Below are 116,250 nucleotides of genomic sequence, written 5' to 3' on the forward strand. Positions count from 1 at the left end.
AAACATGGTTTCAGGGGTGTTGGGCTAAGCTCCAGAAGAAATAGGATCTGAGGTGTGTCAGCATTTTCCAGGCTCTAAAGAAAAGGAGAGATCTATGTAGGTACATTTAAAATGTTAAGTTCAGGGACTAGCTAATAAAAATACTGGTTATTTTCTAATCCTGCCTTTTGTGACATCCTCTGTAACATTTTGGGAGCAGCCAACCTGGCCTTTGGCTTAATAAACTTCTGACTTCTCAGGAAAGAAAAAGCAAACACCACATGGGGGGTAATTTGAGAATTGATCTACTGCTGGCCCTCATCCCAGGCCCCTTTCCCTATTACGGATCTAGCAGAGAGTTTCCGTTCTGCTTTTATTCCAGGACAGGAAATGGAAACACAGGAAGCGGATGGATGAAATGGGAAAGGCTGCCAAAGACACAGCCACTGTCATCCCAGCCCAGTGTTTTCCCTCTAAACCCCCAGGGCTCCCATTGTTTCAGCTGTGGAGCAGTGAATGCTTTTCTTGCCACCCTGGAAATGCGACTAGCTGGCAGGGGTTTTTTTTGCTCTGCCTCAGGGTAGATGGTCTTTGGTTCTAATTGGGATCCTCCTTAACTAGAAACCTGGGGTATAGGTAGCTTCACAAAAGGGTGAGGATGTAAGTATCTCACCAAAACTCAGCCCCACATTAAAGAAGATCAGGCATGGGGAGTGCCCGTTGTGGCGCAGCAGAAACGAATCTGCCTAGTATCCATGAGGATTCAGGTTCCATCCTTGGCCTCACTCAATGGGTCGGGGATCTGGCATTGCCTTGAGCTGTGGTGTAGGTCACAGATATGGCTGGGAACCTCCAAATGCCTTGGGTGTGGCCCTTAAAAAAAAAAAAAAAAAAGACCAGGGATGGAGGAAGCCCTTTTGCTCATGCTCAGTGGCTTTTCTTTATTTGAGGATTCTAAATGGGTAGTGGTTATTTTCACTTCTGAAAAGCATACTTTTGGAGGGAATGGGGAAGCACATTTTAACATCTCTGAGATCCAGATGCATCTTAGGATCAGCAGTGTCCTAGGTTTGATGAACCACATTATAAAACAATGTCAGGACCACATAGGTGGGGGTCCACCCTTTTCCATTTTCTTAACAAGGAAACCGACACTGCCCCCAAGGTTAAAGAGTGCACTGGCACTCTCAGGGCAGCTAGAACTTCAACCGGGCCTCTCAAGTCTTCCATCACACCACGCTGCTTCTCATCCTTGTTGACATAGGCAGGCTGCTGGCATTGCCTGCTGCCTCAACATGTAAAAAAAAATGAACATCTTAGCTGTGCGGGATTTGCTGTCACTGAGTCACAGGGCAGGAATGGAGGGTAGAGAGTTTGCCAGGATGGAGGTTCCACCCACACTCTGGGTTGAACTGGCCTGGTTCTGAACTCTCTACCTGGAAACCAAAATGGGAACCTCCCACCTTAAAACAAATAGGTCGGGGCTGTTTTTTTCTTCTTCCCAAAGAGCAACGTAATCCAATATTTCCTGGTTGTCCTTTGCCCCTGCTTCCAGGGCGGCCCAGTTGAAATCCTTCCGTTCCTCTACCTTGGAAGTGCCTACCATGCATCCAAGTGCGAGTTCCTCGCCAACCTACACATCACAGCCCTGCTGAATGTCTCACGGCGAACCTCCGAGGCCTGCACGACCCACCTACACTACAAATGGATCCCCGTGGAAGACAACCACACCGCTGACATCAGCTCCCACTTTCAAGAAGCAATAGACTTCATTGGTAGGTGCAGCCGTTCACCCTCAGCTGTTTTGGAGTCCCCCCCGGGGCGTGTGTTCTCAGATTTTGATGTACCGCGGGGGCTTTCTTCACTGAGAAAAAAAGTACCTTGTTTGTGTAGCCATCACAAGTTGGTGCCAAGAAGGAATGCGTCCACCAAAAAGGCAGAGGGGAGGACTTGCATTGCTATTAATAGGAGCTTTAATTTGCAAGATAAATGAATTAATATAATTTTATGGCAGTGCTCACTGCCGCTCTTGTGAGTGTTTCTGGCTGGGCGGGAAGCCGGGTGCGTCCGTGTGTGACGCTCCACGCCAGGGAAGCAGGGGGAGGGAAAGAACCACCCGAGCTGTGCTTCTACGTAGGTTGGGATATTTTTAAAAGCAAACAGAAGGATTGAGAGAGCACTCCTTACGCACTGAGCCCCCAGGGCCCCGGCAGCTTTCCACGGGGTTTTGGCAAACTGCTGTGGGGGCAGTTTGTTTTGCATTTTCAGTTAATTTTGGATTAAAGCTAGCACTTGTCTCAAGCTCCGTGCTTCTGCACAGAAAAGTTGGCATCTCTCTGCATCCCCTGTACATTCTGTGAGGCAGCTGTTCACTGCATTGTGTAGGCCTGGACACCTCTAGTCCCTCTGCCTTGAAAGGGCTTCAGACCTCAGGATTCCAGCTTCTCAGAGCAGCCCAGATTGCTCCTTCCTTTGACATCTTCTCTTTCCCCCATCCATCTCCCTTGGGGGCTGGACTGACTTTTTTGTGTCTGAGATTTGCAAGCCCCGCTCCTATCCTGGTGGACTTGCTTCCCTTCCTGGGGGTCCTTCTTTACCTTGAACATGCATAGCTGTTGAAGCTGAGAGATGATCTTCTTGCTCCTTGCTCTGAGGGATGTTGGCGGGGGAGAGGCAGGTGTTGGTTGCAGCAATGATTACTTAGCACAGGGAGCCCTGAAAAGGCCCCCTTCCACCACGTAGGAGACCTTCTCGGCTCCCCTACAAAAAACTCAACAGAAGTAAAGCCCTCCCTCCCTTCCCCCTGAGCCTCTGGGCTGAGATGATTCCTCTGGAGTCTCTGAGAAACAGCCCAAAAGATGGCTTCTGGGTGGGAAACCCTTGGCTTGGTCTCCCTGTCCCTGGGAATGCTTTGCCCTTCTCAGCCTGTTATTTAATTACCTAGATAGCTACTTAATGAGGTCATGAAACCCGCCCCCATCCACTTCTCAGAAGCCTCCTCTTCATCCTGTATGTTCATTGTGTCTGTTTGTGTACACAAATGCACAAACCCACAGTATTCTGATTGCTTTTCCCCAGACTTCTTGCCCTGCTGAAGCAAGGAGGGACTGAGGCTAAACCAGGCAATGACCCTTTCCAAGGGCCACATGGAAGGCAAGCTCCAAGGGGTGCCGTGGGATCCAGAAGCAACACACTATAGGCCCTTTGCTCTTGGAATGTGGCTCTGGGTCAATTAAACGCTACACCACAAGGAAACCAGTGGAGGAGCAAAGGAAAATTGGAGTCACAACCCTGTAATCCTAGGAATTTGGAGTCCCCTTTGTACTAATTTGCATGGACTTTTTTTTCCTTGGAATGAGAGACTGTACTGGGAACACCTCTAGTGAACTACCCTGGGGTGTCCTTTGGGGTTTTCATTATGATGGGGAAACTCCAGGGTTCCTCCCTGACTCCTCAGAAACTTGATTTTCTATATCTTAGAGATGCATTTGCAAACTTTTTGAACTTGAGGAGGAAAGGAGATAAGGGGGCTGACTTCTTATTTGCCCTTCGAAATCTTAAATGGTTTTGCATAGCGTGGCCTTATATAGTGTCAGCTACATCTAACTTCCTGTGATGTAATCGTTTCCTCACTCGCAAGAGAAGGAATTGGAAAGATTCTTTTTTGTGGTTTTTATTTGATGTGTATATATGTGTAACTTTTTACCCCTGCCCATTTTTAACAGCTGAAGCTCTCTTGGGGGGAGGAGTGGAACAGAAAAGGAGGGCATCCTGCTTTTGGACGTATTTAGCTAAAGAATGCTAACCAGTGGTGGTAGCTTTATAGCAGTGACTCCCATTGTTGTGCAAGATGGAGTTTGCCAAAGACATTTATATCTTCCGACTAGTAAGCATCACTTAGCCAAGGCTATAATTAGTGGCTATGCACTATTTATTGTATGTTTGGTTGGTGGGAACCCTTGGGGTTGAGCCAAGCATCCCGTCCTGCACAGCCAAACAGGCCTCTACTAGGATGGGGGCTAAGTCATCACTGTTAGAATTAGATCCCAAGGAGTTCCCGTCATGGTTAATGAACCTGACTGGTATCCATGAGGACACGGATTCTATCCCTTCCCTTACTCAGCAGGTTAAGGATCTGACATTGCCGTGAGCTGTGGTGTAGGTCACAGATGCGGCTCGGATCTGGAGTTGCTATGGCTGTGGCATAGGCCGAGAGCTATAGCTCCAATTCAACCCCAGCCTGGGAAACTCCATATGCCATGGGTACGGCCCTAAAAAGACAAAAAAAAAAAAAAAAATTAGACCCTGAAAGATAGGAATTACTTCTTCGAGTCAGTCTTTGAGCCTGGGACTTCCTCAGAAAAATGTGATTATGCAATAAAAACTTGCATGCAATTTCAAGGATTTTTCCAGCCTTCTTGAAACCCACCTGTGGAACCCAGGTTAAGATGGCATCCCCAGGAGTTCCCGTCGTGGTTTAGTGGTTAAAGAACCTGACTAGGAACCATGAGGTTGCGGGGTCAATCCCTGGCCTTGCTCAGTGGGTTAAGGATCCAGCATTGCCGTGAGCTATGGTGTAGGTCGCAGGCGCGGCTCGGATCTCGCGTTGCTGTAGCTCTGACGTAGGCCGGCGGCTACAGCTCCGATTGGACCCCTAGCCTGGGAACCTCCATATGCCATGGGAGCAGCCCAAGAAATGGCAAAAAAGACAAAAAAAAAAAAAAGATGGCATCCCCAGGAAGGGGTTACTCTCCAGGTCTAGCGCCTTCAGTGGCAGAACCTGACCACGTATCCCAGAGAACCAGGAGGCAGCTCTAAGGATTGTAAAGGTCCTACGTAGGGATATAGACATGGATGGGACCACAGTGTCTGTCCTCACCAGTGGAGATTAAAGACCAGCCAAAGTCTGGTGTGGGACCCCGGCCATTGAGCAGGCATGATGGTTTGACAACAAGAGCACTTGTATTATTATTCTTGAATTCAACCCAGTTGCCTTTGAGTTCGAATTCCAACTCGTTCCCATGGTCTTTTTTCTTCCAGACTGTGTCAGGGAAAAGGGCGGCAAGGTCCTTGTCCACTGTGAGGCTGGGATCTCCCGCTCGCCCACCATCTGCATGGCTTACCTCATGAAGACCAAGCAGCTCCACCTGAAGGACGCCTTCGATTACATCAAGCAGAGGAGGAGTGTGATCTCGCCCAACTTCGGCTTCATGGGCCAGCTCCTGCAGTATGAGTCGGAGATCCTGCCTTCCACACCTACCCCCCAAGCTCCCTCCTGCCAAGGGGAGGCAGCCGGCCCTTCATTCCTAGCCCATTTGCAGACACTGAGCCCTGACGTGCAGGGTTCCTACTGCACATTCCCTACCTCAGTGCTGGCACCAGTGCCCACCCACTCGACAGTCTCAGAGCTCAGCCGGAGCCCCATGGCCACAGCCACATCCTGCTAAAACAGGGATGGGGGAACCAGCCCAGCCCCAGGAACAACTGTGATTTTGTATTTTAACTCGTGGACATTTCATACCTGTGCAATACTGGAGACTTCACTCTGTCCCGCTGCTGTGGTGGGACACTGAGTGGTCATCAGGTTTGCAAACGAACTTTAGACTGCCCTCGGGACCGAAGGAAGGCCAAGCCATTATGAGAGCACGTCACGTGCTGACTACTGTACTTCCAGACCCCCCCTCAGGACTGCCCAGTCTCTGCACCTCAAAGTTCGCCTTTTCATTTCAAGCATAAGGCAATAAATACCTGCAGCAACGTGGGAGAAAGCAGTTGCTATACTAGGGAAAAGGCAATTCATTTTGGAGGAAGCACAATTTCCACCTTATTTTTTTAACTTCGGCAGTCTGGGTATCTGTCTCTGTTGCTTCAGGGCATAAGCTGATCACCATCTAGTCAGGAAAGAAACCCTGCAGGGTTTTAGGGACATGAGTATATGCTGATTTGAATCCTCAGATGTCTTTAAGACTCCATCTTGGGTCCGCTGGAGTCAGTTGGTTGAAGCAGCAAGATGGTAACCCTTCTGGTTTCCTCTTCTCTATGGGTTCTTCCCTGACTTTGGACTTAGCATGATTCATATTCATACTTGAACCTTTCTCGTTGCATCTCTCCTCAAAGCAACTCTTGTGTCATTTGAAGAGTTCTTCAGACCATAGACCAAAAAATCACCCCTTTGAGGTGGTGGCAGTGGGTGCCAGGAGAGAAGGGGTACCTACTGTCTGGGTCATTGTCATTGAAACGGTCGTCACCCCAGCTTGCTGTCCTTATATGTGCTTGTCTCGTCTCTCGTGACACTTGTTTTTTTCCCTGCCCCTGGGGGTTGTCTTCAAGCTGTTGATTTCTGAGATTTGCAGATTTCTCAATGTGGTACTACTTTTTTGTCTGTAGGTTATTTCTCCAGGGGGAAAGGCAATAATTTCCTAAAATCCACATGAATGTGAAAAAAAAGCAGTATGTTACTGGTTGTTGTTTTCATCGTTGTTGTTTTTTATAGTGCAAAATAAAAATAGTAAAAAGAAAAATAAGTGCTTCTTTATGTTGGTGAGTTAGGGTAAGGCAGGGGTGGATACATTGAAGTGGGGACCCAGCCTCCTTCGGTGAGTTTTATTTCTAAATGAACTCAAAGGTCATGGTGGTGGGTAGACAGTTGGAGACGTGAGGCTGTGCATCTGCTCACAGACTAGAGATCTTAACCACAGTACAGACTAGTGCTTTCCAACTGAGAGGCTTCCCTAAGCTCACTTGCAAGGGAGTTTCTTAGGTGTAGGCCACATGGAGAGGTGGTCAAAGCATCTGCCCACCCCGGGCTCTTCACTCCCGTAAGCCCCAGGCCTGGGGTTCACCTTGAACATCAGCGTCTTCATTTATGAAATGAGTGAGCTAAGCTAGATGATCCCACAAGTTAAAGCTTGAGGCCCTTGATTCCAGCAACCTTGAGTGCCAACCTTGTAGTCAGCCTCCTCCCTCCAGTGCCTAGCATATAGCAGACCTTCGGAAAAGCTTGGAAAAAATGACCTCGGGACAGATACGTGAACTAGATGAAAGTTCATCTTAAATGCGGTTCTCCCTCTTTTTACCCTTGGAATGAAATTCTTCCCTCAGGAGTTCCCAGGTAAATCCCTCCACGAGTGGGTTTAAATCCAAGGCTGAATCAACTTGCCTTCTAAGCAATTTCCTGTGTGGAGGAAAGAAGGAGCAGTATTTGTTTATCCCCATGACTTATGCCTCTGCTCCTAATTCTTGGGGCCTGTTTCCTAATCAGGGAACTAGAAACGGGCAAGGATTCATATCACCACAGGTGCCTGACATGGGATTTCCGGTTCATACACCTTGATTCTGGGGGACCCAGCTCCTGCAGCGGGCACAGGTCAGCAAACAGCAAGATGGCAGCCCAGCTCTTTCTAAACTCCCACCTCAAAGCCTTGGCATGAGACCTTGTTCCCCACATACCTTTCCTTTCCCACAGGTTCCTTGGAAAGTCCTCAGGTAAGAATGTCACCCAGACCAGAGAAGCTGTGTTTCCGTCAGCCTGCACCCCTCATCCGCATAATCTAAGCCGGGCTTCCAGGAGAAAGAAAGTGGAATGAGGAGCACTGCACAGGGAGAGGGACTCCTGGGGTCTAGCCCTCACCCTGTCCCTAACTAGTGCTTCAGAGCTATTCTCTAAACTTGCTGGACCAAACTTCAGGGCTTGGTCTCCCTGAGGTCCCTCCCCGGGTTCACATCTCTGAGCCTCTGCTCAGCCTTGGCATGTGTCCCACTGTGTGGGCCTGTCCAGTTGCTGAGTGGCTAGAGGGGCCTCAAGCAGGGACAGCCAGATCTGGGGGGAGCTGGGTGCAGGCTACGGTGATGTGCTAAGCCGAGTCCCACTTGCTGACATTTGCTTTATTGCATTAAAGTCTTTCTCTGAAGGGTGAGTAAGTCCTCTAAATCAGGCACGAGGATTGCTCATAAGCCAGTGAGTCACTGGAGGGTAAGCCAAGTGAAGCCCCACAGCTGGGGATGGCTCTGTAACTCTCACTCCCTTAGTAGTGTCCTCATTAATTACACCTCCATTTTTGCCAAGATCAACTTTACACTGGCTTCCAGTGCCAGGTGAGGAGTTAAAGCTGGTGTTGTCCAGTTCCTACATCCCCAGGTTTTGAAGAAACACCGCTATTGGTCTTTAGCAATGTTTCAGACAGACATGTATCTGGGGGAATAGATATATTAATTCTCTCTTATCCTGTACCCCATCTGAGTCTGTAAGTGAGCCCCTCAGCTCTTCCCTAGCTCCAGAGCTGGGCCTGCCCAAGGGGCAGGAGATGTATGGTCAGGTCACACCAGTATGCTGGCAGGGGCTCTATGTACCCATGGTTTTCCTTTGTGTGAGGACCCAGGGAAAAAGCACCCCAGATCGCAATACCCTGAAAGGCTATTTGCTGGTGGTTCTTCTTCTGAACACCATAAAGTTGATGACCACCCCCTGTTTCCCTCCTTGCTCAGGCCACTAGGTAGCTCAGAACCAAATTTTTAGCCTACCTCTGGCAATGTTCTAGGAATTTATGGCGTTTATTTTGGGTATTGACTCCACCTGATTTCCATTAAAATTTCCCAACTTTATTTTTCTTAACTTCCATTTCCACAGTGACTTAGAAAAAAAGAAAAAGAGCAAAGCTTGGGTAATAAATATTAAATATACCATGATGCAATTACGGAATGAAGTGATACATAAATACATATAGATGGAAGCCTGTATCTCCTTAAGGTTGCTACTCTCCTTTTCACTATCCATGGAGCTGGATCTATCCAAGGAACTGGGTTCCTTTGCCTTCTTAGTAAATCTGCCATGTTCTGTATTCTTTCTTGAATAAGCCCTATCCAAAACCCAAACCCAATTTCCAGGGCCCTGGCTCCATATCCTAGAGTCTCTGGCACTGCCTTCCACTTTCAACCCTGTGTTCTTCTCTGGGAGGAGCCAGGCTCACATGGACAGGTTTCTCAAAACCGCAGTAAGATGTTCCTGACCTCCACACCCTGCGTGTGATGGATGTGACTCTGTGCCTAGATAACTGTAATCCTTCTGTCCATTTAACACTGAGCACCTGCCAGAACCTGGGATTCAGCGGGGAATGAGAGCTTCATAAATATGAATCACTGTTCTTCAGACTTTCTGTTCCAGAACAGAGCTGACCTCTCAAAGTGGACCCATGTCCCCAGCCCCACATAATCCCCTTCTCCAGCTTCCATATTCTTGGATATAGCTCCATCTGCTCCCCTCTGGTCCCAGCATGCTTCACGCCCAAGCTCCCTGCTATGCCAGCCTGTGGACATGGCTGTGTTGACCTGTGCTGACCATCTGACACCTGCCTTGGCTCATCCCTTAGGTTCTCTCCCATCATTTACTACCTTGTTTTGAACACTGTATTAGTCTGGCCCCCACTTCCATCTCCATGGGAGTGCAAAAAGAAGTGAATTCTGGAGTTCCCGTCGTGGCGCAGTGGTTAACGAATCCAACTAGGAACCATGAGGTTGCAGGTTCAATCCCTGGCCTTGCTCAGTGGGTTAATGATCCGGCGTTGCCGTGAGCTGTGGTGTAGGTTGCAGACGTGGCTCAGATCCCACGTTGCTGTGGCTCTGGCTTAGGCTGGCAGCTACAGCTCCCATTAGACCCCTGGCCTGGGAACCTCCACATGCCATGGGAGTAGCCCAAGAAATGGCAAAAAGACAAAAAAAAAAAAAGTGAGTTCTTATTGAGCCCTGGTCCTTTCTCAGTCATCTGGCTAATATCAAAAGTGTTTATTAAGTATCTACTTTGTTCCACAAACCAAGATATGCATACATGCAGGCATTGTCTCTTTAATCCTCATCACAATGCTGTACGAATATTATTATTGTCTCCATTTCCAGAGGCATAAACTGAGTCTAGAGATATTAGCTTACCCAAAATAAATGCCATAAGGTCCTTTTAACAGCTAGTAAATGGTAGATAGAGCCAGGATGAAGCTCTTTCATTGATCTTATACCCCTCTGAGCACCTGGGATATACAGTAGGTGCTTTTGTCCTTTGGGCTTTAGTTTTCAAGGAGAGTCTCCTCAAGCCATGCTAAGAAAAAGTTGTGTATAGATACAAATTGCATTTAACGCCCAGCTACACTCCACTCCAGCCACAATGGCTTTATGACAGTCCCTTAAACAAGCCAAGCTTCCTCTTGCCTCTCTGAACATGCTGGCTTCTCTACCAGGAACGCATTTCTCTCCTAGGTTCCCCTTCAACTAAGTAACTCCTACTTGTCCTTCACTTCTCAGCTCAGACTTCACCTCTCCAGGGAAGCCTCAAACTCCCAGACTAGGTCAGATGTCCCTGTTCAATCCCTCATAGCTTCCTATCTATATCTTGTCTTCATATTTCACCAAAGTTTACAAATTTTTCATTTTTTTTCTGTGATTTTTCTTTTTACTGCCGCACCTGCAAATTCATGGGCTAGGGGTCAAATAGGAGCTGCAGCTGCCTGCCTACCCCACAGCCACAGCAAACACCAGATCCCAGCAGCATCTGCACCCTATGCTGCTTAACCAACTGAGCAAAGCCAGGAAGAGAACCCACATTCTCACGGACACTATGTAGGGTTCTTAACCCACTGAGCCACAAAGAGAACTCCTCTGATTAATGTTTGTCTTCAGACTAGAAATACCAGGAGAACAAAGATTACATCCACCTTCAAGAGGAACCTAGCACAGTGCCTGGTTTATAGTATGTATTCAATAGGTATGGGTTGAGTGAAGAAGTGAATGAACATCAAGCTGGGAATGAAAAGCTGTAAGAACAAGAAGCTGCTCTTTCCATCTCTCTCGAAGCTCATGCTATCCTCTGCACATAAGCTTATAAGCTTGTTAACCCCAGGTGCCACTTATGAATCCCTCCCCAATCCTAAGGGAAACAGGTTTCTTAGATTTAATTACTGTTACCCTATTGGTCAGAGGCCAAATCACTACATCACCTCATTGGTCATTGGTCAGCCTATGGGTGGCTGCCCTTGGGTCAGGTGTCCATCAGGCAGCCAATCTGTTTCCTTTAAGTTCAGAGACCTGTGTAGCTCAGACGCTCTGAACAGGAGCTGTAGATAGAGCAGTTTCAGCAGGAAGGGATGGTGATCCTGCCACACACTTGGCTAACTTGCCACTAAAGAATTTAATTAATGCTCCAAGACTGAGTGTTCCATAAAAATGCCCTGAGAGATGACCGGATAGCCTGGGCATGGTGAATCTCAACCCTACCTCTCTTGTCCTACCTCCAGTAAGTGCCCCCATAATTCTCAATTAGGGTACCCAAATTTAAAATCATGGTAGTATTTATTTATAGTAGCAGTTCAGATTCCTTCCTGCCCACACACCCACCCGCCTTCACTTATAAAGTTTATAGAAACCCAGAAGCCCCTAGGTAGGAGCTTAAAATAGACCCTTGAAACATCCCCGTGCTTTTCATTCTGGGCTTCTCCAGCAGCCAGGAGAAAATGCGCTGCTTGAGAGGAATAAGCCTCCCAGAGAGTGAAGCCTCAAATATATCTCTATGGTAGGAAGATGAAAACAATTTATCTCCAGCCCAAGAGGAAAAGAACAGTTAGACTCAGAATTGGGAAGCATAACTGCCAGACCCCAGGGAACCTAACTGCTTAGGACCTTTAAAAAGACCTTTAAAAAAGCACTTACTATGGGCAGGCTGTATGCTGGATGTTAGGCCTATGTTCTCCCATTTAAGATCCACAAAAACCCTTCAAGAATAATGTTAGGAGTTCGTATTGTGGCTCAGCGGTAACAAACCTAATATCCATGAAGATGCGGATTCGATCCCTGTGCTTTCTCAGTGGGTTAAGGATCCAGCATTGCCGTGAGCTGCAGTACAGACGGAAGATGCGGCTTGGATCTGGCACTGCTGTGGCTGTGGCATAGACCTGCATCTGCAGCTCCAACTTGACCCCTAGCCTGGGAAATTCCATATGCCAGAGGTTTGGCCCTAGAAAGAAAGAAGGAAAGAAAGAAAGAGAGAGGGAGGGAGGGAGGGAGGAAGGAAGAAGGAAGGAAGGAAGGAAGGAAGGAAGGAAGGAAGGAAGGAAGGAAGGGCCACTAAGAATAATATTGTTAGCCCTGTTTTACAGATGAGAAAGTGGAGCGGTTACAAAACCAGCTCTCGGTTGCACAGCTAGGGCCTGTAAGTGTCAAAGCCCAAATATTCAACTTGCATTGCATTCCCAAGGCCATACTTTCTCCCCTACACAACACTATTTTCCAGAAAGGGAAATTCGAAAGCTTCTGTTATGTGTCTCCATGTCTCCATCCCTTAAATGTGGTTATGAAATCTTTCTGTTCTTTGGAGCAGCGTTTCAAGTAATCTCACTGTAAAAATTCATTTACTTTGTAAAGCCTTCTCTTCCAATATTATTGTGTTTAGATTTGGGAGCTGAATTTCAAGTGGGACATGGACAAACCAGTGTGTTTATAGATAATGGTCAATGACAGGATCAGAGACTGTTACATGAGAAGAGTTTGGAAAGGTAGTGATTTTGGGCCTGCAGAGGGGAGCCAATAAATTGTCTACTAAAGTTGTGTAGTTTCTACGTACTCACGGGCTGGAGTTTCGGTAACCTGAGTTTGAATTCTTTTTTTTTTTTTTTTTTGGTCTTTTTTAGGGCTGCACCTGCAGCATATGGTAGTTTCAAGGCTAGGGGTCAAATTAGAGCTGTGTCTAAGCCACAGTCACAGCAACATGGGATCCCAGCCTCAGCTCATGGCAACATCGGATCCTTAACCCGCTGAGGAAAGTCAGGGATCGAACCCATGTCCTCATGGATACTAGTCAGGTTCGTTACCCCTGAGCCATGACACAAACTCCCTGAGTCTGAATTCTGGCTCTGCCACTTGCTCGCTGTATGGACATCTACAAATTATTTTATCACTCTAAGCCCCAAAGTTCTTAACCATAAAGGGAGTATAGTAATCGAGTCTACCTTGTGGGTGCAATTTGGAAGAGTCAGTGTGATAAGACAGAATTGCCTATTATGAGGTCAAAGACATAGCAAGTCTTCAATGAATAGTGGCCATGATTATTACTAATAACAATAATTGCAGCAGTGAACTACCCGCTGGTTGGGAGTTGGGAAGCAGAAGTGGGATTTCTATTGGGAAGTCTGTCATGGAAAGGACTTAAGCCTCAGGGCCTTTGCACTTATGCTTCCTTCTGCCTCATCCCTTCCTCTCCTCACCTGGCCGTTTATGGGCCCCCTTCCACCTCTCTTATGACTTCACTTCCTCAAGGAAGCCTTCTCAGATTTCAGGATTATATATTAAATGTTCTCCTGGTACATATACCTTCTCTTCAGAGCACTATCACAATGGGAATTAAATAATGATGCTCATACTTTTTTTAAAAAAAGTTTTTAGGCATATGGAAGTTCCCAGGCTAGGGGTTGAATCGGAGCTATTGCTGCCAGCCTACACCACAACCACAGCAACAAAGGATCCAGGCCACATCTGTGATCTACATCACAACTCGCAGCAATGCCAGATCCCAGACCCACTGAGTGAGTCCAGGGATCGAACCCAAATCCTTACGGATGGTAGTTGGGTTCATGACCGCTGCACCATGATGGCAACTCCCTTTCTTTTTTTCTTTCTTTCCTTTTTTTTTTCTGCTTTTCAGGGCTTCACTTGTGGCATATGGAAGTTCTCAGACTACAGCTCGAATTGGAGCTGCAACTGCAGGCCACACAGCCACAGCAATGCTGTACCTACATCGCAGCTCATGGCAGTGCTGGATCCTTAACCCACTAATCAAGGCCAGGGATAGAACCCGAATCTTCATGGATACTTGTTGGGTTCCTGCCAAGCCACAGTGGAACTGAGCAGGTTGGTAACCCGCTAAGCCACAACGGGAACTTCTGATGTTCATAATTTTTAAAAATCAACTTTATAGAGGTATAATTTATGTTGTATAAAATTCACTCATTTTCTGTTTGCAGTTGAATGAGTTTGACTCATTAGATATGCAGTCATGTAACACTTCCACAATCAAAATCTGGACTATTTTATTCCCATTCCCCTTCCAAAAAAAATTTCTTTGGAGTTCCTGTCGTGGCTCGGTGGTTAACGAATCCGACTAGGAACCATGAGGTTGCAGATTCGATCCCCTGGCCTTGCTCAGTGGGTTAAGGATCCAGCGTTGCTGTGAGCTGTGGTGTAGGTCGTAGACATGGCTCAGATCCCAAGTTGCTGTGGCTGTGGTGTAGGCCAACCGCTACAGCTCCGATTAGACCCCTAGCCTGGGAACCTCCATATGCCACGGGAGCGGCCCTAGAAAAGGCAAAAAGACACACACACACACAAAAAAAACTTCTTTTCCGTTTACTCCTCTTTTCCTACCCCAGACTTTGGCAATCATTGATGTGTTTTCCTTCGTTATAATTGTGCCTCTACTAGAATTTCATATAATTGGGATCATATAGTATGTGGGCTTTCATGTCTGGATGGTTTTACTTAGTACAATGCCTTTGAGATTCATCCATGTTGTCATCAGTACTAATAATTCATTCCTTTCTAATGCTGTATTAGTCCTGCATGGTATGGATATGCCAACATATGTTTATCAATTCACCCACCAATGGCCATTTGGGCTGCTTCCAACTTCTGGCTGTTATGGATAAAGCTGCTGGAAACATTCACGGACATCTCTCTGGTCATATGGTAAGTACATTTCTAATTTTATAAGAAACTGCCAACTGTTTTTCAAATTGGTTAGACCATTTTGCATTCCTACCATTAATGAATGAGAGTTCCAGTTGCTCCATATCTCAGCTCATATTGGTATTATTAGGTTTTTTTCAAGTTTAGCCCATTCTGGTAGTATGTAATAGTACTTCATTGGATGTTTTAATTTGTATTTTCTTAATACTAATGATGTTGAGAATTATTTCATGTGCTTATTTGCCATTACTTTATCTTCTTTGATAACGTATCCATTGAAAAAATTTCTTCAAATAAGCTATTCATTTTATTATTGAGTTTAAAGTGTTATTCATATAGTCCATTGATCTACATGTCTATCCTTATACCAGTACCACCTTGTCTTGATTACTGTAGCTTCGTAGTAAGTTTTTTTTATTTATTTATTTTTTGTCTTCTGGCCTTTTCTAGGGCTGCTCCCTCGGCATATGGAGGTTCCCAGGCTAGGGGTCTAATCAGAGCTGTAGCCACCAGCCTATGCCAGAGCCACAGCAACACAGGATCCGAGCCGCGTCTGTGACCTATGCCACAGCTCACGGCAACGCCATATCCTTAACCCACTGAGCAAGGCCAGGGATCAAACTCACAACCTCATGGTTCCTAGTCAGATTCATTAATCACTGCACCACGACGGGAACTCCTGTAGTAAGTTTTAGAATCAAGAAATGTGAGTCCTTCAACTTTTTCCTTTTTGGCTGCACCCATGGCATGTGGAATTTCCTAGACCAGGGATCTAACTGAGACACAGCAGTAACCTGAGCCACAGCAATGAAAACATCTAGTCCTTAACTGCTAGGCAATCAGGGAACTCATCCTTCATCTCTTTATTCTTCTTTATCAAGCGTGTTTTGGCTATTCTGGGCTCCTCGATTTTTCATATGAATTTTAGTATCAGTTTATCAGTTTCTGCCCAAGAAGTCAGCTGGGATTTTGGTAGGGCTTGTGTTGAAGCCACAGATTAATTTGGTGAAATGTCTTAACAATGTTAAGTTTTCTAGAGTTCCCACCGTGGCTCAGCAGTATCAAACACGACTAGCATCCATGAGGACACAGGTTCAATCACTGGCCCTGCTCAGTGAATTAAGGATCCAGCATTGCCATGAACTGTGGTGTAGGCCGAAGACTTGGCACAGATCTAGCGTTGCTGTGACTGTGATGTAGGCCAGCAGTTGCAGTCTGAGTCAACCCCTAGCCTGGGAACTTCCATATGCAGCCCTGAAAAAAAAGAAAAGAAAAGAAATAAAAAATACCCCCCCCCAAAAAAAGAAAAACAGTGGTAAGTTTTCTGATCCATGAACATGGAAATCTTTCTGTTTATCTAGGTTTTAACTTATTTCAACAATATTTTGTAGTAGTATACAGGTCTTACAGTTCTGTTGTTAAATGTATTACTTTTTTTTTTTTTTTTTGTCTTTTTAGGGCCACACCCACAGCACATGGAGGTTCCCAGGCTCGGGGTTGAATCAGAGCATAGCCGCTGGCCTACACCACAGCCACAGCAATGCAGGACCCAAGCCTCGTCTATGACCCACACCATAGCTCATGGCAATGACGGACCCTTAACCCACTGAGCAAGGCCATGGATTGAACCTGCGTCCTCATGGATACTAGTCAGATTCATTTCCACTGAGCCACGACAGGAATTCCTGTTAAATATATTTCTAAGTATTTTTTTATATTATTGCAAATGGAGTTGTCTGCCACCCCCATGCCTGTGGGGCATGTGGAAATTCCCAGGCTGTGGATTGAACCCACACCACAGCAGTGATAATGGCGTATTCTTAACCTGCTGCGCTACAAGGGAACTCCAGAGTTGTTTTCTTAATTTTATTAAATGGACTGATTTTTTATTAATTTTTGGTTAATCAAACCTTGTATTTCTGGGTTACCACTGTACCAAGATATGTTATCTTTCTGTTATATTGCTGGGTTTGATTTCCTAGTACTTTGTTAAAGATTTCTGTACCTATGTTTATGAAGGACATGGTCTCTAGTCTTGTCAAGTATTTGTCTGGTTTTGATATCAGGAAAATTCTGCCCTCATAAAAAGATTTGGGGGGGAAATTCCTTCCTCTTCCAGTTTCTGCAAGAGATCATATAGAATTGATATTATGTCTTACTTAGGTGTTTGGTAGAACTTACCAGTGAAGTCTGGGGCCTAAGTTTTGTTTTTTGTTTTTTGGGTTTTTTTGTTTGTTTGTTTTTTTGGTCTTTCTGCCATTTCTTGGGCCACTCCCGCAGCATATGGAGTTTCCCAGGCTAGGGGTCAAATTGGAGCTGTAGCCATTGGCCTACACCAGAGCCACAGCAATGCAGGATCCAAGCCGCGTCTGCAACCTACACCACAGCTCATGGCAACTCTGGATCCTTAACCCACTGAGCAAGGCCAGGGATTGAACCCACAACCTCACGGTTCCTAGTCGGATTCGTTAACCACTGCACCACAACAGGAACTCCAGTTTTTTTGGGTTTTTTTCCATGATGCTTTTTGGCTGTAAATTCCATTTCTTCAATAAATATAGAGATATTCCATTTACCTATTTCTTCTTGAGTAAGCTTTAGTGGTTTATATCTTTTGAATGATTTGTTTATTTCATCAAAGTTGCTGAAATGTTTAGCATAAAACATATCTCTATTTTCAGAGTTCTGGTTGCGGCTCAGCAGGAGTGAACCCAACTAGTACCCATGAGGATGCAGGTTCAATCCCTGGCCTGGCTCAGTGTGCTAAGGGATCCGGTGTTGCTATGAGCTGTGGTGTAGGTTGCAAATGCAGTTTGGATCCGGCATTGCTGTAGCTGTGGTGTAGGCTGGCAGCTGGAGCTCCAATTTGGCCCCTAGCCCAGGAACTTAGATAGGCCACAGGTGTGGCCTTTAAAAACAAAGAGAGAGAGAGGAGTTCCCACTATGGTACAGTAAGTTAATAATCCAACTGCTGCTGGGAGTTCCCGTCGTGGCTCAGTGGTTAGCAAATAATCCAACTGCTGCAGCTCAGGTCACTGCAGAGGTGCAGGTTCATTCCCTGGTGGGTTCAACACTCTGCCTAACACAGTGGTTTAAAGGATCCTGCATTGCTGCAGCTGTGGGGTAGGTCAGAGCTGTGGCTCAGATTCAGTCCCTGGCCCAGGAACTTCCATATGCCCTGGGTGTGGCCATGGAAGAGTAAAAGAAAAAGAGAGAAAATAGGAAAGAAAAAAAAAAGTACAAGGACATTGACCTTCATGCCAGAGCATTAATAATCATGATGACTCACAGTCATTGGCTCTTTCTACATGCCAAACACCTTGCTAAGCCCTTTGTGTCCATTACCTCTTAATTCTCAGTGCAATCTGATGAGGTAGAAACTGCTACCCTTTTTACAGATGAAGAAATCGAAGCAAGAAGGTTAAAATAAATTGCCCAAAGTCATACAGCAGGAGAAATAAGGGAACCATGATTTGGTTCTCAGTGGTCTGATTTCAGAGCCAACTGCTCTCAACTACTGTGCTCTGTGTCTCACCATGACCTGCCCAGGGACACTTGGCTGCCCTCTTGGCACACTCCCGCGTGTGTGCGCACGCGCGCGCACACACACACACACACGCACACACACACTCCATCAGTGGGTTGGGGGGCTCATTTCCCTGTTCCATCCTCTCAGTGCCCGTGGCTGAAGAGCATGTACACCATTGATCTGTGTGGTTTTGTAACAAGAGCACTGGACTGGGAGTGAGAGCACTTCATTCTCACTCCAGCTCTGTGGCTCACCAGACATGTTCCTATATGCACATTAGTTAATGTCCCAGGGCTTGGGGTTTCTCAGTATCTAAGGTAAGGGGGTTGAATTAGATCAGCTCAAAGGCTCCTTCCCATACCAACATCCTATGAGTCTATGACAGTGGCCTTGCTGATAGAGAGTTAATAATTACCTAACCTGGCAGGACATGTAAGATTTATTTACTTTAATAGTATTTATCAAAACCCAGAGCCTAACCACTCACTTTATGCTCATGTATCTTCTCTGGCTTCCTGTTTATCTCAAAGGTTATCTTTTCAAACTGCCCTTTGGGCTTATAAAATCTCTTTTGTGTTCACTATATGTGATGAAGGGAACAAAAAGCAGCTTACAAAACTGTATGTATCTCATTTTGTTTTTTTTAAAAAGTGGGTGTATACTTGTATATATAAAATATATATACAACATATGTAATAAAATATATAAGTATATAGAATATAGTAGATTTATATAAATATAATGCATATACTTATACTTGTATTGATATTTACATTTATGCAGTCTGAATGTGCATCAAAATGTTAAAATGGGAGTTCCCATTGTGGCAAAGCAGAGATGAATCCAACTAGTATCCATAAAGATACGGGTTCAATCCCTGGCTGGTGGGTTGGTGATCTGGCATTGCCATGAGCTGTGGTGTAAGTTGCAGACGAGGCTCAGATCCTGAATTGCTGTGGCTGTGGCGTAGGCCAGCAGCTGCAGCTCCAATTCAACCCCTAGCCTGGGAACCTCCATGTGCTGCGGGTGCGGCCCTAAAGAAAAAAAAATGTTAGAATGACTTTTTCTGAATGGTGAAATAACTGGTGATTTTCATTTTCTTTTTTCTTTATACACTTTTTTTCCAATGGAATTGCTTCCAGTTTTAATACTCACTGCTTGCAAACACAGTAGCCCGAAAACCAGTAAGTTCCATCTCCTTGGGACTCAGAATCTCCCTGCCCCTTTAACTTTGTCTCTGGTGTCTTCTCCCAGGTTGGCTACACGTCTTTCTATTTTAAATAACAAGACGACGGAGGAGGGGATATGTGACACATGGATCCGAGTCATCTAACCTCTAGGGAGTCAACCCTCTCCAGCCCCAGCTTTCTGCTCACCCCCTCATCCCCAACCCCCAGTCACTCTCTCTCCTTTTCTCTCCTTTCATATCATTAGGTTAGGGACCAACGTCTTCCCCAATAGGTCTTCCCACTTTTGGTTTTTCCCTCTGTAATTGATCTTGAGCACCTCCAGCATTCATTCACTCATCATAAATTGCACATCAATCAGAAGCATCATGGAATAAGCATGTTTTTTAGAGTTGAGGACTGAGGTTTGAATCTTGACCTTCCCAAGGATCATGGGAAAAGCACTTGGAAAAATGTAAATACTGGACCAGTGGGAACTGTCCAGGCCCCATGCTGACCACCATGGGGCGGGGTGGGGGGAATGAGGAGAAACCTCTGTCCTCAAGAAGCTTGCAGTTGTCTGAGAGAGTCCATGCATAAATACAAAGAGGAAGGGGGAGGGCAGGGAGGGATGCAGAGATAAGATCCATAGACATGGGAATGAATGACTGGATCCTACAGAGAGGAAGAAGGATGAGTCAGGGATTACCACGGGGCTTGGGGATGGGATAGCTCAGAAAACAGTGGTGCTATTAACCTATTTATCAATCCATCTACTCATTCATTCCACAAATATACCTTGAGCATCTGACATGAGCCTGGTACTGTCATAGTTGCTAAAAATGAGACAGCAAACAAGACAGATAATAATCCCCCATTTTGCTTATATTCCATGGAACAACAGAGAAAAAGGAAGTAAACAAGGACATAAACAAGATCATTTCCAAAGATGATAAATGCTGTGAAAAGAACACTAGGTAGTGTGTCAGAGAGCAACCTGGGGATGTGACATTTGTGCTTGCATGTCATTAGCTGGAATAGGAGTCAAGGGCCGGACTGAGGAGGGAAATGGTGAATTTCATGGAGGGGCTGATGACTCAGAGATACTAAGATTCACCTCCTGCTGAAAATGTTTAACTTCACTGATAAACTCTGCATTGTATCATCTGGTTCAGAAACATTCAGTGGGTGTCCATTCCCCTCTGCACAAAGTCCTAATTCTTTAGTTTGACCTTGAAGGGCCTTCACAGTCCCCTCCAGCTGGCCCATCTGCCTGTCCCCATCCTTGGAACCTTCCATTCTGGCCTCAATGGGCTCTTCAGTGTCTCTGCTTAGGCTGTGTCCTTTTACACCTCCATACTTGGGTCCTAGGAGAGTCTCCCAATCTCTAGTGCACAACTGTCTGCTCTTCTTGGGGCTCAGGCCTTTTCTCTGCCTGCCTGCCCTCTTAGATTGTTTAAATGTCTCATAAGCAAGGGCCCTACTCTCTTTGAGAGAGGGCCTGGCCCCCTCCTGATTCTCTCTCCATTGGACTTGCTATGTACACCTGTCCAGAGACACATGAAGCAGTTTTACAGACCAATCCTCTTCTTGTGTGAAATGAAGAAGGAAGGACAGAATGAGGAGTCCAAAGAAACCAGAGTTTCCCACTCAAATTCGCATACCCAGGAAATAACAGAATTTAGCCCTGGTCAGGTGTTCAGAAGCAACAAAATCAAGAAAAAAGTGATTCAGTTTACTAGTGGAATCAGAGGTTGGAGTCAACTTTGTCCATCTAGGGATGAAGCTGCTTAGCATTACATGCTCTGAACCAGAATTCTGGGATTCCTCCCATCCCCCAGTCCACAAAGAGGGGCAGAGTCCTGGGCTGGCTCTGGTCCAGAGTAATCCATAGCCCCTCTCTCCAAGGCTTCCTTCCTCAGTTTCCTAGGCTTCATCATAATTCCCTCCTTTTAACCTGCACAGGAATGAAGCACCTTGGTTGACCCATCTGAGATGCGGGGTTGTGGGGGTTCAGCTGTCCCTGCCCTTCCCTCCTCCCCTTCAGCAGCATTTGATACTGATGCTCAACTTCCGTGATTTGAGGCCATGATGTCAGAGCCCTGGGAGGCAGGGAAGAGACATGTGATTGTCAGGACGGATATTTGGGATGAAAGTCAATGCCATAAACACATATTCATCATGACACTCCTTCTGCTGTGTCTTTCATCTGGGGAATCTCAAAGCCCTGGACAAATGGTAATTAATTTTCACAGCAGCTTCCACCAGAGGATGTGGGGCTGCCTGCCAAAGGCCAGAGGGCCAGTGTCCCAGTACCCCTCCCCCAACCCTCCCTGCTGGCTCCCAGTTGCTGTCTGCCCCAAGGTGAGAATGCCAGGTGGAGAGGCTGCCTAGGTCCTAGACTCTGGGGGGTTTCTCTGCCTAGAAGGCCCCAGGGGCAGATGGAGACTCCCAGCTAACCTCCTGCCCCACCCCTACCCTGCTTTCCCAGAGGATGACTAAGAGTAAACCAGGGCAGGAGTGGGAGCATTTCCTGCCTCCACCAGCAGGCTGGGGCCAAACAACTAGTTAGTTGACTCAGCAGGAACCACATGGCTCCAAAAATACAACTACCTCTGCCCAGATACACCTCATGCTCCCTTGGCCCTTTGGACACAGCCACCTGCTCATCTTCCCTCCTGCCCCTACCCCAGGGGAGCGTCTCCAAGTGATGCTTGTCTTGACTCTGATTATAAAAGAGCTATATGCTCATCATAGAACCCTGGGAAAATATAGAAAAATATAAAAGGGGAGAATTAATCCCATAATCCCACAATTCCCAAATAATCACTGTTGAAATCTTTTTTCTTTCTTTCTTTCTTTCTTTTTTTTTTGCTTTTTAGGGCCACACCCACAGCATATGGAGGTTCCCAGGCTAGGGGTCAAATCGGAGCTGTAGCTGCTGGCCTATACCACAGCTCACAGCAACTCCAGCTCCTTAACCCACTGAGCAAGGCCAGGGATCCAACCTACGTCCTCATGGATGTTAGTCAGATTCGTCAACTGCTGAGCCACAAAGGGAACTCCCACACTGTTGAAATCTTGCTATATTTCCTTTCTATTTTTTTTTCTACACTGTTTGGGTTTCATTTAAAAATTAATACGTGAACAAGGCATATATACATATACATATATGATTATATATTGTACATAAACTATTTTATATGTGTAAAATAGGACAGAAGGTTATAAAGTGAAAAGTCAAAGTCCATCCCAACTTTCCATTCCTGCCCAAGAGGAAATCATTGTTAAGAATTTCTCAAAAAGAAAATAAACACAAACACAAACACACACAAAAGAGTTTCTCCTGTATCCTTCCAGAAATTGCCTATTGCACATCTAAGCATACATATACATATTCATTTTACATAGCTGAGTTCATACAGTATGAATAATTTAGCCTTATCTTTGCTATATGTGAATACATGAACATCTTCTATTCCATTAAAAATTATTGATTAGGAGTTCCTCGTAGCTCAGCGGAAATGGAACTGACTGGCATCCATGAGGATGCAGGTTCAGTCCCTGGCTTCTCTCAGTGGGTTGGGGATACGGCATTGCTGCAAGCTGTAGTGTAGGTTGCAGACACAGCTTAGATACCATGTTGCTCTGGCTGTGGTATAGGCCAGCAGCTGTAGTTCCAATTCAACCCCTAGCCTGGGAACCTCCATATGCTGTGGGTGTGGCCCTAAAAAGACCAAAAAAAAAAAAAATTATTGGTTAAACAATGTTTTTTATTGACTACCTAACATTTTATCTTTTTGGTATGCTATAGTTTATTTAACCTTTTCCCCATCGTTGGGCATTGACTCAGGTGAGGGGCAAGGAGAAGGAAGCCAGTCAGAATGAAGTGACAGGAGGAGGAAGCAAGCTAGGAGAGACTGAGGGCCTACATTATGTCAACCACTTTTCCTATCTGTTCAACACTCCACGTGAGAGTTAGGTGCCGTTCCCATACTGCAAATGAGAAAACTGAGGTTCAGAGAGGTTAAGGAAAAAGCTGTTTGTAGGTAAGAAAGTCAGGGTTTTAAGCAAGCTTTGTCAATTCCAAAGCCCAAGGCTGGGAGTTCCCCAGTGGCTCAATGGTTTAAGGATCCAGCATTGTCACTGCAGTGGTTCAAGTCACTGCTGTGGCACGGGTTCCATCCCTGGCCCGGGAACTTCTGCATACTGGGGCATGACAAAAAAAAAAAAGCAAAAAAACAGGGCTGTTCCATTTCACCAAGATGCCTTGGAAGAGTCCTAGGGTTTAAGATTTCCCACCCTTCATTCATTTATTCTCACATTAATTCCAGCAACGTTGACGTGCTAGGCAAGAGGAATTCAGGGTGGGAAAGACCCAGTCCTCGTCCTCTAGAAGTTCACAGTTGCAAGGGGGTGGACCTGTTAGCAAGTTAGCAACCTGGAGTGGAACAGGAAAATGCAAGGTGCCACAGGGGTCAAACTAGGGGTTCCTCTCCCATTCTCCAAAGGTCAAAGAAGGCCTCCAGGGGGAGGACACTGTATGCTGAGTCAGTGCTCTGGCACCAGTCAGGAAGTGCCAGTGAGGCCTGGGACGCCTCTGCTTCCTCTCCTCCTCAATCCCATGTTCCTGGTCACTGGAGGCTGGAGCTGGCTCCTCCCTGACCTGGCTTTTGTCTTGTGCTTCCTGCCCTTCACAGAATGGCTTGCCAGGCTCCCACGGCATTAGAGTGGGTGGTGGGGCGCCAATTTCTGAGAAAAATCTTCAAGCTGATATTTCTGGTTTGTTTTCTAGAAGTTCAGGAAATGTTTCTTATACTCTGGGGGAGAAGGGGCAGCACAGAAGGATTAGTTAAATGCTTGGGCTCTGGATGGACGGATCTGGATTGGACTTCTGCTTCTACCATATGCTGGAAAATCACCAATATCGGTCAGAGCTCTTAGTAACAAGCCACAGAGAGGGATTCTGAGAATCTTAAACAAAAAAGAGAATCCAATGTAATAGAATTAGCTGCCGGGGCGGGGAGGGGGGGCCAGTCTTGGGAAAGGAGCAGAAATAAAGGCAGTGCTCAAGGCCCAGAGCAGCAGAAGGCATAAAACCATCCCTTTGCCAGGAAGCATCTAGTCAAGACACTGATGCCACTTCAGCCAGATATCACAGCAAAGAGAATTCTAATTCTCTAGCACTCAGGAGCATTCAACTGGCTGGGCCTTGATCATGTGCCCACATCCATAGCCAGGAAGCTGGGAGGGGGAGGATTTGACCTTGGACCTCAGTGGTGAGAGGTGCCGTGCTTCCTTCCTCCACGCTGACACACAAAGGCAAGTCCTGCACATTAGCCAGGGGGCTTTGGAGCCTCAACAGCCAAAGACTCAATGTCCCAGACATGCCCTAACATCTCAGAGCCCCAGTAAAATAGAGTCATTAATAATGTCCACCTCACAGGATTGCTATGAGGCAGAAAGAAAGAAAGAAAGAGAGAGAGAGAAAGAGAGAGAGAGAAAGAAAGAGAGAAAGAAAGAAAGAAAAGAAAGAAAGAAAGAAGAAAGAAAGAGAAAGAAAGAAAGAAAGAAAGAAAGAAAGAAAGAAAGAAAGAAAGAAAGAAAGAAAGAAAGAAGAAAGAAAAGAAAGCAAACCAAGTGCTTAGCACAGTGCCAGACACCCAGAAAATGCTTAGGAGATGTTAGTTTACTATTATTGTTGTTGTTGTAATTATTATTACTGCTATTATAATCCACTTTCTTTTAAAGTAAAATACAGATAGTTTTCATTATAAAGTAATATGTGCCATAGACGGAGAAGTTAAAAAATACTGAAAAGTTGAAAGAAGAAAATGAAATCACCTAGTACCTACAGAAAACCATCGTCAACATTTTGGGGTTGCCTGCCAATCTGTTTTTTATGTATCGGTTTGGGTTCTTTCTTTCTTCCTTTTCTCCTTTTGAACAACTGATCATCCTGTGTGTACAGTTTTGTATCCCACCTTATAGCCTCTGTATTTCTTTGTGTTATTGAAAACTCTTTGAGATCATCATTCTTTTCCTCTTCTTATTACTATTATTACACCCGCACATGTGGCATATGGAAGTCCCCAGGGTAGGGGGTCGAATCAGAGCCGCAGCTGCTGGCCTATGCCACAGCCACAGCAACTTGGGATCTGAGTTTCATCTGCGACCTACACTGCAGCTTATGGCAAATTGTCCAGATCCTTAACCCACTGAGCAAGGCCTGAGGTCAAACTCACATCCTCCCTGAGACTATGTCAGGTTCTTAAGGCACTGAGCCACATGGAGAACTCCCTAATCATCACTCTTAAGAGCTGCAACGTATCCTATGGAGTGGATAGACTCATTTCCCAAGTACTATTTCCACAGTTTGGAGGGAAGGGGGAAAAGTGAGGTGGTATGCATTTATAAATTATGAGTGTTTTGTTTTGTTTTGTTTTTTAAATCTGTTTCTGACTCTGGAATGCTTATTTGGAATTAATTATCCAACTGGTGCTTAATTGACATCAATTAAACAATTTGTTCCAAGAAACTTTCAGGAGACTGTTTTCTAAAACCCCACAAATCTGATGCAGTTCACAAGACAGGACCCTACTGGAGGCATACTACCTCACTGAATTTTGACAGGACATTTTCACTGCCATCAAGAGTATGAGTCCCAGAGCCCCACAGTCACCTTGACAGAGCTGGCCTGCCCACTGCTTTCTCACGTTCCCAATATGCCCAAGCACTGATTAGACTGGGGTGGTTTATACTGCCTGTGAAATTACCTGCCATTAGCATAGAGGGAATCGCCCCAGCTCTGCCTTTTGGCAGCTTAGGACTTGGGGCAATTTTATTACATCTCCCAACCTCTCCTGGAAAATGACTTGTCTATAAATTGGTGTTTCTTCTTTCTTCCTGGAACGTTTCATATCCCTCTCTTCTTCACCTTACACCCCCACCCCCACCCCCACCCCCAAAACACACAGCTCAGCTCCACCCCCACCCCTACCAGCCTCCCAGCACTTGAGGGTCTCAGGCTGGGTTCCAGGAAGTGGCTCTCATCCAGGGAGCAGATGGGGATCACGTGACCCAGCTCGCCACCGGGGGTTGACTAAAATGCCAGTGATGCTGATTATTTGGACTTCCTGGGAGTGGTGGGGCTTTGGAAGCAACAATAATTAATATTTAGCTGAGTGTGATTCTGATCGCCCCGCCGAGGAGGGGTCCCACCCCTGAGTTGGGAGCCTCATGCGAACTGCCCTGGCCGCATTCCCCGGGGAGCCATTGCGCAACAGCCACCTGCGCCCAGCTGGGCAGGCAAGCAGAGGATGCACCCAGCCTGCCTGGGCTCAGATACGCCCTGGTTCTGCCCTGGCCACCGGTGTGGGAGTGAAGTGACCAGAAAGGGTAACTGAAGAAGGCAACGGGGAAGGAAATCGTCCTTTCCCCTCCTGCCCTTTTGGAAAGGCCATTAGAACTTAAAAGAAGCCTTGGGTAGGCTATGGGGGCAGGGGACGGGCTCAGAGGTCTCTTTGTCCAACCGTCTCCTTTTGTGTGGTTGGAAACTGAGGCCCAAGCAGAAGTGAATTGCCCTTCTTGGAGTTTCTATAAGAAATTACTAAGGGGTGGGGCAGGGCGGGGGGAAGAGTTCCCGTTGTGGCTCAGTGGAAATGAATCGGACTAGGAACCATGAGGTTGAGGGTTCAATCCCTGGCGTCACTCAGTGGATTAAGGATCCCGCGTTGCGGTGAGCTGTGGTGTACGTCACAGATGTGGGCCGGATCTGGCGTTGCTGTGGCTGTGGTGTAGGCAGGCTTCTGTAGCTCAGATTAGACCCCTAGCCTGGGAATCTCCATATGCTGTGGGTGTGGACGAAAAAAAAAAAAAAAGAAAAAAAAGAAAAGGAATGAAATGACCAAGCGAGGAGAGAAAGGGAGCTTTTCAAAGCACTTCCCATTTACTGGATGTGATTTCAATGACTCAGAAAAGCTCTCTGACCCCCTAAATTCTCCTCCTAGTCCCCAGCACCAAAAATTCCACTCCACTTCCTTTACTTTAAGGCTCTGATGCCAATTAAAAGATAAGCTTCAGAGTTCCATTTGTGGCTCAGCGGTAATGAACCCGACTAGTATCCATGAAGATATGGGTTCAATCCCTGGCCTCACTCATTGGGTTAAAGATCCAGCATTGCCGTGAGCCGTGGTGTAGGTTGCAGACGGAGCTCAGATCTCGAGGAGCTGTTGCTGTGACTGGCAGCCGTGGCTCTGATTTGACACCTAGCCTGGGTGCAACCCAGAGGTGCAGCCCTAAAAAGCAAACAAACGAACAAAGACAGGCTTCCCCTGGCAGGAATCGTTTCCTGTGACAGTACTTTCTGTTCCTTTTCTGAGAGCAGGTATGATGGGCAGAGGGAGGGAAGGAGGATGGAGAACTTCAGCGAGGCAGGAGTCCTCAGGTAACTTCCCAGATACGGTGTTTTCCATTTTCAATACACTTGCAGTGGCAATCTCCATTCACCTTCAGGACAACGCTGTGAGGTGGGAGAACGACTTACCCGTCCCTCCCATTCATCAGATGAAGACCTGGAGGCTCTGAGAGGGTCAGTAACTTGCCCAAAGACACACAGTTCCTAAGTGCCCAGGCAGGGTTGAAATCATGGCACGAAGCTGCTCCCTACAGCCCAACACAGGGGTGTGATATTAGTATTTTTGTCAACTAGTTTATAGAAAAGTATGCTACAAGTCCTGGGGCTCAAGGTTTGAGAGGGCTTAGTATAATACAGCGCAGAAGGCCTGCCTTCTCTCATGTGAGCCCCACAACAGGCCTTGGCAAACATCGCCTGTTTTCCAGAGGAGAAACCTGAGGTTCAGAGATGTACTAAATCCATTCAAATGTGAGTACCTCCAGGGCAAGGACCTGGGTCATGGCCATCTTTTTATGTTTGATCCAAAACTTGGTCTGTGGATGTTTGTTGAGCATTTGTAGAAAGACTGCTGCCAGATCATCTAGTACAGTTTGAGCATTTTACAGATGAGTAAACTGAGGTCTGCAGTGTTAAGAAATATGCCTGGGTCACATAATTAGTGCCAGAGCCTGGATCTCAGAGCTGTCAATCCCCAGTCTGATGTTCTTTCCACGTCATTCATCCATTTATCCAACTGTGAGAACTGAGCTGACACACCTCCAGGTACTGCTGGGCTCTGGGGATACAAACAGAACAGGGACTAGCATTGGAAGAGGGGAGTAGTTGCTTTCTCTGAGTACAAAAATCTAAGCAGTGGGGTGAGGATGCCAAAAATATGGATTTAATGTAACTTTTTTTTTTTTTTGCTTTTTTAGGGCTGCACCTGCAGCAGATGGACAGTCAAAGGCTAGGGGTTCAATCGGAGCTATAGCTGCTGGCCTACACCACAGCTAGAGCAACACCAGATCCGATCCTCGTCTGTGACCTACACTATAACTCATGGCAACACCAGATCCTTAACCCACTGAGAGAGGCCAGGGATCGAACCTGCATCCTCATGGATGCTAGTCAGGTTCATTACCACTGAGCCACAATGGGAACTCCCTAATGTAACAGTTTTTTAAAAAATCACATCGGCAAACTATGACGCATAAGCCTGCAGCCTATTTTTGTAAATAACCTTTCATTAATTCAAAATCCCAGTCTCTTTTTTAAGGAGCCCACAGTTTCGTTAGGGGAGATAGACCTGCATAGCATATTTCTTTAATTCTTCTCTCTCTCTCTCTTTCTTTTCTTTTCTTTTCTTTTTTTTTTTTTTTTTTAGGGCCGCACCGGAGGCATATGGAAGTTCCCAGGCTAGGGGTCTAATTGGAGCTGTAGCTGTTGGCCTACACCACAGCCACAGGAACACGGGATCCAAGCCGCATCTGCAACTTACACCACAGCTCAAGGCAACTCAGGATCCTTAACTTACTGAGTGAGGCCAGGGATTGAACCCGCAACCTCATGGTTCCTTGTAGGATTCGTTTCCGCTGTGCCATGGGAACTCTGAAATTTCTTTAATTCTTCATGAATGTTCCCAGGCAGCAAGCAGGGGGTGAGGGGGCAGTGTTGGGGGCAGGGAAGGAAATGTGCAGATATGGAGCTGGAATGCAGCTGGGGTAATTGGGGGAAATTTCAGCACAGTTCTCTGGGGTAGGATAGAGGCAGGGGAAGGATTGGTGAGTGATCAGGTCTCCGAGAGTAGGGAGAGGAGAGAGCAATGCAGGGCCCACCAGGCCGAGAATGTCCTCTAAAGACTTTAGACTTTATGCCACAGATCCGGCAAATTAGGCTCAGGCTGCCATTAATTAGGTTCAGGAGGATCAGACACAAGCTAGAGGGGACAGATCTTCCCTCAGAAATATATTCGGACCACAATGAATGTATCTGGCCAGTTGTCCCTAGATGTACCTGGGGTGTTTTTCCCCCTCTAGTCCTTGTGCCTCATCCTGATGCTATGTGACTTCATCTGTGCCTGGATCACTCTTAAGGGCAGAAGCTGCCCACAAGCTGCTACTGCCTCCACTGAGCTGCTGGAAGTGCCTTGGAAGAACTGGAGCTGCCAAGGAATTCTCCTTACTTGCTGATAATATTATAAATGCATATTTGTTTGTTGGTTTGTTTTTGGTGGTGCCCATGGCATGTGGAACTTCCCAGACCAGTGATCAACCTGTGCCACAGCAGTGACAACACCAAATCCTAACCACTAGGCCACTAGAGAACTCCTTATAAATGCATATTTAAAGATATTCCAGGAGTTCCCTTGTGGCTCAGCAGGGAACTAACATAAAGATATCCCATGTGAATCACTCAGAAGAGAGCCTGGCAAAAATACTCAAAACATGACGGCTATTACTTTATTTTTACTATAAAAGTATTTTAAACAATTTTTTAAAAGTTATTATTTGGAGGAGTTCCCATTGTTGCTCAGCAGAAATGAACCCAACTACTATCCAAGAGGATGCAGCTTTGATCCCTGGCCTCATTCAGTGGGTTAAGGATCCCATGTGGCTGTGGCTGTTGCTGTGGCATAAGCTGGCAGCTATATTCCATTTTGACCCCTAGCTTGGGAAAGGGGTCTAATTGGAATATAACTGGAAAATAATTGGAATATAACCCCTAACCTCCATATGCCACACCTTCAGCCCTAAAGAAGCAAAACACAAAACAAAACAAATTATTTGAGGAGTTCCCTAGTAGCTCAGCAGGCTAAGGGTCTGGCAGTTACTGCTGTGGCACAGATTCCCTCCCTGGCCTGGGAACTTTTGTATGTGTGGGCATGGCCAAAAAAAGTTATTATTTGAAAGACCCCTGTTTGAAGGACATTGTCTTTCATATGTTTATCCTTCCTCATATGTTTATGTTGATTGTTGGTGGTTGCAGGATGTACCTGCTAAATCAGGCTGTCAGCTAATAGCTGAGAGGGCAGGGTGTTGGGAGGGACTAGAATCCTGGGGGAGGGGAAGGTTAATCCAAGAGGACTTCCTGGAGGGGAGACTTTTAAAGGAATTGATGAGAAGATGGGATGGAATTATGCTGAATGACATGGCATCTGAAAGATGGAACAATTTTGTCTACCTTCTTGGAGAATTAACTGATATCACATACGAAAAATGGTTGGCAATAGCAAGGACCCAGTGAGCTGTGGATGATAGAGAAGGAGGCAGGGAGGGGAGAGAAAGAGCAAAAAGGGCTGTGAAGTAGGAGACCTGAGTTCTAGGCACAGCTGTGCCTCTGGTTAGTAATGTGATACTTTGGGTACATCATTGCCCCTCTTGACACCTCAGATTTCTTTTCTTTAAAATGGATTTTCAGGAGTTCCTGTCATGGCTCAGTGGTTAATGAACCTGACTAGGAACCATGAAGTTGCAGGTTCGGTCCCCGGCCTTGCTCAATGGGTTAAGGATCCGGCGTGGCCATGAGCTGTGGTGTAGATCGCAGATGCAGCTCAGATCTGACGTTGCTGTGGCTTTGGTGTTGCTGTGGCTCTGGTGTAGGCTGGTGGCTATAGCTCCTATTGGACCCCTAGCCTGGGAACCTCCACATGCCATGGGTGCAGCCCTAGAAAAGATAGAAAGACAAAATAAAATAAAATAAAATGCATTTTCAGGCATTCCCACTGTGGTTCAGCGGAAATGAATCTGACTAGCATCCATGAGGACTCTGGTTCAATCCCTGTCCTCACTCAGTGGGTTAAGGATCCGGCATTGCCGTGAGCTGTGGTGTAGGTCACAGGCTTGGTTTCAGATCTGGTGTTGCTATGGCTGTGGTGTAGGCTGGGAGCTACAGCTCTGATTCAACCCCTAGCCTACTGCAAATGCAGCCCTAAAAACAAACACACAAACGACTAAAGCAAACCTATACACATCATATTCAAACTGCTAAGAGCAAAAGATCTTTAAAAATACAGAGCACCTACTGAGTGCTAGGTGCAAGTTTAAGCACTGAAATAAAATAATGAACAAGATAGTTTTAGTCCTACTTCTAGCCAATACATTTTTTAATACATTGTTTTATTTTTTGCTTTTTTAAGGGCCACACTCTCAGCATATGGAAGTTCCCAGGCTAGGGGTCCATTCAGAGCCAAAACCACAGCAACACGGATCCAGGCCACATCTGCAACCTACACCACAGCTCACGGCAATGCCAGATCCTTAACCCACTGAGCAAGGCCAGGGATCGAACCCAAATTCTCATGGATCCCAGTTGGGTTCACTACCTGAACCATAATGGGAACTCCTAGCCAATACATTTTTTAAACCAAAAAAATATTTGAAGTGTAGTTGATTTACAATGTTGTGTTAGTTACTGATGTACAACAAACTGATTCAGTTTTATGTATATATATTATGTGTATATATTTCCATTCACGTTGCTGCAAATGGCACTATTCCCTTTTCTCCACTCCCTCTCCAACATTTATGTTTTTATTTATTTTTTTAACTAAAGTTTATGCTTTATTCAGATTTCCTTAATTTTAACCTAATATCTTTTTTCTTTTTTTTTTTCTTTTTTTAACCATTTTAAAATTGAGGAAGGAGTTCCCGTTGTGGCACAGCAGAAACTAATCTGATTAGGAACCATGAGGTGGGTTCAATCTTGGCCTTGCTCAGTGAGTTAAGGATCCCTGGCCTTGCCGTGAGCTATGGTGTAGGTTGCAGACACGGCTCAGACCTGGCGTTGCTGAGGCTGTGGCGTATGCCAGTAGCACAGCTCCAATTAGACCCATAACCTGGGAACCTCCATATGCCATGGGTGTAGCCCTAAAAAGACAAAAATAAAATAAAAATAAAAATAAAACGGATTTTCAGACTAAGAGTTCCACCTCCGAGAGTCTCTGGTTATAGCGAATACAAAATAATAACAGCTCTTATTACAAACCTACCTTATACCAATCTCTTTTCTAAGTGGTAAACATAACATCTCATTTATTTTCACAACAAAGCTGTTAGTGGATTCCACTATCATTCCCATCATAGTGATAAGGAAATCAAGGCACGGAAAAGTAAAATAACTATCTAAATGGTAGCCCTAGTAAATAGAGTCTCCATCTCCAGGAAGGCAGAGAGATGCTGCTTCCTCGGAGCTGCCCCCTCTACAGAGAAGCATCTTCCCATATGGCTGGGATCCGTGTTGGCCATGGCTCCGTGGAGACACCAGTGCTTCAGGAGCCTGCTCTCCTTCCTGGTTTCACTGCCCAGTTTCTGTGGCACCACCAGCCCATAACTTGAACATTCCCCCCACCCACCCAGGCCCCCACCTCAGCACAGTGACTTTCCCCCAAAGCTGTGTCACTCTCAACAGATGACACTCAGGAAAAAAAGTTCTGTGGTTGAATCACAGTGACCACTTCCTGTACCATTCAGGGTCCCCTGTGCTCCAGAGCCCTCACTCTGCCATGCCCTGTTTAGTAATAAGAGCCATGATATGTATGACCCCTGGGCTGCCAGGGAGGCTTAGTCACCCCTTCCTTTGCCCTCATCCTACCAGGCTAAGAGGCACCAGCTTTCAACCTCAGCCCCGTCCAACAACCCTGCTAAGGAGAGCCTGGTGGGAGACCCTGGTTGTCCTGGGACTGGATAAGGAGACAAAAGGATGACGATCCCAACCCCCCCAGACTGGTGATGTAAGGCTGATGGGGACAGGTAGGCGGATGTTCAAGCCTCAGCCGTGAAGTAAGGCGTAGTCACTGACCTTGTGGGCGCCTCGTGGGCACCCACTCAGAAGAGACTGCCATCTCCAAGCATAGGAGTCAGGGCTCTGAGTGGAAAGACAAACACAGATGGGGTTGTGTGACTTGGGGGAAACCCCAGCTCTCTCCCAGTTGCTCAGAAAGGGCTTCCTGGAGGTTGACAAACTGCAGCGAACGTTGAGTGTGAGAGCAGGAGTCATCAGCTACTTGCAGGGCCGTCTGGAGGGGGATGCTTCCTCTGGGTAAACGCAGAGAGCAGAATCTAGAAACATTGTTTACCACCTATAGAATCCTAAACCTCTAGAGATGCTATTTCTTGCCCACCCTCCCCCAACGGGTAACCCAACATAAAAGACTCTAATTCCTAAAAACAAAGGTAAGGAAGTCCAACCAAGTTCTGATTTTTCTTATGATATGACCACACTTAGATGCTTTCTTTCCTTTTCTTTTTTAATAGTATCAAATATCAATATCCTTTGAATTTTTTTTTTTATGGCTTCAGATGCCTCCACTTTGCTGATCTCATCAGCCTTGTTTGGTTGGCCTGTTGGACGATCTTGCACTGGGAACAGTGGATGGGTGTCCCTGAGTCACATGTCTTGTCTAATATGGGGAGATATTTCTAGCCATTGTGTTATGTGACCACTGAGTGGGCTGCCCCGGGAAGAAGTGCCTGGTCTTTGGTGTGTTCCCAACCCTACCGAGGTCAGAAGTTTCCATGATGAGGATGGGATGTGTGGGAGGGGGAGTCTGAGAGTCACCTTCTAAAGTCCCTTCCGGTTCAGGGATGCTAGGCTGGGAATTCTCAGCACTTCGAAAGGAAAATGTTCATGAGGTCTGTTCCACACTAGAGCCTCTTGGGTCCTGATGGGAACTTTGAGGAGAAGAATTTCCCTTTCCACAGGGAAGGCCTTGGCTGGAGGCTTTGGGACAACCAGCCACTGCCACAAGATGGCGCCAGTGGTGACCGGGTGGGACTAAGGGGTGTCTGGGCCACCAATCCAAGTAGCCTCTGCTTTATAAGAGCTCCCTGAAGGTCACAGCTGCCTTATGGTCCTTGTATGCCTGGTACTGTTCCCCAGTTAAATTAAGTGAATGAATAGTGTTAGGAGAAATGAGAAAGCATTATTTTTTAAGGCAGTACACAAATGCACATTCTATGGACAATAAATAAAATGCCTTCTGATTGTTTAGTGACCCTCCAAACGGATACACACACACACACACACACACACACACACACAAACCAAAAAACAAAAAAACAAAAAACTGGTCATGGTGTTTGTCCCTGGAAGGGGAGACCAAAGGACTAGGTCTGGGGGAGGGAGGGAGACTTTAGTCACTTAATGTCATTTTATCATGTGCATTTCTTAGTTACTTAAATTAACATTAAAAAGTTGGGTTAAAGAGTTTCCAAAGTTTCAGCAACCACAGCAGGCGAAATATGAGGTGGAACGGAAGTACTGGATGTTGCTGGTGCCTGATACTCCCCCGAAGGGGCTCTCCACCTTTTACTCAGCTTTATTGACTTCCGATTTACAATTTTCACAACACACTAAAACGTTTATTGCTCAGGAGAGAGCTCATTAAACACACTGGGTTAAAAGCGAGCTTGTGGTGAGGTCAGCAAGCACACTTTTCCCAAGAGAGTTGTCAGGACAACGAGTGTTTCGTCTTGGGGACCCACAATAGACAGTCACGAAGATGACTGGAAGTTACTGGCCAAAGATTACCTTGTAGTCATTTTTTTTTTTTAAAGAAAGTGAGTCAAAATACAAATACGTCCTTACTGGAGTTCCCATTGTGGCTCAGCAGTAAAGAACCTGACTAGTATCCATGAGAATATAGGTCCAATCCCTGACTTTGCTCAGTGGGTTAAGGATCCAGCATTGCCATGAGCTGTGGTGTAGGCCAGCAGCTGTAGCTCCAATTCAACCCCTAGCCTGGGAACTTCCATATGCCTCAGGTGTGGCCCTAAAAAGACATAAACAAAATTTTTTTAATAATAAAATAAAATCAGTTACTCCAGACAAGCTGTACACCTTGAGAGTAAACTGCTGGACCCAGCTAAATTCTAAATTCTCAGAAGGCTTTCTTAAAGTCTACAGAGGAGATTTCATTGACACCAAGAAGTTTGTAACCATCCATGAAGAAGATGGGATTTTCATTCCAAGGACCGGTGCTGGGCAATAGAGCCCTTCTTTGGCCTCTTGCTGACTCCAAGGTGAAACTCACATTTCCTTCCATCATCTGTGTGAACACTGGACACGTGACCTTGGAGAATTGCTCAAACTCTCTGGGACTCAATTTCCACAACTTAGGCAATTGGAAATTAAAATCCCAGAGTTTCTGTCGTGGCTCAGAGGAAATGAATCTGACTAGCATCCATGAGGACACAGGTTTGATCCCTGGCCTCTCTCAGTGGGTTAAGGATTTGGTGTTACTGTGGCTGTGGTGTAGGCCAGTGGCTCTAGCTCAGATTTGACCCCTAGCTTGGGAACCTCCATATGCATCGGATGTAGCCCTAAAAAGAAAAAAAATTAAAAAATTAAAAAAGAAATTAAAATCCCTATACTTCATTCTATGTTCTGATAGTGATGCTATCTGCATGAATCTATTCATGTTTAAAATGCATAGAACTGAAAAATAAAATAAAAAGTGTAGGACTGTATACTAGAAGAATCAACTTTGCTGCATAATAATTCTAAAACAAAAAAGCTTTTAATCTATGCTTTAAGTAAGATGCTCCTTACAAGGTATCACTTTACTTGTTTATTCTTTCTGGCATCCAGAGCAGAGTCCAGCTCATGATAAACATTCAAAAAGTTTCATATTTGTCAAATAAATGAATATCAGAAAGAGCAGAAAGCTGATGGCAGACAGGCACTCAATAGTTGTTTGTTCCTGTTACCTTCCCTTTAGTCATTTTAGGTAACAGGACACAATGCAGGTCTCCAGAAAACACTGACAGCTTGATCATTTCTTAGATACTTGGACAGTGTTTGACGCAAGGGGAAAAGAAAGGCAGCTGCTGGCGCAAAGACTGGCCTGGCTGCTCTCCTGTGGCCACGATACATTCTGTATTGACCAGGTGACTTCTTCCTGCCAAGCACCCTGGTGTGGAGATGGAATCGATTTAGACACAGCCCTCTCCTTGGTCAACTTGCATGATGGAAAATGAGCGTGTGCTGGAAGATCACCCAGCTTCCAGTATCTACAGAAGCCACAGCTTATTTCAAACAACCCCCTGGGAACTTTTCACCATCAAAAACAATGCTGAAATCAACATCTAAGCAGCCAAATATCTTTTATTATTCCTCTATGATGAATTTCCTAAAGGAGAATTATTGCTCACTACTGATGAACAGCCTTGCAGAAACTTTGTGTCAGTTTATGTCCCCACTTTCCAGGTCCAGCAATGTCTCCTATCTTGATCATAGACCACACCTCTTTTCTCTCAGCAGTGGTAGTCTAACCACTTTCTCTCCTTTACTCTAGGGGCATAGAAACTGCACTGAATTTCTCTTGGGTTTCCCTATATCTTCCTCCAGGATTCTACCTGCTCCCCTAAATGCTACTGATGTCATTTTTGCTTATGCTTCTATTAACTGAACAAGCCCACACAGTATGTGCCAGGTTTTGTTCTAATCACTTTGCAGCTATAAAACCATTTAACCTCCATAACAACCCCATGATAGAAGTGGAGTGGTAATCCCTATTTTTTAGAGGCACAGAGAGGTTAAGGAACTTGTGCAAATCACAGAATGGCAGGCTGAGGTCAAACCTCAGCTGTCTGACTGTAGATTCTGTACTCTTAGCCACTGGTGACCCATCCCCTCAAAGACCTTGACTGACCCACAGTCATGAAGCCATTAAGTCTTCTAGACTATGAGCAATTCAAGAGAAGGAGCCTTGTCTAATTCTCTAATAACAGCCTGGCAAACAAAGGAACAAAAATGATTGATTGATTGATTGAATATGGGTGTCACTACTTATCTACCTAAGAGTCTCTCCTAGATCAGAGCCACAGTTGCAGGACATAAAAATAAACCTTTACAATCCTGTGGGTGTGGCAGAAAAAGGAAAAAACAAACAAACATTTATGGGACACTTCAAAAGACAGCATGATCCTCTTGCCAGCTTTGGGTGATATGTCCTGTTATTAATCTTATTTTATAGAGAAGTTAAATGCAGCAGAAAGAGGATAAGCCACTTGCTCAAGGTCAGGAACTGGATCTGAGTTGAGATCTGCTTGACTTCTGCATTTATATCATGAAGGTCAGCATGAACGCCCTCAGGTCCACGTATTTATTTATTTAGTTATATTTTTCAGAATCTTTTTTGGTGCTGTACAGTAGAAATTGACAGAACACTGTAAACAAATTATAATGGAAAAAATAAAAATCATTAAAAAAAAATCTTTTTGGCCACACCCATGGCATGTGGAAGTTCCTGGGCCAGGGACTGAAACAGCGCCATAGCAGTGACCAGCGCCACAGCAGTGACCTGAGCTACAGCAGTGACAAAGCCAAATCTTTAAACCACTGTGCCACCAGGTAACGCCAACATTTTAAAAGTTAGGACGTGGTATGATACTGGGCAACCAAAGAAAAGGAAGGAAGCAAAGGAACATTTGGGCAACTATTGTATATACCCCAGGCCCTCATGGCAGGTGCTTTACACACTACATCCCACTTAGTTCTCTGAACCACCTTCTTGTCCCATTTCACAGATAAGGAAACTGAGGTTTAGAGAAATTAAGTGAACTTCCTCAAGTCCACTGGTAGAGCCAGGACCCAAAACCAAGTCTAAGTCCAAAATTCAGGATCTTTCCACAACTGCTAGGCTGCTGGGCCTCAGTTTTTGCCTCCGAGAGAATGAAGGAGTTGAGTGAGATGATCTCTGAGCTCCAGCTCAGCTTATTTTTCAAAGGCAGCATTGACTGTGTGCTTATTGTATGCCAGGCGGTGTGCTAAGAACTTCACGTACCTTATGTGATCCTCACAACACCCTCCGAGGCACTAGGATTGTCATTATTTCCACTTTCAAATGAGGAAACTAGAGCTTACACATAAAGATATTGTCCAGAGTTACATAGTCAGCATGAGGTCCAGCCGGAGTTTTAACCAAGACTTGTCTGATTCTTAAGCCAAACTCTTGCCCATATGATATACTGCCTCCAGCAGTCCCAGACAGCCTTTGGAGTGAGGACATCCTGTGTTCCTACAGAATTGGAACAAGGCTGGAGTAGGCGTGGGAGGTGTTCTTCCATGCGTGGGCCTCTCTTCCTTTGGATTTCAAAGACTCACTTGAGTGAAGTTCTGTTACAGTCAAAAGGTGACATCCTTCCGTGAACAGTTGGCCAAGGCTGAGTCCAGCCCTGGCACCTCAAGGGCTTGGCAGTTTCTCTGATCTTGTTGTCAAGGCAACTCTGGATCACTCTGTAGTTCTAGCGTTATTCTCACTCTCTCTTCCTTGTTTCAAGACAACAGTTGAGAGATAGCAGCTCCAAATGCCCCAGTTGTCAATGTCTGAAAGAGACGCTAAATTGGAGTTCTGTTGTGGCTCAGTGACTTACAAACCTAACCTGTATCCATGAGGACATGGGTTTGATCCCTGGTCTTGCTCAGTGGATTAAGGATCCAGTGTTGCCATGAGCTGTCGTGTAGGTTGCAGATGTGGCTCAATCCCGAGTTGCTGTGGCTGTGGTGTAGGCCGGCAGCTGCAGCCCTAGGAACTTCCACATGCTGCAGGTGCAGCCCTAAAAAGAAAAAAAGAAAAAAAAAAGAGAGAGAGAGAGAGAGAAGAGAAGAAAAAGAAATGCTGAATTGAAATACAAACATTTCCCAGGACCTTCAAGGCCTCAGACAGAAAGAGCTATATTCTCTAAACACCTGGAGAGCAGAAGCCCATTCAAAGCTCTACTCCAGAGCCTTACAAGGTGCCAGGAACAAGGCAGTACTCAGGATGCGTTGAATGAACTAATTATGGAAAGGGGTTCCCTGAAGAAGTCAGCTAGAAAACTGAGATGGAGTGATGGGCTAAAATGTGTAGTGACAATCGGAATAAAAGTAGGTGTGTGCATGTGTGTGTGCCCCAGAGCAGAGGCTCAACAAACAACACCTGTGATACGTGGCCAAATCCCTCCGCTTCTCTTTACATCTTGTGAGCCGGAGCTGTCAGTACCTGCACACCCAGGCTTCTGGTCTGAAAAACGAATCAATGTCACTCTCTGAATTTGTGGTAAAATACACATAATTTAAAACTCAGAGTGCCCTGCTGACTCAGCAGTTTAAGGATCAGGCATTGTCACTGCTGTGGCTTTGGGTTGCTGCTGTGGCTCGGATTCTGTCCCTGGTCTGGAAACTTTTGCATAGCTCAGGCACGGCCAAACAAACCAAAAAGATAAAACAAATCAAAACAAAAACAAAAAACACTTGTTATCTTAACCATGTTAAAGTATAAGGTTCGGTAGTGTTAGGTATCCTCACACTTGTGCAGCTAATCTCCACAACTCTTTTCATCTTGCAAAGCTGTCTCTTTAGCTTTGTGTTGTCCATTTTTGCCTCCTGTCTTGGATTTTGGCTATAAATACATAGACACAGGTACATAGACACAGGGTTTCGAACTCTTCTAGAGTTTTACTGTGGTACAGCACAGTTTAGATACCAACAAATGTCCACTGAGTAACTGATCTTGCTCTGCTTTATTTTTTCGCTTGCGAATCACTCTCTTAGCATAAAAGCAATTTGGCTTTATGATGTGCTCAACTACTATAAGTACTTCTTGACTGCCCTCTAGTGGGAAAGATGAAGAAGTAAAACTCAGAACGCTGTTCATCTTTCCTGCTGGACCTAAGTGGTTCTTTTTCCCTAACTCACTGGATTTCACACTATTCAAAATTGTGATCAATCCTAAACACCACTATACATAAAATAGATAAACAACAAAGATTTACTGTATAGCACAGGGATTTATATTCAGTATCTTGTAACAACCTATAATGAAAAGGAATCTGAAATATATATTTACATATAACTGAATCACTTTACTCAATACCTGAAACTAACATGATATCGTAAATCAACTATATTTCAATTAAAAAATAATAACTGAACAAATAATCCAGACCTGACTGAAGTTCTGCATCCTGGTGTCATCTGTAGTCAAATCAAAGATGAGCTCATGGACTAACCTAGTTCTAATTAGAGTGAATTCCAGAATGTTTTCTGGAAATGCTAGGATAAAGCTGCTCACTACTTTTCACTGAATTTCAACATAGAAGCAAGCAGCTCCAAGAACAAATGACAGTCATCTTTCAAGCATGAGAAGGGAGCCACCAAGAATGGAGACAATACAAAGGCAACATAGCTAATAGCTAAGAAATGTAGAGAGAGGAGTTCCCGTCATGGTGCAGTGGTTAACGAATCTGACTAGGAACGATGAGGTTGCCGGTTTGATCCCTGGCCTTGCTCAGTGGGCTAAGGGTCCGGCGTTGCCATGAGCTGTGGTGTAGGTTGCAGACGCAGGCTCAGATCCCGCGTTGCTGTGGCTCTGGCATAGGCCAGTGGCTAAAGCTCCGATTAGACCCCTAGCCTGGGACCCTCCATATGCTGTGAGAAGTGGCCCTAGAAAAGGCAAAAAGACAAAAAAAAAAAAAAAAAGAAATGTAGAGAGAAAACTGAAATCTAGAGACATTGTTTGGGCCCTCCATCAAGTCATATTTGAACCTGGTATGTCTTTGAATTGCTAGATTTACAAGAACCAACAAATTCCTTTCCATGTTTAAGCCAAGAAAGAAAGAAAGAGAGGAAGGAAGGAAGGAAAGAAGGAAGGAAGTTCAGGATGTTCCCTTGTGGTGCAGTGGGTTAAGGACATGGTGTTGTCACAGCTGTCACAACTGTTGCGCAGGTTTGATCCCTAGCCTGAGAACTTCCACATGCCACGAGTGCAGCCATAAAAAAAAAAGTCCAAGGTTTAGCAGTTTATCTTCATGTTACAAATGAAGCTGACACGTAGAAAGGTGCTTCTCAAACTAAATGAGGTGAAGGACCAGTTTTTATATATTTAATCTGTTGCAAATAATTACACTTGTAAAATTCAATAAAGGTGAATTACTAGATAAATTACATTAAGAAACAAAGACATAGAGGAGTTCCCTGGAGGCCTAGCAGTTAAGGACTCAGTGTTGTCACTGCTGTGACTCGGGTTTAATCCCTTACCTGAGAACTTCCACATGCTGTGAGAGAAGTAAAAAAAAAAAAAACAAAAAACAAAAAAAACAAAAACCCAAACATAAACAAACAAAAAAGACATATAAAATAAAAACCTAATTGTTATTACCAGATTCAGTAGACATTACATTTCAATAAACATAATCAGAATAAACATAAGACAAAGTAAAACAATTGCAAAATCTGTATGTGTTGTTCATTGAATGTACATGTAATAGGTGATTAATATAGAGGATTGCAAGTACGCTAATAACTTTTTGCAGTTGTCAAAAAATCACAACTAAAAAAAATTATAAGTAAAATATGTTTACTTTGAAGGAACACTGTGTATATCACTATTAAGTGTTTTTAATACGCATGCTCTTGGCTTGTTAGTCTATCTAATGCAGCCAGAATGGAATACAATGCTACTCACAGGGTACAATGTCTGGGTTGGAACTATTTCAACAGTTTTGTTTTAATGAGAGCTCTAATGAAGAAACCAGTCTCACAAAGGTTTGTTAATGGGAAATGAAGAAGAAATTTTAAAGCCATTCCAGGAAGCTTAACATTTCATTTTTCATATAGAGAACAGGCTTGTGGTTGCCAAAGGGGAGGTTGGATGGGGTGGGAAAGATTGAGAGTTTGGGATTGCAGATGCAAACTACTCTATATAAGATGGATAAACAACAAGATCTTACTTTATAGCACAAGCAACTATATTCAATTCCCATGACAGAAAAGAATATGAAAAAGAATGTATGGGAGTTCCCATGTGGCTCAGCAGGTTACAAACCTGACTAGTATACATGAGGATGCAGTTCAGTCCCTGGCCTCTCTTAGTGGGTTAAGGATCCAGTGTTGCCGTGGCTGTGGTGTGGGCTCGTAGCTGCAGCTCCAATTCAACCCCCAGCCTGGGAATTTCCATATGTCGCAGGTGTGGCCCAAAAAAAAGCAGAAAGAAAGAGAGAGAGAGAGAGAGGGAAAGAGAATGTATGTATAACTGAATCACTTTGCTGCACAGCAGAAATTAACACAACCTTGTAAATCAACTACACTTCAATAAAATTCTTTTTAAAAGATTTTTACATTTCACCTTTATCCAAAATAAAGCAAATTATTCTTTTTTTTTTTTTTTGTCTTTTTAGGGCCACACCCATGGTATATGGAGTTTCCCAGGCTAGGGGTCGAATTGGAGCTGTAGCTACTGGTCTATGCCAAAGCCACAGCAACGCCAGATCCAAGCCATGTCTGTGACCTACACCACAGCTCGCAGCAATGCCAGATCCTTAACCCACTGAGTGAGGCCAGGGATCAAACCTTCGTCCTCATGGATGCTATCAGATTTGTTTCCACTGAGCCATGATGGGAACTCCCAAATTATTCTAATTTTCGAAATCTATATTCAATTTTCTGTCAATTGCCATTTCCACCAATTTATCCTGTAAGGTTATGTAGTTAAAACAAATGATCTTTCAATGAAAGCATGGTTTCTGGATCTATACATTTCTCATTTTCTTTGATGGAAATGAAATTGGAGCAATTCTGTCAAATCTGTAAGGCATTTGGTCATAAAATTTCCTGGATGTGCAATATCAAGATATTCACCTACGTTATTATTCATTGTTGTTCAATTATGGAGCACGTTATAACAGTCTATGGAAACTGTTCTTCTAAGTTTTCGCTTTCATTTTAGCTCTTCCATCCTATTTGTCATAGAAAATCATACTGCAGTCTTTCCTTGCTTAGAAGTAGTAAGATCATCAAAAATATCACACAAATAAACAAGTCTGCTGTCCAAACCACATTTTTAAAAGGTTGGGACCTTATGAATGTGTTTTTCACTTTCTAGGAACATGGAAAGTTTGTTTCACATTCAGACATTGCTGATAGACCTTTCCCCTTCAGTAAGCATAAAATTTCACGCGTCATAACATAGGCAACAATAGTTGTTTATGATCAGCTTCCATGTTATCGCAAAATAAAGAGAATAATCTCAAATTTAATACATTAGCTTTTGCATAATTCACAAATTTTTATGATGTACCTAGACACTCTTTAGTATAGCTAAAATCTTTTGTTGCAAAACTTTCTTGATGAGGGAAGCAATGTGTTGATTTACATGCTCATGCATGTAATTTGGGTAATAACTTCAGAATGCTTTTCTGTCAACGCAGCTGCGCCATTAGAACATATTCCTTTCTTCCAAACTTAAACTCAAACCACATTCCTTAACTGTGTAATCCTTCACAGTTTTATGGAATTCAGAGCTGGTTGTGTTTGTCATCAAGAAAGCTGGGGAAAAAAAATTCTTCCCCATCTCTACCATGTTCAAACTGCATATACATAGTTGAAACAACTTGTCATGTTAACACTATGTGTATATTCAACAATTTGCAATGAAAAATACTTTGTTCCCTGTATTTGTTTTGAATTAATCTGCCATGTCCGAGTTCCCGTCCTGGCTCAGTGGAAGCGAATCTGACCAGCATCCATGAGGACCCAGGTTCAACCCCTGGCCTCAATCAGTAGGGTTGAGGATTCCGTGTTGCTATGGCTGTGGTGTAGGACAGCAGCTACAGCTCCAATTCAACCCCTAGCCTGGGAACCTCCATATACCATGGGTGCGGCCCTAAAAAGATTTTTTTTTTTTTACATCTTTAAAAAAAAATCTGCTACGTCATTAGCTAGTTGCTCAATTTGTCCAGCTTAAAAAGAATGATATTCGAGGAGTTCCCATCATGGCTCAGAGGTAACAAACCTAACTAGTATCCATGAGGATGTGGGTTCGATCCCTGGCCTTGCTCAGGGGGCTAAAGATCGATCCAGCATTGCTGTGAGCTGTGATGTAGGTCACAGACATGACTCGGATCTGGCATTGCTGTGGCTGTGGTGTAGGCTGGCAGCTACAGCGCCAATTTGACTCCTAGCCTGAGACGTCCATATGCCACGGATGAGGACCTAAGAAAAAAAAAAAAAAAAGAATGATATTTGACATACCTCCTTTACCACACATTCATCCATAATTTTCAAGATTTTTGATAGTCTTGCATTAATGTCTGTTTTTTATTATTTTTACTTATTTTTATTTTTTAATTTTTTGCTTTTTAAGGCCGAACTCATGGCATGTGGAGGTTCCCAGGCTAGGGATCTAATCAGAGGTACAGTTGCTGGCCTATACCACAGCCACAGCAGTGCCAGATCCAAGCCGCGTCTGTGACCTACACCACAGCTCACAACAACGCTGGATCCTTAACCCAGTGAGCCAGGCCAGGGATTGAACCCCCAACCTCATGGTTCCTAGTCGGATTTGTTTCTCCTGTGCCATGACAGGAACTCCTAATGTCTGTTTTTTAAATGTCAGCAACCCAAAGTGCTACTTTATTAGACACAATTACCAATATTTATATGTGAAATTTTGAACCTCTGCTTTTATCAGTTTTTAAAAATTCACTAGTCTCTCAAAGTGTTAAGTTTGAATTTATTTGTTTTCTATGTAAATACTACCTAAATTTGATGACTAATTTATTTATACAATTTTTAAAGGTTATACTCCATTTACATTATTACAAAATATTGGCTGTATTCCCTGCGTTGTACAGTACATCTTTGTAGCCTAGCTTATGCCCAATAAGTGATGCCTTACATTACCCTATACCTATATTGCCCCTTCCACACCTCCCTCCTGGTTACCACTAGTTCATTCTCTGTATCTATGAATCTCCTCCTTTTTTGTTATATTGACTTGTTTGTTGTTGCATTTTTTAGATTTTATCTATAAGTAATATCACACAATATCTCTAACTGATTTCACTTAGCATAATGCCCTCCAAGTCCATCCATGTCACTGCAACTGGCAAGATTTCATTCTTTTTAATGGCTGACTAGTATTCCATTGTGTGTGTGTGTGTCTACACACCACATCTTCTTTAGTCATTCATCTGCTGATGGACACTTGGCAACTGTAAATAATGCTGCTATGAACATCGGGGCGCATGTATCTTTTCAAACTTTTTTTTTTTTTCATGTATATAGCCAGGAGTGGAATTACTGAATCATATGGTATTCCTATTTTTAGTTTTCTGAGAAAACTTTGCACTGTTTTCCACAACGGCTACACCAATTTACATTCCCACCAATGGTGTATGAGGGTTACCTTTTCTCCACATCTTCACCAATACTTTTTATTTGTGTTCTTTTTGATGATAGCCATTCTGACAAGTGTGAAGTAATATCTGACTATGGTTTTGATTTGCATTTCCTTGATGGTTACTATACTGAGCGTCTTTTCATGTGTCTGCTGGCTATCTGCATTCTTCTTCGGAAAAATGTCTATTCAGTTCTTCTGCCCTGTTTTGTTTTGTTTTTCTGTGGCGGGCAGTGGCTTGATGTGGGATCTCAGTTCAAAGGCCAGGAATTGAACCCAGGCCACAGTAGTGAAAATGCCACATCCTAATCACTAGGCCCCAGGGAACTCCCCTCTGCCCAGTTTTCCGTTTTTTTTTTTTTTTTCTGTGCCGGTGGCATATGAAAGTTCCTGGGCCATTGTTCAAATCTGAGCCTCAGGTGCACCCTATGCCACAGTTATGGCAATGCTGGATTCTTAACGCACTGTACTGGGCCGGGGATCAAACCTGCACCACCACAGGGAGAACTCCAGATCCTTAACCCACTGCTCCATGGTGGAAGCTCCTCTTCCCAGTTTTTAATAGAGTTTTCTTTTTCTGATGTTGAGTTACATGAGTTGTTTATATATGTTTATATTGGTCATATAATTTGCAAGTATTTTTTTCTATTCAGTAAGTTGTCTTTTTGTTTCGTTGGCGGTTTCCTTTACTGTGCAAAAGCTCTTAAGTTTAATTGTCATTTGTTTATTTTTGCTTTCATTTCCCTTACTTTAGGAGATAGATTAAAAAAAACTACTGTGATTTATGTCAGTGTTCTGCGTGTTTTCCTTTAGAATTTTTGTAGTATCTGGTCTTACATTCAGGTCTTAATCCGTTTAGAGTTTATTACTGAGTATGGTGTTAGAGAATTCCTAATTTCATTCTTTTTTTTTTCTTTAGGGTCGCACCTAAGGCATATGGATGTTCACAGGCTAGGGGTCAAATTGGAGCTATGCCACAGTCACAGCAACTCAGGATCCAAGCCTCATATGTGACCTACACCACAGCTCACAGCAATACCGGATCCCTGACCCACTGAGAGAGGCCAGGAATTGAACCTGCACCTTCATGGATACCAGTCAGATTCGCTTCCATTGGGCCACAACAGGAACGCCCCTAATTTCATTCTTTTACATGTAGCTGTCCAGTTTTCCCAGCACTGCGTTTTTTTCTTCTTCTTCTAAGACTCAGCTTGCAGCAATACTAGATCCTTAACACACTGATCAAGGCTAGGGATTGAACCCACATTCTCATGGATGCTTGTTGGGTTCTTAACCCACTAAGCCACACAGGAACTCCTCCCAACACCACTTATTGAATAAACTTTTTTCCATTGTATTTTTTTGGCTTCCTTTGTTGTAGATTAGTTGAGACAAGTGCATTAGTTTATTTCTGGGCTCTCTATCCTGTTCCATTGATCTGTATGGATGACTTTATTAGCTTCATTAGCTAGTATATCTCTGCAAATAGCATACCACAGTTTTAGCACTTCAGTGTCAATTATGCCCACAAATATGAGCTCAGTACACGAAAACTTATACTTCCATGTAAAACTACTACAAATTGTTTTAGTTTTAATTTCTTTTTATTTATTTATTTGTTTATTTATTTATTTATTTATTTTGTCTTTTTGCCATTTCTTGGGCCACTCCCACAGCATATGGAGATTCCCAGGCTAGGGGTCGAATCAGAGCTGTAGCTGCCAGTCTACACCAGAGCCACAGCAACTCGGGATCCAAGCCGCGTCTGCGACCTACACCACAGCTCACAGCAACGCCAGATCCTTAACCCACTGAGCAAGGGCAGGGATTGAACCCGCAACCTCACGGTTCCTAGTCAGATTTGTTAACCACTGCGCCACACTACGGTTTTAATTTCTTCAGAATCCTCTTCACAGTCATCATTTGTTTTATTATTGCATATTAGGAAATATATGTTTTTTCTTGATTAAAAGAAGTCAAGCAGGGAGTTCCCATTGTGGTGCAGTGGAGACGAATCTGACTTGTATCCATGAAGACACAAGTTCAATCCCTGGACCCACTCAGTAGGTTAAGGATCCTGCATTGCTGTGACTGTGGTGTAGGCCAGCAGCTGCAGCTCCAATTCGAACTCTAGCCTGGGAATTTCCATATGCCACAAGTGGAACCATGAAAAGCCAAAAAAAAAAAGTCAAGTAAAGTGGGGGTTTTTTTTTCGTTTTTTTTTGTTGTTGTTGTTGTTGTTGTTTTGAGGGATGTACATTTTATTGGAAACCTTAAATACTCTTCAGGCAGAATACAATGTCTTCAATCAAGGCTCTCATGGCCTACAGAGAAAACTGTTTGCATGAGGGGCAAGGAGAGGGACTGCAAAAAGGATGAGTACTTAATTTGCCGAAAGGACTCCCTCACAAGTGCTCTTCAGCCCGCTTATCAGCTTTTGCCACAGCTTCTTCGATGGGTCCCACCATATAGAAAGCCTGTTAAGGGAGATGGTCATATTCAGCTGCCAAAATCTGCTGGAATCCTTGGATGGTCTCCTTCAGGGGTACCAGCTTCCCCATATGATCTGTAAAGACCTCGGCAACCTGGAATGGCTGAGACAAGAAATGCCGTATTTTCCGTGCACGGAACACAGTTAACTTGTCTTCCTCAGAAAGTTCATTCACACTCAGGATGGCAATGATATCCTGGAGGGATTTGTAGTCCTGTAGGATCTTTTGCACTCCGCGGGCAACATCACAATGCTCACTGCCAACAATGCTGGGATCCATGATGCGAGAAGTGAAGTCCAGAGGATCCACAGCAAGATAAATGCCCAGCTCAGCAATAGCATGGGACAGCGCAGTGGTAGCATCCAAATGGGCACAGGTAGTGGCAGGGGCAGGGGCAGTCAAGTCATCAGCAGGTACGTAGATGGCCTGTACAGATGTGATAGATCCCTTTCTGGTGGTGGTGATTCTTTCCTGCACGGCACCCACGTCAGCGGCCAGGGTAGGCTGATAACCCACAGCAGAAGGGATTCTGCCCAATAAAACAGACACCTCTGAGCCAGCCTGGGTGAAGCAAAAGAACTTATCAAAAAACAGCAGTACATCTTGACCCTCTTCATCTCTGAAGTATTCAGCTACAGTCAGTGCAGTCAGAGCTACCAAAGACTGAGCACCAGGCATTTCATTTGTTTGACCATACACCAGTGCTACCTTGGAGGTAGCATCTTTTAAGTTGATAACACCAGACTCGATCATTTCATGGTATAAGTCATTGCCCTCGCTGGTCCTCTCACCAACACAAGCAACCACTGAGTAACCACCATGAGCTTTGGCTATGTTGTTGATTAGCTCCATCATCAGTACTGCCTTGCCAACTCCAGCACCAGCAAAGAGCCCAATTTTGCCACCCTTGGCATAAGGAGCCAGTAGGTCCACAACCTTGATACCAGTAACCAGAATTTCCTGCTCAACATTCATCTCCATGAATTCAGGAGCCTCAGCATGAATAGCAGCAAATTGTTTGGTTTTGATGGGACCTCGCTCATCAATAGGTTCTCCAGTGACATTCATGATTCTGCCCAAGGTCTCAGGCCCAACAGGAATTTTGACTGGTGCACCAGAATCCAGGACTTTCTGCCCTCTAACGAAGCCTTCTGTACCATCCATGGATGGCAATCATCCTTAAAGTACTCTCTCAAATTCTTGGCCACCTCCAAAACCAGCCTGGTCTCCCTGCCTTGCATTTTCAGGGCATTTAGGATGGGTGGCAGTCCTTCATCAAACTGGACGTCCACCACTGCACCAATGACTGCCACGATGCGCCCAGTGGCAGCGCCTGCCTTTGGCAATGGAGATGTTTGTGTGGCATAGTCTCTGGCAGGCTGGAGTGCGGCTGGAGTAGCCCGCAGTAGGAGCTGGGCTTGTGGTAGCAGCATTGAAGGGCTGAGTTCTTGAAAGGCCCCAGAGGCCGAGGCAGTGGCCACACGACTCACAAAACCCCTGTTCTTGTTTTTGAATTTTGGGAGCCACCCGTGGCATTTGGAAGTTCCCAGGCTAGGGGTTAAATCTGTGTCACAGCTGCAACCCAAGCCACAGAAGTGACAACATCTGATCTTTAACCTGCTATGCCACCAGGGAACTCCAATGCACAAAATTTTTGGTAAAGCAGAATTTATCTATTTTTTCTTCCGTCGCTTATGCTTTTGCTGTCATATTTAAGAAACCATTGCCTAATCCATAGTCACAAAGATTTACTCCTATGCTTTCATGTAGGATTTTCTATTTTTCGCCTTATGTTGAAGTCCATGAATATAGGGATCCGTGGATACAGCAAATAGACCATGTTGTTTCTGGGAGTGAGATGGACAGGCAGCCAATGATGGTAGAACATCATTTACGTACTAAGCTAGATTTAGGCTTGGGTGAGCATAACATGATGTGTGTCACCACAATAGAGAGTCATGACCTTGGCATTCTTTTGTGGTGCAGCAAGTTTAAGGATCCAGCGTTGTCACTGCAGCAGCTTGTGTTTCTGCTGTGCCACAGGTTTGATCCATGGCGTGGGAAAGTCCTCTTGCTGTGAGGGTCACCAAAAGGAAAAAAAGAAAAGAAAGAAAATCACAACCCCTCATCCAGCTTCTAGATCCTTTTAGGCAGATCGCACACTACAGCCCACCAACCAAATAGAAGGCTGGGTCCTGAGCAAGGTGTATACATCCTTCAAGCATATTTAGTATCTATTCCTCCAACCTGACCCTGAAAGTTACCAAAGTAACTGAACCATGGGGAAAAAGAGGACACCCAGATCTTTTGAGTGCTATTGAAACTGGGCAGAACCCTGCGGGGCCCTGCCAGGTAAACAAAACAAAACAAAATAAAACAAAAAAAGGCACACCTTTCTTGGTCCTGGTTTGTTTTGTTTTCCTGTTTGTAGGGGAAAGGCTTCTGCCAAGATGGTCCCTGAGTTCCAAAGGGCAAATTTAAACAGTTACTAATTAAGGGAGTGTGAGAATGCAGAAACAGAGAAAAAACGTCAAGAAAGGATAGTATAGCGGCGGGGCAGGGTTCCGACATATACACACAGTACATGTATCCTCTCTGACATGCATTTACAAGTTCTGCTACAGGAACTAAGGAGGGGTGGGGTGGGGGGGCGGGGGGAACCCAACCCTGGACTGGTTGAAACCAGAAAGCTGATGATTGGGATTCCTGGACCACCCTGCTACCACACCACCACCCAATCAGAGGACGTTCACACACCCTGCAGCCCTTCCTCCAAATTTTGCCTATAAAAACTCTGGCTTAGTTGTATCTTTTGGCCCCACACCTACCTAGAGGTGAGTCTTGTTTTCATGTAACAATCCCACACTGGTTAGTTCTATGAACTAAAAACCATTACAGTAGGAGAGACCAAGTGTAGCCCCCTAAAACTGTCTTAAGTCCAGCCAAGATTGTAAATTAGAAGCAGTACTGCATCTTGGAGAAAATGGTGGAAATGAGAGACACTCTCAAAGGTTTAAAGGATGAGGGGTGGTGCTTCCCATTTAATTCACCAGTTAGGTCCTTGGAAAAACCAGATTGATCTTGACAGTAGACAAAGAGCACTTAAGCAAGAGGAAACAGCTGCAGGGCTGGATGTAGAATCTTTACTAGAAGAGATAAACACAGATTGGTGCTTATTATTCAAGTATTATCCAGCAATTTTTTTTTCTTTTTTGGGCCACCTTATGGCATATGGAGGTTCCCAGACTAGGGGTCAAATCAGAGTTACGGCTGTTGGGGACATGACTTGGATTGTCAGTGTTGGAAAATGAGACACATGAACACGGGGAGATCTCGACAAAGTTCCTTACTTCTGCAGAAGGGCACAGGCACTCAAAAAGCACGGGTGCAGAGAAGAAAAGACCCTCTCTATTTATCCCTAACACAGGTCATCTACCTGTCCCCTTCCCATTGGTCAGGTCAGGGTGCACATTCTTCTTGGTTGGCTAATTTGAAACAAACTGTTACTGGGAGAAGAGGGAAAGAAGCGGGGGTGGTCACAGGAGGGTGTTTCAGCCGAAACCAGAGCAAAATGGAGTAACCAAAATTTCCTTTGAGGAGTTCCCATCATGGCGCAGTGGTTAACGAATATGACTAGGAACCATGAGGTTGTGGGTTCGATCCGTGGCCTTGCTCAGTGGGTTAAGGATCCAGCGTTGCCATAAGCTGTGGTGTAGGTCGCAGACGCGGCTCGGATCCCACACTGCTGTGGTTCTGGCATAGGCTGGCAGCTACAGCTCCGATTAGACCCCTAGCCTGGGAACCTCCATATGCCGAGGGAGCAGCCCAAGAAATGGCAAAAAGACAAAAAAAAAAAAACATTTCCTTTGATATAAAAGACATTATGTTACTTTCTACGCAGCTGCCAGCCTACACCACAGCCACAACAAGGCCAGATCTGAGCAGCGTCTGCAACCTACACCATAGCTCACAGCAACGCCAGATTCTTAACCCACTGATCGAGGCCAGGGATTAAGCCAGCATCCTCATGGATACTAGTTAGGTTTGTCACTGCTGAACCACAACAGGAACTAAAATGCATTCTTTTTAGTCTTCATCTGGAAGGAGAGCATTTGCACTCAGCAAATCACATTCAAGGTCTTAGCTTAGGGCCACAGTTACCTCTGTCAAATTATCACCTGGAGTACTTAATCCTCTCATCGTTTTTCCCAGGGACTTGCTGGATACAAGTTTGGTTATTAACTATGAACAAAAATAGCTAACATTATCTCTTGTGCATGTTGTTTTACATAAACCATCTCAGTTTATATGCTTAGAAGTCTTAGTAGGTAACAATATTACCCCCAATTTATGGATGAGGAAACAGGGGCTCCAAGAAGTTAATCTTTTCCATGTCTCATTAGCAACTGGAAGAGATGGGATGCAACAAGGGACTTCTGAAGTCCAACACAGCCTACTCACACATGACTCTGTTGAAGCAGTCCTGGTCTCTGCTGCCTGATAGGGCAGAAAGTGCTCCCACTTTAATTACAGGAAAACAAAGGTCACGTAATAAAATGATGTGTCCAGGTTATGGAGTTTGTAGGATGAGGTCAACATAAGACCTCTGAGTTTCCAGTCCAGGGTGGAATAAGCACCCTTGCTCCTCACAACTTCATAATGAGGAAAGTTCAAGGGAGATCATACTCATTGCACCTTGAAGCTGGTGAAGAGCTAGCCATACAAAGATAAGCAATTATGCTTATTATATGTATATGTTTAAAGATTAAAGAGATTCCAGGAGGGAGTTCCCATCGTGGCTCAATGGTTAACAAATCCAACTAAGAACCATGAGGTTGCAGGTTTGATCTCTGGCCTTGCTCAGTGGGTTAAGGATCTAGCGTTGCCATGAGCTGTGGCATAGGTTGCAGACTCGGCTCGGATCCTGAGTTGCTGTGGCTCTGGCGTAGGTCAGTGGCTACAGCTCTGATTAGACCCCTATGGGAACCTCCATATGCCACAGGAACGGCTCAAGAAAAGGCAAAAAGACAAAAAAAAGAAAGATTCCAGGAGTTCCCATTGTGGCTCAGGGGTAACGAACCCAACATGTATCCATGAGGACACAGGTTTGGTCCCTGGTCTCACTCAGTGGGTTAAGGATCCAGCATTGCCGTGAGCTGTGGTGTAGGTCACAGACACAACTTGGATCTGCCTTGGTGTGGCTGTGGTGTAGGCCAGCAGCTGCAGCTCCGATTCAACCCCTAGCCTGGGAACTTCCATATGCCACGGGTGTGGCCCTAAAAAAAGCAAAAAAATTAAATACACAAATAAATAAAGAGATTCCACTTGTTAACTTAAAAAAATGCACAACATGAAAGTTGAAAGTTAAGCTTTATTTGGGGTACAATTGGGACTTAAGCTGGGGAGACAGCATCTCAGGTACCACTGAGAAACCAATCCATGGAGGCTAGGGAGTAAGCTAGGATATATGTTTTCACAACAAAGGGAAGGTAGTAGGAACAAAAGACTTACGGGTAACCAGATTTACAGAAAAAGCTTTACAGAAAACCAGTTTCCATGGGAAGATATAAAGGTCTGGGCTTGCTGGAATCACTCCTTTGATATGCACCTCAGCTAGGGCCAGTCTTCTTTGTTTCTTTCCTGAGTTCCCTCAGGGCTCACTGGCCCACCCTTGGGAGTGACTGTTCTCACAGACGACCATGACATCTTTTGTCCACTAACTACAGCCTAGGAGGCAATATTTCAGAGCCATCTGGACAAGGAAAGGGGGACTATCACTATATAAAGTCACAACAGTGAAAGGGGGAGGCGCCTGCAGCCATGCACCCTTTTTGCAGAAGTTTGCTGCTGGTCTCGTGAAGGTGACTACTAGCCACAGACATCAGTCATCATGGAAGGATTTTAGTGTTTTTCTAGATATTAGGACATGCAAGAATTAGGCTCTAAAATCTTCTAAAAATATCTAATTATCAAAGACCTTTTCTTCGGGTTTTCCCAGAGCTCAGTGCCTCACTCCTGGTCTCCACTCAGGGGTTGCTGTGGGTCGGCAGCTGCAGTGCCTCATATAAAGGCTGATGGCAGGTGCTAAACCTATGTTCACACATTTTTAAAGAGACTTTACGGTTAGTACCTCTCCCCTCCCCACCCCCAAATGTGTATTGAGGAGCATGTTGAATCAATCCAAGGCGGGGTGGAGGGAAAAAAGTAAAAATATTGAAGGAGGTGATGCTATGTGTTAATGAGATGTTCTGAGATTAAAAAACCAAAAAAAAAAAACCCCAAAAAACTACAGTACTCATTTGTTTGACTATGAGCAAGTAGGCATTGTGTAGTTTTCTGGTTTATGGTGTCAGTTTCATTTGGGAATGTCCCTTTGCCCCCAGATAGTGCATCACTTGGAGGAACTATTTCTCCCTGTGAAAGGACATCCACCTATTCTGTTAAATGCTTCCCACAAGAGAAGGATGCTGCCATGGTGATAGGAAGTGGGTGGGATGGGTTCCTGAAGACTTTAAATATCCCTGGGCATAAATGAGCCAAGGCACTGAGATAAGTACTTTGCTTTCCTGAACTTTTTTTTTTTTTTTTTGGCACCCCTGAGGCATGTGGAAGTTCCTGTGGCCAGGATTGTACCCCCATGCCACAAAAGAAACTCAAGCAGCTGCAGTGACAATACCTGATCCTTAACCTGCTGTGCTGTAAGAGAACTCCTGAAACTTTTCATTAAATAATTAGAGTACTTTCTAGGAATGAGTTACTAAAGAAACAGCAGAAACGAGATAAACCCTTTCTCTCTTGGATTTATATTGTAGTAGAGACAGACAATAAATAATACAAGAATGTTAATTCTCAAATCACCTTTTATATTTTATTTTTATATATTAGTTTTTCACTAATCTTTATTTTTTTCTGCCTGTATAAGTTATATAAACCAATTGGATAAGATTCACTTAGTATGTCTAAAGAAGTAAAACTCTCATCACTGTAAAGAACATCAGAAATGTTTGGTCACCATGCTTTCATCTACATACCTCTATAATTTAGGTAAATAGAATAGTCTTATGCATTGTTTCTTCAATTCTAAACATGAAAATGGTTTTATCCTCATTTTATAGGTTAGTAAAGAAGGCTTAAAACTTCAATATCAATGTGTCTATGATCCCAGAGTTAGAAATCAACAGTATAGAGATGCTAATCCGGTAAATAGGGCTGGAACTGCCCCAGGGCAGTGGGAGGGGTGGTGAGGAGGGACCAACCAACTTAGTTGGCAAGTAATTTCACAGTGGCCCAATTTCTAACCAAATGGTTTTTTCCCTAGGATTGATATACATCAGCTACACCAACGGTTGCCACTGGCGCCTCTTAGCTTTCAAACTGTTAAAAAAAAAAAGCGGGGTTGGGGGGAGCTTTTAATCTTATCTAAATCTTGTTGCTGCAGTTGTCCAATCTGCCTAGATTTATAGCAAATAAAGCAGTAACAGCTCCGGAGGTATTAACCATGATATTATTACAACTAATTTCCCAGCGCCAAGTTTACATGGGGCTGTCCTGCGAGTGGACAGTCTAGAGCCATTGAGAGCCGTTCTAAATTTGTAAAAGTCCCCGAGTAAGAGAGAATAATGGAACAGCAGGAATTCTGCTCGCCGAACTCCCTCCGGATCCTGCATTCAGCATGTTTGGGGAACTGGCACGGCCCGCGCGCGGCGTTGGTTAGGAGGGGGATAGGAGCGGTGTCTTCCCATTTTTATACAGTCGGAGACCACGTGACCTCCGGCCCGCACCGCTACTGGCCCTCCGCCTCTAGCTCTCGGCTTTGGCGCCGAACCTTTCCCCCCTTCTGGCCGCAACCATTATCTCTGAGCTCGGAGGAAATACGGACCAACCACACGATCGAGGCTTTTCTGAATGAAACTTCCGACAATTTCTCCAGAAAAGTTCAGCTAAAAATTGAGGACTCAAGTGAAATACACCTGAAGACATCGTAGAAGATTCCTTTTGCCAAAAAGAAAGAGCGGACCTAACCCTGATTCCCCCTACGCTCCGTGGGGGTAGCGAGGGTGGTTCCGTCCGAGGCGCGGACTCCGCCTCCGCGGGCGCCGCCATTTTGTTTGGCTGGAGGGGAGCGAGCGGCGCTCTGGGGGGAGGGGTCTCCTAGGCGCCTCACCAGACCCCGCGCCCTCGCTGTTGCTTTTTGCGGCGGAGGCCGTCTCCCCGGCTAGGAGCGCCCGGAACCATGTACATAAAGCAGGTGAGGTCTATGCGTCCCTCCTTTCCCCTGCCACGGGCTCGTGAGGACCGCTCCTTGAGGCCAGGATGTCGCGGCCTCTCACATCTCCCCGCAGGGTGGACGCGGGGCTGGACAGGGAGTGTGGGGGAGGGGAGAGGGCCGACCCACTAGCGCAGGGGCCGCGGAGAAGTGGGGCTCCTCCCTGCAGCCCAGGCGGCCCTGCAGGGCGCTCGCCTGAGGGGGGCGGGCTCGGGGAGAGGGGTGGAGGGACTGGCGGGGCGGGCTTGTTGGAGGCACTAGGTCTTCCCGGGTGAGCCGGGGCGGGAGAGGCCCGGGACGGGGAGAGGCCCGGGACGGGAAGAGGCTTCGTCCTGCGGCCCTGGGCAGCTCCGCGAGGGCCTTTAGCGTGTGTGGTGGTGGTGGTGGGGTCTCCCCAGTCCGGGGGCGCCTCTGGGGTGTCAGCCTAACTGGGGGTTTGCTCCTCCCCGACTTAGCCAAGAAGTGAGAAGGCTCCTCCTTCCTGCACGGTGCGTAGTGCCTCCTCATTCCGTTGTTTACTTCTGTCAAAATGGTCTTCCCGCGCTGGAGTCCACCGCAAAGATGGACCCATTCACGCTCTGCGAGAAGTTTCTCTTGTCGGATGTGTTGGCCTCAGAGCAGCGGTTCCACGAAAGGGATGCTCATTCTGGCTGGGCCGGAGTGTGGCTGGCAGGGACGCCCAGGAAAGCTGGGGCCGGTCTGCAAGTTTGATGTGCTTTTACTACAGCCTTGTAATGCTTAGTGTTCCTACGGACCTTGGACAATGTGCTTGATTTTGAGAATTTCCTAACAGGTTATTAATTATCGCTCCTAAAAAAGCAACATTGGCAGTGGTTACTGATTTTTTTTTAAATCACCGTTTTTCCAAAATGAGTTTTTCTTCTCTGAAATGGAAACCTTATTATCTTGCATTAAATGAGAAACCAGGACTGAAAGGTGTGCAAAAAGGTGTTAGTTTAGAGATTATTCCTGGAGTTCCCGTGGTGACTCAGTGGTTAACTAATCCAACTAGGAACCATGAGGTTGCGGTTCGATCCCTGGCCTTGCTGAGTGGGTTAAGAATCTGGCGTCGCCGTGAGCTGTGGTGTAAGTTGCAGACGCGGCTTGGATCCTGCGTTGCTGTGGCTCTGGCTTGGGCCGGCAGCTACAGCTCCGATTCAACCCCTACCTAGCCTGGGAACCTCCATATGCCACAGGAGCAGCCCTAGAAATGGCAAAAAGACAATAAATAAATAAATAAATAAATAAATAGAAGTTATTCCTTTTGGGGTGTGTTTTGATAAATCCCTTTTTTATTTATCAGGTTATTATCCAGGGATTTCGAAGTTACAGAGATCAAACAATTGTAGACCCCTTCAGTTCAAAACATAATGTTATTGGTAAGTGTTCATGGTTTTACTCGAGATTTCAATCTATACAGACATTTAAATTCTGCCTCTATTAGGCTACAGACAAGACCTGTCTTTGAATATTATGTACACTTATATGTATTTTTTCTCTGTGAAAGTACTTTTCTTTGATTTGCACTGATGAAGTTGCTTTCTTTATACATTTAAAATATTGGATAAGGCAATCATAAATTGCTCGTTTTTATTCGGTAGCCATGTTGTGTGTTTGTGTGGGAAGATCATAAACTTTGGATCATAACAATGGGATTCAAATCCCAATGCTGCCATGTATTCTTCAAACTTCACTCCCTGAGGTGCTTCAGTTTTCTCATTTGTACAGTGGAGATAATGATACACATTTTGTAGGGCTGTTGGGAAAATTAAATGAGAAAGCAGTTGTGTGAGGATAAGCTAATTATGATTGCCTTGCAACGTAATATCTAATCCATAAATTCTTTGGATGATAATGTTCCGTTTGGCTGATACAGACAGCAAAAATGTTTTGAAATGAGTGCTTGTAGGCCCCAGAAAAGCATAGAATGTGCTGTTGACAAAGACTTATGCTATACAGTGTCCTCCTTACAGAGTATATTGGTATATTTGTCTGCTTAGTTTACCATAACAAAATATCAGAGACTAGGTGGCTTAAACAACAGGGATTAATTTTTTCACTTTTCTGGAGGCCCTACCCCTCACGCTCACAGGACCTTCTTTGAGCCTCTCCCTCTCATCCCCCCCAAAAGGCCCCACCCTCTTAACCTCACATTTACCTCCCAAAGGCCCCCATCTCCAAAAAGCTTCACATAGGGAGTTAGGGATGCAACATAAGAATTTGAGGGGGCGACACAATTCAGTCCATAGCTTGGGGTGAGGTGAGATTGGTATAGAAATCAATAAAGGGTGAACAGTTAATGCTGATGTTCTCAGAAAAACTTTGAGAATCATACTTTATTTTGAATTAAGTAAATAAATAATAAAAGTTTAAAATTGACGGCAGAGAAGAAACCTGCTCTGGATGTGTCAATTGCAACCTTGTATTTGGAAATAAAGAAAATATGCTTTTCTCCCTGTCTTTCCTACTGAAGAATCATTCATTAAATTGGTGTCCCATAAGGTGGCATGATTGTATTTGAGTTTTACATTTTGATTAAAAGTGCCTTCTAATTGTCATCAATCAGAAAATCTTTAGATTTGGAGAAAAATGAGTAATTACTAGACTTATTTCCTTAAATGTATACAGTTGTCCCTTGGTATTGGGATGCTGAATCCCTTGTATAAAACTTTTTAAAAAATCTTAAGTCTCTTTGCATGTACTCTGGGTTGCTTATGATACAATGTAAATGCTATGTAAGTGGTGGGTTTTTTTGTTGGTCTTTTTTGTCTTTTTAGGGCTGCACTGGTGACATATGGAGGTTCCCAGCTTAGGGGTCCAATCAGATTTGTAACCTCCAGCGTGCACCAGAGCCACAGCAATGCCAGATCCGAGCCCTGTCTTTGACCTACACCATAGCTCATGTCAACACCAGATCCTTAACCCACTGAGCAAGGCCACGGATCGAACCCACAACCTCATGGTTCCTAGTTGGATTTGTTTCCACTGCACCACAATGGGAACTCCTGTAAGTAGTTATTAATGCAGTGTAAATACTGTGTAAATCAGTTGCCACAAGCTTGTGGCAAATTCCAGTTTTGTTTTTTGGAACTTTCTGGAAAGTTGCCCCCCTCCCCAATATTTTCAGTCTGTCATTGGTTAAATCCCCCAGTGTGGAACCCAGGGATTTGAAATTGAGCAGACTGGCTGTGATTTTATAAATGGGCTGAAAATGATGGCCATTTTTATCTGGGATGATTAAATTATGTCTCTAGGACCTATCAAGGTTTTTTGTTTTTTGTTTTCTTTTGTTTTTGCTTTTTAGGGCTGCACCCTCAGCGGCATATGGAAGTTCCCAGGCTAGGGGTATAATTAGAGCTACCAAGCCAGCCTACGGCATAGCCACAGCAGCGCCAGATCCAAGCCCCGTCTGCAACCTACACCACAGCTCATGGCAATGCTGGATCCTTAACCCACTGAACAAGGCCAGGTTCCTAGTCAGGTTTGTTTCTTGCTGCACCACAACGGGAACTCCCCAATCAAGTATTTTTATTTTAGCTGTTATCAGATGGCTGTTGTACTACTTTGGATTAGGATTGTCAGTAGTCACAAAGGAAATTATCGAGTGTTCTTTCGTTTGTTTTAAATGAAAAATATAATATGGTTTTATTGGCTTAACGTGCTTTTAAAAACACTTCTCTTAATCATGTAAGAAAGAGCAGAAGTAGTATAGACTGAGGTTGATCCTAAAACTGTCTGGTAAAAGCATACTACTTTGTTTAATGATTATGACCCTTAAAAAACTCAAGATTTGAAGACAGATACCTCTTGCTGATACTTGAATATCTGATGTTCAGATGAAAGAACCATATACTCTTTTCTAACCTAACAAAAGAACTGTATGTGAAGTTATAGAACATTATGAGAGAGCGTAAAAACTGAGAAAAAAAATTAAACTGTAATCCTTCTACCAGGATTACAGTTGAGACTTAATATTAATGATCTATACTTGTATTAATCCTGATTTTCTGGAAAACAGAGCCTGGGGTCTGCTTAGCTGCTAAGGTTTTAATGGGAGGATGCAGTCCGAGGGCAAGGCTAGGGGAAAAGCAGTCATAGCTGACAAAGAAGATAGACCCGGCTTGTGGTCCACATTGTATAACTTCAGACAGACTTTGTGAACCCACCACACCTCAGAAAGCTCAAATGGGAGAGGAATGGAGAGGGTTTTATATGCTGACTCCTGTCTCTGTTTGGTTGATTTATCACATCGGGCGTTGATTCCCCCATGCTTTTGGATTGTGTCATTCTGGGGAACTGTAACCTTTGGGCTTTCACAGACCTGAAGGCACCCCTAGGGTAGGCTGAAACAACCTGAGATGTTGGGAAGCTAGCTTCTCTGATGACAGGCAACCAAGACCCTTGTTAGGGCAGGTGAATCTTGGGGATGCAGTAAACTGGGTCTTTCTCAATACTCTAGTTTCATACATATCTATATATAACTATGCTTTTTAAGATAAAAGTTTGTAGTAATTTTTTTTGCCCCTTCAAGATAATATATTTCTTAATATCTTTCCTTATTAAATATTTAACGTCGTTACCATTAGTATTTCCCCACTTGCTCTATCATTTGCACTCACTCTTGCACTTAAGTATGTATATATCATGGTCATTTACCTGTGATTTCAGTGTGTATTTTCTGAGAATAGAGATATTATATAATCATAGTATAATTATCAACTGCAATAAATTTAACATCAGTACAATAATCTATTATTTCTTTTCCAAGTATGTTGATTGTCTCAGAAATTTTCTTTATAGTATTTTCCGACTTTTTTTTTTGTCTTTTGTTGTTGTTGTTGTTGTTGTTGTTGCTATTTCTTGGGCCGCTCCCGTGGCATATGGAGGTTCCCAGGCTAGGGGTCCAATCGGAGCTGTAGCCACCGGCCTACGCCAGAGCCACAGCAACATGGGATCCAAGCCGCGTCTGCAACCTACACCACAGCTCACGGCAACGCCGGATCGCCAACCCACTGAGCAAGGGCAGGGACCGAACCCGAAACCTCATGGTTCCTAGTTGGATTCGTTAACCACTGCGCCACGACGGGAACTCCTATTTTCCCACCTTTAATACAAGATCTAGTTAGGATCAGGTTACTGCATTTAGATGTCTTGTGTGTGTGTGTCTCTCTCTCTCTCTTTTTTTTTTTTTTTTGCTTTTAAGGGCTGTACTCACGGAATATAGAAGTTCCCAGGCTAGGGGTCAAATTGGAGCTGCAGCTGCTGATCTATGCCATAGCCACACAACGTGGTATCTGCAAACTGCACCACAGCTCCTGGTAACACCATATCCTTAACCCAATGAGCAAGACCAGGGATCGAACCCACATCCTCATGGATGCTAGATGGGTTGGCTCCTAACCCGCTGAGCCACAGCAGGAACTCCAGTTGTCATGTCTCTTTACTCTTATTTAATCTGGCTCATTTCCAGAGCCTTTCTTTATCTTTTATGATGTTATTTTTGAAAAGTATTACATAAATGATGTGTCCTTTTCAGCGTATTACATCTGAAGGCACATGCTGTTCATCTACTTCTTATTGATGATGTTATTTTTGATTGCCTAGTAGAGGTTGTGTCCAATTTTTCTCACCGTATAATGTTATTTTCCTTGCAACTTATGAGGGATGGGGAGACATTTTTGGACCATCAAATATTACGCTACTTATCAAAATTCCCCCTTAGAGTTAGCATCTATTGGTAGTTCTTGCCTTTATTCCGATGTTTACAGAATGATGATTTTTCTGTTTCCAGCACTCTTTTCACATTTACCACTTGGTATTCTATTGTGCAAAAGCCCTCCTTCTTTAGTATTTATATATTTATTAGGATGGACTTGTGGATGATTCTCCCTATCCCCCAGCACTAATTTATAATTCATCTTATTATTTTGGTGCTTAAATTGTTCTAGATTTAGCCGTTGGAAGCTCCCTTCAAGCTGGCCTCTGTGTCTGTTATATTGCCACCCGTCCTTTTTTTTTTTTTTTTTTTTTTAGAGAACTTCATTACTTTCTGATCTCTTTAGAATTTATTTTGGATTAAAGTGATAGCTTCGAGTCTAATTTGTTCAGGTCCAGATTGATATTGGTCAAGATTGAGAGAGTGGCATAGTTGTTCATGACTTAATGAAAATTTTGCTAAACAAAGTTGAAATGAATTCATTAGGTGGGAAATATTTGATATCCTTTTATGTATAGAATTATTTATTTCTGAATTCAGGTGGTAAAAACAAGTGCTTTAGAGTTGTCTGTATTTTTGCAATTCTGAGAGACTGTATATCATATATAGGGCTGACTGGAAACTGTTCAACATGTAAATGGTTTGAGAAATAATTTTTTGTCTTTTTTTTTTTTAGGACTGCACCTGCTCAATATGGAGGTTCCTAGCCTAGGGGTCAAATTGGAGCTGTAGTTGCTGACCTACACCATAGCTCAGGGCAATGTTGGATCCTTAAGCTTAAGCTACCGAGGGAGGATAGGGATTGAACCTGAGTCCTCATGGATACTAGTCAGATTCGTTTCTGCTGAGCCATGATGGGAACTCCTGGTTTGAGAATTTTAAATGACTATTTAAGTATTTAAAAATTTTAGCTTTATGTGAATCTTTAAATTGTCAGAAATATTTTATTATATACAGTTAAAATAGAACTACATGTCCATTGTAATGATTATAAATGATGAAAATCAAGTAGTATGTATAGTTACTCCTAATAATTGGGAAAGAGCAAAATGAATAAACAATAAACTAAATTTCTTTAAGAAAAGTCTGTTTAAAAGCTGCATTCACTTGGTAATTAAAACTGTTTCATTGACTTTTTGTTGTTCACTGTTCTGTTGTATTTAATTTCAGTTTTTAAGATGTTAGAAAATTGCCTTTTATATTTTTTAATACTTTCAGTAATGTTTTGTCTTTTATACAAAGTATGTAACATGTACTTTTTGAAATTTTATAGTGGGCAGAAATGGATCTGGAAAAAGTAACTTCTTTTATGGTAGGTATTATTTTTCGAATTCTAAATATAGTGAGACCTGGGTATCTTAAGGTAGTTTTATCTGAGGTTATGTCCTCATGAAACACCAGAAAACAGGGTTTTAATGTAGAGTGTAAGAATCTGAGTTCTACTCTAGTGATTAATTAGCCATGCGACACGACAAAATACTTAATCTCTCAAAGTACTACTTTATTTTAAAGACAGATGTTTGCCCTGCCTACCTTATACCTGAGATCAGTAGTCAGAGTCAGATGAGATAATACTTATAGAAGTGCTTTCTAAACTTGGGTGTTGGAGTTCCTGTTGTGGCTCAGTGGTCAACGAAACCGACTAGGAACCATGAGGTTGCGGGTTCAATTCCTGGCCTCGCTCAGTGGGTTAAGGATCCAGTGTTGCTGTGAGCTGTGGTGTGGGTCGCAGATGCGGCTCGGTTCCCGAGTTGCTGTGGCTCTGGCGTAGGCCGGCAGCTACAGCTCTGATTAGACCCCTAGCCTGGGAACCTCCATATGCCACGGGAGCAGCCCAAGAAAATGGCAAAAAGACAAAAAATAATAATAATAATAAAATAAACTTGGGTGCTGTATATAAATGTAAATGTATGTAGGGAGGGAGAGAGGGAAAATATGAGTGCAGTAGAATAGTTAATATTGTTTTGGAAAATGACTCATCTCTTTGATTTAAATCAATCATTTTAATAAAAGATGGAGGGGTTTAAAAACTTTAGACTCAGCAAAGACAGTTTTTGGTTTTGTTTTTGCCATTTTTTGGGCTGCCCCCGTGGCATATAAAGGCTCCCAGGCTAGGGGTCGAATTGGAGCTGTAGCCGCAGGTCTACGGCAGAGCCGCAACAACGCAGGATCCGAGCTGCGTCTGTGACCTACACCACAGCTCATGGCAACGCCGGATCCTTAACCCACTGAGTAAGGCCAGGGATCGAACCCTCAGCCTCATAGTTCCTAGTGGGATTCGTTAACCATTGAGCCACGACGGGAGCTCCGACAAAGACAGTTGTTGATTTGAAAATAGTAAATAGAGCTTTGAAAATTATCTCTAAAGATAAAATGCAGTTAAGAATAGTAATGCTTCTGTTAACTTCTTTTTTTTTTTTTTTTAGAACTGCACCCATGGCATATGGAAATTCCTAGGATAAGGGTCAAATCGGAGCTATAGCTGCCGGCCTACACCACAGCCACAGGAACTCGGGATCTGAGGTGCATCTTCAACCTACACTACAGCTTATGGCAACACCAGATCCCCAACCCAGTGAGCCAGCCAGGGATTGAACCTGTATCCTCATGGATACTAGGCATATTCATTCCCACTATACCACAGTGGGAACTCCAGCAAATCTTTGGAAGAGAAAAAATATTTTAACAGAATCGGACTGTATAAGGAGTAGGTTGGAAAAATTTTGGACCTCTCAGTTGGACTAGTGTTTGAGGAAAGGTGGTGGGGGTTAGTAATAGCAAAGGTTCTATCCCTTCTATGCTCACAAATCTAAATAGTACTCTATACCCCATCACTGGTTGTAATTTGGGGATGGTGAGAAAAGTAGTATTGGAATGGAAGTATTTCATAATCTCTTGGAGAGGATACACATATATACACATATTCTTTTTTATAGTGTCAAAGGTTTCTTGATATCCTATTAAGAATATAGGAATTTATCCTATTTTGTTAAATTTCAAAATTTAGAAATTCCCTGCTCAGTAGGTTAAGGATCTGGCATTGTCACTGCTGTGGTATGGTTTGATCCCTGGCCTGGGAACTTCTGCATGCTGCAGGCATGGCCAAAAAAATAAAATTTATATCCTTTATTTTTAGTAAGTAAAAGCAAATATAGCATGAAGCCTAACCAGTGTATACTTTGATCAAGAGGTATACCTTAGTTATGCTTATCTTTTTGTGTTTCTAAGTGTTCTCTTTTTATTTTGTTTCAGTAAAAAACTTGTTAATTTTTTTTAGTATCATTTCCTAGCCAATTAGTCTGACGTATAGGCAGATTTTCAGCATTTATTTTGTTTATATGAAACAAGTAATCTACTTTATCTACATCATTCATTACCTGATACACTGTATTCTCTGAAAGTATGGGAATTATGAATAGGGCATAAATCCTTTTATAGATTGTACTAATAATTATTTTTGTATTTCTAGCAATTCAGTTTGTTCTCAGTGATGAATTTAGTCATCTTCGTCCAGAACAGCGATTGGCTTTGCTGCATGTGAGTGAGGCTGCTTTAACACATTATTGATGTTAAATACTTCCAAAAATACATTGTCGATTCTGGTAAACAGTTATTTGTTCAAGTTTCAGATCCTTTGTGACCATGACGCAGTCAGTCTCTCTTTTAATGTGTGGTGTTCTGCTGTGAAATTTAGCCTACTATATTAATACAGGATAAAGACTTAATTTTTATATAATGGTAATTAAGAATATTGTACAAGTTCCTTTGAATGAATATGTCTTCCAGATAAATGTAAATTCTTCTTTATTAAAAGTATGGTCTGGTAAGGGTCTGAAAGCAGGTTTGCTGGAAAGAGTTAAGTTGGGAATTAGAAACTTTGAGAATTAGGATCATAAGTTAATTGGGAGTATAGAGAAGCAACCATTGCAGACTAAACAACGTAAAGTTGTTTTTAACCATGTTTGTACTTAAATGGTAACATTTTCTCATATGAAGGGCAGTATATTTATACTAATGACAGTTGTTAGAATTTTAAATAGATAATTATGAATAATAAAATAATTTTAGGATAAGAAAGCATAAAAAGCTGTGATAAAATGCTATCTGTTTTTATGTGTTTTGTTTTTTTGTCTTTTCTAGGGCCTCACCTGTGGCATATGGAAGTTCCCAGGCTAGGGGTCTAATCAGAGCTGTAGCCACCAGCTCACGCCACAGCAACGCAGGATCGGAGCCGTGTCTGTGACCTACACCACAGCTCACAACAACACCAGATCCTTAACCCACTGAGCGAGGCCAGGGATTGAACCCGCAACCTCATGGTTCCTAACTGGTCGGGTTCAGTAACCTCTGCGCCATGATGGAACTCCTATCTTTCTGGTTTTTAAGCATGGTTTATAATTTTAAGACTGCAAAGTACGAGTTCCTTTCATGGGCCAGTGGTAATGAACCTGATAGTATCCATGAGGACAAAGGTTTGATTCCTGGCTTTGCTCAGTGGGTTAAGGATCCAGCTGTGGTGTAGGTCGGCTCCCTACCCTGGGAACGTCCATATGCTGTGGGTGTGGCCCTAAAAAGCCCCCAAAAAAGGCCAGAAAGTGAGAGATCTCAATATATCTCAACAGTACCTCCGGCTTAGGAAGGTTGGTTTTTTGGTTTTCTTTTTTCTTTTTTGGCTGCCCTGGGGCACATGGAGCTCCCAGGCCAGGGGTCAGATCCATGCCACAGTTGTGACCTATGCCACTGGATCTTTAACCCACTCTGCCAGGCTGGGGATTGAACCTGCATTCCAGAGACACTGCTGATCCTGTTGCACCAGAACTTGAAGAAGGTTTTATTAAAACCATTATGTTTTTTTCTCCCAGTCTTAAATTTGAATTTTTTTGTCTTTTTCTAGGGCCGCACCCTCGGCATATGGAGGTTTCCAGGCTAGGGGTCCAATTGGAGCTGTAGCCACCGGCCTATGCCAGAGCCGCAGCAATGCCAGATCCGAGCTGCATCTGTGACCTATACCACAGCTCACAGCAACACCGGATCCTCAACCCGCTGAACAAGGCCAGAAATCGAACACTCGACCTCGTGGTTCCAGTCGGATTCATAACCACTGAGCCATGACAGGAACTCCTGAATTTTTTTTTTTTTTTTTCTTTATAGCCACACCTGTGGCATGTGGAAGTTCCTAGGCCAGGGGTCAAATTGGAGCTGCAGCTGCCAGCCTATGCCATAGCAATGCTGGCTCCTTAGCCTACTGAGCTAGTCCAGGGATCAAACCTGCATCTTCACAGATACCATGTTGGGCTCTGAACCCATTGAGCCACAGCAGGAACTCAAATTTGAATTTTTAGTTCAGTAATCAGGATTGATTCACTGTAGAAAAATCTCTCTTGGAGTTCCCGTCGTGGCTCAGTGGTTAACAAATCCGACTAGGAACTGTGAGGTTTCAGGTTCGATCCCTGGCCTTGCTCAGTGGGTTGGGGATCTGGCATTGCCGTGAGCTCTGGGGTAGGTCACAGACACGGCTCGGATCCCGAGTTGCTATGGCTGTGGTGTAGGCCGGCAGCCGTAGCTCCAATTGGACCCCTAGCCTGGGAAGCTCCACATGCCGTGGTAGCAGCCCTAGAATTGACAGAAAGACAAAAAAAAGAAAGAAAGAAGAATCTCTTTAGGTTTCTCAGATTGATATAAAAAAATACTTTTGTAGGTATTGTTCTTCATTGTATCGAACTAGTACATAATGATAGTTTTCACAATCTAGAAATTATCTGGTGTGTAAGTAGTTTGGTCACAAATTGATCTAAATGTGACACATGTTAAATGTGTATGTTTCCATAGATTTAAAACTATGTAGGATATCTCAGATGTTTAAAAAGAGGACAGTTACAGTAATTATCACATGATTTGTTAGGATTTCTTTTTAGCATTAAGGTGGTTCTGTAGGAGAAAAGCCTCAGAGTGTTTTATATATAAGCAAACAGGTAGAATTGGGTAGCTATGAGGTCTTGTACTCCAATAAGGTGGTTTGCAGAATAGGACCTAAAAGTATGCCCAGCTTTGACATCTCTTGCATAGTTCTCATTTTTAAATTCAGAATCAAAAGCTATTTGGTTGTGGAGTTCCTGTCATGGCTCAGCTGTTAACGAACCTGACTAGCATCCATGAGGATGCTTAGTGGGTTAAGGATCCAGTGCTGCCGTGAACTGTGGTGTAGGTCGAAGATGTGGCTTGGATCCTGTGTTGCTGTGGCTGTGTAGGCCATTGGCTACAGCTCTGATTCAACCCCTAGCCTGGGAACCTCCATATGCTGCCAGTGCAGCCCTAAAAAGACAAAAAAAGCTATTTGGTTGAGTATTGTTATCCTAACCCTTCCTGTTTTGGGAAGAGGAATATGTACTAGTCTGATAGAAATTTTTCTCCATTGAATCAGGCTTGTTACCATGCACTAAATTTTAAAAATTAAAGAATATGAAAACACCACTTGTGATATTTTCATGACTTAAATGACACATTTATTTTTTTCATGTTTTAGGAGGGTACTGGTCCTCGTGTTATTTCTGCTTTTGTGGAGATTATTTTTGACAATTCAGACAACCGGTTGCCAGTGAGTAATTGCTTTTTGTAATGATGCTGAGAATTTCATTGATGGAATTGACCTTTTTTCCATGCTTTGAAACACTTATTTATAGCTGTCTTCAGTCTTTTTATAATTTAGTTTGTACTAAGATAACTACAGCTTATGTACTAATTTTGTCTTAAGTTATAATGAACATTCTGGTAAACAAATGGAAATGTGCAAACTTATGTGAAAAAATATCTTTGTCAGCGTTCCTGTCATGGCGCAGTGGTAACAAATCTGACTAATATCCCTGAGGACTCAGATTTGATCCCTGGCTCTGCTCAGTGGGTTAAGGATCCGGCGTTGCCATGAGCTGTGGTGTAGGTCCCAGAGGAGACATGGCTTGGGTTTGGTGTGGCTGTGGCTGTGGTGTAGTCCAGCAGCTACAGCTCCAATTTGACCCCTAGCCTGGGAACTTCCAATATGCCTCGGTACAGCCCTACAAAACTTAAAAAAAAAAAAATCTTTGTCATTGAGTTGAGTATTCATAGCATATTTTTAGTGTGATAATTGAAATTTCAAAATAATTAAAATTATTAGTAAGGAACTCTAAAATGACCTTATTAACTGTAAAGTTCCCACTTTCATTATTAGATTTAACTTTAGGCTTTTACCTTTTTTTTCTTAGATCGACAAAGAGGAAGTTTCACTTCGAAGAGTTATTGGTGCCAAAAAAGATCAGTATTTCTTAGACAAAAAAATGGTCACGTAAGCATTTTGTCTTTATGTTTGTAATCTGTAGACAAAAGAGTTAAAAATTCTCTTTTACTTGCTTCATATATGAGCTCTATTTGCCTCATGTTCAACAAATCCATGTATAGATCATAAATATAAAAAGATTCTCTGAGGCTGCTACAGCAAGTAGTTTGATAACTCATCTGTACTCATGCCCCTTAACTCAGGAGTTAGTGTACTCTTTTTGCTGATTGTTGGATTTATTTGAAAAAAAAAATTTTTAATTGTTTATCAACAGGAAAAATGATGTGATGAATCTCCTTGAAAGTGCTGGTTTTTCTCGAAGCAATCCTTACTATATTGTTAAACAAGGAAAGGTAAAAAAATTTATGTATCTTAGTGTATTCATTGAATGATGAATTTAATTCTGGTGGTTAAGTTGTAGTGAAAATGGACTTTATTGTCTTCTGTTTTCATTGATTTATTTTGCACTGAAGTTTGTATTACCTTTTATGTGACCATAAACTACAAAATAGATCAATTGCATAGTGGGATGAAAGTATTTCAGCAGAACTGTTTAAGTGGATCTTGTTTTCTTGTGATCTATATCACTTACTGAGGTATACTATACTGGAAGATATTTTTGGTATAGAAGTCACAATCATATTTAAGAATATTGTAGAAACTTTATAGAAATCGCATTTGAAAAAAGTTACTTTCTGGAGTTCCTGCTGTGGTACAGTGGTTAAGAATCTGACTGCAAGGGCTTGGGTCTCTGTGGAGGCATAGGTTCAATCCCAGACCTGGTGCAGTGCAGGTTAAAGGATCCTTTGTGGTGTAGGTCTCAGCTTTGGCTGGAATTTAATCCTTGGCCCAGGAGTTTATGTATGCTGCGGGTGCAGCCATTAAAAAAAATTTTTTTTTTATTAAATTTTTTTTTTTTGCTTTTTAGGGCTGCACCCATGGCTTATGGAAGTTCCCAGGCTAGGGGTCTAATCAGAGCTACAGATGCAGCCTTCACCAGAGCCACAGCAATGCAGGATCCAAGCCACATCTGCGACTTTTACCACACCAAATCCTTGGCAATGCCAGATCCTTAACCCACTGAGCGAGGCCAGGGATCGAACCTGCAACCTCATGCTTCCTAGATGGATTCGTTTCTGCTGCATCATAATGGAAACTCCAAAAAAAATTTTTTTTTTTGTTTTAAAAGTTACTTTCTGAAATTAATACACTGTTAGTATATCACAGAATTAAAATGCTAGAAAACTTACATTACCAGAAATCTATGATAATGCTACATAGTATTTTCCTTTAGTAACAAATTATATTCTTGATAGTTTTTAGGAGTTAAATACTTTAGCTGACCTGTTTTCTCATGTATTTTAACTATATCTAAGATAATTTTTTTTGCTTAGAACATACCCTACAGTATCTCTATAGTTTACTACTATGCTGTTTTGGACTAGGGGAAAATCCTTTTAAGATGTCCACTTTTTATTTTATGTTGGAGACTTTTTTAGATTATGTGTTGGAAAGTTAGCATTCAGAAGAAGTGATTAGGGAGAGTATGGTGTTTCACTTTAAGAGCAAGATTTTGAAAAGACTTAAGAGAATTCCTTTAAAAGGAGAGTCTTTGGAGTTCCCGTCGTGGTGCAGTGGTTAAGGAATCCGACTAGGAACCATGAGGTTGCAGGTTTGGTCCCTGCCCTTGCTCAGTGGGTTAACGATCCGGCATTGCCGTGAGCTGTGGTGTAGGTTGCAGACGCGGCTCGGATCCCGCGTTGCTGTGGCTCTGGCGTAGGCCGGCAGCTCTAGCTCTGATTAGACCCTATCCTGGGAACCTCCATATGCTGCGGGAGCGGCCCAAAGAAATAGCAAAAAAAAAAAAATAAATAAAAATAAAAGAGTTTTCTTGGGCATATGCAACATAGGTCTACATTGTTTCAATTTTTGCTCTTATTTCATATAAGTTGTCTACGACTACTTCTGCCAAGAGTATTGCCATCATCCCAACTCTTTATGCCGTATTTCTTTATTCTGGGTTTGTTTTCTTTATAGCAGTTATACTGTAATGGTATGCATTACCATGTTTTTTCCCCCCACTTAGAATGTAGGTTCCTTGAGTGCAAGACCTTCTCTAGTCATTGTTTCCCAGCTCAAACTCATACTTAAAGCTTAACATGTGAATACTTCCAAGGTAGAGTTCATGAAGAGCAGTCTGTAGCTCTGTAATAATTATTTTTCTAAAACTTGTAGATCAACCAGATGGCAACAGCACCAGATTCTCAGAGACTAAAACTATTAAGAGAAGTAGCTGGTACTAGAGTATATGATGAACGAAAAGAAGAAAGCATCTCTTTAATGAAGGAAACAGGTAAAATAAATGTGATTCTACCTTATGTATCCTTTTTGTTGTGAATTACATTTTCTTTGTGTTATGATTCTCAGGAGCTGTCTATTCTTAGGAGTTTACTATATGATAATTTGCCTATGTACTGAATGGAGTGAAAACTTAGTTTCAGGCAGTTTAAGGTTTGAGACTTCCAGTAATTTCTCTCTTTGAATAAAGAATTGTTACTGTGAGATAATAAGTGCCCCTGTAAGTCAATTATTTTGTGCCTCTAGCATCCTCCTCATTGTTAGAATAAGAAATTTGGATGTATTCCTCCCCCTGCCCCAGATTTGTTAGAATAGCAGTCGACATCAAGTTTTAAGTTGTTCAGGAGCAAGTAAATGTGAAATAATGAACTTAAATCTTCTTACTACATTTATTATGGGAACCCTACTTTGTTTTTCAACTGCTGTGTCCTCTCATGGCTTAGAGTCAGCCCTGGGCTCAAAATCTGTCTAAGATTACCCGATATTGTGATTTTAGACTTGCTTCCCTGGTCCAAAGCTGCCCAGTCTGAAATTCTTTTTTTATAGTTTATGGTGGTGAGTAGAGGATTAAAGTAGCACTATGATTAGAATATAGTAGGTATTCAGTTTATCAGTATATCAGCTATCGATCATGCTTTTACAAAAATTGAGAATCAGAAATGTTAGGTAGCTTTTATTTTTGTTTTTTAATGTTGTGGGAAGGCACACTGGTTTTTAAAGGAAGCCTAGGAGTTCCCACTGGTGCAGTGGGATCAGTGGCATCTTGGGAGCACTGGGACACAGGTTTGATCCCTGGCCTGGCACAGTGGGTTAAGGATCTGCTGTAACTGCACCTCTGGCTTCAGTTGCGACTGCACCTGGGATCTGATCCCTGCCCAGGAATTCCAAATGCTGAAGGTGGCCAGAAATGTGGGTGAAGAGGAAGGCCTTTGCTACATGTAATATAAGAATCAGTGTCGTCATGTGTAAGTTTCTCTGATGCTTTTCACCATAAAGCATTGTAATTGTCATTTTAGTATCTTTGGTTTGGTTACCACCTAATATTAAATAATGCTATAGTTCTTAAGATTAACTCATGGTATATTTAAGAATTCTTATTTAATAAAAGTTTTATTCAATTCCATGTCTCATTTTATTTTAAGAGGGCAAACGGGAAAAAATCAATGAGTTGTTAAAATACATTGAAGAGAGATTACATACCTTAGAGGAAGAAAAGGAAGAACTAGCTCAGTATCAGAAGTGGGATAAAATGAGACGAGCCCTGGAATATACCATTTACAATCAGGAACTTAATGAGACTCGTGCTAAACTTGATGAGGTAAAATACTTAATCTTTGCCACTTCACATTAATTTTATTTTTGTGAATATGTTAAACTCATACTACATGTATACCTTGCAATTATTTTAAAATACATACTTCAAAATTTTTAAACCTCTTACTGAATTCATTACTCAGCGACTTTTCTCTTTCAGCTTACTCCAAGGAGATGCCTGGACCCACACGGTCCTTTCTGTAGTTGTATCTGAAATACTACAGGTGGTGGCAGGCAGACCAGGATGAGAGGAATTCAGCTTTAAAGTTTCATGAGTTTTTTTTTTTCCCCTTGGCTTTTTTTTTTCCTTCTCTTTTTGCTTTTTAGGGCTGCACCAACAGCATATGGAGGTTCCCAGGCTAGGGGTCAAATCAGAGCTACAGCTGCAACCTACACCACAGCTCACAGCAACGCTAGATCCTTAACCCACTGAGGCAGGCCAGGGATCGAACCTGCAACCTCATGGTTCCTGGTCAGATTCGTTTCCACTGTGCCACAACGGGAACTCCTTTCCTGGCTTTTTAAAGTGTGTTTTGTAATTAGTATTAACTGATACTTTGTACAAAAATCTGTTTAAGATAATGCTGAAAACTACAGGTGTTTTCTATTTAAAATCACTAAAATTATTTTTGGAAAAAATTTTAAGCAAATGGTTATTTTAACAGATACTTTTAAAAATTTGCTAGATGTTATAAAATATTGAACAAATACAAAATAGGTTAGAAAACGTAGCTTGGTTTTGTGGTTTTTTTTTCCAGCTTTCTGCTAAACGAGAGACGAGTGGGGAAAAATCCAGACAATTGAGAGATGCCCAACAGGATGCAAGAGATAAAATGGAGGTAAGGTTGTAAACTAGGCTTAGGTTAATGCACATTTTTGACTACAGTAAAGGTTTGGGTTTTTTTTTTTTTTTTTTAATTGAAGTATAGTTGGTTTACAGTGTTATGTTAGACTTCAGTAAACATTACGTACCAGAATTATGGAATGGTAACTTCAAGTGTGTCACTGGGGTTGAGTATTGAAAAGACTTAGTAGTACTGAAAGTTTAAATGAAAGAGAAGAGACACGTTAATGGTGTCCTGATTTTGCTATTGTATTTCTAGTTGTCTGGCTCATTTCTATTTGATACTTTTTGAATAGGATATTGAACGCCAAGTTAGAGAACTGAAAACAAAAATTTCAGCTATGAAAGAAGAAAAGGAGCAGCTCAGCGCTGAAAGACAAGAACAAATTAAGCAGAGGACTAAGTTGGAGCTTAAAGCCAAGGATTTACAAGATGAATTAGCAGGCAATAGTGAACAGAGGGTAAGTTAAAATGCTAAAAATGAAAGACCTGAAAGTTCAGGTGAGTGGAAACTGCAGAGGACAGTCCTTTCTGTGACAGGGGTGCATGCTTGAATTTTTGTGAAAGATTTGGTGCATTAAAATAATTTACATTCAAGTTGCAACTCAGTACTGTCTTTATTAATGTTTTAAAATTAGCTATGTGTTGCAGGATCAGTTTTCTCATAAATTTTTTTCATGAGAAAATATTTTATGCTAGACTTCTAAATTAAGCAAAAGTTTTTAAGCAGTTTGCATTTTTAATCTTGCTTTATTTACAGAAACGCTTATTAAAAGAAAGGCAGAAGCTGCTTGAAAAAATAGAAGAAAAACAGAAAGAACTGGCAGAAACAGAACCTAAATTCAACAGTGTAAAAGAAAAAGAAGAGCGAGGAATTGCCAGGTCTGGGTTTTTTTTTCCAACAACAATTCTAACTTTCTACATGGTTCCTCTTTAGAACCTTAAATAGCTCTGGGTTAAGAAGGTATAGTAATTAAGGGCGGCAAAAGTATAATGCCCATTTTGAACTAACAGCTAATGTTAAACAACAGCTGTGGGCCAAGTATTGTTATATTCATATTGCCTACATTTTTTTCCTACTCAGAGGCCCTAGGAGATCCGCATTATCCCCACTATAAATTTGACAAACTTGAGGCTCTTGGAGGTTTTGTAGCTTGACTAAGGTAGCATACCTAAATGTTGTTGGGGTTTTAAAAACATGCATGATGACTGTTATTTTTTTACACAAATTATGTCTTGCTGGATGTTCATTCTTCCACTTTCTTTTCATACTTGATGTTTTAACATCAAGATATTTTAGAATCTATCCATAGTATGGACTTGCCAGTACTGATTTCATAACTTAGTACATTATCATGTTTTTATGCCACTTATATTCATTTTAATGAATCGCTTTTTTATATCCGTTGCCCTTCCCCCCCCCCCCTTTTTTTTTTCTTACTGTTTTACAAAGTTATGTTATCTGGGTGTTAATATTTGTTCTGTATGTTGTATTTTCTCTTTTTCTTGCCTTTTAACCTTCATAGTCTTCTCTTGTAGGGAGTTGAAAATGTTTATATAGTTAAATAGTTGGAGCATTTTTGAAAATTCCTGAGATATGGGGTACTAGAACTGTTGAGATTTACTAATTGAGACCTAGAATGACCTTAAATCCTTTGGAGATGGGCTATTTTACTTGTCATTAACTGTGACTTTCAAGTTAAATTAATGTTGTAGAGAACTAGTCCAAGGACCTCTGCTAGATAACAGTTGCTTTTTATGCCTAATTCCTTTTCGTGTGTAATTTTTAAATGGTTACTGTCTCTGTGTACTCATGAGGTATTGATTGCAATAACTTTGGTTATTTCCTGTTCTCTTTTTCAATCCATTCTCTTGTGTCTTGTGTAGATTGGCCCAAGCTACCCAGGAAAGAACGGACCTTTATGCAAAGCAAGGTCGAGGAAGCCAGTTTACATCAAAAGAAGAAAGGGATAAGTGGATTAAAAAAGAACTCAAGTCTTTAGATCAGGCTATTAATGACAAGAAAAGACAAATTGCTGCTATACATAAGGATTTGGAGGACACTGAGGCAAATAAAGAGAAAAATCTGGAGCAGTATAATGTAAGAATTTTTATGGCTGCTTTGTGAAGTCTTTCAGAAGGGCGTGAACATGTGCAGCTTTATTTCTTTATTTTTGAATAGTTTACATGGTACTCTTGAAATATGCAAGACAGGTACATACTTAGATAAGACCAGTACAATTTAGTATTATATATACAGTAGTTCTCTTTTTTGAAGAATTTTTTAAGAATATTTTTTCCATGTCAAAGATTGTCCAAAAAAACAAACAAACAAACAAAAAAAAACAGGAGTTCCCGTCGTGGCGCAGTGGTTAACGAATCCAACTAGGAACCATGAGGTTGTGAGTTCAACCCCTGGCCTTGCTCAGTGGGTGAAGGATCCAGCGTTGCCATGAGCTGTGGTATAGGTTGCAGACGTGGCTCGGATCCCGCGTTGCTGTGGCTCTGGCATAGGCTGGTGGCTACAGCTTCGATTGGACCCCTAGCCTGGGAACCTCCATATGCCGTGGGAGCGGCCTAAGAAATAGCAAAAAGACCAAAAAAAAAAAAATCGAATATATTTTTTTAAAGTATTTTTATGAATTGTAGTGTGTACTTGGACTATACCCTTAACTTTTTTTTTTTTTGTTTTTTAGGGTTGCACCCATGGCTTATGGAAGTTCCCAGGCTATAGGTCAAATCAGAGCTGTAGCTGCTGGCCTACGCCACAGCAACTCGAGATCTGAGCCACGTCTGCAGCCTACACACACCATAGCTCATAGCAGTGCTGGATCCTCAATCTGATCAAGGCCAGGGATCAAACCTGTGGTCATGGATGCTAGTCCAATTCATTACCGCTGAGCCATGACAGGAACTCCTCTGCACTCAGCTTTATTATTATTATTTTTCGTCTTTTTAGGGCCGCACCCACGGCACATGGAGGTTCCCAGGCTAGGGGTCAAATTGAAGCTGTAGCCACCGGCCTACGCTGCAGGCCCAACAGCGTCAGATCCAAGACATTTCTGTGACCTACACCACAGCTCACAGCAACGCTGGATCTGAACCTGTGTCCTCCTGGATGCTAATCATATTTGTTTCCTCTGAGCCACGATGGGCTCTCCCCTCTGCCCTTAACTTTAATGTGATATCATATAAGTCCAAAATACGACTTTATAGTAACTTAAAAATTTTCCTTTTTTTGGGGGGGTGGGTGGTGGTGGTAGTTTTTGCTGCTCCCTCAGCATGCAGAAGTTCCTGGGCCAGGGATCAATCCCAAGCCAGAACATTGACCTGAGCCACTGCAGCAGCAGTGCCGGATCCTTGATCTGATGAGCCACACAAGAACTCCCAGAATTTTTCCATTTTTATATTCTAATGTAATTTTCTGTCTATTTAATAGCTTACTGCAGAATGTGTATTTTTTGTTGTTGTTAAAGCATTGGTGATTTTATAATATTTTCTAAATGAATTAAACATTTACTATGCATGTTTAGCATTTCCTTAAAAATTGAAGTAGAAGATGAGATCACTTTCAGAGAAAGATTTTACATTATTTAAAATGAGAAAGGTAAAAAAAACGTTTTGTTTCGTTTTGTTTTGCCATGCCCTCGGCCTGTAAAAGTTCCCAGGTCAGGGATCAAAGCTTTGCCACAGTAATGACCCAAGCCGCTGCAGTGACAATGCCGGATCCTTAACCCACTGCACCTTAAAAGAACTCCAAAAAATGCTTTCTTAATTGGTATATGTGGTGTATATAGGTGGTTGGAGGGTGACTGAAGTGATGAGAAGGGAGTCTGTAGGACAGATTTAGGGTGAGGAGAATGTATTCATACATACTCAGGGAGACGCTTCTTAACCCATGAGATCTGCACCAGTTGGCATGCTTGGTTTATCCAAAAAGCCAGTGAAAGCATAAAATATTAAATGTATATACTTAAATATTTTATATATAATGTTTGTATTGTTTACATATATAAACAAATATCAAGTGTTTCTTTTTAAATAGATAAATGTATGTTTATGTAGCCACCAGCCTGTACCACAGCAACATCAGATCCTTAACCCACTGAGCAAGACCAGGGATTGAACTTGCATCCTCATGGTTACTAGTCATATTTGTTTCTGCTGAGCCACAATGGCAACTCCCAAATATATATTTTTTAGTCTTTTTTTTTTTTTTTTCTTAATGGCCACACCTGCAGCATATGGAAGTTCCCAGGCTAGGGGTCAAATTGGAGCTGCAGCTGCCAGCCTACACCACAGCTACAGCAGCTGGAGATCTGAGCCCTGTCTGTGACTACACCACAGCTCACAGCCATGCCATATCCTTAACCCACTGAGCAGGACCACGGATCAAACCCACATCCTCATGGATACTAGTCAGGTTTGTTTATGCTGAGCCATTGTAGACAATTTTTTTTAGATCAAGGTTCACAGCAAACTTGAGAGGAAGGCTAAGAGATTTCCATTATGTCTCCTGCCCTCATACATGCATAGATTGCCTCCCTATCAACATCTTCCACCAAGATGTGTACCAGTCTTTTAAGGTTGAGGCCAAAGATGTTTGTTTGTTTTAACTTTTGACTGCACCTGCAGCATGTGGGAATTTCCAGACCAGGGACTGAACCAAAACCACAGCAACAGCAATGCCAGGTCCTTAACCACTAGGCTACCAGAGAACTCCCCAAAGATATTTCTTTTGAATATAAATAGTGATTCAAGTTCCTGGAGGACTTTCTTGTTAGGAGTCACACGTTTGGGTTTTTGTCTTTTTGTCTTTTTAGGGCCGTACCTACGGCATATAGAGGTTCCCAGCTAGCAGTCTAATCGAAGCTGTTGCTGCCGGCCTTCACCAGAGCCACAGCAATGCCAGATCCCAGCCATGTCTGTGACCTACACCGCACCTCACAGCAACTCCAGATCCTTAACCCACTGAGCAAGGCCAGGGATCGAACCCTCAAACCTCGTGGTTCCTAGTTGGATTCGTTTTTTGCTGCGCCATGACAGGAACTCCAGGAGCCACACATGTTAAATTCAGTTCTTAAAGGTGGACGAGAACAGAATTCAACATTCAATCTAAGATGATATATTGCATTTGTCATGTTTCTGTTAGTACCCTTAATCTGGACCATTTCCTGTCTTTCCTTGACTTCGTGGCTTGACCTTGTTATCTATTAACATACACACATTTTTCCAGTGAGAGGTTTTATTCATTCCTGTTTGAAGTTATTTTCAATATTTCAGTCATAGTTTAGCGTATCAAAATGGCCAATTGTGAAGGTGAACTCTGCTCTTTATGGTAGGTAGAGATGACATTACAGTGCTGATTACATTGTGCAAAGCAGCCTTTTGCGTTTTAGTGTATTCCTAAGTCTCCTGGGTTCTTGTGTATGTGTGGAAAGGGGGCAGTATGAAAAGTATGCACTACAGTGTTTTGAGAATTTATTAATGTGTGTTTCCTTCTTTTAGAGTTATGTGTTAGAGAAGTAGTAAGGTCAAAGTTAGTAGTGGTGAACAAATTAATTGTGTTTATTCATTTATATGCCTGTTAAGCCATTGCCACAATTAATATAAACTTTTCGTCACTCCCAAATAATTCCTGTTCCCCTTGGTAATATCTCCCTTGCTTCTTTCCTGTCCTCCCCCATCCTCTGGTAATAACTGATCTGCTTTCTGTCACTATGGATTACTTTGTATGAAGGTGGATTTTAAATTTGAGTTGTTTTTATTTTCATAGAAACTTGATCAGGATCTTAATGAAGTCAAAGCTCGAGTAGAAGAACTGGACAGAAAATACTATGAAGTAAAAAATAAGAAAGATGAATTACAAAGTGAAAGAAAGTTAGTATAGACTAAAATATTCTTTATTTATTTATTTTTTTTTGTCTCTTTAGGGCCACACTCATGGCATATGGAGGTTCCCAGGCTAGGGGTCTAATTGGAGCTACAGCTGCCGGCCTACGCCACAGCCACAGCAGTTGGGATCCGAGCCTTGTCTGCGACCTGCGCCATAGCTCACAGCAACGCCAGATCCTTAACCCACTGAGTGAGGCCCCGAATCAAACCCACAACCTCATGGTTCCTAGTTGGATTCATTTCCACTGAGCTATGATGGGAACTCCTTCTTTATTTTTATTTATTTATTTATTTATTTTGTCTTTTTGTTGTTGTTGTTGTTGTTGTTGCTATTTCTTGGGCCGCTCCCATGGCATATGGGGGTTCCCAGGCTAGGGGTCCAATCGGAGCTGTAGCCACCAGCCTACGCCAGAGCCACAGCAACTCGGGATCCGAGCCGCGTCTGCAACCTACACCACAGCTCACGGCAATGTCGGATTGTTAACCCACTGAGCAAGGGCAGGGACCGAACCCACAACCTCATGGTTCCTAGTCGGATTCGTTAACCACTGCGCCACGACGGGAACTCCCCTTCTTTAATATTTTTTTTGAGTAATGCTTGTTACTGGCTGTTAAGTGGTATTTAAGTTATAAATTATTAAAATTTAATTTCAGTACCTACTCAAAATTGTATACTTTTGGTGCATTGTCTTAATGCTTTTAAAATTAAAGACAGTCTAATTTTTATTTATTAGTTACTTGTGGCGAGAGGAGAATGCAGAACAGCAAGCACTTGCTGCTAAAAGAGAAGATCTAGAAAAGAAACAGCAACTTCTTAGAGCGGCAACAGGAAAGGTTAGCAGGTTCTTTTCATTACCTTAGTTTTCATTGAGTCAGTTATTGGACAAGAATGTATTAGCTTTCATTGAGTCAGTTATTGGACAAGAATATATTAGCTTTGAAGAGAAGACTGCTTACTTGTCTTATGAAACCATGGGTATTATTTAAGTACACTTGCTAGTAAAGATAGCACTTTTCACTTTTAGATAGAGTCCATTTTTAATGCGAATGTCAGAACATATGAGATATTGCACGTAGTTGGCATATTTCAAGGGAGTGACCTGTTGTTGTTGGAGAGAGTGTTTAATCTAGTATATTTTTTAGTGTATAGAGTAATGAGTTCTTACCAGCAGAAGTACCATTGGCAATATTTTAATATTTTTCACTTCTAAATAGGCCATTTTAAATGGAATAGACAGCATCAACAAAGTACTAGACCACTTTCGTCGAAAAGGAATAAACCAGCATGTTCAGAATGGCTATCATGGTATTGTGATGAATAACTTTGAATGTGAGCCTGCTTTCTACACATGTGTGGAAGTCACTGCTGGAAACCGGTAAGATTTTTTTGTTGTTTTGAATTTTTAAAGGAGAGAGGGAATACGGGTAACCTAAGAAACAACTCTTTGTAGTTTTACTACATTATGTCTCCCAATATCATCCTGTATCCTTAGTTACTCATTTTTTTAATTAAAGATATACTTGCTAAGTTTTGTTTCTAACTGTAAAAGCTAAAATTTCCCCTTTTTGTACTTTTTCACTCTCGATTGGATTTGCTCTCCCCCATACAAATAAGGTTGCATAGAAAAAAAGTAAATTGTTTGCTTAAATGTTTACAGCACTTTAGACGTGTTGTTCTGTTTACATGTAGGTTATTTTATCACATTGTTGATTCAGATGAAGTCAGCACGAAGATTTTGATGGAGTTTAATAAAATGAACCTTCCTGGAGAGGTTACTTTTCTGCCTCTTAACAAGTTAGATGTCAGGGATACTGCCTATCCTGAAACCAATGTGAGTTGATGTGTGTTAAAGTCTACCTTTCTTTCAGTAAGTTTTTTCTTGTGTTTAGCACATGCTAGTGCATGGGCACTATACATTGGGATTCGCATGGTCTGTGAGATAAATAGGCCTTTCTTACGGTAGAGCATAGTCAGTGCTGGGTGAAGAAGGGAAGGGAGATAGAGATAGAGGTCCCAGCCAAGACATAAAACAAGCCATTTTAAAAAGCAGAAACTGTTAAAATATATTAAGTACAGGATATGTTGAGAGTGTATCTTAAAGTTAAGATTAAATAGTTGGAAAAGAATTTCCTGAGGAACTGTCATTTAAAGTGAATATATTAAGGTTTTCCGAATATACTTTTTCAAATCGTTTAAAGTTAGAAGTGTCTAGCAAGATGATAGAGTCTGAAAGCATAATGTTGCTTTTGATATTAGCGGCTATACTTTTTAAACAGATTAAAAATATTCCCTGTACAAGTCAACCTTGTAAATTAACTATACTTCAATTAAAAATATTCCCTTAGATATCATTCTTGAATAAATGTAATTGCTTTTAGGTGTTTGGCTTCAAAATGTTGATAGTAGTAGCAACTCTCACTATTTTTTAAGGTTAAAGCTAAAATCCTATGAGAATGATCTACAATTTAAAAGGAACAGTGAGAGTCTTATAAGCTGTTTAATTGGTTGACTTTTTTTTCCTTTTAAATCTATAAATTGTCTTTGAAGTTTTAGGATAAATTGAGTCATATGTGATATGTGAATAAAGCAAGACACAAAAGAATGCATGTAGTATGATTCCCTTTTTACTAAAAAGTAAACTTAGTATGATAGAACAAGAAAGCACAAGGACGCGATTACCACAGAAGTTATAATAGTGGTCACCTCTAGCAGGTAACCATTAGAAGTAACCACTGTGATTAGGAAAGAGCTACACACATGGCTTCTGGGTGTATTTTCTTTCTTGTCGTACATGGTGGCTATATTGGTGTTCACTTTGTAATTACTAATTTAGGCTTAACATATTTATGGTATTTTTCTGTATGTAGAATGTATTTCCTAATTTTGAATTCTGTCTGACAGTTTAGGAGAGAGGGGAAAAATTTTATTTGAAAAGTTATTTTTCTGAATATCCAACTTAGATAAAAATAAAATGAAAATATTTTGAGGAAACACTAGTAGTTTACATTTAGCCCTTCTATTTGACAGGTGCTATCCTAAGAGTTTCACGTATATAACTCACCTAGTCTTTTTTGGTGTGTGTGGGGGGAAGCACAGGTGCAGCATATGGAAGTTCCCAGGCTAGGGGTTTAATCGGAGCTACAGCTGCCAGCCTACATCACAGCCACAGCAATGCCAGACCTTACCTGTGTCTGTGACCTATACTCAAGGTCATGGCAACACTGGATCCTTAACCCACTGAGTGGGGCCAGGGATTGAACCCACATCCTTATGGATACTAGTCGGGTTCACTTCTGAGCCACAATGAGAACTCCGTAACTCACCTTGTCTTAACGTTGTCATTAAGGTAGTATTTTTATTACAGTTTTGTAAATAAAATAACTGTTATATAGAAAAGTTAAGTAGTTTGTCCAGAGCACACATCTGAGTGGCAGAACTGGGATTTGAACTTGAGCAGTCTGGCTCCAGAGCCACTAAGGTCTTTATCACTGTGTTCTAGTATTGAAAACCTGGATGATTTACGTGAGCACAATTTCTAAGATTTTTCAATAGAGTGATTTTTCTAACATTTTCAGTGTAAAAAACAATCGTATGGAAACATTAATATAAAAGTATGAAGACATTTGTGTTTATTTGTATTTCATAAAGATGTTATTCATAATTCTGCTAAGACATTTTAATTGTGTTATGGTCTCTTTGTTAACAAAATATTCATTTTTCAGGATGCTATTCCTATGATAAGTAAATTGAGGTACAATCCCAGATTTGACAAGGCTTTCAAACATGTGTTTGGAAAAACACTTATTTGTCGTAGTATGGAGGTTTCAACCCAGTTGGCCCGTGCTTTCACAATGGACTGCATTACCCTGGAAGGTTTGTAATAATTCTTAACTTTGAGTAAATAGATTCCATTTTAGTTTTAAGAGTGTTTGAAATTCATGTCCATTTATTTCTCATTTTTAATATAGTTGGTTTATCCAAATTTATTCAAGTATAATCATTTACTCTCTAGTAAGGTTTCTTAATCTTTTTTGTACCATGAACTCTTTTTGGTTTTTGGTGAAGCCTATGGACCCTTTTCAAAATATTTTTGAGTATATAAAATAGCTTTGGATTACAAAAGACACCAGTTACATTGGCATTGCTATTTTTTAAAATATGTTAGTAATTTATTCTTTAAGGTATTCAAAAATTTTGGAGTTCCCCTTGTGGCTCAGTGGAAACAAATACAACTAGTATCCATGAGGATCAGGTTCAATCCCTGGCCTCTCACAGTGGGTTAAGGATCTGGCGTTGCCATGAGCTGTGGTGTAGGTTGCAGGCAAGGCTTAGATCTGGCAGTGCCATGGCTCTGGCGTAGGCCAGCAGCTTAGCTCCAATTCATCCCCTAGCCTGGGAACTTCCATATGCCGCAGATGTGGCCCTTAAAAGGAAAAGAAAGGGAAAAAAACATGAGATTTAGCAATGGTTCTCCTAAATTTTATCAGAATTTGGGTTAAAAACCTCTGGTATATTGGTTCGTTCACCTTCGTTTTCTGTATTTTCCTTCTCTTTGTAGTTTGTTAATGAAAGAAGCTTTACCTCTATATGTTTAGAAGTTTTTGTTGTTTTGAACCATCTGAGAATAAGTCATAAAAATTGTGAAACTTCATCTCTAAAAGTTAAGCATGTGTCTCCTAAGAATAAGGACATTCTCCTTTATAGTCATAGATCATTGTTATAGCTAAGAAATTTAATATTAATCCAATTACATCATTTAAAAAATACATTCAAGTTTTCTTAATTGTCCTAAAATGTTTTTCTGTCTAGGATCCAACAAGGATGCATGGAATACTTTCTCTTTAGATTCTTTCAGTTTCAGTACAGGACAATTCCTCCTATTCCTTCCTTCCCACCCTTAGAAATTGACTTTCTTGAAGAAAGTCTTGTTTTCTGGATTTGTCTTATTCCGATTCATTAGGTTTAGGATAAGCATTCTTGAAATGAGTGATGTGTACTTCCTATTGTGAACACAAGGTGTGCACTGTCACAGGTGCCTACTAGCAAATCTTGGTTGTAAAGAAGCTTTTTCCCCTTTGTAATCAGTAAGTGATATGTGAGATTATCCTTTGAGAATACATGAATATTAGGTTTTTCAAAAACTTTTTTTACCAATGGTTTAGCATCCTTTGGTGACCCTTGCCTGACTCGGTTAATACATTGAGGGTTTCAAAGTGGTGATTCTTAAATTCCATGATTGCTTTCACTATTATGTAAAGAAGAGCACTGTCCTTTTTTTAATGTATCATTGTGATTTGTGGATTTTTAATTTTTATTCAGTGTATTCACACATTGCCATTATTATTTCTGATTTTTAAATTTTCCCAAGTATGGCCAGTAGGAATTCTAAGCTAGGGCTTGTGTCGTGTTGACTTGTTCCTATTAGTCTTCAGCACTTCTTTCCTTTTTGGTAGATATTCAAGCTCACCTAGAAGGTGTATTTTTTAAATGCACTTTTTCATATTGGAAAGCAAAATTTTTTCCAAAGTGGCTTAAACTTTTAACTTAGTAATTCTAATTAAATAGGTAAAGCCTTTACATTTGTCATTTGATTATTAATTTATTGTTGAATAAAGAAGTTATTATACAGAATTACTACCTTTCTTTTGTTTTTAGGTGACCAAGTTAGTCATCGGGGTGCTTTAACTGGAGGCTATTATGATACAAGGAAGTCTAGACTTGAATTACAAAAAGATGTTAGAAAAGCAGAAGAAGAACTAGGTGAACTTGAAGCAAAGCTCAATGAAAACCTGCGCAGAAATATTGAAAATATCTTTTTATCTTGTTCTGATGTAAAGAAAGGACTGCATTTTGGTTGGAATATAGAATCTTTTGCATGTTAGATGTGTTTTCTCATATACAGTGGGGAAAAATATCCCATGTCTTTGACTTTTATTTAAGCACAGAAGCTTATGCTATATGTCTCTTTAACCTAAGATAGGGAGAAAACAAAAAACTATTTGGACATCCTTGGCTTAACTGTTAAATAGCTAATAGCAGTGAGCCTACTTCTAAGAGAAAAGAACCTGAGGTATGCTAAAATTTAAGGTTATAGAGGAACCTTAGGAGGATTGGTCAGTCAGAAAACCAGGATAGTATTTCAGTGGAAGACTGAAGAGCAGTGTCAGGAATGCCACATACTACATAGAAGTTAAGTATATAAGGGTTGAAAAATGTTCATTAGATTTTATTATCTTGAGATCATTTGGCTCACATTGGGTATTAGTGGAGGAAATGGCCATCAAAATCCAAGTCTCAGTAACCATAGTTGTCTCAGTTTTTTCAAATAAAAACGGTGTTCTGTGAAGACTGACCGGTTTTGGCTCACAGCACAGTTGTGCATGTGCATTTTCTTAAAACAACCATGGTATAAGGCAAACGTACTTTATGTATTTTTTGCATTTTGTCACACAATATTTAAAATGCAGGTATTTACGCAGTGAAAATAATCAGTTTTACTGTTTCATTAGGATATTCTTTATTGAGACTGGCTTTATAAGAATGTAAAGTTCCTGTAATGGCTCAGCAGCAGGTTAAGAACCCTACTAGTATCCATGAAGGTGCAGTCAATCCCTGGCCTCATTCAGCGGGTAAGAATCCAGCGTTGCTGCAGAGTGCAGCATAGGTCACAGATTTTGCTCAGATCTGTTGTTGCTGTGGCTGTGGCATAGATCAGCATCTGCAGCTTTGATTCATCCCCTAGCCTGGGAATTGCCATATGCCATTATATGTGGCCCTAAAAAGGAAAAAAAAATGGGAGTCTAGGAGTTCTCTTGTGGTGCAGTGGGTTAAGGATCTGGCATTATCACTGCAAGGAGGTTGGGTCACTGGTGTGGCATGGGGTTTTATCCCTGGTCCATGATCCCTTCCACATGCCATAGGCATGGCCAAGAAAATGAGTTTATAGCTTCTTTGCCATAAGTTGCAGCAAAAGCACAGAGAAAAATGTAAAGAGACATCTTAGGTTTGACTTATGTATAGTATACTTATGCATAGTATACTTTGAGAACTGCCCAAAGTTGGCAAGATGTGAGCACAAAGAAAGCATGGGGAAAGACTAAGAAAAAGAAAGGTATTGATAGCATGCACCAGCTGCCTTCCTGTATTTGATAATCTAACTAGGTGCAGTTATTCTACGTTGGGCAAGACCTTCATACGTAACTCCCATATATAGTGCTTTAAGCATAAGGTTATATAGTAAATGTTCATTGAATGAAAATATGGAGGTATATTTCCAATGCCATTTTCGTGTGTGTGTGTGTGTGTGTGTGTGTGTTTTGTCTTTTTGCCATTTCTTGGGCTGCTCCCATGGCATATGGAGGTTCCCAGGCTAGGGGTCCAATCGGAGCTGTAGCTGCCATCCTACGCCAGAGCCACAGCAACGTGGGATCCGAGCCGCGTCTGCAATCTACACCACAGCTCACGGCAACGCCGGATCGTTAACCCACTGAGCAAGGGCAGGGATCGAACCCGCAACCTCATGGTTCCTAGTCGGATTCGTTAACCACTGCGCCACAACGGGAACTCCTGTAGGTATATTTCATTTTGCTTCATTTAGGCTTCCCAAGATTTTTTTATAGCACTTAGTAAAATAGTATGTATGTTGTTTTGAGAGAGAAGTGGGGACATCAGATGTTTTAAGCTTCTTTTGTAACTAAACACATTTAGTGTAGTATTTAATTAAGCCTTGTTATAGTCCATAAATTTTTGGTAATAGCTTTTCTTTAGGGGTAAAGAAAAGGAAGGGGATACACAATGTTATGTTAATAGGCACTGAAGAGAATTTTCCTTAGCCTTGTATATGGATTAATAATGAAATTGATCAGCTGATGAACCAAATGCAGCAGATAGAGACCCAGCAAAGGAAATTTAAAGCATCTAGAGATAGCATATTATCAGAAATGAAGATGCTAAAAGAGAAGAGGCAGCAGTCAGAGAAAACCTTTATGCCCAAGGTTCGTAAGTATGCTTTTTTAATGATTTGTTTTAATAATAAATATTGGGTGGACCACATGTTATATAGGTTATATAACAAATTGTGTTCCAGACTTTCCAACTTCATTAAATGGGCATTTTGAGCTATGGCATAATTAGTAGTGTCTGATAGTAATAATATAGTAGTGTCTGATAGTATAATATAGTAGTGTCTGATAGTAGTAGAGTCAGCCAGTAATAATTTTTGTAAAGTACCATTTATGGATTTATTTGGATATTTGATTACATCCTGTCCAGATTGTGTTAAAATGAGTAGAAAGTAAACTACTACTGCCATTACAAAAGATAATACATATTGGTTTCATAAACATGAAGCAGTTTTAACAAAAACTGTTAATTTATTACATAAATAGTACTAAAACAAAGTTTATAAAATATTTATCAGTTATGCCACCCTAACATTCTAGTAACTTCTTTTTGTTCTTATGAATGTTCATAAAGATTTTTATATAGTTTGACCACAGAATATGATGTGTTCCACATATCCTACATAGTATCACATATTTTTCTTGTTAGTAGTTCTAATTATAAAACTTAATGGATACCTAATATTTAATTGATATGATTCTTAACCTCACTTTAATATCAAATATAGACTGATTCAAATTTTCACTATCATAAATGATGCACGGATACCTTTATTAATAAATGGATAATCTGTCATATAGCAACGTAGCTTACAAAGTTTGGAGGCCAGTTTGCATGCTATGGAGTCCACCAGAGAATCATTGAAAGCAGAACTGGGAACTGATTTGCTTTCTCAACTTAGTCTGGAAGATCAGAAGAGAGTAGATGCACTGAATGATGAAATTCGTCAACTTCAGCAGGCAAGTACAGTTGACAGAAAAGAATTTTTTTGGAGTTCCTATTGTGGCTCAGTGGGTTAACCCAACTAGTATCCATAAAGATGTGGGTTCAATCCCTGGCCTTGCTCAGTGGGCATTGCTGTAAGCTGTGGTGTAGGTTGCATACGCAGCTCGAATCTGGAGTTGATGTGGCAAGGCGTAGGCTGGCAGCTGTAGCTCCAATTTGATCCCTAGCCAGGGAACCTCCATATGCCTCAGATCCTGCATTGCTGCAGCTCCTATAGGACCCTTAGCCTAGGAACTTTCATATGCCACAGGTGTGACCCTAAAAAGAAAAAGAAAAAAAATTTTTTGTTGATAGTTGGCTATTGTGAAAAGTGTCTTTCTGCTAAAAAGGAACGTGAAAGGGATTATTGGGAAAGTATAAAACTTGGTAGATTTCTAATCATAAAAGTAAATAAGGTTTTAATAAATTTTTATAAACCGTGTATTAGGATTACATAAAAAATCTTATTTAATGCACATTTGTAATTAGTAAGATTGAGCATAGCTTTATTAGCTTTGCTCTGTTTAGTCATCTGACCACATTTGTATGTTTATTTTTTATGTTTATTAATATCGTTTTGAGTAAACATTTTAATAACATTTGATTTTTAAGTACAGAGTTGTAAACAGTTAACACTAAGTTCAAAAAATTAAAAGCAGAAAAAGAAAATAAGCATGCCTTGTAAAAAAAACTGCATTCTCAATGGATAAAAGAAAAATGAAGAAAATTTGGGGCTTTTTAGAAAGGTGTAAAACTCCATTTCAAATCATTTGAAAACAGACAATGGCGAAAACAGCAGATTAACAGCATTCCTTTGTGTGAAGTGTGCATGCTTGTGTAGATAAACAGTTTTGTTTTTCTAGGAAAACAGACAGCTGTTGAATGAAAGGATTAAATTAGAGGGTATTATTACTCGGGTAGAGACTTATCTCAACGAGAATTTGAGAAAGCGCTTGGACCAAGTAGAACAGGTATGTTCTTTTTTGAGGGATCCATAATGACCATAATGTTTTGAAAGTGCTTACATGTGAGTGTCTGAGAGTACAGCTTTGTGGACAGAAAGGCTAGCAGTCTGATCACCTGCCCTGGCTTAGTTATAGCACTGCCACCTAGTGTACGATATTGGACAAGTCATTTAATATTTCTAAGCTCCAGTTTCCTCCTGTGTAAAATAAGCATAGCTGTAGTACCTGATTTATATGACTAGTATATGCTAGGTTTCAATAAAATAGTTAGTTATGAGTATTTTCTCAGTAGTAGTCAGATGCTGAGAAATTTTATAGTTGTTATAACATTTTTTCCCTCTAAACTGGATACAGTATTTGAAGTATATTTTTTACTTTTCATAAATGTTTATTTAAAAGTATCAACAGCTGTATAAACGTTTGGCAGTCATAACATATTGAAACTAATGAAATTCATACTTTGTGGTTTAATGCTAAGTTTTGTGTTATAGGAACTCAATGAACTGAGAGAGACAGAAGGGGGTACTGTTCTCACTGCTACAACCTCAGAACTTGAAGCCATCAATAAAAGAGTAAAAGATACCATGGCACGATCAGAAGGTGAATTTTTATTTAGTAAAAATGTTTTTAGTACTTAGTTAAATTTAGCTTGTTCATTTTACAAAGTTGTTGACTGCAAAACGAAATACCTAGGGAGTTTCCATTGTGACGCAGTGGTAGCGAATCCGACTAGTATCGTGAGGATGCAGGTTCCATCCCTGGCCTCTCTCAGTGGGTTGGGAATCTGGCATTGCAGTGAGCTGTAGTGTAGGTCGCAGATTCAGCTTGGATCTCATGTTGCTATGGCTGTGTTGTAGGCCAGCAGCTGTAGCTCCAATTGGTCCTCTAGCCTGGGAACTTCCATATGCCACAGGTGTGGCCCCTAAAAAAACAAAAAACAAAAAAACAAACAAACAAAAAAAGAAATATCTAAATAGGCAAAAGCATGTACTAATAGTTTTATGTGTTTTTCATCATCATAAACAATTTATAAATAGTTTAGGGTGTTTATTATAAATAGTAACCTTTGTTTTATTGAAATGATTTGCGATGATTTTTTTTTTTTTTTGGCTACTCCAAGGCATATGGAGTTCCTAGGCCAGGGATCAGAACTGAGCCGTAGTCTCAGCCTAAGCTGAAGCTGTGGCAACGTTAGATCCTTAACCCACTGTGCCGGGCCAGGGATCAAACCTGTGTCCAAGTGTTCCCAAGATGCCGCCAATCCCATTGTACCACAGTGGGAACTCTGTTTATGACAATTTTATGAGAGGCCACACATTATTAGTTTCATTGACAAAAATATGAAATAGCTGAATCAAATTTCTTACTACTTAGTTGCTGAGAAGAAAATAATATTTGTTTTTTATAAACATACTTAAGTGATTCACGTACACCAGTTTGTCTTGAATTCTTTCATAAATTTTCACAGTAGGAGTTCCGATTGCAGCTCAGCAGTTAGCGAACCTGACTGGCATCCATGAGGCCATGGGTTCGATCCCTGGTCTTGGCTTGGGAGGTTGAGGATCTGGCATTGCTGTGAGCTGTGGTGTAGCTCGCAGAAGCAGCTCGGATCCCAAGTTGCTGTGGCCCTGGCATAGGCCGGCAGCTGCAGCTCCAATTGGACCGCTAGCCTGGGAATCTCCATATGCCACAAGTGTGGCCCTAAAAAGACAAAAATACCAAAAAAGTAAAATAATAAATAAATTTTCCCAGTAAAATTTAAACCTATTTATATTAATGGATTTGACCATTAAAATCTTTGGTCAAATAAGACTCTGACTTTAGAATAGATGTTACGGCCTGATTTGGTTTTCCCCTCATTTTAGATTTGGACAATTCCATCGATAAGACAGAAGCTGGAATTAAGGAGTTGCAGAAGAGTATGGAGCGCTGGAAAAATATGGAAAAAGAACACATGGATGCTATAAATCATGATACTAAAGAACTAGAAAAGATGACAAACCGACAAGGCATGCTACTGAAGAAGAAAGAAGAGTGTATGAAGAAAATTCGAGAACTTGGATCACTTCCCCAGGAAGCATTTGAAAAATACCAGACACTGAGCCTCAAACAGGTGAATCTTGTTGATTTTAAATTTGAAATATTGCAGATTTCCCTTTAACAAATTTATTTATATATATTTTTTCTCTCTACAGTTGTTCCGAAAACTTGAACAATGCAACACAGAATTGAAGAAGTACAGCCATGTTAACAAAAAAGCTTTAGATCAGTTTGTAAATTTCTCTGAGCAGAAAGAAAAGTTAATAAAGCGACAAGAAGAGTTGGATAGGGGGTACAAATCAATCATGGAACTGATGAATGTACTTGAACTTCGAAAATATGAAGCTATTCAGTTAACTTTCAAACAGGTATGTTTCTGTTTGTAATTGATGCATACGCAAGGTAAAATTTTCAGATACTATTCAGTTTATTGTTCAATTTGTAAAGATTTTAAAGCTTTTTTTTTTCCCACTAATAGTTGGATCTAATACATGTTAAATCGAATTTATAGGATGCTGATATAGTAACTAGAATGTCTTGCATTTTAGTTCTTAAAAGGTTCCAACCTGTTATTCTTGTTCTTTTTTTTTTTTTTTTTTTTTTGTCATTTCTTGGGCCGCTCCTTTGGCATGTGGTTCCCAGGCTAGGGGTCTAATCGGAGCTGTAGCCGCCGGCCTACACCAGAGCCACAGCAACGCGGGATCTGAGCCGCGTCTGCAACCTACACCACAGCTCACAAAAACGCCAGATCTTTAACCCATTGAGCAAGGCCAGGGATCGAACCCGCATCCTCATGGTTCCTAGTCGGATTCATTAACCACTGAGCCACGACTGGAGCTCCCTCTTACTCTTTCTCTTAAGATTAAAAAATAAAAATACTTTTGGAGTTCCCCTTGTGGAGCAGTGGAAACAAATCTGACTAGTAACCATGAGGTTACAGGTTCAATCCCTGCCCTTGCTCAGCGGGTTAAGAATCCAGCATTGCCGTGAGCTGTGGTGTAGGTCGCAGACATGGCTCAGATTTGCGTTGCTGTGGCTGTGGCGTAGGCCAGCAGCTGTAGCTCCGATTCAGCCCCTATCCTGGGAACCTCCATGTGCCATGGGTGATGCCCTAAAAAGCAAATAATAATAATAATAATACTTTTGATTGCTTTTACATAATTTTTGTCTGTTTATGCAGTAATATGTTTAATTTCACTAAGCAAAGTATAACATATTCCAATTGATAACCCAACTTTTTTTTATTTTAAGGTATCCAAAAACTTCAGTGAAGTATTCCAGAAGTTGGTACCTGGTGGCAAAGCTACTTTGGTGATGAAGAAAGGAGATGTGGAGGGCAGTCAGTCTCAGGATGAAGGAGAAGGGAGTGGTGAAAGTGAGAGGGGCTCTGGATCACAAAGCAGTGTTCCATCAGTTGACCAGTTCACAGGAGTTGGAATTAGGGTAAAATACCTTTACATTCAGTTTTCCCCAGAGCACTGTAGAATATTTTGCAAATCTAAATTGGTGTGTTGTGTATGCAATTTAATTTTAAGAGATAACAGTGATTTTACCTCCTTGAGATATTAACCCACTGAATGTTTTCTTAGGTGTCATTTACAGGAAAACAAGGTGAAATGAGAGAGATGCAGCAGCTTTCAGGTGGACAGAAATCCTTGGTAGCTCTTGCTCTGATTTTTGCCATTCAGAAATGTGACCCAGCTCCTTTTTACTTGTTTGATGAGATTGACCAGGCCCTAGATGCTCAGCACAGAAAGGCTGTGTCAGGTTAGTTTTGGTTTTATTGTTTCATAGAACTTGCTAAAAATGATACCTTACCTCTTTGATATTATATTCTTTGTTGTCTGATATATCTGGGGAGACTAGACAGGGTATTAATCAATAAACAAAATAATTTTTTCAACAGGATTTTAAAAGTTTAGTGTTAGAGTTCCTGACGTGGCATAGTGGGTTAACGATTTGGCTTGTCTCTGTGCCATTGCCAGTTCGATCCCTGGCCTGGCAGTGGTTAAGGATCTGGTGTTGCCTTGACTGTGGCATAGGGCTGCAGTTGTGGCCAAAGTGGGGGAAAGTTGTTTTGTGTGATAAAACTTACTTTGCTCTGACATTATTTTCTTTTTTCTTTTTTTTTTTTTCCTTTTTAGGGCTGTACCTGTGGTGTTTGGAAGTTCCCAGGCTAGGGCTCAAATCAGAGTTGTAGCTACTGGCATACGCCACGGCCAGAGCAACTCAAGATCTGAGCCACGTCTGCAGCTTACACCACAGCTCATGGCAAAATGCTGGATCCCCGACCCACTGAGCAAGGCCAGGGATTGAATCCAGGCCCTCATGGATACTAGTTGGATTTGTTTCTGCTTTGCCATAATGGGAAATCCCTGACATTATTTTCTAATGCTGTGTTAGAAAGTGCTGCTTCTTTATATTTTATAACTTTAAGATACCGGTGTTTGTATCTTAAGATTTATCCCTAATTTAAGAAATCAAGTTGATATTTTTTGTAGATGTGTGCATGGAAATTAAGAGTTTCAGGCAGTTTTAAATTTTAGCTAAAAGTAAAAACAGTTGCTTTTAAATTTTTCAGTCTGAGAAAAGGGTTTTATTAAATTACTATTTTATTTCTTTTTACAGATATGATTATGGAACTTGCTGTACATGCTCAATTCATTACAACTACTTTTAGGCCTGAATTGCTTGAGTCAGCTGACAAATTCTATGGTGTAAAGTTCAGAAATAAGGTAATTTTTTTCCTACACGAAGTTTAAGTTCATGTAGTATTTACCTCATTATAACTGTTGAGGTCATGTTTTATGTTATTTAAGTTATAAAAGAAAATTTAGAATGTTGTCACTTATCTAATAATGAAGTATTTGTAAAGAAAAAAACTTCAAATGCCTGTGGAGGATGGCAGTTTTTTGTGGCATTCATTGCATTGATTTTTATTCTCATTGGCATTAGGAGACATTATCTTCCTGTTTAGTCTATTTAGTGCTTATTTAATGCACAGTCTTTAGCAGTTATGTACATTCATTTATATTTGACTAGACCACACAGTTCTTGGTGTTTCTTTGAAATAGCAAAATAATAAAAACAACAAAAATGGTTCAAATTATTCAGACATTACTACTTATCTATATCTTCAAGAGCATTAAAATGCAGAATATTTTCTAAACTAATGCATTCAACAAACAGCAGTATAAAGTTTTTATCAGTCAATGTTTGTTTTTTGGTTTTTTGTTTGTCTTTTTTTGCTTTTTAGGACTGCACCCGAGGCTTGTGGAAGTTCCCAGCCTGTGGGTCTAATTGGAGCTATAGCTGTCTGCCTACACCACAATCACAGCAATGCCAGATCTGAGCTTCGTCTGCAGCCTACACCGAAGAGCCGCGTCTGTGACCTACACCGCAGCTCACGGCAGTGCCAGATCCTTAACCCACTGAGCGAGGCCAGGAATCAAACCGGAAACCTCATGGTTCCTAGTTGGATTCGTTTCTACTGTGCCACAGCGGGAACTCCAATCAGTCAGTGTTTTAGAATCATTTGCTTAATATATGAAATTTATAGGTGATAGGCTATTATTTTTAAAATATTACCTTATATAGTGGGAACACTGATGTATTTCTTTAAGGTTTAATGGGTTTTGTTTTTAATATTTGTTCTTCAGGTTAGTCATATTGATGTGATCACAGCAGAAATGGCCAAAGATTTTGTAGAAGATGATACCACTCATGGTTAATTGGAAAATATTGCCCACTGGTTTGGAAGATGTGTATAGTAACATGATTCTTATACCAGGAACTGTAAATTTAAACCTAAATATCTGGTAGTTATTAATAGCCTTCAGACATAGCGCATACATAGTCCTTTTATATTACTGTCATTGTATTTTATAATGTATTCTGTAATGTTACAGTTTTTACTTATAGCTTGAGAATTTTATTTCCCACACAACTCTTTGTAAAGTGTCCTCCTATTTTACATCTTTTGAAATGTGGTAAATATTCTTTCCTAATTATTTTATCAATTATATTGCCTCTTTTATAGCTTCAATTAAATGATTGGTTTTATGACTAAATTTGTGTTTTATGTAGCTTTTTATTTATAGTTGTATGATTAGAAACAAATAGAAAAGTTCTGTCTTCACCTAAGAGATTTTTTTAAAATAGAGTTTAATATTCTTGAATTACATCAGTGATTTCCAATCTTGGCTGCATATTTAAATCCATGCGGGAGCTTTAAAAAATGTAACACTACTGGAATCTTTCCCTAGACCACTTGAATCAAAATCTTTAAGGGTTGGGGTCTTGGTCATTTTTAATTCTCAAGTTTCCCAGGGTGATTCTGACCCTCAGTGAGGGTTAGAACCCCTGCTTTTAACTCAACGTAACAGTGCTTTAAAAATTATTTTTAGGAGTTCCCATCGTGGCGCAGTGGTTAACAAATCCAACTAGGAACCATGAGGTTGCGGGTTCGGTCCCTGCCCTTGCTCAGTGGGTGAAGGATCCAGCGTTGCCGTGAACTGTGGTGTGGGTTGCAGATGCGGCTCGGATCCCGCATTGCTGTGGCTCTGGCATAGGCTGGCAGCTACAGCTCCGATTAGACCCCTAGCCTGGGAACCTCCATATGCCACGAGAGCGGCCCAAGAAATGGCAAAAAAACCAAAAAATATATATATATTATTTTTAATTTAAGGTGGCTGTGTGTTTAATAGAAGTTGGGAAGGGTAGGAATTCTGTCGTGGCTCAGTGGTTAACGAATCCGAGTAGGAACCATGAGGTTGCGGAGTCGATCCCTGGCCTTGCTCAGTGGGTTAAGGATCTGGCGTTGCCGTGAGCTGTGATGTAGGTCGCAGATGTGGCTCAGATCCCACGTTGCTGTGGCTCTGGTGTAGGCCCGTGGCTATAGCTCCTATTAGACCCCTAGCCTGGGAACCTCCATATGCCGCGAGAGCGGCCCAAGATATGGCAAAAAAAAAAAAAAAAAGAAGTTGGGAAGGGTATCCAAGACATTGAGCCATAATATGTGCTTGTTTTTCTGGATAAGTAAATAGTTTGTAAAACCTTATTATTTTAACGCTGGGCTTTTCCCCAGATGATGCCTTTGTTGTTTATTGTGTTTTAAAATTGCTTCATTGAGATAATTCACACACCATAAAACTTGGCCTTAAATGGTGCAATTCATTGCTTCTTAGTATATTCACAGAATTGTGCAACTACCTCTGCAATCTAATTTTAGAACATTTCAGTTACCCTAAAAAAGTAAAATTGTACCCATTAGCAATCACTCTACCCTCTCCCCTCATCCCTCCCTTGGTGATCACAAGTCTGTTTTATATCTCATACTATGGATTTGCTTATTCTGCACTTTTCATAAAAATGGAATTATACAATATGGGACCTTTTGTGACTGGCATCCTTTATTTAGCATGTTTTCAAGGTTCACTTGTGTTGTGTCCCATAGTGGTACTTGATTGCTATTTATTGCTGAATAATATGCCACTTTATGAATATACAGTTGACCCTTGAACAACATGGGTTTGAACTGTGCAAGTCCACTCATGCTTGGATGCTTTTTAAAATACCTATATTGTATTTTTTTTTTTGGCCCCACCTGCAGCACGTGGAAGTTTCCAGGTCAGGGGTCGAACCTGCACCACAGCAGTGACCTGACAACACTGGATCCTTAATCTGATGAGCCACACAGGAATTCCTGTCATTTTGTAGATCTTTAAATGTGAGGATAAAGTTTGTTTTCATAATATGCGGAATCAGGAGTTCCCGTCATGGCTCAGCGGTTAACGAATCCGACTAGGAACCATGAGGTTGCAGGTTCGATCCCTGGCCTTGCTCAGTGGGTTAAGGATCCAGTGTTGCCGTGAGCTGTGGTGTAGGTCGCAGACACAGCTCGGATCCTGCATTGCTGTGGCTGTGGCGAAGGCCGGCAGCTACAGCTCCAATTCGACCCCTAGCCTGAGAACCTCCATATGACACAGGAATAGCCCTAAAGAGACAAAAAAAAAAGTTTTGAGTTATATCCAAACTGTTATAGCTTCCTGTACATCCCCTATATTCTTTGAGGCAGAGATAGCAGTGTATGAATTTTCAGCTCTGAGGGAGGAGTCCGTACCCCTAACTCCTGCATTGTTCAAGGGTCAAATGTATACCCTGGTTTGTTTACCCATTCATTGGACATTTGTTTCCACCTTTTGGCTATTATAAATAATGCTGCTGTGAGCATTCATGAATAAGTTTTTGTGTTGAAATGTTGAACTGACAAACTTTTCCAAAGGAGCTGCATGCACCATTTTACATTTCTACCAGTAATATATGAGGGTTATGATTTTTCCACATCCTCACCACTTGTTATTCTTTTTATTATAGCTGTTCTTGTGAGTATGAAGTAGTATCTTGGTGTGGTTTTAATTTGCATTTTCCTGATGACTAATGATGTTAAGCATATTTTATTGTTGATTTTTATATCTTTGTTGAGATGTCTTTTGCTCATGTTTATTTATTTATTTATTACTTTTCAGAGCCGCACCTGAGGCATATGGAGGTTCCCGGGCTAGGGGTCCAGTCAGAGCAACAGCTGCCAGCCTACACCACAGCCACAGCCACAGCCACAGCAACACAGGATTTGAGCCACATCTTCAGTCTACACCACAGCATACGGCAATGCCAGATCCTTAATGCACTCAGTGAGGCCAGGAATTGAACCTGCAACCTCATGGTTCCTAGTTATATTCGTATCCTATGCACCACGATGGCAACCCCCCCCCCTTTTTTTTTTCTTTTGCCCTTATTTAAATAACCATAGTTTGTACTATTATAGAATACAAGTAATAGGGAGTTTTTAATGTATTCTGGGTACAAAAGTCCCTTGTCAGGTATGTGACTTCCAAATACTTTCTCCTAGCCCTTGGGTTGTCTTTTTACTTTCTTAATGGTATCTTTTGAAGCGCAACATTAAAAAAAATTAAACTCAAATACCCAGATTTCCCCCTAAGGAAATTTCCACCTAAGGACATCCAGTCTGGGATTAGGGTCCACTCTCTCCAGCCTTATTTTAACTTAACCACTTCTTTAAAGGTCCTATTTCCAAAGTAGTAGTGATAATTGGAAGTTACTGGGGTTGGGGCATAAACGCTCATTTGGGGGAGCAGGTATAATTCAGCCCACAACAATTACCATGGTACACTTATCCAGCATGGCTACATTTAGGTTTTGCCAGTTTTTCCACTAATGCCCTTATTTTCTCAGAGGATACTGCATTCCATTCAGTTGTCATGTCTATGTGCTATCATAGTGTCTTAGTCTGTTTTTCATACCTTGATAGTTTTGAGTTCTGCTTTTCAGATGTTTTGTGGCATGTCCCTCAATTTGGAATTGTCTGATATTTTTCTCATGGTTAGACTGGAAATAAATAATACCATAGAAGTGAAATGTTTTTATTACATCATATCTGCAGTGCCTGCTACTTATTTTTTGGCCATGCCCGTAGTATGCAGAAGTTCCCCAGGCCAGTGATTGAACCCAACACCACAGCAGTGACCCAAGCCATAGCAGTGACCAGGCTGGATCCATCCTTAGCCCACCAAGCCACCAGAAACTGGCAGTACCTGTTTAATATGCTTTATCACTGATGATATTTACATTGATCACCTGTCCGAGATTGTTTGCCAGGTTTCTTCACTGTAAAGTGACCCTTTTCCCCCTTTGACACTCCTTGGGAAGCAAGTCACTAGGTGCAGCCCACACTGGATCAGATACTTCTGTGTCCTTGGAAATCTCCCTTATTCTCCTGGGTCTTTTTTGTAGATTCTTTCAGATTTTTTTTTTCTTTCTTTCTTTTTCTCCTTTTTTTTTTTTTTATTACTCAAATGAATTTATCACATCTGTAGTTGTATAATGATCATAACAATCTGATTTCACAGGATTTCCATCCCACAACCCAGGCACATCACCCCACCCCCAAAACTGTCTCCTCTGGAGACCATAAGTTTTTCAATGTCTGTGATCAGCATCTGTTCTGCAAAGTTCAGTCCATCCTTTTTTCAGATTCCACATGTCAGTGAAAGCATTTGATGTTGGTGTCTCATTGTTGGCTGACTTCACTTAGCATGATAGTTTCTAGTTCCATCCATGTTGCTAAAAATGCTATTTCATTCTTTTTGGTGGCTGAGTAATATTCCACTGTGTATATGTACCACATCTTCTTGATCCACTCCTCTGTTGCTGGACATTGCAAATAGTGCTGCAATGAACACTGGAGTACATGTGTCTTTGCGAGTCGTGGTTTTCTCTGGATAGATGCCAGGGATTGCTGGATCAAATGGTAGTTCTGTGTTTAGTTTTCTGAGGACTCTCCATACTGCTTTCCACAGTGGTTGCACCATTTTACAATCCCACCAACAGTGTACTAGGGTTCCTTTTTCTCCACACCCTCTCCAGTACTTACTGTTTGTAGACTTTTTGATGATGGCCATTCTGGCTGGTGTAAGGTGGTACCTCATGGTGGTTTTGATTTGCATTTCTCTAATAATGAGTGATATTGAACATCTTTTCATGTGTTTCTCGGCCATCTGTATGTCTTCTTTGGAGAATTGTCTGTGTAGATCTTCTGCCCATGTTTTGATGGGGTTGTATGTTTTTTTGGTATGGAGCTGCAGAAGGTGTTTATAAATTTTGGAGATTAATCCCTTGTCCATCGATTCACTTGCAAAGATTTTCTCCCATTCTGTGGGTTGTCTTTTTGTGTTGTTTAGGGTTTCCTTTGCTGTGCAGAAACTTTTAAGTTTGATTAGGTCCCATTTGTTTATTTTTGTTTTTATTGTCAACACTCTAAGAGGTGGATCTGAGAAGATGTTGCTGTCATTTATGTCAGAGAGTGTTTGGCCTATGTTTTCCTCTAAGAGTTTTATAGTGTCTGGTCTTATATCTAGGTTTTTAATCCATTTGGAGTTTATTTTTGGGTATGGTGTTAGGGAGTGTTCTCATTTCATTCTTTTCCATGTGGCTGTCCAGTTTTCCCAAAACCACTTATTGAACAAGCTGTCCTTTCTCCATTGTATATCCTTGCCTCCTTTGTCAGAGATTAGTTGGCTGTAAGTGCGTGGGTTTAATTCTGGGCTTTCTGTCCTGTTTCATTGATCTATATTTCTGTCTTTGTGCCAGTACCATGATGCGGTTTTGATGATTGTTGCTTTGTAGTGTAGTCTGAAGTCCGGGAGCCTGATTCTTCCAGCTCCATTTTTCTTTTTCAGGATGTCTTTGGCTATTGTGGGTCTTTTGTGCTTCCAAACAAACTTTAAAATATTTTGTTCGAGTTCTGTGAAAAATGTCCTTGGTAATTTGATAGGGATTGCATTGAATCTGTAGATTGCCTTAAGTAGTATAGTCATTTTGATAATATTAACTCTTCCAATCCACAAGCATGGTATATCTTTCCATCTATTTGTGTCATCTTTGATTTCTTTCATCAGTGTCTTATATAGTTTTCAGAGTTGTACATTCACTTTTGAGTTTTCCTTTTGAGTACCCATGTCTCTCTAGCATTTAAATGTTCAGTATATTGTGTATAGTTTGGCCATAGTGTAACTGACCTTCCCTAACAAAATTTGGTATAGAAAATATTCTAAGGCCCTGTTCAAAAGTTTATGTAAGCACAGAATCTTTGTAATATTTCTAAATGTTTCTTAAGGATCTCCCCAAGAATATTCATTGAGTCACTCACTACCTGTGGAGTAGACTGATAGATACATAGTTATGATCTGTAGCTTTGTCCTGATTATGACCACCCCTCTGTAATAATAAATTTGGAAAGAGATGTTATATGCTTGGCATCATTGTAGAACTCCCCAGTAATCTTAAGCATCTCCCCAAGGACATCAGTCAAATGGAACTCCAGTGAATTTGTAACAATAAGCACCTAAACAATGAAACAGAGACTTTAAAACTCATTCCTTGCTATATCTCAGTCGCAAATTATTCATTCTTAGTGAAAATGAATTGAAAAATGTGAAAATCCTGGACTTTTTTGGTTAACCTGGAAACTTAGAGGAAGGGCAGAAGTTCACCAAGGGAATTAGCCAGTGATTTATGAGAAAATCTAAAGTACTTCTTTATGCTGGATAGTCATGTTTTTTCCTACTTTGAGAGTTATTAATTTGAAATGTGTGTATATTCTATATATTTCTATATATTAGATTTGAAGTGTATATATGTTATGGATAGATAGATAGGTTAGTAGGTTTGAAGACTGTATATGATCACCTTCCCAACCAGACTGCCACTATTAACATTTTGGGACGTTTCCTTCAGATCTTCGTACAAAGTTTTATGGTTATGTTTATATGGGTATATAATTTTATATCCTGAACTTTTCAGTTAATTATACAGTATAAAATATTCTTGTTTAATCTCTTCAGAAACAAATTTTTTTTTCAGATTGTTTTCATATGAAGTTTTTTTTTCCCCACTGTACAGCAAGGGGATCAAGTTATCCTTACATGTATACATTTTTTTTCCCCACCCTTTGTTCTCTTGCAACATGAGTATCTAGACATAGTTCTCAATGCTACTCAGCAGGATCTCCTTGTAAATCTATTCTAAGTTGTGTCTGATAAGTCCAAGCTCCCATTCCCTCCCACTCCCTCCCCCTCCCATCAGGCAGCCACAAGTCTATTTTTCAAGTCCATGATTTTCTTTTCTGTGGAGATGTTCATTTGCTGGATATTAGATTCCAGTTATAAGTGATATCATATGGTATTTGTCTTTGTCTTTCTGGCTCATTTCACTCAGTATGAGATTCTCTAGCTCCATCCATGTTGCTGCAAATGGCATTATGTCATTCTTTTATGGCTGAGTAGTATTCCATTGTGTATGTACACCACATATTCCTAATGCAATCATCTGTTGATGGACATTTGGGTTGTTTCCATGTCCTGGCTATTGTGAATAGTGCTGCAATGAACATGCTGGTGCATATGTCTCTTTTAAGTAGTTTTGTCCGGATATATGCCCAAGAGTAGGATTGTGGGGTCATGTGGAAGTTCTATGTATAGATTTCTAAGGTATCTCCAAACTGTTCTCCATAGTGGCTGTACCAATTTACATTACCACCAACAGTGCAGGAGGGTTCCCTTTTCTCCACAACCCCTCCAGCACTTGTTATTTGTGGACTTACTAATGACGGCCATTCTGACTGTTGTGAGGTGGTGTCTCATGGTTGTTTTGATTTGCATTTCTCTTATAATCAGCGATGTTGAGCATTTTTTCATGTGTTTGCTGGCCATCTGTATATCTTCCTTGGAGAAATGTCTATTCAGGTCTTTTGCCCATTTTTCCATTGATCGATTGGCTTTTTTGCTGTTGGGCTGTATAAGTTGCTTATATATTCTAGAGATTAAGCCCTTGTCCGTTGCATCATTTGAAACTATTTTCTCCCATTCTGTAAGTTGTCTTTTTGTTTTCTTTTGGGCAGAAACAAAATTTTAATAACAAAATCTTTGTCAAATGGAAGTAGCCTAATTTACTTAATATATTGGATGCTTACTTAGATAGTTTCCTTTTGGCTGTACTACTCAAAACAAACTTTTTTTTTTTGGTCTTTTTCCTTTTTCTAGGGCTGCTCCTATAGCATATGGAGGTTCCCAGGCTAGGGGTCTAATCAGAGCTGTAGCTGCTGGCCTACACCAGAGCCACAGCAACGCGGGATCTGAGCTGTGTCTGCGAACTGCACCACAGCTCACGGCAATGTGGGATCATTAATCCAAGGAACAAGGCCAGGGATCGAACCCGCAACCTCACAGTTCCTAGTCAGATAGATTCGTTAACCACTGAGCCACAACCGGAACTCCAAACTTCTTAAACTGAGCATTTTTACACAGAATTGTGGAAATTTAGGATTATTCACCCATGATAGAAAGTTTTTTGTATAATTTTTTCACCTTTTAAAAAGATGTGAAATATGGCATGACTAGCATAAGTGGGTTAATAAGCATTTGTCTACTCAAGTGAAAAAAAAATAGCTTCTAAGGAAATGCAGGAGCTGTGTTGTAGGTTGCAGACGCGGCTCGGATCCTGTGTTGCTGTGTCTCTGGCGTAGGCCGGTGGCTACAGCTCCGATTCGACCCCTAGCCTGGGAACCTCCATATGCCCCGGGAGTGGCCCTAGAAAAAAAGGCAAAAAAAGACTAAATAAATAATTAAATGCAGTCTTTAGAAAATGACTATTATGGTTGGTGTGTTAAACATAAAATAGAAATAGAAAATTTGAAAGATGAGTTTTGGAGGGCTTCTCAAAATATTTAAGTAATAACAGCCCTGTTTTTAAAGACATTTGATTTTGGGGAGGTTTTTTGTTGTTGTTTTTGGCTGTACCGGTGGCATGTGGAGATTCTCAGGCCAGGGATCAAACCTGTGCCGAAATTGTGACCTGCACCACAGCTGTGTCAACATGGATCCTTAACCTACTGCGCCACACAGGAACTTCCTCTAAAGATATTTGGGTAATTTTTTTATGGTTTGTGGATTTTATCTCAAACATTTCCAAACTTACTTTCCATAATCAGGGCTGATTTACATATGATCCATTTTGAGGACCAAGAAATGGTTAAAACAAGACTCCTTATCTACTTCAAAGTCCTCATCCCTTTTGGGAATCTTAAGCCCACAGATGGCGTAATATATTTCAAAATTTTGAGAAGCTTAATTCAGCAAATTCCTTTCATAATACATCTTAGCATAATGACCCAAAATTTACCATTTTTTCTATAAAAAATGAATATCATAAAACTTAAGCTGACTCATATTAGTGTAAAAACCTTAAGTCAAGCTGGATAATTTTTTTAAATAAACTTTATTTTGGAATACTTTCAGTTTTTGTTTAATTTTTTCGCCACACCTGGGAAAGTTCCCAGGTCAGGGTGCAAATCCGAGCCAGAATTAGGACCTGTGTTGCAGCTGTGGGAACGCTGGATCCTTCAACCCACTGCCCTAGGCTGGGGATCAAACCTTTGCCTCTGCAACAACCTGAGCCACCGCAGTTGGATTCTTAACCCACTGTGCCACAGTGGGAACTCTGGAATACTTTTAGATAGTTATACAGGAAAATTAAAAAGATGGTGGAGTTCCCATATTCCCCACACAATTTCTCTCACTTGTAGCGTTCTGTTAGTATGATAATTAGTATGATACATTTGTCAGAATTAATGAACCAGTGTTTACTAACTAAAGCCTATACTGTATTTTTTAGGTTTTATCTGATCTTTTTTCTTTTTATAGCTGCACCTGCAGCATATGGAAGTTCCTGGGCCAGGGCTCGAATTGGAGCTGCAGTTGCAGGCCTACACCACATTTATGGCATCTCCAGATCCTCAACCCACTGAGGAAAGCCAGGGATTGCACCTGCATCCTCACAGAGACAACATCAGGTCCTTAACCTGCTGAGTCAAAGGGGAACTCCCCTAATGTTCTTTTCTCTGATGAGTATACTGCATTACATTTAGTCATCATGTCTCCTTAAGCTCCTCTTGGTTGTGAGTTTCTCTCAGACTTTCCTTGTTTTTGATGACCTTGAGAGTTCCGAGAAGTATTGGTCAGATTTTTTGTAGAATGTACCTCAGGGTTTGTTTGATAGCTTTCTCATAGAGTTTACGGGATTTGGGGAGCAAGACTACGGAAGAAAAATGCCATTTTCATTACATTATATCAGGGTGTCAATATATCATGGAGTTAAATAACACATCTGTCTAATGTAGCATAATGTCGACATGACATCACTGCTGATGTTGACCTCCTCTTATCTATAAAACCTCCCATTCCAACAGTGAGAAACCTGGCTTCCACAAGTCCCATCTGCTTAATTGTTCAATTCTGATAATCATGTATTGCAGAATCAGAATTAACCCATACTCTCCTGGGAAGCAACTTTATCAACTAGAGCACAAGGTTTATGTATAATTCCTGTCACCCAGCAAATGGTCTTACATGTCTTGCTGGGATGCTTGCCATAGAGGTGTGGAAAGTATGTACTGTTTTAAGGGTTTCCTATGATAGATATTCTTTCTTCACCTTTTACTCAGGCATATCTCCTTTTCATGGAACACTGGTAAATAATCCAAGTTTGCATGTTTATGCTGAGTCTGATGTGTTAAGCAGGAGGAGAGTAAACGGAATACACATTTACATGAATGCAGTTAGTGTTGGTGACAACAAAGAGTTAACTTACTACCTAGAAACTTGGAGAGTCCTTCCTTACTTGAGGATTTTTCCTATATTATTTTTTATTTTTTTAAGATTTTTATTTTTTCCATTATAGTTGATTTATAGTGTTCTGTCAATTTCTACTGTATAGCAAAGTGACTGACCCAGTCATTATGTGTGTGTGTGTGTATTCTTTTTCTCATATTATCCTCCATCATGTTCCATCACAAGTGACTGGATAAAGTTCCCTATGCTATACAGCAGGATCTCATTGCTTAGAGAGATCCACTCCAAATGCAATAGTTTGCATCTATTAATCCCAGATTCCCAGTCCATCCCACTCCTTCCTCCTCCCCCTTGGCAACCACAAGTCTATTCTCCATGTCCATGAGTTTCTTTTCTGTGGAAAGTTTCACTTGTGCTGTATATTAGATTCCAGATATAAGTGATATCATATGGTATTTGTCTTTCTCTTTCTGACTTAGTTCACTCAGTATGAGAGTCTAGTTCTATCCGTGTTGCTCAAAATGGCATTATTTTGTTCTTTTTTATGGCTGAGTAGTATTCCATTGTATATATATATACCAAATCTTCTTAATTCATTCATCTGTCAGTGGACATTTAGGTTGTTTCCATGTCTTGGCTATTGAGAATAGTGCTGCTATGAACATACGGGTGCATGTATCTTTTCCAATGAAAGTTTTGTCTGGATATATGCCCAAGAGCAGGATTGCTGGGTCATATGGTAGTTCTATATTTAGTTTTCCGAGGTACCTCCATACTGTTTTTCATAGTGGTTATACCAATTTATATTCCCACCAAGAGTGAAGGAGTATTCCCTTTTCTCCACGCCCTCTCCAGCTTTCTTCTTTTTTTTTTTTTTTGGGGTCTTTTTAGGGCCCATGCCCATGGCATACGGAGGTTCCCAGGCTGGGGGTCGAATCAGAGATGCAGCTGCTGGCCTATACCACAACCACAGCAATGCGGGATCTGAGCCACGTCTGTGACGTACACCACATCTCACGGCAACGCTGGATCCTTTTTCTTTTTTCTTCTTGCTTTTTAGGGCCACACCCCCACCTACCCTGGAGGCTCCCAGGCTAGGGGTCTAATCAGAGCTACAGCTGCTGGTCTACGCTGCAGCAATGCCAGATCTGAGCCACATCAGCAACCTACACCATAGCTCATAGCAACGCTGGATCCTTAACCTGCTGAGCAAAGCCAGGGATTGAACCTGCGTCTTCATGGATACTAGTCAGGTTCATTAACCACTGAGCCCCAGTGGGAACTCTCTCCAGCATTTGTTATTTATTGACTTGTTAATGATGGCCATTCTGACGGGTGTGAGGTAGTACCTCATAGTAGTTTTGATTTGCATTTCTCTAATAATTAGTGATGTTGAGCATTTTTTCATGTGCTTGTTGGCCATCTGTGTATCTTCTTTGGAGAAATGTCTATTCAGGACTTTTGCCCATTTTTTCAGTTGGGTTGTTGGCTTTTTTGCTGTTGAATTGTATCCTGTATTATTTTTAAACTAATTCTACCCGTAATTAGGTAGAATTTCTTTACTTTTATGTGATGATTAAGCAATAGTGATACCCTTTTCCCCTGCATTTCTTACTTCTTTTAGGAGAAACAGGTAGCTTTTCCTTTTTCTCTGAGAAAAATAGAACCTATTACGGTTGTCTTTTGTCTAGAAATTAGTCTATTGTCTAGAATAGATGGACTCATTTTGGCCGTTTAGTTCTAATAAAGTGGGTTGATACAGTTATAGTTCTACAAGGAATCTCGGTTTGGCAGTACTTTGACTTTGGAAAGCATTTCCTCTGAAAGCTTTTTTTGGAGTTCCCATCATGGCGCAGTGGTTAACGAATCCAACTAGGAACCATGAGGTTGCGGGTTCGATCCCTGGCCTTCCTGTAAGGATCCAGCTTTGCCTTGAGCTGTGGTGTAGGTTGCAGACGCAGCTCAGATCCCAAGTTGCTGTGTCTCTGGCATAGGCCAGTGGCTACAGCTCCAATTAGACTCCTAGCCTGGAAACCTCCGAGGGAAGCAGCCCTAGAAAAGGCAAAGAGGGAGAAAAAAAAAAAAAGACAGCTTTTTTTTGGTCAATAATTTCTCTAAACTAAAAACATCAAGACCTTGAACATAGGATATATTTAGATCCACAGATACAGGATTTTTAAATTTAATGCTTTAATTTTATAGATGAGGAAATTTGAAGCCCAGGTAAATGACCCAAAAGACCAAGTGAGCACACAACAGTAACAGACAGAGCCAAATCCTGGCTTTCCTGCCTATGTAGAGCAGACTTTGCATTACATCTGCTCATTTTTCTTTCTGGTGAACTATGAAATAGGGGAGATGTTGTACCACATTTGTACAGTATTGACTAGTCCCACATTACACGGACTAACAGATTTTAAGGGCAAGTCACCACCATCTTTAATTTTCTTTATCTCCCCCACCCCCACCCCACATCTCACCATTTCTTTAGCTCTCTCCTATTTAGGTACACTCTGATCACACGTCTCACTGATGTCCTAGAGGGACTGGGTTACTCCTAGTTGTCTGGCTTCTGCATGAAAGATGCCAGTGTTGCCCCATAAATCTGCCACCATGTGGCGCTCAGTCTCCCCTTCCTAGAGACAGAGTCTCCTGGGTGTAAGAGCCCTTGTGGCAGCCAGTAACTGTGCTGGGATCTGAAGCAGCATAGAGATAGGTTTGCAAGGAAAACATGGATGTACTTAACTCTATCAAGTCATCACATTGGTCGGTAAAAGTCTATTGCAAAGAGAATATGAGTATTTGGATGTTATCTTTTACAGATTCTGTGTGGTTCAGGCTGGTGCATGCTGATTACATAATACACACATATGATACACACATGTGATACACAAGCATAATGCTGATTATGTAATACACAAGTGTGCCGTGATACCAAGTCATGCTTTAGGGTCATAAGTCTGAAAGTTTTCCTTCATTAAAAATGATGATTAGGAGTTCCCGTCGTGGCACAGTGGTTAACAAATCCAACTAGGAACCATGAGGTTGCGGGTTCGGTCCCTGCCCTTGCTCAGTGGGTTAACTATCTGGCGTTGCCGTGAGCTGTGGGGTAGGTCGCAGACGCGGCTCGGATCCTGAGTTGCTGTGGCTCTGGCGTAGGCTGGCAGCTACAGCTCCAATTCGACCCCTAGCCTGGGATCCTCCATATGCCGCGAGAGCGGCCCAAGAAATGGCAAAAAGACAAAAAAAAAAAAAAAATGACGATTATACTTGTCACGTGGAAGAACATATAAGTGAGAGAGAGAGAAAAAAACAAAAAAGTTGACATAGGTGTGAAGCCAGATCATTTTAAACCAAGGTACAGAGGTAGTTATTGTGTGACATGTAAAAGGGTCATGCTACTTCTAAGGCAGAAGACTTTGCTAGGAGAGGTCTGTTAAACAGGAATCTAACATAACACCTCCCAATTAAAAATGACTGCAAAGTTTGGTAAGGTTGAGGTTTGCTTCAGCTTTGTCTGGGCAGAGCTATTTTTTCTCCCAGTATTCTAAATCCCAAGTTACTTCATTTATTTTCAGAACCACTAGAGGGGGCCCTTGACACATGACAACCTGTCCAGTTTTTTTTTTTTTTTTTTTAGCTTGGTTTTCAAACTAGTTTCCTCTTTAGTTCCTTATTAGTAGAGTCCCAGAAGATCGAGGTGTGATATTCTTGAGATTTCTCTGTTGCAGGAGTTTATGAGCTAAGTGTTAACTGCTTTCGGATCAGTCATAAATTGGATGCTTTTAGCTAAGGTACCTAGTGCTTGCAGCAGGTTGTACTGCTTCTTAGAAAGCTACGCAGCAGCGCAGCAGCATTTAATGGGATCTTGTTAACAAAATGTCAACCCTCTCTTGCAACACACTTAACTTGTTTCTCCTCAGAGCAGTAGTTTTTCCTGCCTGTGCCTTCTGAATCCTTCTGAAGACCCAGAAGAGATTGTCTTCATCCCCCTTTTTCCTATTTCTTTTCTCTTCTCTCTCTTTTTTTTTTTTTCTTGGGGTTGCACCTGCAGCATATGGAAGTGCCCAGGCTACGGTTGAATTAGAACTGCAGTTGCCTGTTTACACTGCAGCCGCCGCAACACTGGATCCAAGCCATGCGACCTGTGCCAAAGCATGCAGCAACACCAGATCCTTAACCCACTGAGCAAGGCCAGGAATGTAATATCCTTATGGATAGTGGTCAGGTTCTTAACCCGCTGAGCCACAATGGGAACTCCCCCCTGATTCCTATTTCTGACTCTCCCCTTGCATCCCTGAATTGAAACAGCTTCACCTATTCTGTTGCTTTCTAGTTTACCATTTCAGTATCGTCTCCCATAGGACTCTGAGTCAGAAGTAGGGTCTCTTACATTCTCTCACAGAGTGATAACAACACTTGCTGATTTGTTTTTGTATTAGAAACTTTATGAGAACCCCTGTAGCCTTGGAGAAAGGATTGTTAGCCTCTTGAGGATTTTCCCCAAAGTCCAGTTTCTATTACTGATTAAGAATAAAAAATTTATGGATACATGTATGTGTAACTGGGTTCCATGCTGTACAGTGGGGGGGGGGAAAGGTGTGTTGGGGAAAATAACAATAAAAAATAAATGAAAAAAAAAGAGTAAAGTGTTCATCCTCTTTGTAAGCAGGTGTGTAGGAGCACATGCACGGCCCTGCCTTCTGTTCTTCAGTAGGGGTTACACAGTGCCCCACATCTGGTCCTCCCTAATGCTACGTCTACGACACTGATGCAAGGACAGACTGGCATTTAAGGTACAAGCAGAGAAATGAGCAACGTGGTGTTAACAGTTCTGAGATGAGAGTGTCTGTCTTTCCTCTCAAGTGTGAGATTAAAGCTCTGGAAAATCCAAGAAAGAGAAATTACTGAAGCTACATGCCAAAGAGGCCTTTCCAGTGAACCTTTGCTTTCTTTTCTTTTTCTTGTGGACACATTCCTGAGGTATCTGTCTGTCTAATCTCTGTCCTTGGCTGGGTAGAAAAAAGATTTCAGGTGGTAATTTTGATTCCTTGGGGCAGAAGCATAAGAATTACGGTCTTCAGAGATAGCGTCTTTGCTGTGTAGAGAGTTACACAGGGTAACCTTGTGTGAGTAAATTAATAGTAATTAACTACCTACTAAGAACCAGACAGACCCTTTTCTCATCTCACTTAAGGGCAACAGCTTGGAGGTGGTTAGTGTTGACCAGACTGCAGAAAAGGAAGGTGAACTTCCATGAGGGTGAAATAACTTGCTGAAAAATTCCTGTTAGAAAAGTGGTGGGGCCGAGAGTAGAACCCTGGTCTATCCTATGTCACCAGACCTCTGGTTCCTTTTCTATTTTATTTTTTAATTGAACTATGGTTGATCCCTTTTTAAAACTCAGAGTTGGTGCCAACATTTGCAGATTGACCAGCCGCAAACAGCGTGAAAGACCCCTGTGGACCAGTTGGTTTCAGAGCTGTCTACAAACCTGAGTTGTGTTTGTGGAGCTTTGTGTTTTCCTGCAGCTTCGTTCCCCCACCCCCCAGGAATGCTGGGCCACAAAAGCAGAAGGCTTTGTCTAACAAGATCCCAGGTTATGGAGACTCTTTCAGAGGGTCCCCAGGAAGGAATTACAAACCCCAAACCAGGAGCCCCATCTTTCCGTCACAGTATCACACAGGCGTCTTCACAGAGGAGGGTGCTGGCAGAGTGCTTTTGGTTCTGGAAGTCTCTAGCGGTTAACCTCAACTCCTTGCACCTCGCCCAGCCCATTCTCTGCTCCCAATTTTAAAAGGCAAAGGTTGCACATTGGACACTGCCACTGCCCCTCCCTCCACCCCCCTTCCCTGGCATCCCCCAGTTTTCCGGGAGGAGAGCCTGGGTCCAGAGCTCATTCACCTTCCAGTTGTTTTGAGGGGCAGTACTGTGATTCTGGGCCACTCCCCACACCATCCCTTTTCTCTTTTGTTTCTGAAGTCCATTTAATTATTCTTCACTTTTTGGTTTGCAGGTATTGGAGGATTTTTTTTTTTTTTTTTTTTTTAGGGTCACACCCATGTCATATGGAAGTTCCCAGGCTAGGTTCATATCAGAGTTGCAGCTGCTTGTCTATACCACAGCCATAGCAACATGGGATCCAAGCCTTGTCTGAGACCTACATCCCAGCTCAGGGTAACACTGGATCGCTAACCCACTGAGCGAGGCCAGAGGTTGAACCTGCATCCTCATGGACACTAGTCAGATTCATTTCCACTGAGCCACAAGAGGAACTCCATATGAGGATTTTAAAGCAGAAACTTGAGACATTTAAGGTAGAGGAGGATATGGAAGTTGATAGAACCAAGAATTGTTCCAGGTTCCCAAGCTTTTAGACACCCTGGTTCAGGGGCGGGGCAAGGGGGTAACAATTTTTTTGCTCTTTCAGACTGAAAAGTCACGCCCCCTTTTGGAATCGCCGCAATCTATTCTTGCACCAACAGACTGAATCTGAGGCAGGAGCAAGAGCAGAACTCTCATCTGAATCAAAGCTGTGCTTTTTTCCAAAGTTCTTTTCTGCTATCACTTTATTTTTAAATTTTATTTATTTATTTATTTTTTGTCTTTTTGCCATTTCTTGGGTCGCTCCCGCGGCATATGGAGGTTCCCGGGCTAGGGGTCCAATTGGAGCTGTAGCCGCCGGCCTACACCATAGCCACAGCAACGCGGGATCTGAGCCGCATCTGCGACCTACACCACAGCTCACGGCAACGCCGGATCCTTAACCCACTGAGCAAGGCCAGGGATCAAACCCGCAACCTCATGGTTCCTAGTTGGATTCATTAACCACTGAGCCACGACGAGAACTTCTATTTATTTATTTACTTATTTTTTTGTCTTTTTAAGGCTGCACCCAAGGCATGTTGAGGTTCCCAGGGTAGGGGTTGAATCGGAGCTGTAGCCACCAGCCTACACCACAGACACAGCAACACGGATCCAAGCCTCATCAGCTCATGGCAACACCGGATTCTTAACCCACTGAGCAAGACCAGGGATGGAACCTGCGTCCTCATGGATGCTAGTCAGATTTGTTTCCACTGAGCCACGATGGGAGCTTCTCCTGTCACTTGAAAAACAAAAACCTTTTATTTGCCTTAGTTACAGTAAAATCCCTTTAAAACCCTCTACCCTGGAAGTATTATGAGCATTGGGACCACATCGAAGTTTTTGTTTCAGTGTCTGTTTTTGCCATTTTTTATCCAGAGAGTGCTTGCTGAATGAATGATAATACCAACTGGCACTTACTGAGCCCTTACTCGGTGCCAGGCACTGTGCTCAGTAATGTATATCCTTTATGGCAGACAAGCCTCACAACAAGCCTGGGGGAAGAACTCTGGCCCTTGTTTTCCAAAGAAAGCGACTGAGCCTCAAAGAGGCTATTTCCCCACCTCAACCACGCAGGTCTCAGTGGGGTCAGCTAGACCCCAGCTCGGGCCTGTCCTGCGAGGTCCACATCAATGTAGAGCCTTCCCCCCCGCCCGCAGGCCGTGTCCTCTGACCCCAGCCTGCTTCTCCCCGCCAACTTCTCCCATAGACTGTTACTATCCTCACCATGGTTCTCCTTAACTGGGCTCTCCCCACAGCAGGGGCAGCCTGGGTGCTGGGGAGAAGCTGTTCTCTGTGGGGCCCACTCTGCCCCACCTTAGGTGTGATCCTGGTGGCTAGGGAAGAAGCTGGAATAACTTCGCTGGAAGTTGGATGAGAAATGTAGACGTACCCTATATCCTGGAGGGGCTCTAATCTAAACCCATGTCACCCAGGCCTTGCCCTAGCCTCAGATCCACCTGGCATAGTCGTTGATGATGTGGGTTCTCTAGCTCCGCCCCCCACCCTAGAGATTCTAAATCAGCAGGTCTGGGGCGGGCCCAGGAAGGCCACAGGTCTTGCTTGTTAACTGGCGAAATCTATGGGCCTCAAAGCATGGGCTCAGGCCCAGTGAAGCCCTTGACCTCTGGAACAAAGAATGGTCCATGAGCCTGAAAGAAATCCTTTCTGAGATGTCTGTGCCAAAGAAAGCAGCAGACTTTTTGGCTATGCTTTTTTGTTTTGTTTTGTTTTTTGTTTTTGGCTATGCTTTTATCTAAAGAGGAAAGTGAAACTCATCTGAGCTGAGGTAAACAGTGGGCGGCAGCTGCATGCCATGGGGTGGGTGGAAGGGTGGGCCCTGCGACTGGCAGAACTTTAGACAGAAAGGCCTCTGAGCTAGAGGAGCCGCCTCCGTCCTGACTAGCCACAGGACTGTGCCACCTCCCCCAGTTTACTTGAGGGCTTTCAGCTCATTCCTAGCTCGAGGGGGAGGGTAGGTTTAAACTTACCAACTTCACTCCTGAGACTCCCCGGTAGAAGGGACCTGGGGGTCCCTGCTGAGGGTCCGTGCGCCAGCAGTCCCAAGGGTGAGATTTCAGGGGATGAGTGCCACACAGGTGTTACCATGTGTGCAGCTGGAGGGCCTGGCAGCTGCTCCCTGTTGCCCCAATACCTTCCTTGCACACCTGTGGTTTCTAGGGGGCTTTTGTTGAAGGCTGAGAGCCGGGACCTGAGAGGACCGTGACCACCTCAGTCAGGGTCTCCTCTCGCCCAGCCAGGGAGTTTGGCCGCCAGGAAGACCCCCGATGCTTCTTGCCCAGCAGCCAGCGACCCCACCTGCAACATCTCTGGCCTCTGATCTGTACCAGGCCCTGTGCTGGTAGGAACCCCAGGCCTGCCCAGTCTGCCCCAGGACCTCACTGTGACTCCACTTCCTTCTAGACGGCTTCCCGCCCTCCTGTCATCTTGTCCCTGGACCTGAGGCGAGGTCCTTGCAGGCTGCTCTCTTCCATACCTGCCCCACCTCCTCTGAAGACCTCTTATATCACTAAGTCTTCTGGAACCTCCAGCCTTAACCTCAACTCCTGAAACCTCCCTATTACCCCCCTGTTGATTTCCTCTGAGGTCTCTCATCCTTCAAACCCTTTTGATGGAGACCACATTTTCTCACCTCCCTCTTCTCTCAGGCTTAGGAAGAGGAACCAGGGAGCTCCTGGCTCTCGGTTGGCACTTTGCGTCACCGCTGTGGCTCAGCAATCACTCCTCTGGAGTTCCATCCACCACCCTCCACCCCATCACCACTAGCATCCTAAGCATCACAATGTCTCGGGACGCATATGCACTTGACCTTAAGCCCAACCTTCCTCTCCATCCCATAGGCCATCATCATTCACAGTGATTTCATTCTTTCCAGTTTCCACCCTCAGGGTCCTCCCGCCCCAAGCCTGGCCTCTTCCTAAAAACATGAGGTCCATGTTGAAGCATCATTTTTGACAAGTTGAAAACAAGATTCTCATATACAATGTGGTGAACATGAGTTCGGTTTATTTTACTAATGAGGGAATTGGTAGGATGTCAAAAGCTCTACAGGTCAATAAAACCATAATCTTTGGTTATTTTCCTAGCCTACAAGCCTCATTTCCAACTTCCCAATCCTCTATTTCTTGGTAAAAGTTAACATCTGACTTCGCAGAGTCTACACTGTAGTCAAGAGAAGACAGTGTGGCAAACAAAATGATCTTGCGTTAGAGTCAGATGGCCCTTGGGGACTGTTGGACAGTGTTCCAGTGTGGCTTTGAAAGAATATTCAGGGAGTTCCCTGGTGGCTCAGTGGGTTAAGGACCCCATGTTGTCACTGCTGTGTTGCAGGTTCAATCTCCACCCCACAAACATCTGCATACCAAGGGTGTGGCAGAAAAAAAAAAAAGAAAAAGAAAGAGCATTCAGTAGGCTCGTCACCCTATTTCAAAGAACTGGATACATTTTCTAAACATCTGAAACTTCTCTGATCACCCAATTCAACCCTCAGAAGCATGACTCTGAGGAAAGTAGCTCACTGACTGGCAGGGCTGGAAGGAGGAGGACTTGTAAAGAGCACCGTGGGTCAAACCCAACTGAGGAGGTGTGGAGGTGACAGTAAGGAAGGAAGTGCAGAGGAGAGTGGGGTCAGGACC

General features: G+C 42.2%; 3 protein-coding genes across 3 annotated transcripts in view; 2 read left to right on the top strand and 1 right to left on the bottom strand.

The window, feature by feature from the left end:
* Positions 1-6,500, top strand: part of DUSP5 (dual specificity phosphatase 5) — a 13,011-nt gene extending 6,511 nt beyond the window's left edge. Inside the window, exons 3-4 of the mRNA XM_047761091.1 lie at positions 1,535-1,754; positions 5,020-6,500. Of these exons, the coding sequence (XP_047617047.1) occupies positions 1,535-1,754; positions 5,020-5,426 (627 nt within the window). The 3' untranslated portion in view covers positions 5,427-6,500. The remainder of the gene's footprint in view (positions 1-1,534; positions 1,755-5,019) is intronic.
* Positions 6,501-48,343: 41,843 nt separating this feature from the next.
* LOC125117006 (ATP synthase subunit beta, mitochondrial-like) lies at positions 48,344-56,533 on the bottom strand. The gene is given in 4 exon segments (XM_047762686.1): positions 48,344-49,594; positions 49,596-49,623; positions 49,625-49,932; positions 56,468-56,533. Coding segments are annotated over 4 exon segments (1,653 nt in total).
* On the top strand, positions 56,515-96,094 carry SMC3 (structural maintenance of chromosomes 3). The gene is made up of 29 exons (XM_047760479.1): positions 56,515-56,678; positions 58,000-58,075; positions 63,686-63,724; positions 65,882-65,949; positions 68,936-69,007; positions 69,651-69,730; positions 69,996-70,074; positions 71,957-72,074; positions 73,222-73,397; positions 74,152-74,232; positions 74,534-74,698; positions 74,998-75,119; positions 76,125-76,338; positions 80,014-80,117; positions 80,867-80,966; positions 81,348-81,508; positions 81,823-81,964; positions 83,856-84,006; positions 85,789-85,941; positions 87,976-88,127; positions 88,836-88,994; positions 89,883-89,990; positions 90,476-90,584; positions 91,850-92,097; positions 92,180-92,392; positions 93,276-93,467; positions 93,614-93,791; positions 94,653-94,759; positions 95,684-96,094. Exons 1-29 carry the CDS (start codon positions 56,664-56,666, stop codon positions 95,753-95,755), a joined length of 3,654 nt encoding a protein of 1,217 aa, XP_047616435.1. The 5' UTR covers positions 56,515-56,663; the 3' UTR covers positions 95,756-96,094.
* Positions 96,095-116,250: the final 20,156 nt, after the last annotated feature.

This window comes from Phacochoerus africanus, chromosome 15, assembly GCF_016906955.1.
Source record: "Phacochoerus africanus isolate WHEZ1 chromosome 15, ROS_Pafr_v1, whole genome shotgun sequence".
Lineage (NCBI taxonomy): Eukaryota > Metazoa > Chordata > Mammalia > Artiodactyla > Suidae > Phacochoerus > Phacochoerus africanus.

What these genes read in the sequence shown, in the direction of transcription:
- SMC3 (XM_047760479.1), top strand. An exon ending in TTCAAAACATAATGTTATTG is followed by an intron (nt 58,076 to 63,685) that starts GTAAGTGTTCAT and finishes GAAATTTTATAG; the next exon opens with TGGGCAGAAATGGATCTGGA. An exon ending in ATATTGTTAAACAAGGAAAG is followed by an intron (nt 70,075 to 71,956) that starts GTAAAAAAATTT and finishes TAAAACTTGTAG; the next exon opens with ATCAACCAGATGGCAACAGC.